Consider the following 144179-nt stretch of genomic DNA (forward strand, 5'->3'; position numbering starts at 1 on the left):
TAAATTACACAGGAAAAAATGTAAGAAACACAAACACATGGAGTGTAAACAATACTTTATTAAATAACCAAGAGATCACTGAAGAAATCAAAGAGGAAATGAGAAAATACCTAGAGACAAATGAAAATGAAAACACGACGATCCAAAACCTGTGGGATGCAGCAAAAGCTGTTCTAGGAGGGAGGTTTATAGCAGTACAAGCCTACCTCAAGAAACAAGAAAAATCTCAAATAAACAATCTAACCTTACACCTAAAGGAACTAGAGAAAGAAGAACAAACAAAACCAAAAGTTCGTAGAAGGAAAGAAATCATAAAGAACAGAGCAGAAATAAATGAAATAGAAACTAAGAAAACAATAGGAAAGATCAATAAAACTAAAAGCTGGTTCTTTGAGAATGTAAACAAAATTGATAAACCACTAGCCAGACTCATCAAGAAAAAGAGGGAGAGGACTCAAATCAATACAATTAGAAAGGAAAAAGGGGACGTTACAACAGACACCACAGAAATACAAAGCATCCTAAGAGACTACTACAGGCAACTCTATGCCAATAAAATGGACAACCTGGAAGAAATGGACAAATTCTTAGAAAGGTATAACCTTCCAAGACTGAACCAGGAAGAAATAGAAAATATGAACAGACCAATCACAAGTAATGAAATTGAAACTGTGATTAAAAATATTCCAACACACAAAAGTCCAGGATCAGATGGCTTCACAGGTGAATTCTGTCAAACATTTAGAGAAGAGCTAACACCCATCCTTCTCAAACTCTTCCAAAAAATTACAGAAGAAGGAACACTCCCAAATTCATTCTACAAGGCCACCATCACACTGATACCAAAACCAGACAAAGATACTACAAAAAAAGAAAATTACGACCAATATCACTGATGAATATAGATGCAAAAATCCTCAACAGAATACTAGCAAACAGAATCCAAAAACACATTAAAAGGATCATACAGCATGATCAAGTGGGATTTATCCCAGGGATGCGAGGATTCTTCAATATACACAAATCAATCAATGTGATACACCATATTAACAAATTGAAGAATAAAAACCATATGATCATCTCAATAGATGCAGAAAAAGCTTTTGACAAAATTCAATACCCATTTATGATAAAAACTCTCCAGAAAGTGGGCATAGAGGGAACCTACCTTAACATAATAAAGGCCATATATGACAAACCCACAGCAAACATCATTATCAATGCTGAAAAACTGAAAGCATTTCTTCTACGATCAGGAACAAGACAAGGATGTCCACTATCACCACTATCATTCAACATAGTTTTGGAAGTCCTAACCATGGTAATTAGAGAAGAAAAAGAAATAAAAGGAATACAAATTTGAAAAGAAAAAGTAAAACTGTCACTGTTTGCAGATGACATGATACTATACACAGAAAATCCTAAAGATGCCACCAGAAAACTACTAGAGCTAATCAATGAATTTGGTAAAGTTGTAGGATACAAAATTAATGCACAGAAATCTCTTGCATTTCTATACACATCAACATATTATACGATTATAAGATTCTGGAAGGAAGCACACCAAACCCCCAAGAGTGGTTGGTCGCTTGGACAGAAGGAGAAGTCTGGGATTTATGAGAGGTGGTCAATGAGAAATTTAGTTTTATATATGATGCTCTAATTTTGTTTAAAAGGTGCATGTATTTATGTAGTTCTTGTTCAATTAAAATAATTTAAAAGATAAAAGATTAGAAGGATGTATGTTCACAGTGATAACTCTTGGAATGAAATTATAAATTTTACTTTGTTCTTTTTTCTTATCTGTGTTTCCTAAAATGTCCACAATGTTTGCCCATCACATTTGTAGTAAGAAACCAGGTATTGGGAGAAGCCACTCCCGATCGCGTCTGGGTTTTTGAGAAGATTCTCTGTTGGTTCGGTGAAGGGGAGAAAAGATGAATAATCTTTCATTTAGTGAGCTATGTTGCCTCTTCTGCTGTCTACCTTGTCCAGGGAAAATTGCTTCAAAATTAGCATTTTTGCCACCTGATCAAACTTACCCACTGATGTGCGATGAAAGTGGAAGCCGCTGGACGTTACACCCATCAGAACGAGCAGACTGGCAATATCCTTCTAGAGAAAAAGATGCCATTGAGTGTTTCATGACTAGAACCAGTAAAGGCAACAGAATTGCCTGCATGTTTGTGCGTTGCTCACCCAATGCCAAATACACTTTACTCTTTTCACATGGAAATGCTGTTGATCTTGGTCAGGTGAGCAGCTTTTACATAGAACTGGGATCATGGATTAATTGTAATATATTCTCATATGATTATTCTGGATATGGTGCAAGTTCTGGGAAACCAACAGAGAAGAACCTCTATGCAGACATAGAAGCTGCTTGGCTTGCTCTTAGGACAAGATATGGCATTCGCCCTGAAAATGTGATTATATATGGCCAAAGTATAGGGACAGTACCATCTGTGGGTCTCGCTGCTCGGTATTAGAGTGCTGCTATTATTCTTCATTCTCCTTTGACCTCAGGAATGCGAGTCGCTTTTCCTGATACCAAGAAGACCTACTGTTTGGATGCATTCCCAAACATTGACAAAATCTCTAAGATTACCTCTCCAGTATTAATAATTCATGGGACTGGAGATGAAGTCATTGACTTTTCACACGACCTCGCATTGTTTGAGCGTTGCCAAAGACCTGTGGAGCCTCTGTGCGTTGAAGGGGAAGGTCACAATGATGTGGAACTTTATGGACAGTACCTTGAAAGATTGAAACAGTTTGTGTCACAGGAACTGGTAAATTTGTAAAATATTCTGAAAATTTGCATACTGGGTTTTCTTTCTTGCTGAACTGCACTCTTTGGTAAATAACATAAAACCTGAAGGTTTTGTTTGCAAATCATGTCAGTTGCCTTCATAAATGTACAGGTAATGATTTGTTAACAGACTTAATGAAGGTTTTAATGACCAGACTAGAAACTGGAAATAACAGTTATCATGCAGTCAGGCTGTGTAATTTATATTTTTTCTGTGAATTTTTTTTTAAACATCAAGATGAGTACTGTATGAAATTTTAATTCTATAAGATCAAATGCTATGAAAGTATTGCCAAATGCTTTTGCATATCAGAAACAAATTTATAAATAATTTTAAAACATCTCAATGTACTAAATCTCATCCTGGTATACAAATGTAATATTCTTTCAATAAAAAGCTGTATATCTAAAACAATTCAAGTACTCAGAATAAACTGTATGAAAACATGCAAGTTCACTAAAGATGACCTAAACCCTGTTGTACAGGGATAGAGATTTAAAGGTTATTTTATTGTAAAATAAGTGAATTTTCTGTATTCCCTGGTTATCATACATTTTCTCCTTTAAAAAAAATGATGTAAGTCTTAATTTTTATGCCATTTGTTAATTTACCCACTAGTTACCTTGTAAATGAGAAGTCACAATAGCACTGAATTTTAACTAGTTTTGATTTATAAGTTTGGTACTGTGAGGCAACTACTTAAAATTTTCATTTTAGTAATTTAAAAGGCATTTAGAGATTCAAGAATAATTTTGTACGTAATGTTGTTTTAAATTTTGACTAATCTCGTAGAAATGCAATACTGTCACTATTAGAAAACCTGAAAGTCCATTAGATGTTCTTTAAGACCACAAACAGACTGGCTATTTGATCCCTTTTCACTTTGACTACTTTTAAGAATAGGACCTCTTGTTTTGGATTACTATCTGAGAATTTCCTGGATCTACTCCTGGATGCAGGAGATAAGAAAACGTTTAATTCATAACTTTTATATTAACGAATGTAGTGAAAAAAATAAAGCTCACACAAAAACTAAGTTGCCTTTCCTTGAATAAAACAAAGAAAGAAAAATAAAAATAAAATTAATGGTATGTAGTCTAATTTGTAAATGAATGAAAATTGAAATAATACACACTGTGGATATATTTTAAGGCCTTATGTAGTTTTAATTGTTCTGCTTGTTCTGTGGTTATGTCTAAGACTATAGTGTATGATTCTCTTCAAAGTATATCAAGTATTGTGAATGCTTTGGTTCAGACGTGTCAAATTAACAGTAAAACAAAAATATGTCACTCAAAAAAAAAAAAAAAAAAGAAACCAGTTATTCGTCAAGGATTGCTGGAAGTTCAAAAATTCTTAAAAAATTAAGAATATACCCTTATATTCTTTAAATATACACCTTTAAGTATACCCTCCCTGTCCCACCCCCCAGCTTAAATACATAGCACTGTGTTTGGGAAGAGTGGCAGGTTTTATTGCAAAATTAGGCAATTCCCCAAAGTCTGGCAGTGTAGAAAAAGGTTCTGGGAATCGTTTAGCTTGGTTCAGGGGGTTCTAGGGAAAGGGCTCTTGTTTATAACTCACCGATGTTCCATTAACCAGGACACTCCAGGGACTTGACTTAAGATTTACTGACAATAAATATTTAACTACAGTTAAACTTAGCTACTGTCTGGGAATGAGTCGTCTCAGATAGCTGAGAGTTTTCATCTCTTTTACATTTTTACATTGTAATGATTTGGAGTAGAAGAATTTCTAGAATGTTTTACGTACTTTTCTGCCTTCTTAGACAGAACACAGAGTATCTAGTTTCAGCTTTCCCAACTTTGCTATTTCTAAAGGTTGCCACATGGCACATTCTCAGGAGCTGTCTATAGCAACACCCTCTTTCCTGCTAATGGCTTTAGAAGTTAACTTCTTGGAATTGTTTGTAAAATAATCAGTGTGCGGTGCTTGTGCTAAGAGGATTCCCTAAGATAAAAGAACACACAAACTTTGTGGCATCTATTTTGGCTGTTTCACACCCCCCCCCTTTTTCCCCCCCGCTTTCTGGTTTTCAGTGATGTTCTAAAGTGCTGGCCTCAAGTCTGGAAGGTGGTACAGGTAGAAAAGAAAGAACAGCATTATTTATTGCAAAACTGTGATCTCTATCAATGTCAAAGCTTTTGCTAATGGCACAGAGCTCTTGCCACAGAACTGAGTTGCCAATGGATGAAATGTGTGAATGACCCTAAATTAAGACAGAAACCGTAACCTTATAGCAGTTATACTGTATCTACTAGAAGATTTTGTGGTTTTACACAAGAATTTCCCAAGATACAGCAGGTGATGATTAATGAAGCCTTTGTAAGTAACAGCCTTATACATCTGAGAAAAATGGGGGTCCAGGAGGGTTTGTATAGAGCTGGGTCTATAATCTCAGGCCTACTCTTTGCAAAACCAGAAGGGGGAAGGGAAGGGAGGGTATAAAACGTAGCCACGAAGCTCAGGTATCACAGATAAGGACTTTTCTTATGCATATGTCGCATTCTTCATTTTTCTTCCTATTGCAATAACCAGGCAGCAACGCAGAGGGATGATGATTCACAACTACATTCCAAGGCTCTGAGTGCAGGAAGTTATGGCTCATTTGACGTTATCAGTTAGCTGGGGTGGGGGGTGACCAGATCTAATAAAAACACATAGGACAAAAGTTCTAAATTCCTTTCAGAAGGAGCGCTTTCACTCTAAGCATTGCAGGACCTGTGTAAATTGCTCCTGCAATGTGTCTACGTGAGATAAACTCACAGAAATACTGTAGAAGAGAGAGGGCCTGTTCATAAGTCTCAGCCAGGGCTACGACGTTCATCTCTAGCAGATGCAGAGCAGATGAGGGCTCCTAATGAGTTGATGTTGCAATGAAGATGTGAAGAGGATGGAGCCAAAAGCATAGGAGTCAGAGATAGACGGGCTGTCTCTTCGCTTCCCCATCTCTGTGTGCCTCAGTCTGTCTTCAATAAATGGGGAGGCTCACCCTTTCCCCTGCCTTACAAAAGTCCAGCCTTATAAAAGTCTAGCCTTAGAAGAGGCAAAAAATAAATGATGCCCATGGAAATGCTTAGAGTTATTTGGGGAGGAAGGAGGTTGTGTTAGATTGAAGTATAGTACTGTCTCTCCTGAGAGGCCTAATCCTCATAAGGGAACAGGACAAAGCTCTGTGGTTTGTCAACTGATCCTCTTTAGGGTAAAGCTCAGTCTGAGAGTCGGTTCCCATTCTAGGAGTTTTGGAACACCCACAGCCTTGGGAGGGCATTGTGAATGTGCCTGAACTCCTAGAATATTGGTCCTGGAAAGCGTCCGAAGATCACTTCCCTCATTCTATAGACACAGAAATGAAGGCCCAGAGAGGTGAAGGGGCTTCTCCGAGGTCACACAGCTACTCCCAAATCCAGGGCTTCAGTTGACAAGCCCAGAGCCCTTTTCACAGACCTTCTCAAAGTGGGGTCCTCTGAGATTGCATGTAGCAAAAGAGGACTGCAGAATCACCTGATGTGTATACTGGGGCGCCAGGGAGGTGGCGGTAGTGGTGAGGAGAGTTGTTCAAATGCAGATTCCTGGGTCCTACCCCAGACCTACTGAATCAGAATCTTTGGGATCAGTACCTGAGAATCTGTATTTTAGCATGAAGCTATTCTTATGCAGCCCTGCTTTATTTCAGCAACACCTTGAAGTGTTGCTTCTAAATGACCTATGTAGAGTGGCGACCCTTTATAAACAGTCTCCTAGAGAATATGGAAAGAACATATGCTATTAGTTGCCACCAGACAATGCCATGCCCTCAATTAGCTACAACGTATGACAGTCAGCCGCATGTCCTGTAGGCCACAGTCATACCCTTGAATGTTCTGAACAATCAAATCACATTTGGGAAACAAACACAACTCATGTGGTCCGGTCCCTTTAAGAGCCTCTCTTCCCCTGGGCTCTGGAAAGGGTGTGCTCTCCTTGGCAGGTCACTCCCACTTTATCTTACTGTCCCCGCCACCTCTCTGAGACATCTCCCTTCATACACGTGTCTCTGGCCTGAAAGCAGATGTTTTCTGATACAGGGCTGAACCCATCCCTCCCTTAATCAACCAAAAGTGCTCTGGCAAGTCCATAGGAGATAAATATAGCTGAGATCTTCCCTGTAGGAGCCTCTTGGGAGGTTAAATACGGTATGTGAACAAGTGATGGAATTGCTAGCAACTTCCACTTAATGCCCATAAAGGGCCCTTTGCACAAAGTTCTCAACTGTGCCGGGCACTTCCAAGCAAAGTTAATCTGAAAGGGAAAACCTCTGAACCCAGCTGGGTCCCTGGTTATTCCATAATGGCTTGAAGCTTAGGGAGGATTTGTCTCTTGGGTGCCCATGCACCCGATTGCTCCCTGTCTGCCTCCCAACAGGTCCTCACCTGGCTCCAGACGGCCCTGCTGGGGTTAGAGCCTTTGCAGCTTCCTCCTCTGCCCAGGCAGCACCAGCAAAGACGGAGCCAGATTTCAAGAGGGGCCCCATCAGGGAGAACCACTCATTAGAAGACAACCTTCACGTCAGCAAAAACCCAGGGTGGAGCAAAAGAGGACTGCAGAGCTTTCCTTCGGTCTGCATTTATTTTTTATAAAAGGTAGTTTGGGGACTTCCCTGGTGGCGCAGTGGTTAAGAATCCACTTGCCAATGCAGGGGACACGGGTTCGAGCCCTGGTCTGGGAAGATCCCACATGCCGCGGAGCAACTAAGCCCATGTGCCACAACTACTGAGTCCGCGTGCCACAACTACTGAAGCCTGCACACCTAGAACCCGTGCTCCGCAACAAGAGAATCCACCACAATGAGAAGCACGCGCACCGCAACGAAGAGTAGCCTCTGCTCAACGCAACTAGAGAAAGCCCGCGCACAGCAACAAAGACCCGACACAGCCAAAAATAAATAAATAAATAAATAAATAAATAAATTTATTTTTTTAAAAAGGTAGTTTTTAGGCTTAAAAGGAGAGGTAGGAAAGGACTGTTATTTGAATTTCTCTGCAATTTGCTTGAGAAAACAAAACCAGAGGCTCCAAGGAAGCAGGGGCCAGGTGTCCCCCAAACTCAGCTCAGCATCTAGCAGCTAAGACAGTGCTCAAAAATGATGTGTTAAATGAATAAGCCACTATCTGGGTGTGACCACTGGTGGTACAGCCACTTCTTGTTGAGTGTCATTCATTGACACCATGGTGACTGAATCATGGTCCAGGGTAGACTTCTAGACTCAGAAACCCGCTTTTGTTGGCGCCTTGAGAGTATTTTGATTTCTCAGGGGCTGATTCGTATTTATCAGACTCCCAAGATTAATATGTGGAACTGGAATGTCAAGTTACCCAGGAATCACAGAGAGAAATAAATGTGCTGGGGCCTCACATGTCCCCTCTCTGTGCGGCAACCCTCCTGGAAACCAAAGGTGACCAGATGGTGACCTGGTGGGCAGAGAGCCAGAACCAGGGGAACTAGGAGAATCAGACGTTTCATGGTATCAAGATAAGTAACAGGGCTTTATACAGCCATCCAGCCAAAGGCACAGAAATACAGCCCTGCCATCAGCACTCACGGCCCCTGTGTGTCCTGGCATCAGGCAGGCTGTCATAGGAGGGGCCATCGAGGCTTTGCAGAGGCTGCATCTTTCTTCATCTCTACACAGACAGGTGTCGCTGAGGTTTCCATCTGTGACTCTCCTTTTACTTCCAGATTTCAAGACCATTTCTGACCAGCCCATTCTTTTCCCCCCATCCTCCAGTTTTATGGAGATATAATTGACATAAACACTGTATGAGTGTAAGGTGTATGCATAATGACGTACATATGTTGTGAGAAGGTTACCACAATAAGTTTAGTTAACATTCATCACCTCATACGGTTACAAAACATTTTTTCCTCGTGATGAGGACTTTTAGGATCTATCTCTTAGCAACTTTCAAATATACCATACAGCAGTGTTAACTGTCGTCGTCATGTTGTACATCACATACCCAGGACTTATTTATCTCCTAACTGGAAGTTTGTACCTTTTGACCCCCTTCCTCCAATTCCCCCTCCCCCACCTCCAGGAACCACAAATCCGTTCTCTTTTTCTATGAGTTAGGTTTTTTTAGATTCCACATCTAAATGAGATCATACCGTATTTGTCTTTTTCTGTCTGTCTATTTCACTTAGCAGAATGCCTTCGATGTCCATTCTTTTTTTTTTTTCTTTAATTGAAATATTGTGACTTTCAATCCATTATCTGTCAGATTTTAGGAACCTGGACATCCCCTTCTCTCTTTCAGGTGACAGCCCACCTCTGATGTACTGTGTGCAGACTTTCAACTTTAACACTCAGAAGAAAGCTAAATTTCCCTCATTGCCAAAGTGGTGAGGGTTATCGTTCTGTAGGCCCCCAAGTACTAACTGACAGCAATTATAAATCAGATTTCTAGACAGAAGATCAGTTTAGGGATTTTTGTTTTACCTTTTAACCCCTACCCTCCAGTGCCATGGGTATATTACAAAGAGCTTAGATGGATGATGGTGGAAACCTCCAATGTCAGCTAAGGAGGCCATCACTACTGGGGAATTCACTAGTGGGGACTCTCTGTACTGCCTGAGGGGCCTCTGGTATCATTTAGGAACAGAAATTTTCAGCCTGTGAGATCCAGCACATGGCAACAGACAAAGCACCACCCAGAAGTCAAGAGGAACAGAAAACAGTAGAATCAGAAGGAAGTGACGATCAGAGAGCACATAGGACCATGGTCAGTGCTCGCAGGCACTTGATGTTCGTTGACTGAGAGCCTGACAGACTGAATGAATACCTAAATAATCCCACCGCCTCATTATACAGAGGAGGAACCTGAAGCCGCAGGGGAAGTTACTTTGCTGAGTCACACAGCTGAGCAATGGCACCTGGGCTTACAGGGGACCTGAGTCTCAGCTCTGTGCTCGTGTTATCACAATGATGGCAACTGGATAAATCAAGGAGAGCTGGGGTGGAGAGAAGGAAATAGGGAACCATAAAAGAGTAAAACGATTTAAAATACAGGCATACCTCGCTTTACTGAACTTTGCTTTATTATGTTTCGCAGATAACTGCGTTTTTTACGAATCGAACGTTTGTGGCAACCCTGCATTGTCAGATGATGGTTAGCATTTTTTAGTAATAAAGTATTTTTAAATGAAAGTGTGTACTTTTTTTTTGACCTAATGCTATTACATACTTAAAAGACTACAGCATAGTGTAAACATAACTTTTATTTTTATTTTTGTTAAATTTTTATTGGAGTATACTTGATTTACAGTGTGTTAGTTTCAGGTGTACAGCAAAGTGAATCAGTTATACATATACATATATCCACTCTTTTTTAGATTCTTTTCCCAAATAGGCCATTACAGAGTATTGAGTAGAGTTCCCTGTGCTATACAGTAGGTCCTTCTTGGTTATCTATCTTATATATAGTAGTGTGTATATGTTAATCCCAATCTCCCAATTTATCCCTCCCCCTGTAAACGTAACTTTTATACGCACTAGGAAACCAAAAAAATTCATGTGACTCACTTTATTGCAATACTTGCTTTATTGCGGTAATCTGGAACGAAATCTGCAGTATGTCCAAAGTATTCTTGTAATTATGGAAGAGGAACCCAACCAGCATCAACCTCAAAGTTTGTCCCTGTCCTGCCTTCACACTCTTTCCTCCTTCCTCCCTTCCATCCAGCCTCTTCCTGGATGAGGCAGCATTTTTAACTTCCTCTTGCTTCCACCTTTAGGCTCTCCCCTCTATATCCCCTGGAGTCGACATGTATGCATCCCGTACTAAATAAAACCCTCACTACATCCAGCTCCCTTCAAAACATGGCCTTGTTTCTCTTTACTTTTTACCATCCAGCTCCTTAAACAAAAGAAACTAGACGTGCATCGCCCAGTACGGTAGTCACTAAGCTTCATGAAGCACTTGAAGCGTGGCTGGTTGAAACTGAGATGTGCCATAAATGTGAAGCATACACCGATTTCAAAGACAGTATGAAAGAAGAATGTAAAATATCTCATCATAATTATTTTGAATAAGTTGGAATAAACAAAATATATTATTAACATTAATTTTCCCCCTTTCTTTCAACATTTTTAATGTGGCAACCAGAAAATTTAAAATTACATTTGTGGCATGCTTTGTATTTCTATTGGGCAGTGCTGGTCTAGACTCTGCTTCAAAGCATTTAAAGACCATCTCGAACACAAAGTGCAATGTTCATAAAATTAAAATGGGTGTTGAGTCTATGGAAGAAGTTGTGTTCTCAAACCATCATTTTCAATAACCTTTTAAGTGAGGAAACGCAGAGGTTGCGTGTGACATGGGAAATCATGATGGAATTAACGTGGTGACCCGCTTGTTAATCAGGGAAATTGACCCTGAAAGGGTAGTAATGATACAGCTAATGTTGGTTCAGGCTTTATGCCTCTCATAGGCCATCCTGGCCTTCTTAACATCCTCAGAAGCTGTTTGAGGATGTGCCTTCCTGAGGACAGCTTAGCACCTTCTGGGACCTAACAGGAATGCCCATGGGGGGCATTTGATGCCCCATGGTGGAGGAGGAAGAGTGCGGAGGCTGTATGGAGTTGGTGGAAGACCTGGGCCCAGATGCTAGCTCAGCATGACCTCGTATAAGTCACCAACCCTCTAGGTTTCCTCCTTGGTGCAATCTTTGTGCTGTAGCATAGTGCTTTCTCTGGAGTTCCCATCTTTCTGTTTTACACTTAGAACTGGGGAGGCCTTGAGGAAATGACTGGAGATCTTTAACCCTCCATTTACTGTTTGTAAGATGGAGACTAGGACAGTGCTGTCTTACAGAGTGATGGAGAGTCAGTGAGATAATCCATGCCTAGTGGATGCCCAATAAACATTAAAAACAAAAGCTTACAAACCGAAAGGGATCTTAAAGGTCACCCAGTCCAACCCCCACCCAAACTCAAGGATGCCCTTGTATTTCCCCTGATATTTGGCCTCCCCTTGTTCACTGCCAATGGAGGGAACCTCACTGTCTCACAGGGCAGACCTTGTTTGTTTGTTTTTAAATTTTATTTTATTGTGATAAAATATACATAGCATAAATGTTACCATTTTAACCATTTTTAAGTGTACAGTTCTGTGGCATTAAGAACATTCACTTGTTGTTGTATAAACTTCCCACCATCCAGCTCCAGAACTTTTTCATTATCCCAAACAAAAACTGTACCTATTAAACAATAACCCCCCATTCCCCTGTCTCCCCAGACCCTGGTAACCACTGTTCTTTCTGTCTCTATGAATTTGACTACTCTAGGTATCTCAAGTAAGTGGAATCCTACAGGATTTGTCCTTTTGTGTCTGGTTTATTTCATTGAGCATGATGTCTTCAGGAGTCATCCACATGGTAGCATGTGTCAGAGCTTCTTTCCTTTTAAAGGCTGTATAATATTCTATTGTACGTGCACACAACCTTTTGCTTATCCATTCATCTGCTGATGGATGGTTTTGAAAGTCTCTACCATCAGTTCCTCCACCAAGTGAGCAGAATCGTGCCTTCCTGTGACTTAAACCCATCTGCCCAGCTCTGCCCTTGGGCCAGAGCATCAGACTGGCCTCTTTCCCACAAGAATCCCTGGATGTGAACCACCAACTCCTCAAAGGCTAAGCAGTATTTCATAATTTCCAGACCCTTTGCCATTGTGGTTTAAATCTTTAGATCCACTTCAACTTGCCGATCTCCTGTTCAAAAGGAACCATCCTAAACTGAGTTGATTTGTACTGTACCCTGGGACTAACCTCCCTTATCTTGACCCTACTCACACAGCCTAAGAATGCATTGCCTTTTTTTTTGGCAGCCATATTTCACTGATACCTCTATTGAACACGTTTTATTGGGTGCCTCGTAAAGGTGAGGCAATTCAGTTAGCAGTTTAGAGCTTGAGCTCGGGGGCCAGACCTCCTAGGTCAGAATCTGAGATCCATCCCTTACTATGTGCCATTGGGCCTCAACTTCTCAGGGCCTTGTTTCCTTATCTATAAAATAATAATAATGGTAGAACCTGCCTCATTGGATGGCTGTGGAGGTTACGTGAATTAGTGCCTGTCAAACATGAGAAGAAGGCGTGGCAATCAATAAATGTGCTATTTCCCTGCGCAGGGCACTGTGCCAGATGCTGGGGGCAGGCAGTCAGCCAGGCAGACCAGCTATGGGCTCTTTGTTGTTCCCAGTCTAGCGAAATGGTTGGAACAAGCAAACCATTACATGACAACCAGAATTTATTCATGGGCAGACATGTAATTAAAAGATATGTTTTTAAGTAGAAAGAAACCCCAATTACACTACAGTGTATAAAGTCTTATGAGGAGAGGATTGCAGAGTGTGATGGGGGCACAGCAGGGGGGCACCTAACTCACCCTCACTTATTCACTCAGTCATTCATTAAAAATAAATTTGTATTGGTGCAGCCACTATGGAGAACAGTATGGAGGTTCCTCAAAAAACTAAAAATAGAGTTGCCATATGATCCAGCAATCCCATTCCTGGGCATTTATCTGGACAAAACTATAATTTGGAAAGATACATGCACCCCTCTGTTCATAGCAGCACTATTTACAATAGCCAAGACATGGAAGCAACCTAAATGTCCATTGACAGAGGAATGGATAAAGAAGATGTAGTACGTATGTACAACGGAATACTACTCAGCCATAGAAGAAGAATGAGATAACGCCGTTTGCAGCAACATGGATGGACCTAGAGATTATCATACTAAGTGAAGTAAGTCAGAAAGAGAAAGACAAATATGGTATGATATCACTCATATGTGGAATCTAAAATATGACACAAATGAACTTATTTATGAAACAGAAACAGACTCACAGACATAGAGAACAGACTGGTGGTTGCCAAGGGGGAGGGAGAGTGGGGGAGGGATGGATTGGGAGTTTGGGATTAGCAGACGCAAACTATTATATATATGTATGACAATCACTTTGCTGTACACCAGGAACTAACACAGCATTGTAAATCAACTATACATCAATAAAATAAATTGTTTTTAAAAAGCAAAAATAAATACTTACTGGGTCCCTACCAGTGTTAGGTATTATTGTTGATTCTGGGAAGTAGCTGTGAACAAAACAAAAATCTCTCTCCTGGGAAGCTTACATTCTACTGGTGGGAGATGGACAAAAGCATAATAAATACAAATACATAATAAAAATTAGATTGTACATTAATAACTACAACTCTACTGTCTGTTAGAGGCAGAGCTGGCATGATTCTTGATAGATCATATGTTCTATGTGAGCAACAATTAGGACTTTGGCATGAATCCAGGGGTTTTGGCTTGAACAACTAGAAGCAAACCTGTGAAGTCAGGATGCTTTCCAGAGGAAGTGGCATGTAACTGGGGACTGGAAGGACAAACAGTGGCCGTCCAAGTGAAGAGAGCCAGGAAAAACGTCCTGGGAGCTGGAGCTTGTCCCAAGCTGACGGGCAACTACAGCATCATGTGAAGTCTTACCAGTTCAGGAGGGCCTGTCCTGCCTTGCTTGTCCGTAAGGTTCAGGATTTAAGGGTACAATTTTATCAATATGCTTTTAGAGATTTAAAAAAACAACCTTGACTTTTAGCCTTCTGAAAAGCTACTCCTCCTAGCATTGCGTCTTCTAAGAGGTTGATAAGTTTGTATTCCATGACTTTTTCCAGTAGTTGATTAAAAAAAATAGTTGAATTGAACTTGGTCAAGGACAGGGTACTATGTGACACCTCCCTTGCTGATATTGGCCCCATTAATCAACCTCCTTGGGTAGTACAGCTTACAAATCAATCCAACCATAAAATAATATTACATGGCCTGCATTTCTCCATCTAACTCTGTAATAACAGCCCTAATAATCAAATGAGATAAGATATGAGAAAGTGCTCAAAAACTTTCCAGAGTTCTACAAGTTGCCACTATTTAGTATGACTTGGCCACCAAACTTCTGGGAATGAAGAGACATGGAGATTAAGTTAGGACTCTGCTGTCACAGGACAGGTGATTAAAGGACAGAACAGCCTCTCTGTATTTCCACCTGTATAAATGTGCTACATTGTAATAACCTCACACCTGGGCAAGTGCACAGCCTTTTAAAAGAAACATGCTTTACTTGCACCAAACTGATCAGTTTTGAGAGATGGCTATAGCTCTTGAAGTGACTTTTGTGAATGTGAAGCAAATGGTGAGAATGTGAATTGGTCCTTTTTATGAAAATATGGAAAGGAAATCTATTAACTGTAGCAAGTAGTGTTCATGTCCTGATTTTATATACTTGCATTTATCAAAACATTTTGATAAAAATGTTACAGACTTGCATTTTTGAAAAAGAAAAAAAAGAACACTTAAAAAGCAGAATTAACTGCTGTTTAAGAGACAGAAAATCTTTGGTGAACATCAGCATGCTATGAAAAATGTCCATGGCTACTGTAAGAGCTAACAAACATTTGTCAAACACTAACGGGGAAATGACATTTCTGAATACATAAATACATATACATATATAGAGTGCTATATATATTTTCTTTTTTAATCCTGTAATGTAGGAATTAATGTGCCCGTTTTATAATTGAGAAACTAGTCTCAGAGATGCTAAGTAATTTTTCAAAGGACACACAGCTAGGTAGTGAGTAGTAAGTCAGAACGTCTGAGTTCAAAGTTCACCTTTTCTGCTATGCTCTGCTTCCTCCTCAATCGATTAAACACATGCCTGTTGCTCTCCTCTTATGTGCAGGAATCTGTGCTAGGTTCTGGGCCTACAAAGGAGCATAAACCAGAGATTCTGCTCTCCAGGGCTTAAGGTCTAGATAGGGGACCAAGGTATGTTCTGAAACAAACTACAATACAAGGAAGTAAATGATAAATGTCAGGTGGGTGAGGTAGTACACACATCCTAGAGAAGTTCAGTGGAGAAAGATGTGTGTGGGCTGTCTGGGTCAGGGGAGGCTTCCTGGAGGAGGGGACATTTTATTTATTCATTTGCATTTATTCAGTCGTAGCCTACTCTGTGCCAAGCACGGTTCTAGCACGGGGACAGAGCTGTAAAGATGTGACACTCAGTGCCTGTTTCCTTGAAACTTACTCTGTGTGTGTGTGTGATAGAGACACACAGAGAGAGAGAGAGTGCAAGAGGGAGAATAAACAAACAAACAAACAAAGATAAATTAAGAAAGTAATGGGTGCTATACATTTTTTAAAAAAGTGATTGTGGTACTGGTTTAAATTGTTCTCTCTGAGGAAGTGACATTAGAGCTGGTACTTGCAAGACAAGAATCTATCCATGGACTTACATATACTACCAAATGTAAAATAGATAGCTCGTGGGAAGCAGCCGCATAGCACAGGGAGATCAGCTCGGTGCTGTGTGACCACCTAGAGGGGTGGGACAGGGAGGGCGGGAGGGAGATGCAAGAGGGAGGAGATATGGGGATATATGTATACGTATAGCTGATTCACTTTGTTATAAAGCAGAAACTAACACACCATTGTAAAGCAATTGTACTCCAATAAAGATGTTAAAACAAGAAAAAAAAGAATCTATCCATGGGAAGAGCGGGCACTGGACTTTCCAGGCAGGGGGAATATCATCTCCATTCTCCTAAAGAGCGCCTCTTCTATGCTCAGCAGTCTATTGAATTGTTGGAAATATGGCAGCTATGCTGCCTAGAGGATCACGATCAACACATTCTTTTTTTTTTTCTTTTTTAAATTATTTATTTATTTATTTTTGGCTGTGTTGGGTCTTCGTTTCTGTGCGAGGGCTTTCTCTAGTTGCGGCAAGCGGGGGCCACTCTTCATCGCGGTGCGCGGGCCTCTCACCATCGTGGCCTCTCTTGCTGCGGAGCACAGGCTCCAGACGCGCAGGCTCAGTAGTTGTGGCTCAAGGGCCCAGTTGCCCCGCGGCATGTGGGATCCTCCCAGACCAGGGCTCGAACCCGTGTCCCCTGCATTGGCAGGCAGACTCTCAACCACTGGACCACCAGGGAAGCCCTCAACACATTCTTAATGATGGTAAGGCTCAGGGTGAAACTCACCTGTGGAATCTGGCAAATGTGGCTGTGTGCTAATGTGCTATGTCAGGGGAACCCGGCCAGAGCGGAGCATTGATGACTATTGGTTTTTACAGAGCAGGCATCTGAGATAAGACTAATGACAGCAATAAAGGAGTCTTATCAGCCTCTAGGGTTATTTCAAAGGTGGGTGAATTGAAAAAGTACTGAATGGAACACCTGGGTTTTTAATCCCAGTTCTTCCACTATCCACTTCTGTGCCTGTGGACAAGTTACTTTACCTCTTGGACCTCTTTGGTCACCTGTGAGATGGGATTATAGACTATATCATATTCTAGGTCTCTTCCACTTCTCAGGCTTTGCAACTCCATGCTCCCGAGAAAAGTAGCACCCTGTTTTAGCATTTGTGACATGTATCAATACTTTGGAAGAAAAGAAAATGTCCCTTTTTTCTCTCTTCTCCACCGTCTGTGCTCAGAGCCTCAGGAGTTATGGTGCAACATGATTTAATTTCCTGGAGATCATGAACGTCTGCAGCATTTTAATATTATTATATAGGAATATGGAGCTCCTTTGAAGGAAACTCTTACTCCTGTAATAAATATTGATCATTTACTCAATTTACATCCTCAAAGAACTTGAGGCAACATAACTATAATAGTAAATAGAAGGTTGGGAGAGGCAGGAAAGAGGCGTGAAAGAGTGACAGGGTTCAGCTCCCTTCCTGAGGATCAGAGAAGACTTCCTGGAGGGGGAGCCATCTGAGCTGAGAAATTAGTACCTTTGACAGGAGGGGCATGGAAAGCAAGGGTAGGCTATAAGTAGGACGACCATATCCTAGTTTCCCCAGGACAGTCTCAGTTTCTACCTCTGTCCTGGTGTAATACTCACCAGTGTCCCTTGTCACTCTCAAAAAGCATCCCAGTTTGGATGATAAATTACACAGTCGCCGTAGCTATAAGTGACACTCTCTCAGAGGCCTGAATCTCCCCATGGCTGACAGGATCTGAGAGAAGAAGAGAGAAGTCAGGAATGACTCTAAACTTGCCAGTCGGTTGCCTGGTAAAACAGAGGTAAGATACAGGAAAAAGTAGCATGAGAAGGAGTTGTCAACTAGGAGGAAAGATTATGAATGCAGTTTTAGATTGGAAAGATAGAGCTGGAAGGGGATTGGCGCATCACTGGGTCCAACTCCTCCTTCTGAAGATAAAGGGACGGGGGCAAAGGATATGAGTCAGGACTGGAACCCGGGCTTCTCCCCCGACAGTCTGCAGCTCTAGCCTCTCAACCCCGCTCGCCGTCTTGAGCTCAACAGTTTTCCTCCAATATTCATGTCTGCTCGGAACCTGTGCCCTTATTTAGAAATAACTTTGCAAATATAATTAAGCTAAGATGAAGTCATCCTGGCGTAGCGTGGGCCTCTAATCCAATGACAGGTGCCAAGGAACGTCGAGGATTGCAGGGGAGCCGCCAGAAGCTAGGAAGAGGCAAGGAAGGATCCTCCCTTAGAGCCTTTGGAGGGGGCGTGGCCCTGCCAACACCTTGATCTTGAACTTCTAGCCTCCAGAGCCATGAGAGAATATACTGCTGTTGTTTCAAGCTGCCCGTTTGTGGTGTTTCGTGACGGCAGCCCTAGGACACTGCTCTACCATCTGAGCTTAGATGGAGCTGTCTGAGAGGCATGAGGAAAATATGGGGCTGGAGTGCAGAGGAGTGGTCAGAACTGAAAACAGAGCCAGGGTTGGGAACGGGGACGTGGGAATGGAAGCGAGGACCAAAGGGAAGGGAAGAAAAGAGCTCTGAGGACAGACTGTCAGGAGGAAGGAGAGGCCGAGGAGGCAGAGGGTGCTGTCTGAAGGGCAGGAAGAGAGCGGAAGTGAGGGAGGAATTCCTGAGGAGGCGGGGTTGAGAGGTTCCCGCTAGGGGAGGCGGGCTGATCTGGCAGTGAGGTCATTGGTGACCTTTTCAAGAGCTCCTTTCGAAAAGTGCAGGAGTTAGAAACCACGGGAAGGCTTCAGGAGTGAGTGCCTTGTAAGGAGGGATGGCCAGGGGCGATCATTCTTTCTGGGGCTTCAGAATGGAGGAGAGAAATAAATAGGGCAATAGCTTAAGGCGTGGAACAGGGAAGAGGGATTTTATTAGGCTATGGAGGATTGAGTATATCTGTGGAAAAAGGTGAGGAAAGGGAAAGATGACAGACGCAGGCTCTTTTGGTAAGTGGCTACGGATGGCCCAAGGTCACCCATGCAAACACACAGATGTGGCACACCTGCCCACAGTTCAGCCAATGCTTTGCCTCCACTGGGGCCTCAGGGCTCCTCTGCTACCCATTCCGTCCACCTCTGGGGCCTTGAGACATCTGCTAGGTGATGGGTTCTTGAGTGAGAGTGGGAATGACCGCAGTGCAGAGACCCTGATGTGAGGCGGGTACAGCTGGCATCGTTGGGTCTCATCCGTGAAAGTGCAGGGGGCAGCTGCCACGGAGGATGGCACACGCATCCACAGGACAGGAGTCGGGGGCGGGGGGGGGGGGGCTGTCGCACAGCAGGGGGGCCCAGCCCTGTCACAGGGGACTCAGCAGCAGAGCCTGCAGCAGTGAGAGCCCGGCAGGCTTCTGGGAGGCAGAGCTGGGCAACACTCCTCTCTCAACCCGCTGATTAAACTGCCAGCTCTGACCCTCTCTTGTCACCACCTTTCGTAAAAGGAAGTCCCGTAAACTGAGGCAGTTCTGCGTTCTCTGTGCCTGGTGGCTCGCCCCCCACCCCATCCCTTCCTTATTTGATGGGGGGCTCTGGAGGGAGGCTGGCTTTTGGCCTCCATTTCTTCTGTCTCAAGGGGAGACATCCCTAAGGATGAATCACAGACAGAGCTTTTAGGGAACACAGTGCTGTCCTTAGGAAAGCAAGGGGTTCCGGGATTACAGGGTCAGACGTGTAAATGAGGGAGACACCCTGCATGTCTAGAGGCCCGCGCAGCCCTTCTAACGTATACGCTTGACTTAAAAATAATGGAGATGTGGAGGAGCGCACATTGTGAAAAACAAAGGCAAAATGCACACCCCACCTGGTACCCAGCACACGATGATCTAGGAGACATCACACCAGCTGCAGTCCCTCCATGGTCCGGGCCTCCCCTCTGTTAGAGGAATTCTGGGGCTCCAGGGGGAGACACAGCATTGGCTAAGTTCTGGGTAGGGTGTTAATATATCCGTGTGTTGCATGGGTGGGCAGGTGGATGCCAGGGTTTAAGTAATTATTGTGAAAAAGGTAGGATTTTGGAGGAAGCCTGGACCTCTTAACTCTATACTCTTAACTCCTTTCTGTCCTCTTTCCTCCCAACACCCCCAAATTATATATACTTCACCACGAGCTTTTATTCTATTTTTTTCTGTATTTCATTCACCATGTGTTAAGTGGCAGTGCCCATGGTAAGCAGGTGAGGAAGCATGCCAACCAAAAGGGCCAGAGCCACATAGCTGGTAAATGGTGGCATCTGGGCTTGAACAGTTCCGTGACTCCAACTCAAATGCTCTTCCCCCTACACCCTCTGTAGCTTCCCGTTTCTAAGTGGAGCTTGACTCCCAGCTGGGCTAAAGCAGCATGATGACATCTTCAGAACTTCAACATTCAGGAACTTTATGTAAGACTCGGCTGGAACCAGCAAGTCATTCTGAGTCTCCTGGTTTACCCCACAGGGCAGGATCTCTGCTCTGCTCCTGGGTCCTTCCACTGCTGCCTCCTTGTTGGCAGTGTGGCCAAAGCACTGGGTTATGGTGTCTGGGATCTCACCCCTCCTTGCAAGCAGACCTTCCTCAGAGGTCTAAGACCACATCCGGCTGCTGTATTCTGACATCTAGGGAAGGCCTCCTTCATTATGATGCCCATTTGCTACTATACAGAATATTGTTGGATGGGAAGGAGGAGCTGAAACCTAGGCGGGGTCTCCAGAGATGATTCTCAGACCCACACCTCCAAACTGGCTTCCCAAGGGAACCTCCACCACATCCTCAAAGGTGAAGGCCACCTATGGAAGCTATGGTACTGCCACCATCCCTGCTGCCACTCCCACTGCCACAATTGCCTCTCAACATTCATGAACTTGGTGTCCAGACCCTGCAATGCTATTGTAACAGGGAAGCCACTGCCCACCCCAACTGCTCCTAACCCAAGAGTCTATGATTTCACTAGGCAGCGTATAACTTCAAAGCAGCAGGAAGGTGGTCTCTATCTGCCTTCCACTTCCCAGATCTCCCTAGTTCACCTAACTGGCAGAATATAAATTATATCTAGATTCCTAGTTGCAAAGGAGTCTGAGAAATGTGGTTTAAAATTTTCTGGTCACTGCAGTACAAGGAGAAGTTTAAGATGGATGTTGAGGGCCAAACCACCATATATACCACATTTGGTGAGAAAAAATATTGAATATTCAAAATAAATATTCCAAAGATTTTCTAAATGCTTCTGGCTTAACGTTTAATGAAGTTTTAAAAAAAATCTTAGGTATCTGAAGATTATGGGCATGTTCGCAAGTGTCAAGAGTCCTCTTAACCATCCACAAGCTTACTTTCCTCCACCAATATCACCATTGCAGAGTTCAGGGGGTTTCTCATCCGTTGGAAGATTAGATCCTAAAAAGAATGATCCATTTTCATTCTTTCCATTTTTTCAATTATAGAAACAACACAAGCATTGTTTGTCTGAAAAATATAGTAAAAATACCTATAATCCTACGTCACTATCACAATAACCACTTCACTCTTTTCCTATGCATATTTACATCTTTGTGAATGTAATGTTCATAGAATTTTGTTTTTTTTCACATAACATTGCATCATAATTATTTCCCATGTCGTTGCGTAGCCTCAATTTTAATGGCCCCATAATATTTCATGAATACAGGTATCATAATTTGCTCAGCCAATGTTCTCTCGTTGAACATTTTGGTTGTTTCCAATTATTTATTACCATGAATAATGCTTTGAAGAGCGTCATGCATATTCAGACAGTTGTGTCACGTTCCCTGAAGTGGGACGATGAGTTAATATGTACTGGTTAAAGGGTATCCATTTTTACATGAGTATCAACAGGTTTTGACCAACGTTTCTTCAAAATCACCTCTGGCAAAAGCCATTACTAAATTTTTCTCCAGCAATTACTAAATACAGAGCGTGTTTCTACCTAGCCCATCCTTAGCACTGGTCTCGGGAGCAACTTTTGGCAGCTACCAAAATTGGGGAAATGGTGCCCTTGGCCGTGAAGACTCTATTGACATCGCTCACATCACTGAATCTCAAATCCTGGAGAGCTGCCTGGGTTGTTATGACCCAAATCTTGGGACCAGGGTGACGCCAAAGAGGGTATGCAGTATCTTCAGGGTCTCCTGCACCGTTTCATATCTCAAGGCGCAGCTTTCCTGACCAGAGAAGCCCTCTTTGGATAAGGTGCAGTAAAAGTTGATCAGCTCCAGCCAAGTCTTAAGCCCAGAACATGCACATTTAGATGTGCAGATGCCATGCTTTCAGGGAGCCTTAGATAAACAGGCAGGCTACTCCCCTACTTTTTGATTCCTCCCCCTTCCCCCAGATGGAGAAAGACAATATTATTTAGGTTAAAATAAAACAGTCTGGGTTACACTTTATTTAAGAAGATAGCTTGGGATGAGTTTAAGATCTAGAAGACCAGATAGGCAGATGCAACGCTGCGAGATTTTACTCTCTTGGCCACGTTGCACCCGACTGTGAGACCAGGCTTCTAAAGCCCCTCCAGCCCCAGGAAAACGTGCTGAAGGCGCCTACTCAGAAGGGCTCCATCCTGGTGACTACTTATTGCCCAGTCCAGGGCAGGGTGGATTTAGCCCCTTGGTGAGAATAAGGAGGCACAAGTTTTGCTCTATGTATTATGTGTTTTCAGTGAGAGAGAAAAATTCAAGTGGCCATTCTCCCCAACGAAGCAGCCTGGCATAGCATCTTGAGTTTTCACTTTGTCCCCTCCACGAGACGTGCTCTCGTGCTGCACAAAAGGAGGTGCACCCCTCACGTCGCGCAGTGGGTCCTCAATTCTAGAACTCCACTCCACCCCCACGTGTGCCTCCACCCCTCCCCTCCTCCAGCCACCATGACTGCTCCATAAATGACGTTCGCAGCAACTTCCCCCCCCCTCCAGGCCTGAGGAATGCCAAAGCTTGCTGAGCAATACTGTTTGCAAAATCCCGGGCTCTGGGGGCAGATTTCCCGCTGCTCCGAATCTCCCTCCAGCCTCAAGCATTACCCAATCCCTACGGTCCGGCTGACCCTCCCCAGCGACTGCCCCCTGGTCTGCCCCAAACCAGGCAGCACCACCCCACCAGGAGGTAAGACAACTTCCCGGGACACCCCAACGTCTCCTTTCGCCCCCATCCGGTAGCTTGGAAAGTTGCACTGGGCAGTGACGTCACACTGGGAGGCGGGTCCCCACTGTCCCGCACACCAATGGCGCGGCCGCGGCCGGCCTCTCCTTTCCCAGTGATTGGTGCCCCTCTGCTCCACCCCAGCCCGCCATGGCGTCAGGCGCCGCAGCACCCGGGAGGTGGTTCCCACTTTAAAGAAGTGAAGTTTTTCGTCCCCTCCCCCTCCCCGCCCGCCTCCTGCAGCCTCCCGCGCCCAGCGGAGCCGGCGGATGGAGCTACGCTGCGGCGGCGTAGGGAGCCAGGCTGGAGGGCGCAGGATGGATGGGGACAGCCGAGATGGCGGCGGCGGCGGCTGCAAGGACGCCGGGTCGGAGGACTATGAGAACCTGCCGACCAGCGTCTCCTTATCCGTCCACATGACAGCCGGAGCGATGGCCGGGATCCTGGAGCACTCGGTCATGTACCCGGTAGACTCAGTGAAGGTGAGGCGCGAGGGGACTTTAGGGACGGAGCGAGCGGAGAGGAGAGCGCGCGCGCGTGCGTTTGCATCCCGCGCAGGAGCAGCCTGGATGCAGCTCTCCGAAACCGCGCTGTCCTCGGGGCCGCGGCGCCCCGGGTCTCCTGGGTCTCACCGGGAGCTGGCGCGCGCAGCCGGGGCGCCGGGGAGCGCGCTGCGCAGCTCCTTCCGCTGTGCGCCTGGGCCCTGGGGGCACCCCCCCGCGCCCACGAGGGTGCCCCAGCCGGCGCCCCGCTCCGCCGCTCCCGCCGAGTTCCCTGCCCGGGCTGCTGGCGGCGCTGCGGCCGGCGAGGAGGAGTGGCGAGCGCCGCTGGCCTCGGTGGTGGCGGCGGGGTTCCCGAGGGAGGCGTCCGGTGCAGCTTTGCACAGTCTTACCACTGTCTGGCCACGCGATCGGAGAGTTTGCGGTCCCGGGTCGTTGCGGCTCCCGCTGGCGCGCCCGGTGTCCGAGCCGCGGCGAGTGGAGTCCGCCGGCCGGTGCCGGGAGGCCGAGGCTGCCCACACGTGCGCTGACCCCGAGGGACCCGCCGCCGGGAGCGCTAACCACGCTCGCGCCGAGGAACGTGTCCCCGGTCCGGCCGGCCCGGCCACCCGCCCTCCGGCTGTCGAGCCGCTGAGAGGCAGTAAGACTTGCAATGACATTTGCCTTCTCATTTTGTTGCAGGGAGGCGGGCAGGCAGGGAGAGCGTGTGCTATACAGCCTTTCTTACGGTTTGTGTAATAGACGTTCAGTTGGCCCGGTACTTCCCGGGTAGTTTTAAATGCATTTCTGTAAGGAGGCAGCTTTAGCCAGGCGGATTTTGCCTGAGTTGCCCTCAGTCAGCCTGTTCAGGATACCGAATGGCTAGGGGATAGAGTGCTGAGGGCGAGTAATACTAGTATTGACACATTGCACTTTTGTGGGCAGAACTCATCTAAAACATACAGCAACCCTGGGGATTAACAGATGAAGAAACCGTGGCACAGAGAGGTGAACAGATTAGCCTGCCCGGGCTCATGAGCCACCTGTATCCTCCGACTTCAGCCCCAGTGTGCTTTGGGAGATTTGGGGACCTCTCCGGGTGGCAGTTATCTTGGAAGGCAGGCCCAGCAGAGTTCCCCAGCTAGCATCTGTATCCTGTTGCTGATGCTGGCCCCACGTGAGTGGTGTGAAGGCCAGAATGTCTAATGCAGAGGGTTTTCCCTGCCCTGGGCAGCTCTCAGAGCTGGCAGTCAGTGGCTGGACAGACACGGGTCCAGAGAGGGGGCCATGGGCACTGGCAGTAAGGTGAGCCCAAGTCTTATATTGTGCTGCTGGGACTGAGCCATCACCCCTTCTGTCCCTCCGGCATCCCAGTGGGGAATTAAGGGAATGGTCCTTGCCTGCCAGGGTTACAGAGGCCACAGGGAGATCTTGTCTCTTAGGTTTTCAAAGCTGCTCCAGGAAAGACCCTGGACAGATACCAGGTGGCATTTGTATAGGAAAGAATCCCTCACATGTAATAAAATTCCCCATGTTTGAAGTTGTTGTCCCAGGTGCCTTGGACAGAGTGTGGGAAAGTTAGGAGCAGGGAGATGTTATTTGAGCGGGCACCAGACCCACTGGGTCGTGGAGATGAATGTCCCGTCAAGGACCTGTACCACTTCCGAGGCCCTTGGCCTCTGCTGTGAGTTTGGTTCAGGGCATCATTTGAGCTTATCTTTAGGATTAGGAACAGTCAGTCATGCCTTTTGAGCTCCCTGTGACACTCTGAAGAGGCATTAATCTCACGTGTTTAAATTTTGTGATGTGTGTTTAGTTTCCTCCCTGCCCCTCCTTCTGCCCCGTGGATGCTGGTCTGTTTTTTTAAAAATGTTTTTATTCATTTGATTTTATTTTTGGCTGTGTTGGGTCTTCGTTTCTGTGCGAGGGCTTCCTCTAGTTGCGGCGAGTGGGGGCCACTCTTCATCGCGGTGCGCGGGCCTCTCACTATCGCGGCCTCTCTTGTTGCGGAGCACAAGCTCCAGACGCGCAGGCTCAGTAGTTGTGGCTCACGGGCCTAGCCGCTCCGTGGCATGTGGGATCCTCCCAGACCAGGGCTCGAACCCGTGTCCCCTGCATTGGCAGGCAATTGACTCTCAACCCCTGCGCCACCAGGGAAGCCCAATGCTGGTCTGTTTTGATCCATTTGTCACTGTGTACTTAGCGTTACTTCCCCTAGCGGTTTTCACCTGTGGCCAGGTTAACGTGGTGTGTATGGTCGAAGGAGCTGGTCTCACCGTCCTAGGCAAGTCATTCTATGGGGCTTGACTGTAAAATGAAGGCTTGGGTTAACCAACCAGGAAGGTTTTCTAGGTTCTGCGATTATAATCCTAGCTCTGAATAACAACCCTTAGGGGTTCTTCTGGTTTTGAGCATGCAGGTTTGGCTTTAAAGCCCCTCTTGTTTTTTGGCTACAACTTTCTTGGATTACTCTTTTCATTTTGCAGCAGGGATAGAAGGCACAGAGTTAAGTGGTATGAGCCCCTCTGTGTGACCCCAGGGAGGCCGCGGCAGAGTGCCAACGTGTGCCAAGACCAGCATGGTTGCCTGTGTCCAACATGAGATATGCTTCAGTCATGGAAATGCTCTACTTGGGGAGACCTTCGCTGTGTTCTTCTTAAATATTTGGGAAGATGAAGACTGTGAGTAATTGAATCAGGAGCCCTGGGCTGGGGTTCAAGCCCGGCCCCTAACTTTTTTCATGCCTTAGGCACTGTTCTGTGCCTTAGTTTTGTCACTAGTAAAACGGAGGCTGTGGACCAGTTCAGTATTTCCCATTTTTAACCTGTCCCCCTTTCTACGAACACAGAACACTCATTGTCCTTTTTGCTTTCTTGAAATTTCAAATAAGCCAAATCAATGTAAATTGTATCTTGAAAGGGCAAAAAAAAAAGTTTTCTTTGATTTTATAAGGCACACAGTTTTAACCTGTTCTTGTAGAGTTCACTGAGAGTGTTGGATGGGCCTGCTTTTTCCAGTTTTTCTCTCCTAGGTAGTGTGAACCATGGTGCTCAGGGATGGTCACTTTCATTTCTGAGCCCAGCGAGCTGTTAGGTTGGGTCATTAAGTGCAGATGGTCAGCCTTGCTAATGCTTCCCATTGTAACGTTACATGCATTTCCCCATGAAGTCCCATCCCCGCAACAATGTCACCTTAATGAGCTGCATTTTTCAAACTGGGTGGTGACCCATTAGCGGGAGCAACATTTTTTTTAAAAAATTAATTAATTAATTAAGTTTTGGCTGCGTTGGGTCTTTGTTGCTGCGCACAGGCTTTCTCTAGTTGCAGTGCGCGGGCTTTTCATCGCGGTGGCTTCTCTTGTTGCGGAGCACGGGCCCTAGGCGCGCGGGCTTCAGTCGTTGCGGCTCGCGGGCTCTGGAGCGCAGGCTCAGTAGTCGTGGCGCACGGGCTTAGTTGCTCCGCGGCACGTGGGATCTTCGCGGACCAGGGCTCGAACCGCTGTCCCCTGCACTGGCAGGCGGATTCTTAACCACTGCGCCACCAGGCAAGTCCCGGGAGAGCAACATTTTTAAAACGCCAGATTGGTGCGCGTACAAAGTACAGGCATGTGTGGCATGCGGTAAGGAGCAGGGTCGCTCCAGGAAATTCTGCTTGGGGTGTGTGTGTGTGTGTGTGTGTGTGTGTGTGTGTGTGTGTGTGTGTTCCCTGAGTGGCTGTGTAAAGTGCACTTCTGGCTGGGGACTGTGGGCAAAAACGTCTGAAAAACACTGAACCTCATAATCACTAGTGCCTCTCGAGCTCCAGCAGTCAACAGCCTGTGATTATTAAGTGGGTATTTGGAAGACTTTCGGCAACTTTTCTCCTCTTTCCTGTCGCTTGTCCCCGCGCTGGTGGCATATGAGTACTCACTCATCCATAAAGGGCCAGGCTGCTGGCACCCCGTAGTGGCCCCAGGGGAGGGAGCGAGGGGGCTCTGTAGGGCTCTCCCAGCAAAGGGTAGCCACGACTTGCTCCTTTCCAACTGGGGCTTTGCAGCCCCTCTACCGTGAGCCTCACCCTGGTGCTCCAGAGGGGCCAGTGGCGTGGTCGCCTAGACCAGCACTTGGGATGGATGTGAGAACCCCTGGTCGGGAGCGCTCAGGACTGTGGGGAGAATGCCAGGTGGGTGGAGGAGGAAATTCCAACCAGATTAGGCACACCGCTCGCAGACCATGCTGAGTCCTGCGGTGGCGGTGGCGGTGGCGGTGGCGGTGGCGAAAGCAGGGGCAGAAGGAAACAGGAAAGATTTGAAGCGAGGGAACTTCCGCCGACCCTTTCACAGCCCTTCTCTTGTTTTGCTTGTCAGGGAAACTCAGTCCTCAAGCTCTGCTGGGGGAAGCCCTCCTTCCCCGCCAGGGTGCAGCCGGATGGCAGGGCACTGACAGCCAGCCGGCCGAGTGGGTTAAGGCTCAGCCTTCTCCCTAGGAGCTGGTGGCTGCCGAGCCAGTTAGAAACCTCGCTTGGCCTTGGGGGTTTGTGTCGCTGGCCCTGCTGAGCTCTGCATTCCTCCACTTCTGGCTTTGCTCATCCTTCCTGGTCCCAGCAGTGCACGCTGACTGCTAGGGTCCTCTGGGGAGCCGGGGGGCAGGGGGCGAAGGCAGCTGCCGGTGTCCCTCCCACCCACTCCAGTGCTTTCGAAACCAAGTACCTTCCAGTAGATGCCATTCTGCTTCGAAAGGGCGTGAAATCCCAAATTGCTTTCGTTCTTGCAACAAAGTTATAGTGATCTTTCCTGTCTCCTAGAGATCCCGCCCCTCCCTTCTTTTCTGTCCTCCTTCAGCGGGAGGCGCTTTTCTAAGAGGTGGATTTCGGAGTGGCGTGGGGTCCAGCGAGGAGTCCTCTTGAACTTCTGTCGGGTTGTTTGTTTCATGAGCACCCAGGCCGTGTGCTGATGCCCAGGGCTGGGGTCTGCTGGAGGATCTCAGGCGGTCCCAGATCAGCACTTGGCCCCCACGTGGCCACTTTCCTGCCGGCTGCTGGCCCCCTCTGCCCAGAAGTGGGGGAGGGTGAGGCTGGGGCAAAGGGCTTGGAGGGGAGCCCCTAGGATTATAGTGGGCGGCCAAGGCGGCCTCAGCTCTTTAACAGCGGGAGGCACTTGGGGCTAATTGGGGGGATTCAGTCACATTGTTTAAACCATACAGGGGTGTGCACATGGGGTAGGGGGCTGTGCACATGGGGTAGGGGGTGCGCACATGGAGTAAGGGGGTGTGCACATGGAGCAGGGGTGTGCACATGAAGTGGGGGGGGCGTGTCACGTGGAAGGGAGGGCGTGGCTCTGTGGAGTAGGCCTTCCATAGTTTTCTGGTTTCCGTTGGGCACCTTTTAGCCATCTGTGGCCCTTTCATTGAAGAGGGCTTTTGTCCCACCGCTCTTTGGGGTGGTGACCAAACTCCAGACTTGAGTCCCACTTCCCTTCTTTTACAGGCTTGGGTTCTGGACCCCTTCTGGCTTTCCCTGACCCACTGGATGAACTGGCTTGCTTGTGTTCAAAGAAAGCCTTTGGTAGTCCCTCTTGAACCCCAGAACTGGCTCTTTTCATATCTCCCCTGGTACCCAGCCTTTCCATCTCAGAGAGTTTTCTTTTTGTTTTTAATCTTCATTGAGTTCTGCTTCTCCCAAAGCCTGCCCTCCCCTCCCGGCCTCCACCTGGAATGTTTGCTGCCGCCGTTTTCCATAGGAGGCTTGCATCCGATCACTGTCTCTTTAACTGCAAAGCTGCCCTCAAGCTCCTTCTGAGCTGCAGTTTCTCACCCTCAGAGAACTATCTTGGGGCAATTCAGATCCCAGTCTTGGACTTACCGGTTGGGTGGGACACTTAGCTTTTCTGAGGTCTAGTTTCCTTATCTGTGAAATGCAGACACAAATTTTCTTCCTGCTTTTTCTCACCTGAACCAACTTTCCATGGCTTCCTTCTTCCCTTGTTTTCCCGTCGGAACCCATGGAAGTTCCCTGTAACAGGCTCCCTTACATCTTCACTGAGCTTTCCTTCCTCCTGCCGGTGCTGATGGAAATCCAACTCTTCTCCTGAGACCCCCACTTCCCTGAAGCCTCTCAAGAAAAGATGGTTCCCATCGCCTCAAACCACATGCCTTGGGGCTGCTCCCCTCTCTCTGGCTGTTAATCACCCACCTTATCAACTGCTCCTTCCCCTTTGAGGCTCCCGCCATCCACTTCCACCAGTGTCCATCCCTCTTCTCTCCCTGTCCCCACTCACCTCCTACTCTGCTGGGATGGCAGGATGGGTAGGGGCAGGGGCCCTTCGGCCAGACTGCATGGACCAGGGCCTGCTTCCCACTTGGGTGTGACCTGGGGCAAGTTTCTTCATTCACCCCTCTGCCCAGTTTGCCCACCTGTGAAAAAAAAAGACAAGATGGTACTGATGTCCCAGGTGGCTGTGAGGGTTAAGTCCTTACAGCACTTATCAGAGCCTGCCGTGTATGCGTGTCCTCTAGGTGTGAGCTCTCAGCTTCATCGTGATCATCATCAATGACGCGATCCAGTCACTCTCCCTCGTGCTCTGGATGTTGGCGTCTGGCTCATAGACGGCTCCTCTACCCTGAATCCCATCATCGTACGGAGACTGTCCCCTCTGGGCCACCACCCAACTAACACCCAAATCCCTCCATTCTTTACTTGCTCAGGTCGAGGGCCGTTACCTCCACGGGGCCTTGTCCTGACCCAGAACCTTTCCGCCTCTGAAATCGTGCATTCAGACGTCTCATAGCCTGGCCACAGCTTTCTCATGGTCACACGGTGCTAGGGCTCCTGTCTCTTCTCTCTCTCCTCTCGGCGCATCCCTGGCTTCCTCAGCCCATCACTGCAGCCACTCCCGGGCCCGCAGTTTCTCTGCCTGTGGTTCTTCCAGCGCTGGCCTGCCCACACCTGATACCTAACAACCCACCAGCCGCTGGGCAGCCGAGCCCTTCGGGAGAAACCCACACTGCTGCCCCGTGTGCCAGGCCTCTGGGGCCCCCAGCCTGTCCTTTCCCGTGTTCTGGTCAGTCTGCTTTTGTCCTCCTCAACAGCTGCTTCAGACCATCTTGCTTCTCAGACCCCCACCCCCCCCCACTTCTCTCAGCCTCAGTGTGGCATCTTGCTCCCTGATTATAGAGGAACCAGGACCCCAGTCAGACTCTCCTGTGACTGTCCTTCCAACTAGCCTGCCGTCCCCCGCCCCTCCCTCCTCCTATCGTAAGGTAAGAGGGTCCTTCCTTCCTCTAAGGGGAATCAGCGGGGGAAGGGTGACATGTAGGGACCACCCCATACACCTGGATTTGAATCCTGGCTCTCCACCTGGGCCACCTTACTTGGCCTCTCTAAGCTCAGTTTCCTTCTCTGCAGAGTGTGGATGTGAATCCCAAGACCTACCTTATAGGGTTGTTGAAAGAATTAAGTGGGGTGACGTACGTGAAGCTCTTGCTGCAGTGGCTGGCACCTAAGTTCTCAATAAAGGTCATGGGGGTAGTTATTTTGGTCAGCTGTCTCATGGGTAACCCGGTTCCAGTATCCTTAGCACACCACCACCCACCCCCGCCCCACCATTGGTCCCTTCTTAGGAGCATTTCTACGTCCAGTCCGTACTTCTCCCATCTTAAATAACGAACCAACCCCAGGCAGCTCACCTTGAGCCCACGTGCCCTTAAAATAACAAATGTTAGGGAAGGATGGTTGACATGCAGTCTCTCCCTCCTCCCCTTGTCACCCCCCAGGCCTCTGGGTTTTTGTGCCCGTCACTCTGCTGCAAGCCCACTAGGGTGCCAGCGATCTCCTGGCTAATAAATTCAGCCATCGTTTTCCTGGCCCCTCTGATGGCAGGCAGCCTGCTGGTCTTCCTCAGGATTCTGCCCTCTACCTTCTTTTCTTCCCTCGGGACACGTCTCCATTTCTGCCTGGGTCCTGATAACCCGCGGGTTGCATCTCTGTGTCTCTGGTCCAGACTCTCTAGGAGCTAGATAAACAGTTGCCTTGAAGACATGTCCATTTGGCTGCCTTGGTGTCCGTCATGGACATCCTGCCCTCCCCTCTGGCCTGCCCTTTGGCCTGGGCCCCCTCCCTCAGAAAATTGGGGATGGTCTTCAGCTTGTCCCCCACCTCTGCCCCCCTCCCCCCTCTCCCCGTTTGCTTCCAAGACCTGTCCGCTCCTGCATCTGTAATACCTCTTAATTTGTTTTCTTTTCCCTCCTACTGCTTCTACCTTGGTTCAGGGGACTCAGCAGCTGGCGCCTTTACATTGCAGACTTCCCTGATCACAGAGTCACAGTTGAATAAACCCTCCCCTCCACTCACCCACACTTCCCTATTGCCCGGCCCTGCTTTTTCTCCACAGCGTGTGTTACCTTATAACACACAATACTGTTAATTCATACTTATTTATTTGTTTATTTTTCTGGCCGCGCTACCCAGCTTGTGGGATCTTAGTTCCCTGACCAGGGATCGAACCTGTGCCCCCTGCAATGGAAGTGTGGAGTCTCAGCCACTGGACTGCCAAGGAATTCCCTCATATTTATTATTTACATTGTTTACTATTTTCTTCATATTTGTAATGCTATTTACATTGTTTATGGTCTCCCTTCATTGGAATGTCAGCTCCCAGCGGGCAGGAGTGTTTTACTCCTTTGTTCTCTGGTGTGTTCCCATTGCCAGAAACAGTACCCGGCACACAGTAGGTGCTCAGTTAAGTATTGATATTTGTTGAATGAATTCCCACAAATCCTTCCTAGCTAGTCTTGCACACTCCCAGTTTTCTCTCCTTAAGTAAGGAAGAGTAGCAATACCCATCCTGCCCACCTTTCAGATCTACTTACTGGATCTTGGAAGAAAGTGCAGCTAGGTTTGCAGTGAACACAGTTTAAAAAGCATGAAGCTCTCTGCAGGTGCCAGGCCATGGTATTTACTATCAAACCAGGATCGTGTTAAAGGGGTAAGGTTAGCTGATTGGAATGGAAAGCCCAGCCTGTTCTCCATGGTGCTGCAGAGCCTGCAAGGGGCCTGAGGGGGTAGAGGGGCAGCCTATTGTCTCAGTTACATCCACTGGTGTCTCCCCGCACCTGACACTCCCCTAGCTGTCCCCGTTGCCTTCAGAATAAAACCTGGACTACCTCGCATGGCATGCAAAGACCTCTGACTTAGCCACCGGGGATACATAAAGGTTTTCCGTGACTCTTGGTTGAATGAATCAGTTGTTTTAAAAAAGATGTGGGGGAAAAAGTGCTTTAAAACCTGCTATGAAACAAATGCTAGTTTTTATTTTGTTTTGCTTAGCGTTGTTTGGAATCTCTACCGTATCTTGGTCACAAAGAGACTTTCTCAGCCCTTTTGCCTGTCCCTTTCTTGCGGTAGAACCCATAAGCCTCAGTTAAACCCTGATGAGGCTATTAATTCATCTGGCCACCCACTTCATTCATTCCACACTTAACTGAGGGCCCCTCCTACCCCGGGCAACAAAAATAAGTCCTGACCCCTATTTCCAGAGCTTGCTCCCTATGATTAGACCCTGAGCTTAGGTGATGGGACCAGCTGGCTGCCTTTGAGGAGATGAATGGCCCAACTTGATATTTGCTTTCAGATGGGCATGAGGGCTGGGGTGTGGCGTCTGGAGGGCTCAGGCTGCCATCTTGAAGGTCTGGAGCCAGATGGGGAGTGTCACTGGGGTGTCTTTGCCTGGCATTCTTGCATTGGCTCCTGTCCCCGTGGGAGACACTGGCCCTCAGTTGTACTGTTCCTCCTTGCCCACCCAACCCCCACCATCCTCTTCCTCACCCCTGCGGTTGTTAGTCATTCTGGAAGCTGAAATTGGCTCACAGAAGGTACCTTTGAGAACCCCCTCGCCGTACCCTCCCAGTAATCCCAGACTGCCGGGAAGGGCCGTTGTCTGGTCACTAAGAGGTGTTTTGGTTTCACATTCGTGCTTTCTCTCTGAAGAGAAAACAAAACATGTTGAAATAGAGAGAAATCCCAGCAGCAGCTTGGTTGAAGCAAGAGTTGCATAACAGGTTTAGGAAATGTCTGGCCACCGTGGATCAGGTGGAGGGACTGCCGCTTCGTGTCATGGAGAGGACGTCCTCTGAGGCCACCAGCCTCCAGATCCATCACACACATGCTGCGAGAGACCCAGAAAGCCACGGTACCCTGAGGTCTGGTGGCAAAAGCCCCTGATGGATCTCTCATTGTAGCGACAGCCTTTGTTCCCTGGAGATGCTGCCTTGGGCAGGGGCTGGGAAGAGGGGCGTGTCTGTCAGACTGGTGCTGGTGTTGAAGCCCCTAGAAAGGGCACTGAACTAGGAGGGGGTGGGGCTGGCCCATGAATTTAAGTCTCAGTCCTGCCATTCACCAGCTTTGAAACCTGGACGAGTTATTTCTCTGGGCCAGTGTCTCCTTGTCTCATAGACTGTTATTAGTCACCTAGACTAATATCATCTGTTTACCTACTTGACAGGGCTGTTGAGAAGCTCAGGTGGGATCATGTTTGCGGGCGGCTTTTGTAAACCTTGACAGGCCCAGCTAATGACAGATTGTATCAGAGGCAATATGCTTAACGATTAAGAGCCGTTCAAGTTAACAGCACGGGCTCTGGGGCTAGACTCCCTAGGCTGGTGCCTGGACAAGTTACTGAAAACTCTGTGCCTTATTTTTCTCATCTGTGAAATGGGATAAAATAGTATGCACCTCAGCGTGTTGCTATGAGAATTAATTATGATACACCTAGGATGTTAAGAATAGCGTCAGGGACATGGAAAGCACTCCCTTAATATTAGCTCGTAATATCATTTCTGAAAGTGTTATTTCTTGAATGCCTGGTTGTGCTTGTATGTTGCTATTGTAATTGTATATTGCAGTGTTTTTGTATTGTTTCAACCTATATTCTGTCCCTTGATCCTCTTAGCTCTCCTTTGAAGATAGGAAAAGGCATGTGCAGTTTCCCATTTCATAGATGAGAAAACTGAGCTTCAGAACAATAATATGCCCTGAAACTTGGGCCTCTTTCTGCTGTACCAGAGTTGAGGAAAGGAATCAGGTAGGAGCAAGCAAGTGAGGTGCTGGGGTGCAGACTCAGATGTTAATAATGGCAGAGCCCTTGAGCTGGGTTCTGAGAGGAGATGATGGGGCCTCAGCTGCATTCTTGGGAGGGAGGAATTGGAGTTGAGGGAGCACCAGCAGGAAATCAAAGTGTGGCATGGAACACGGGGCTCTAACGTATAGGTAGGAGTTCCTGGGTCGACTACTCTAGTATGCAGGGCAAGCGGATGATGACAAATGGTTATTGCCATAGGATATTTTTGGCTCTGTCTGGCTTCTCTCTCTGGAGCAAGTTGCAGCTCTCATTTCAGCAGTGTGCCAACGTTGGACTCAATATAGTAATTTGAATTTGGACTGGCCTGAGTATTCCTTTCCAGAACACAGCCGGAAAATGACTTGTTGGGAAGAGCACTGCCTCATAGTTCCTCGGTCTGCTAGGGCTGCAGTTTTCTCATCTTAAATAGGGCAGAGTAACAATGCCTGTCGTGCCTCCGTTTCAGGTCTACTTAATACATCTAGTAAGAAAATACAGCCCGGTTTGCAGTGAACAAACCTTTATACCATTTAAAAAGTATAAAGCTCTCTGCAGGTGCCAGGTTGTGGTATTTATTATCAAACTGGGATCCTGTTAAAGGGGTAGGGTTAGCTCGTTGGAATGGAAAATACAGGCTCTGGTTCCAGCCACTGCAGGATTTGCTACAGCTGCATGGCCTTGGGCACTTAACCTCTCTCCTTACACACAGTGTCTCCCATCTGTTGAATAAAGACCAGGGTGGCCGGCTGCTGCCGCCTCTTTAGCTGGGTAATGACGAAGAGCCAATTATACTCTGGGGCGTGCTCAGAAATACATTTAAAATTGATGATGTAGGACCAGTGACGAGCGGGGCCGCATACGGCTGGCTACCGTGATTAAGGCCAGTGATTAAGGCCGACTTCAGGGAGTGAGGGCCCCCATTCATCTCCGTGGGGTTATCGCCTTAAAGGCTCCATTTCACTTTTCAGGTGAGTCTGCCTCTTTGAGTGGCAGGCATGTGAGGCTGGGGACCAAGGAAGGTGGCTGGTCATCCTGAAGTGTGTCTCTGTATATCTGCTGATGCTCTTACCTACCTTGGTCCCTCCCACCTCTGTTTGCCTTGGCTGTTCATGGCCACTGACCATGAAAAGCAAGAGGGGAAGGAGGTAGGACACAGATGCCTTTGTCTCGGGGTCCCTGGTCCTCCTTTCCTCGCACTGCCGACACGGAGGGTTTTGCTTGCTCATTGCTTTGCCCTGGGCCTGGCAGCCAGTGTGGAAGGTGGAGGTGGAGAGTGGGCGCTGGCAGCCTGCAGGAAGCTTGCTGGCTGGCTTGCTGGGGATGGGAACATGCAGGGCCCTGCCTCTGGCTTGCAGCGGGGTACTCTGCTCCCCTGGAATAGAGGCGGTCCCATGGGTGTCCTGGGGCTGTCTCCAGCCTGGATTAAAGGAGTGGGTGGTTGGCAGATGATCAGATCTAAGAAGTCAGAGTGGAGAAACAGGGGGAAGCCTTTCTTTTTTTTAAGTATTTATTTATTCATTCGTTCATTCATGCCGCACCGTCTCTTCCTTGCGGCACACAGGATCTTCCTTGCGGCACGCGGGATCTTTTAGTTGCGGCATGCGGACTCTTAGTTGTGGCATGCATGCAGGATCTAGTTCCCCGACCAGGGATCGAACCCAGGCCCCCTGCACTGGGAGCGCGGAGTCTTACCCACTGGGCTGCCGGGGAAGTCCTGGGAAGCCTTTCTAAAGGAAAGAGAATGCTGGTGTGTGTGTACATGAGTGTGAGGGTGGAAGGACGAACCTGGGGTGTGTCATTGTCTATAGAACCAAGTCTCCTTCCTTAGTCACTGTTTCCACGGCTTGTTTGCTAAACGTTGGCTTGCATTAGCATGATTCATAGAAACATCTCTACCGAGAAAGGGTTAAAAGGCATTTGTAAAAGTGCAGCTTCGTCCGCTGGACTTCATTGAATAACTAAATTAATTCAGGCGTGGGAGCATGTGGGTGTGACCACACGTGCTGGGCACTGGGAGCTGGGGGGCTCGACACCTCCGAGGTCGCCCCACAGCAGAGTCCCCTGTCTGCCAGGAGGACAGAGCTATCAATGAATCATTTCCGGAGGGGGCGATGCGCCTCTTCTCATGGAAAGCGAACCTCAGGAGCAGTCAGGAAAGGGCCCCTCGAAGAAATAATGTCTCAGCATATCTGTATCTAGACTGAAGGAGAAGTAGATGTTAGAACAGGGCTGAACGATCCCCTGTCCCCTAGAATGTCATGGCCTGTCCCCAAGGTGCCCGGCCATCAGCAGGACACCTGTACCCCTCCCCTGACACTCTGGTTTTGGGCTTCTGCTCTGAGTCTTCTGATCACAGAATCAGCTGAGAAAGTTTCTGTGCTTTGGGGTCGCACTGGGGCCTCCACGTGGGACCTGCCCCGCATTCTGAAATTCTTCTTCTCTCCCCACCCTGTTCTGAAGTTTTAATCCACCGTTTGGCCTCCGAGTGACTGCCTGGTGGCATCCAGGAAGCCCAGCCTCGTCCCTGGATGAGAACTTTCACTGCAGAGCTGAGGACCAGAGGAGGGTGAAAACACAGAAGAAGGGAGGAAGGCTGTCACGTCAAAGGCATTTCTGCTCATAATTGGTTCGTAATTGATGGGCGACATGACTGGCAAATGCCAGCTGGAGCAGCGGCCGGACAAGTGGCTAAAAATTAAATAGTCACGTGACTTGTCGGGGGTTAGGGTTTGCCTGAGTAACCTTTTCGGCCCAGGTCACAGTTTGTAGGGTGACCTGAGAGACATGACAAACAGGGTAGGTGACCACTTTGCTTTCTGAAGGACAGGGGTTGACCTGGAGCCCCATACAGGGCCCTGTTCTTGACACTCAGATTCCTGTCTCATTCCTTGTCGCTTTTTAAAGGCAGCTGAATAGCTGGACATCTTTTTCCTGCCCTCTCTTTCCTTTGAGCCCCCTTCTCTCTCTGGTGGATCCTCCTATAAATGCAGAGGGTTCAGTTCCCGGGGCTTATCCATCAACCTCCAGTGATTCTGATAAAGGCTGGAAGCTGGGCTCTTGAGGGTTTTCCTCCTGGTACCTGTACTAGTTCAGGTTTAGACAGAAGCTCCTGGATCTCACAGCTTCTAAAAACTGAGTCCTGTTTCTCCAAAACGCTGGTCCAGTGGACATGGGCAAGAACCAACCGACCCCAAGGCCAGCCCTCCCTTTCTGTGTCTGCGGATTCCCCTGGCACAGGAGGTCTTTGTTACTAAATCTTCTGGGTGTTTTGAAGGAGGACGTGTGTGGGCCTTTTTCAGTGTCGATAGACAATGCTGAACTGTTCCCCAGGAGAAACAGTCGGGATGGAAGCGAAGGATTGATCTGGTGGACGTTACGCCATAGAAAATGCCCTGTTGGGATAGGAGTTGTCAGTGAAAGGGTTAAAAATCTAAAATATGAAAGAGAGACTGGAGAGTTCTCTTTTAGTGTAATTGTGTTTAAAAATTGTTTTTCCTTAAATCTTGGCTTCTCAGACAATCATTGAATTAATGAACGTGTATTTATGCCAGGAAGCGTGAAGCGTTAAATTTATTTCAGAAATGACTAAAGATTTATAGTTAGTCCTTAGAGCACTGAGAATATCACCATCATTAAGTCAGACAGAGAAAGACATGTATCATATGATGTCACTTACATGTGGAATCTAAAAAAATGACACAAATGAACTTATTTACAAAACAGAAACAGACTCATAGACGTAGAAAACAATCCCACGGTTACCAGAGGGGAAAGGGGGTGGGGGAGGGATAAATTAGGAGTTTGGGATTAACAGCTGCACACTGCTGTATATAAAACAGACAAACAACAAGGACCTACTCTATAGCACAGGGAACTATATTCAATATCTTGTAATAACCTATAATGGAAAGGAATCTGAAAAAAAGAATTGTGTGTGTGTATATATATATCTATCTATCTGAATCACTTTGCTGTACACCTGAAACTAACACAAAGTTGTAAATCAACTATAGTTCAATTTTTAAAAATACATAAAGCAAGATGATTTAAATCAGCTTTAGAAATGACTTTTCATTGTAAAAACAATAGAATAACAATGAGGAATACATGGACAAATTGGAGTGACTCCTAGTTCCTTCTTTGCCTCCAAAAAAGTCTTACAAGTTTCAGAAGGAGGTGGAGAAGGAGTTAACACTGCAGTTTGTCACAATGGGGTCTGTGTGGGTACAGTTGTAGGTGGTTCTGTTTATCCTTGGAATTAGCACTGTTCCCTCCACAGGCGCCTGAGATTGGGCCGGCCAGTTGATGCTTCCCCTGACCTGGGGTAAGAATTCTCATTTTAACCTTCCCGTGAATGTCTCTTCCAAGGTTCTTTTGAATTTTCTGATAATCTAATCACAAGAAAGTTTCTGAAATTCTCTTTCAGACCCTAAAAAATGAAAGTTAACTACAAAGCTGGGCTTTTACTAGAAGTTGCTTTTAAGTTGGAAACAGATTTCTGATCCTCTCTGAGTTTAAGAGACAGGAAGAAGCTTTGTCAACCCAGAACTTGAACGTGGAGGGCAGGGGATGAAATGAGGAGAAATAAGGCAAAACGGATCCTTTCTCTGGAAACACACACAGCAACATTTAGTTTGCATTTCAGGGTGTTACAATTAGCTCCTGGTGACCAAAAGCCCACCAACTGAGTGACCCTGGGAAAACACTTCACTTAACCTGAGCCTCAGTTTCTTCATCTGTAGAATGGCAAGATGGAACTAAAACTATATGGTTTCTTAGGAAGCTTCCAGTTCTAAAATTTCTACTCCTTATTTGCATGGGCTCTATAACTCTGGGCACTGTCTTTTGACTTGGAATGGAACCTATAGACTTGCAAGCACTTCTACGTGAAGAAGGAAGCTAGGAAGACCAGCCCTGCCCACGGCCCCCAGCCCTGGAATTCTCCCAGGGCTAGAATGCCCAAGGAGGAAAAGAGCTAGATGCCCAACTACCATTTGGGGCCCCCGTTTCCCAGAGTACCTGCCGAGAAATGATCATTTATTTAAATTACTTGAAACCTCCAACTACAGCACTGAAAGACCGCGAACGATTCGTTCACACAATTCCAGAAATGCTGGATGGCCACAGCCCCACCCTAGAATCAAGGAGAGCCGTGTAGCAGATGCTTCTGGAAGGCTCTGTTTATAGCTCTCTGAGTCCTTCCTGCCGAGGACCTTTCATGAGCTCACTACCAGGAAGCTGAGTCATCGAGGGGTCAGCCGGCACGGCCACGGTCACCCAGCATTGCCACATTGAGAGGCTTGCTACAGCCATTCCCCGCACGGTGATGGGAACCCCATCACTCCCCGTGGCTTGTGCTGAGGTCAGGACCAAAGAGACTGAAACGTCCCATGGAGGGTCAAAGGACTGTCCTCTTTTCAGGGCTCCACATGGGCTCTGCGCTGTGCTCCTGGTACCCAGCTGGCTGCAATGACAACACCTTTCTCGGGGCCTCTGTTCACATCCCACCTGCCACTACCCGTGCCCCCAGGTGGCCCCCTTCTCCCGTGCTTCACCTGCGTGGCTCCCTCCAGGCTTCCGGTCCCTTCTTCAAAGTCATTTCCAGAACCCTGTCCCAAATCTAAACTAGGTCCCCTGCCTTTACTGTCTCAGCATTTTCACCTTCTCCCTTGCTTCAGGACATTTAGAGTTTGGAATTTTTAATTTGTATGACTTAAAAAAAAAAAATTATATATTTATTTATTTATTTGGCTGCACCCGGTCTTTAGTTGCAGCACGTGGGATCTTCATTGAGGCGTGCGGGAACCTTTTTTTTGTTTTTTAGTTGCAACATGCAGGATCTTTAGTTGCGACATGTGGGCTCTTAGTTGCGGCATGCGGGATCTAGTTCCCTGATCAGGGATCGAACCCAGGCCCCCTGCATTGGAAGCGTGGAATTTTCACCACTGGACCACCAGGGAAGTCCCTATTTGTATGAGTTTTGGTTTGCTCTTCCCCTCCCCTCCTAGACTATAACCTCCTTTAAGGCAAGGACTCTCTGCCTGCCCCATCATCCCCAGCGCCCCTAGCAGCACCCTGTTTATGTCATAGGGAGAATTTGTTGGTAGAATGACCCTGTTTTACCAATGTGAGACTCCTGCGGTCTGGCCACTCACTCTCATCCCCGGCACCCATCTCCCTCTCTCCCCCTGGAAACCCTTCTCATCAGTTGACTTTGGTTTAAATCATACACTTGAGCTCTGTTTCCAGGATGAGGGTTTTCATCGGCATGAAATCTCACCCAGGACTGAAGGTTCCTGCCATTCTCTTAGGCATCCAGGGAAACTTACAAATAACTCCCCCAAATCTTAGGAAATAATTTGTACACGCAAAAAGTTGTAGTATACGTGCAAGTGGATTTTGGAGGCTGAAAGGCGAGTCTGCAGGATGTTACCTTTGGTGTCTTTCCCCTGAGACCCTTAGAACATCAAGCCTGGTGTTTCTGGTATTTTGTCATCTTTCTCTGTTATTGTCTGGTCTATGAAGAAAGTAGGAGAACATCCCCTCCAGCTGTGACCTGGCCCCGCCTACACGTAAATCACCCAGCATTTTGGAGATGATCTGACAGCAGCATTTGTGGGAAATCTGGCTTCGGGAACATCTGGGAAATTTACCCAGGGCCCATGCTTAGCCCTCTAGTGTTCCCTGAACTCTGGAGCCTGGCTGTCCTAGGGCTTATATCCTGGGCTCTTATCCTGTGTGTTAGACCCCAGAAAATGTGAGATGCATCACACTGGGGGACATAGATCCTCAGTAAGCAGATAGCTGTTTGGGGAAGAGAGTACATCTGGGGCTTAAAGTGCCTGCTTTGTGTGCGTCTGTGGATGAAATGCAGCGTACCTCTGAGTCCTTGACTATCGTTACGGAGTGTCAAAGCACAGTGCTGGGGCGCTGAGATCACAACAGATGAGGCTGCCCCTTCCTTCGTGTTTCTGTCAGACTTTAATGGGAGACAGGCATGCAGACGCATCACCTGATATAATTATAAGTAGAGGAATGAGCCAGAGAAGGCTGGTGACAGGGCAGCTTTGAAAAGGCTTTTTTTCCTGTGGATAACAGGCTAATAGTGGGGCTTGCTTTAGAAGGTGTGGCTTCTCTGGAGGGCGTGGAAGCCAGTCTTGCAGAAGCTGGCAGGACCGCACTTGACTTGGGAACCGTGCACGGGACTTGCGAGGTGCCTGGCTCCCTGAGCCTGTCCAGGGTGGATCCAGGAGGGCTGTCACCCTCAGCTCCCTGGCTCTGATGGCAAGGTAGGGCCTTGGAAACACCAGAATTGTCACCCAGTCTCTCACATACAAACATTTGGCTGGTTTTCGACAGCTACCTCCACGCCTGGGCAGGTGGGGTACTGCTTCCTGGCATGATCTCTTTTGGGCTGACACAGGCCAAGGGTGTATTAGACAGGGACACACTGCATCATTGGGGCCGGGGGCCAGCATGTGGAAAATGGTGAGCGTCCCAGCTCTGCATCTTAAGCCCTTCTGCCTTACGTCAAAGCTTTGCCTTCCGTCCAAGAGCCCCTGGGCTGAACTTCCAGGTACTTCCTTCCAAGGCAGGCCCTGGAGCCAGGGATGTTGCTGTGTCCAGGCGATTATGCTGTGCGTTTGAGCCTCTGGTCGCCTTCACCAAAAACAGGCAAGAAAAACAAAAATTGCTCTCCCAGCTGTGCAAAGAAACCTCAGGGAACCATTGGATTGTGACAGGATTTCAGACTGTGATTTCAGAAATGCATATGGAGTGAGCTGTTGATTAGATTGAGGATTGTTTAAGAATTGTGGTTAAAATACACGTAACATAAAACTTGCCGTCTTACCCTTTTTTAAGTGTACAGTTCGGTAGTGTGGTATATCGACATTATTGTATAATACAACTGTCACCACCATCCATCTCCAGAACTTTTCTCATCTTTGCAAACTGAAACTCTGTCCCCATTAAACAGCATCTCCCCATTGTCCCCAGTGCCCTAGCAACCACCATTCTACTTTCTGTCACTTTGCATTTGACTATTTCAGATACCTCATGTAAGTGGAATCATACAGTATTTGTCTTTTTATGATCGGCTTATTTCACTTAGCTTAATGTCTTCCAGGTTCGTCCATGTTGTAGCATGTGTCAGAATTTCCTTCCTTGTTGAGGCAGAATAATATTCCGTTGCATGGATAATAGCACCTTTTGTTTATTCATTCATCCATGGATGGACACTTGGGTTACTTCCACCCCTTGGCTATTGTGACGAATGCTGCTGTGAACATGGGTGTACGGATATCTCTTTGGGACTCTGCTTTCAATTCTTCTGGATGTATACCCAGCAGTGGGATTGCTGGATCGTGTAATAATTCTATTTTTAATTTTTTTTGGAACTTCCATACTGTTTTCCATAGGGGCTGCACCATTTTACACACATACCAGCAACACACAAGGGTTCTAATCTCTGCTGGAATTCTTTTTTTTTTTTTTTTTTTTTAATACAGGTGTTTTTAAGCTGCGGGTAGTCCTAATACTTAGTAATGTAGATTTATCTCCCCCCCCCCCCCAAATAAAACACTCCTCTCCCACACGTTTTGTTTTTTAAAAGACTCTTTACTGGTTTTATAGATTTAGGATGTTAGAGGCCAAAAAGGACCTCCTTAGAGATAATCTGTTAACTCCATTTATTCATTGGACAAATATTTGCAATTGTAATAGATGGGTGAACAAAACGCAGGAAATCTTCCACCTCTCGGTTTACCTGCTGGTGGAAATTCATGTTGATGCCCAGCTAGGCAAACCGATTGCTAGGAGTTCCTCAGGGATTTGGTAGCCAAGCTGGATGGGAGTTGAGGTCTTCTGACGCTTGGAACAGGGCTTTCTCTGTTCTGTCATGCTCACATTTAGGTGCACATCTTGGGGGGATCCCCCAGATCCCCCGTTTGGGAAAGTGAGACACACTTGGATTTATCCCCAGAATCCGAGGGACCTGAGAGCCGGCCCACACCCACAGGTGGAATGCGGGAGAGGGAGCAGACCCCATGTAGGGTGCCCCGTGCCCGGGCCTGTAGCTCAGTTTGGCCCCAGCTGGCTGTTTCCCTGCAGTTCCGAGGGTGGTGGGTCCCTGAGAGCTGGGGAGGGCCTTCACTACCACTGTGGTGACTGCACGGGAATGGGTGCCAATCAGCCGTTTTCAGGGAACCTTGGCACTTAAGGGCTCTGCCTGGCCCTAGCCCTGGACTTAAGCACCAGGTAAAGGTCTCCAGAAGTGCCCTGAGCTCTTAGTGAACTTTCTGCAGCGCTGTCGTCTGGACCCTTTGCACCAGTGTAAATTGACCCTAGATTTTCCCCCCACCTCTCTAGCTCCCCTGATGGTTACATAATCAGGATTAATGTAAGCAGCCGGCTCCATTCATTTAGAAATGGGGAGCAGAGAAAGGTGACTGTGGAAGTGGGGTGGGTGGGAGGGATGGAGACCCTCAGGGGCTGTTTTGTGCAGATCCCTCACCTCCCTGGGCCTCAGTTTCTCTTCTGTTAAGAGGGTCAGCGAACTAAAGGGCTGCTGGGCAGTCCTGACGATCACTCAGGTCGTCTAGTCCAAATATGCAGTGATTGCAGGGGCCTTGCTGCCAACCAGGGTGGATCCTGGGGGCATCCTTCTCAAGGAAATGAGCGTCTTATGAACGAATTAGAATAAGATGACATGACATCTTCCTAGGAGTTTGCTATTTATCTCCCCCTCACCCCCATAAAAAGGATTAATAGAAGCACCAGCAGCTGGATGCCAGACCCAAGGCAAAGGGCTTTGCATTCATTATTTCCTTTAATCGTCACAGAGGCTAGGAGGCGGCTGCTATGATGAGCCCCATTTCCAGGTAAGGAAGCAGGCTGGGAGAGATTAAGTAGTTCGCGGAAGGTGCAAAGGTGCAAAGGTGCGAGAGAGGAAGCCGCAGAGCTGGGATTTACGTCAGGTGAGGCCCCAGAGCCTGTTCAGCTGACTGTCGTGGGTCTGGACTCCACTGGAAACTGGAGGGCCGCCTCCGGTTTGTCCAGCCTCTTTCTGGTCAGAAGGGATTGGAGTAGGGGTTCCATTCCTGTCCCTTTACTATGAGATTGTAGGAATTGTGGCCTGGAGTCCCCAGTGCCCTGTGGCTGGTAGCTTCCTCCCAGGACCCTGAGCTCTGTTGTGTGGTTTATGGCCTATCCTATTCTGTAGTCTAATGATTCAGTCCAAACCTGTGATGAGATCCTTTGTGCCAAACAGCCATTTATGAGCAAGCAGGGAAAAATACCCTCACCTTCTAGGCAAGATTAAGCTAGTTTTGGTGGTAGTTCTTCATGATATTTCAAAGCCATTTGTATGAACACAGGTGGCAGTTTAGGGGTCATGCTTGCTGAAGCCCTTCTACAAAATATTGCAGTGGTGCTAACTAACATTTACCGAGCACCTCCTCTACGGTGCTAGGTGGTCGATGTGCTTGTGTTTTCTCACTTATTCATCGCAGGAAGCACGTGAGGTAGGGGTTTTCACTGATGAGGGAACTGAAGGGCAGAGAATTTTAGTAACTTAACGTGTACAGCTCAAAAATAGTGACGTGGTTGAGGACGGGGCCATCTTTGTGTCCCCAGGTCCTAATAACGGCGTCTGGCATGTTGTAGGAGCTCAGTATGTGATGGTTGAGTGAATGGATGAACCTCAAACCCCAGGGACTGTCTGAGCATTGGGTGGGTGGGTGATTGAACAAGGTTTCTTTGAGATTCCATGATTGGGAGTTTTAACAAAGTGCGGTTGAAGGATGGTCAAGTGGGCGGGGTCCGGGAGTCGGAGTGCTGTCCAGCCTTAGTGCAGCGGTGACTAACTCTGGGAGCTTGGGCAAGTCATACAGCCGTTTCCTCATCAGCCAAGCAGAGTTGGGGGAGGGCTGGATGGGTGGGAAAACTCTGAAATCAAACAGAAGCCCAGAGGGAGGAGGAGCCCCTCCACCCCATGCAAAACAAAACAGATGTTGCTGGAGCTTGGACGGCTGAAGTAGGGAGCAAGGCTGTTGGGAGTCTGCTTCTCCTGCATGCAGGAGATGCGCTGCTGCTCTGGGGTGGGGGACCTCGTGTGTTCCCTGGGCGCTTCCATGTGGACCCTCGTATTAAGCTTGTTCTTCAGTGCGGTTCTGTGATGCTTCAGCGAGTTCCCCCAGATGCCAGGAAAACAGAACACTTTGGAGAGTGAGGTGTTTCTCCAGTTCTGCCTCTGACGCCTTGTCCTTACTTGTAGGTGGGGTGTTTTTAAGCCAATGCCATAGACAAAGCTGCTGAGTCAGGGGAGGCCCCGGGGAGGCCAGGTGAGTGAAATTCTGCCTTGAAAGCTGCCTGACCGTTGGAGTATTCAGTCTCAGCCTTTGCATACTGATGGAGTGCCGGGGGTGTTCGTTGGTCAGGATGCCCTTCCTGCCCACAACCTGGGTGGGCCAGTGGTTCAAGCTCTTTTCCAGGACAGACATGGGTTAGTACTGAACCGGGTTCTATTGCCCAGCTCTGTTTGAGCCCAGCGTCCAGGCTGACGGCCAGAGTTGGGAAACAGTGATGCTGTGTGACCTCCAGGGGACGACTGCCTCTAAGTACCACCTGGACATAGACACCCCCGCCCCCTCCCCAGGACCTGCATGGACTTAAGCAGCAAGGACTTAGGTGACTTTGACGCATCAGGGCTACTCCCTCTTTAAAAGGTCCGGCACAGGAGGTGGTGTACACGTGACTTAGCACAGTCATAGAAGCAGGGCACATCAGAGACCAGGGAGAAGCTGGAGGTCATAGGTGACCCTTCCAGTCTACCTTTTCATGAGAGGTCCTGTAGCCTGGTGGTTAAGGGCGCAGTCCTGGAGCCAGGCCGTGTGGCTTCCGGTCCTGTCTGTACTCTGTGACCTTGGGGCAAGTCGCTTATCCCCCTGTGCCTCAGTTTCCTTGTTTGTAAAACGGGGATAGTTAGCTGCTATCTAACTGTTTATTATAATTATTTTATTCATTATATTATATATTATACATTATTATTATAAGTATTTTATTATATTTATTTATCTATTACATTTCCTTTGTGAGTATCGGCACTGGGGCTCAGAGAAGTAAGGCAGTTGGCCTAAGGCCACGTAGTCCTTCATGCCAGACGTGGGGCTTGAACATAGGAGTCCAGCCCTGGCTCGTCTTACTGGAGCCAAGCAAGGTGGGTCAGAGTGACCAGTGGTCCAGGCTTCCCCTCCACCCATGCTCTCCCCGCCCTCTCTGTCTCCCAGTGAGGTCTCCAATCCCACCCATGACATTCCAACCCTGTTACCTGGAATCTTGGGAATTTGCCCACCTGTAGAGCAGAGATAATTTAATCCTTTGGGCGGGCCACCAACCCGGTACTCTGAGTGTGTCCTAGGTACCTGGGGCCTGAGCCAGGTACAGACTCTTTCATCCCTCCCTCCTGCTATAGAATTTTCTAGAGAAGGGGAGGAGTGAGCAGGTTTGGCTCCTATGATAAAGGAATGTGGGAATGGCATCCTTGGAGCCACAGGCGAGGCCGTGAGCTGCTGCCTGTGGGTGGGAAGGCAGACTCCGTGGCTGTGCTGTTACAGTGACCTTGCAGCTTGGGAGCGAGCCGCCGGCCCGCAATGGGACCCCATGGGGAGGGCTTCTGTTGCACAGGCCTGGTCCCTCCTCCCAGATGCAGGAGATGCCAGCCTTCTTGCTTACCCTCTTGCTTACTTGTAGCTGCTTTGTCAAGTGCGGGCGTAACCGTGGAGAACACTTGACTGTAAAGTAAATTCCAAACACCTTAGCAACCTATTCAGACAGGGCCTCCTGGAGTTCAGCCGCCCTCCCTCTCCATCCACACCTTACCGCGTCCCCTGCACACACGCCCTCCAGCCAGACCCTCCTCCGTTTCCCAGACCCACCAGCACATTCACATCCTCCTCAGCCCGAATGTTCCCTTCCTTTCTCTGCTCTGTTTGCTTTTTTTTTCAATCAAAGTCACGCGTGCACCTAGTCAAAAAGTCAAATAGTGTGGAAGGGACTGTAATGACAGCTCCATTTCTTGCCAATTTAAGTACCGTCCCCCTTTCCAGGTGCAACTCAAATGGCCCTCTTCTGCCACCCTTTCTGGGTTGGATATGCTCTGGGGTCTGTGGCCTGTGTCCAGGAGACGTGGTGTTTGGTGCTGTGGCTTCTTCCCTGGGAGGCCGAGGAACTTGGTTTGGGTTGTCTTGGTGGAATATGTGTTTTCTACTGAATACATCGTGGAAGCTCTTCACTTAGTCCTTTTTAAAAAAAAAAAAAAAAAAAAAAAAATTGAAGTATAGTTGATTTACAATATTGTGTTAGTTTCAGGTGTACAGCAATATATATACATATTTATATATATTTTTTCAGATTCTTTTCCATTATATAGGTTATTACAAGATATTGAATATAGTTCCCTGGGCTATACAGTAGGTCCTTGTTGTTTATCTGTTTGATATATAGTAGTGTGTATCTGTTAATCCCATACCGCTTATTTATCCCTCTTTTCCCCTTTCCCCTTTGGTAACCGTAAGTTTGTTTTCTATGTCTGTGAGTCTGTTTCTGTTTTGCAAATAAATTCATTTGTACTATTTCTTAGATTCCACATATAAATGATGTCATCACTTAGTCCTTTTGTCCCTAGAAATAGCAATGCCCCCTAAGCACACCCTTAATGGGCCTGAAGGTTTCAGGATTGCATCCGGAGAGCGTGAATGACAGATGGCAGGGATCCTTTGCAGTCCAGGCCCAAGACCACAGAGGCAGCAGGTAATCAGGAACGTCTGAGGGTGGCTGGTCTGATGAGAAGAGCAAATGTGACTTTTGTGAACATTGGACCCCATGGGAAATAAGTGAAAAGGCAGAGCGGGCTTGAAGGTTTGCTCTCCCATGTGTGAACCCACTTCCTCCCACCCTCCCCCAACATCGGGGCCACCTGAAAACCCTGGGAGGTCTGGGGCTTCCTGTAGGCGAGGCAGGGACATTGACGCAGGCCTGATTTAGCTGGAGGTGTGTTCCCAGCCCTCTCATCTCTTTTCTGTTCACCTTTTCTGCCTGGTTTTCCAAGATCTGGCCCTTTGGCTGCTTTCATATAGGGGGTCCTCAACAGGGGCTTTCAGAATGCAAATGCCTGGTCCTCCCTGCACCACCCCACTGCCTGCTCCTGATGTACAGTCATTCTCCCAACAGACCCCCCTTTTTTGCGGGTGGGGAGAGGCAGGGACTGCTTTTGAGGACTCATTTTCTCTTGCTGGCTCCTAAATTTTCCTTTTGATTAAAAATCAGAGACACAGTATATTCTCCTTATGGATATACTTTTGCCAACTTGGGAGATGTAAAAAGACACGATTTGGAATTTTGAACCTGGGAATACACTTTGATGTGCCTCGGAGTGCTGCGAACGGCCCGGTTCCCCGTGGAGGATTTTCTGCATTGCTCCGTTCCTGGTTAATGTGGTGCGGGGGTGGATGCTGGATGCTGGCCTCATGCCTCATTTTTTATGATTTCTGCACGTGCTTTCCAAGGGCCAGGGCGTGATTGTTGGAAGCACCATCAGGAGTCCATCCCCCGTCATGAGCACGACGAGGATGCAAGTTCTGTCTGAGTCAGGACGCTGGCCGTTTTGAACTCAGAGTGCTGAAAGTTTTACTGTGCGTTGGCTCCCTTGATGTGGTTTGGGTTGCTTCGTCTGTTGCGTGTCCCTCCTAAGGATTCTGGAAGGTGCGATGAGGGCTTTCCAAGCCCTCGATGAGGCCTGTGGCTTTGCTCCGGAAGGCGATCCTTTCCCCGCAAAGCACTGTGCCAAGAAAAGCCTCTCCCTCCTGGCCTGCGTGTGCACCGGCTCTTGGGCGGCCGTGTCTCCTCTGGGCGGCTGTGCACGGGAGCTGCAGCATCATTGCAGACAGACCCCGGTGCAGCTGCACACAGTGTCGTGGATGGGCTGCCAGGGGAGGCCTTGCACGCATGGGTGGGTGGCGATGGGGTTTGGAAAATAGGGAGGGGGCTGGGGGCAGGCCCTGCAGTCCAGCCTAGGCATCTTACTGTGATTCAACTTAGTGATGTCCGTGCTCCTTGGAAACAGTTGGCAGATGGGAGGGAATTAAACTCAGCAACTTGACTTCTAATTCTGAAGCAGCCACTGGGCGGCAGATGCTAACGTTGCTTGGCATCTTCCTAGCACTTTCTCGGTGCTTGAACCTTATTTCCTTTCTCTGGGAGGAAGACTGGAGCAGAGATTCCTGGGCGACCTTCTGCAGCGCAGCCTTGGTCCCTCTGTGGGAGCCGTGGCAGCCCATCGTGCTGTGATGTTTGTTCATTCACACCGTGAACTGGGAGCCCCGTGCACGCCCCTCCCTGTCTCCCTCCCCATCACACCTGCCTCAGGGAAGGAGCGTGGCAAATGCATTTGAATGGATGGATGAGTAGATTTCACATTATCTTTTTCTGGTCTTGAAAGTGCCACTTGTCCTGGGAAGTTTTTTTTTTTTTTTTTTAATCTTATTACTTGGTTTTTATTTTTGAGAAATTCGGAAAGAAAGATTGGGAATCCCCAGCCGTGTCCAGGTCAGGTGGGAGGACAGTGGCCAAGTGACGCTGCAGCGGCTGGGGCCAGGCTGGCTTGGCCTCTGCGGGATCCCCGGGGAGGTCCGAGGACTCCCTGCCAGACTCAGCTTGCCCTCTTCTTCCTGGTGGGCCCAGATCCGTGACTCCTTATCCATGTGCCCTTGGGCAAGTCCCTTTTCCATTCTGGGCTCCAGTTTCCCAGCAGAAAAGGCAGGTGCTAATAAGCTAGATGTGCTCTCTGCCCAGCCCTTGCAGCTCCTGTTATACGATCCTTCGAGCTTACCTGGGGCGGAACACACATTTTCCACTCCCTCCCCGCCCTCTCAGTGCGAGAGAACAGGCCAGGACTTCCCTGGTGGTCTAGTGGTTGAGACTCTGTGCTTCCACTGCAGGCGTGGCAAAAAAAAAAAAGAGTAAAAGAAAGAGAGAGTACAGGCCTACAAGGTAGGCTTGTCCTGTTTTGTCTTCTTAGGGGAGAATTTGAGGAAGGGGCTTGACCCCTCCTCCATTCTGGTCTTGCTGGCAGTTGATGGAGTTGGTTTAAGTGAGGTGGATGGAGTTAGAGTCTGTCACACAAAGTGAAGTAAGTCAGAAAGAGAAAAACAAATACAGTATGCTAACACATATATATGGAATCTAAGGAAAAAAACAAAAAAAGGTCACGAAGAACCTAGTGGTAAGATGGGAATAAAGACACAGACCTACCAGAGAATGGACTTGAGGATATGGGGACGGGGAAGGGTAAGCTGTGACGGAGTGAGAGAGTGGCATGGACATATATACACTACCAAACATAAAATAGATAGCTAGTGGGAAGCAACCGCATAGCACAGGGAGATCAGCTCGGGGCTTTGTGACCACCTAGAGGGGTGGGATAGGGAGGGTGGGAGGGAGATGCACGAGGGAAGAGACATGGGGATATATGTATATGTATAACTGATTCACTTTGTTATAAAGCAGAAACTAACACACCATTGTAAAGCAATTATACTCCAATAAAGATGTTAAAAAAAATAAAATAAAATTTGGATCCCTCCTGTAGAATTACTGTTCTAGAGCTGGGGGTGGGGGGGTAGGGTGGGGTCGGGGGGGGATTGCTTAGGTGATGCAGTGAGTGGCAGAACCAGGCCAGAGACCCAGGTCTCCTGATCTCGGGGCCCATGCACCATCCTCCATCCGGTCCCTTTGAGAACAACGGCAGTTACGCGAGTTGATGTGGAGTAGAAGGCTCCATCACGTGCCACACAGGGCTTGTCCTGCTCATTTGTCCCCCGCACGGCCCCCCACCAGGGCTAGTCTTCCAGGCTGTTCCCTGCTGCCCATGCTCTGCAGGGGCTGCCCCGGGGGTCCCTCTGACTCCTAGAGCTGATCTCTGCACTTCCTGCTTCCAGGGTCTGTGCCATTGGCTGCTGCCGTGTTTTCTCAAGTGAGTTCTGCAAGGTGTAACCGATTATTCAGTGAGACGAGGCTTCCATTGCCAAAGACAAACCTTGAAGAAGTGCCTTGAAACAAAGCTCAACAGTCTGCTTTCCTGAAGGACTTCCCAGAGTCTTTATTGTGCTAATGTACATTATGAATTTCCAAGAGGGGAGAATTAAAGTGCAAAGAATGGGAGTTTATTATAAACATGGGAGCTGGACAGCTAGGCAGGAACTGAAACTCAGGACATAAATGGCAGTTGGTGAAATTCTGTCTCCGTTTTCTTGTTTTTTTATTTTATTTTATTTTAATTTCTGCTCTTTGTGCATCTTCATTCATTCATTTTCTTTTCCTTCTCTCCACCCTCACACCTTTTTTTTTTAATTGTGGTAAAGTACACATAACATTAAATGTACCATCTTAACCATTTTTAAATGTCCTGTTAAGTGGCGTTAAGTATGTTTATATTGTTGTGCTACCATCACCACCATCCATCCACAAACTCTACATCTTTTTTTTTTTTTTAATTTAAAAAATTTTTTGTGGCCGCGTGGCTTGCAGGATTTTAGTTCCTTGACCAGGCCCAGGGATTGTGCCCCCTGCAGTGGAAGCACAGAGTCTTAACCACTGGACCGCCAGGGAAGTCCCAGAACTCTACATCTTGCAAACCCAAATCCTACCCTTTAAACAATAACTCCCCGTATCCGCTCCCCCCAGCTCCTGGCAACCATCATTCTGCTTTCTGTCTCTATGAATTAGAGGTCTCTAGGGCCTCATATAAGTGGAATCATACACTATTTGTCTCTCTGTGATTGGCTTATTTCACTTAGCATCATGTCCTCAGGGTTCACCCATGTCATAGCACAAGTCAGAATTTCCTTCTCTTTTAAGGTGAATAATATTCCACTGTGCGGGTGGACCACATTCTGCTTATCCATCTATCGATGGACACTTGGGTGGTTCCCACTCACCCCTAACTTTTTCTCCTTCTCTAGTCCACAGGTAGATAGAAAATGCCCAGCCCTCAGTTGTACATTTTATGGGCAGTGTCACAGAAAAAGAAAAACAAGAGACTGTATTGATTATCTGCTCTCCAGCCCTGGTCCCTGCAGCCTCACCCTCACCTGCCCACCTTCAGCTTCTCTCAGGCTCCCTTCTGAGGATGCTTTCATGACCTCACGTGATGGTACAGATGGGTCACTCCTGCTCCCTTTTCTGAGCTCCTTCTGACAATCCGTATCATTCTCCTCTTACTTCGCACTTTCCTTGTTTATTTCCTCTTGGTCTCCTGGCTCCCGACCCCGAGTGGGTGCCCCCTTCAGGCAGATTGGAGAAATGAAGGTGCTGCAGGACCAAGGAGGGGCTGACCCCAAGCCTGGCCATGGTGGTTGACGTGGGCTGAGAGGGGGCTTCCTGGGTCCTCAGCACTCATGGACCACTTGCTTCTGTTCCGGGCGTGGGTCATTGAATATGGCTTGCCACTGAGTAGCCCACCTCCCCGAGGACAGAGAAGTCCACTGAAGTCCAGCTGTCCTTTTCCATAGGATGATATGTTTTGGTTCAAAATTTATTTATTCCAACTGCCTCACCCCTCATATAAAGAGGGGGGAGGTGAGAAATCAACCCCAAATTTCCCTTGTAAGTCTCCGTGAGCCGGCTGACATGAGCAGCTTTGTAAGGCAGAGACCACCCGTGCCCTCCGCCCCCCGCCCGCTGTGCCTTCACGTATATAGTGGGCAGGTAGGTGGGGGGACGATTATCGTTGACTGCACTCCAAGCCAGACATTTCCTGAAGTTACCTCACTCAGTCTGCCAACAGCTCTCTGGGGGATTTTCCCATACCCCAAGATTAAGGAACCTGCTTGAGGTCCCAGAGCTGAGATGATGCAGACCAGCGATGTCAGCCTGGCCGGCTCTAAAGCCTTGGCACCGTGTGCCCACTACTCCCTGCCTTTGCCTCTCCACATACACCACCCTCCCAGCCAGCCCTCACCACTCCTCAAGTGACCAAAGGTGAATCGATTACTGCCGAGGCTGGGTGAAGGACGTCATTAGAAAGCGTTGGGGCCTAGAAGGGGCCTTTATTTAGCAGTTCTCTGCAAGTGTGAGTGAAGATCAGGGTCATCTGGGGAATTAAAAAAAAAAACTAAGCCAGACAGAGAAAGACAAATAATCATATGATATCACTTATATGTGAAATCTAAAAATTTTTAACAAAAGATACCAATGAACTTATTTACAAAACAGTAATCGACCCACAGACATAGAAAAGTTACGGTTACCAAAGGGGAAAGGTGGGGTAAATTAGGAGTTTGGGAGTAACATATGCACACTACCGTGTGTAAAATAGGTAACCAACAGGGACCTCCTGTATAACGCAGGGAACTACACCCAATATTTTATAATAAGGAAAATAAAATTCTTTTCCCTGTAAGGGAAAAGAATCTGAAAAAGAATATATATATATATATTGATATAGATACACACATACATACACACGTATATACATATACGTGTGTATGTGTGTGTATATGTAGAGAGAGAACTGAATCACCTTGCTGTACACCTGAAACTAACATGACATTGTAAATCAACTATACTTCAATTAAAGAAAAAGTTTTGAATCCATATGTGTTGCGGTGGTGCCCAGACAGGTATTTTTAGGCATCTCCCAAGTGATTCTGATAATTAGCCGCTGTTTTTTTTTTTTTTTTTTTTTTTTTTAGCCGCTGTTTTGATCCTCCCCTTTGCTTTACAGTTGAGGGCACTGGGGACCAGAGAGGTGAGATGCCATGGCCAAGGCCGCTTGGCCCTGTCAGAGCCAGTGAGGGCCAGGATCCAGTGTCTCAGCCCCTCACTCCAGTCCTGTGTGTTTTCTTGCACTGCCACACCCCTGCTTGCAAGGCTGAGGACCGAGGTGCTGCAGGACCGAGGAAGGCTGTCCTCCATAGGCTGGTCTTGCCACCCCAGGCCAGAAACCGGGAGGAGGCAGCACAGGCAACTGCTGCAGACCTTCCCCAAGGCGGGTCTCTCCTCCGGGAATGGGCCTGGCAGGAGCCACTTCTTAGTGACAGGCCCCAGGTAGGCCCCCGGGGACAGGCTGCCTCTGCTCCTCTTGTGGCTCAGAGACTCACACTCTGGGCTTGAGAAATGCAGCCAAATGTGAACTTTTCATCAATAAGGAAAGCTCTAGATATAAAGGGTGCCGGGAGGGACAGGTAATTCCAGGAAAGCATGCTTATATTTAGGGGAGGTGAATAAGGGACATAGTACCGCTTCACCCTAGTCGGTATCCTAAGTTGCACGTGTGTTTGTTTGCGTATCCATTCATTCAACAAATATTTATTGGTCCCGCACTGTGAGTTAGACACTATAATAGGCATTGGAGATGTGCTGTGACTCAGACAGACACAGCCCCTGCTCCACGGAGCTTAGAACGGTCTGGAAGGCCATGTACTAGAACCGTATTACTTAGCCTCTTGATGAATCCTTTATTGTTATTAACCGTAAGGATAGTAATAGACATTTAATTTTCTCACTCCTTCTCTCAAAAGAGGAAGCTGAAGCTTAGAGAGGTTAACTGCCTTGTCCAGGGTCACACCGTAAGTGATGGAATCAGTTCTGTCTGGTAGCAGAACTTGCCTTCTGGGCCACCTGGTTGTACCACCTCCTGCGTCAGGCTCCTGATTTTTATCAGGGGCAGTGATAAGAAAAAGCCAGGCGAAATATGAAGCTTCATTTGCTCTAAAGCTTGAGCAATTTCAAATATCCGTTAGAATTTAGTGCTAGAGAACCTCTGCCGTCCCTGGAGCACCAGTTTTGCCTCTTCCAAAGGGAGCACTTTGCATTTCGTAGACTTTATTTTCTCTGGCCAGCAGTACACTTACAAGCAAAGCACAGGTTTTGTAGCCATGAGTCAGCGACCTTCCTGCTTGACACACTCACCCACTTCTTCCTTTGGTCTTGTTTGCTTATAATGTGTCCTGCATTATCAAGTTGCCTAAAATCCTTTTGAAACGGGTTAGAATAGAAAACACGTAAGCAAAAAGGTACAGGGACACTGATCCTGTCCATTCGCCCCTGGGAATGTGGGACCCAAGTGTCTGGCGGCTTCCTCTGGCTGAGTCAGGGGGCATTTTCACCAGTCTGTGGTAGAAGAAAAGAGGGGAAAGTAGTACTTAATAAAGCTAAATTGAACTTAAAAACCAATTTTATAGTCAGAAGTAGTCTTTACTTTTTTTTTTTTTTTTTTTAAAGCATTAAAGGTGTCCTGGGACTTCTCTGGTGGTCCAGTGGTTAAGGCTCCACGTTTCCACTTCAGGAGGCATGGGTTCGATCCCTGGTCAAGGAACTAAGATTCCGTGTGCCGCACCGCAGGGCCAAAAAATAAAAAAAAGTTCTTTCTTTTACGAAATGATGATTATAATAAAGGGCAGTGGTGCTTGTTGCTTATATTGTTATTATTTTTATGTCCTTTCTTGGCAAAGTGAAAATTTGCCAACGGTGTGCCCATTTTCTGTGTGGTTTTACTAACTGGTAAAATCCTAAGTCTGAAAACCACCACTAATTTGGTTTTCATGCTGTTCCTCTGAGCCCTGGGGTTCCTGGTGGGGGGGATTTCTGCCTTGAGGAGTGAGAGGAGGGCACAGAACTTTTTGTCCCATTTCCAGTCAGAGAAGCTCTTTTATTTTATATATTAGTTTCTTTATGGTCTTGTTTAGAGGTAAAACGGTATTCCTACCAAAGTTTGGAGACCCTCTGATCTAGACTGTGTGTGTGTTGGGTGGAGGGGAGTGGAGGAGGGAATGCTGCTTTTGCAGGACTGAGCCAGTGTGGTACTTTTACCCACAAATATTTCTTATCTACTGTACTGGTCAGGGCTCTTCAGAGAAACAGAGCCAATAATGTGTATATGTTTGTGTGTGTGTGTGAGAGAGAGAGAGAGAGAGAGAGAGAGAGAGAGAGAGAATTGGTTCACATGATTGTGGAGACTGGCAAGTACAAAATCTGCAGGCCAGGCCAGCTGGAGACCCAGGGAAGAGTTGATGTTACAACCAAAGACTGGAGGCAGAATTCTTTCTTCCTCGGGGGACACTAGTTTTTTTTCCCTCTTCAGGCCTTCACCTGATTAGACGAGGCCCACCCACACAATGGAGGGTAGTCTGCTTTACTCAAAGTCTACTGACTTTAAATGGTAATCTCATCTATAAAATGCGTTCACAGCAACGTGTAGACTAGTGTTTGGCCATAATTGGAGCCGGCATGGGTACCGTGGCCTTGCCGGGTTGTTGGCATATAAGATTCACCTTCACACCTACTCAAGTGCCTGGGGAGTGTGATGGGGATGACAGAGATGGGGAAAGTTGGTCTTTGCCTCCAGGGGGCAAGACTATACATAGGAAGAAATTAAGAACAAGACCGTATATTTCAGTGCTAACTTGTATAGATGAAATGTAAAAAGTATTTACAGGAGATGAGGGGGTGGGGGATGGAGGATTCCAAGGAGATTTACGGTTGGGGCTGAATGGAGCTTTCACAACACAGAGGTCTCAGATAAGTGAGGGCACAGAAGACTTTAGAACCGGAGTGGGAACCCCTGGATAATAATGATGCTTCTATTTCAGGGGTCCCCACCCCCTGGGCCACACAGCAGGAGGTGAGCAGCAGGTGAGTGAGTGAAGCTTCGTCTGTATTTACAGCCGCTCCCCATCGCTCGCATTACCGCCTGAGCTCCGCCTCCTGTCAGATCAGCAGTGGCATTAGATTCTCATAAGAGCGCGACCCCCTATGTGTGAACTGCACGTGTGAGGGATCTAGGTTGCACGCTCCTTATGAGAATCTAATGCCTGATGATCTGAGGTGGAGCCGAGGCGGTCTCATCACCCCCAGATGAGACCATCTAGTTACAGGAAAACAAGCTCAGGGCTCCCACTGAGTCTGCATTATGGTGAGTTGTATAAATATTTCATTATATATTACAATGTAATAATAATAGAAATAAAGTGCACAGTAAATGTAATGCCCTTGAATCATCCCGAAACCATCCCCCCCACCCCTCTACCCCCGATCCGTGGAAACTGGTCTCTGGTGCCAAATCCCGAGGCCCAGAGAGGTTAAGGGATTCATCAGAAGTCACACAGCTTGCCAGTGGCCGGGCAGGTGTTCCTACTCCAAATCCTGCCCCTCATCTTTTACCGCCTTTGCTGGGCATAATGAAATCCATGTGAACGTGTGTGTGTGTGTGTGTGTGTGTGTGTGTGTGTGTGTAGGGATGGGGGATTACTCCAGAAAGGAGAAGAATAAAAGTTTTCTTCACCCAGAAATCCTGTGAGTCTATAAAAATGGCCTGTTTTTTTCTCACTCTCTCCCTGGGTCTTCCTTTCCCTCCTGACCAGCCTCATTAACCCCACTCTTTTCTTTTCTCACCCTCCCCCAGACACGAATGCAGAGTTTGAATCCAGATCCCAAAGCCCATTACACAAGTGTCTACGGAGCCCTCAAGAAAATCATACGGACTGAAGGCTTCTGGAGACCCTTGCGAGGCCTCAACGTGATGATGATGGGCGCAGGGCCGGCCCATGCCCTGTATTTTGCCTGCTACGAAAACATGAAAAGGACTTTAAATGCCGTTTTCCACCACCAAGGGAACAGCCACCTAGCCAATGGTATTTGCAAGCATTTGTCTGGAGTTAGAAAGGTCTCTCCTTCAACAGACCCTTCCCCAGGGTTCTCCTCCCTGTGACCCAGCAGCCTGATGCCTCATCTCCGCCACGCTTGCTCATGAATCAAGGACTCTAGATTTGTGTGTGCACACACACCCAAACACACGCACACACACACGCGCACGCGCTTTTTTTCACTCCCCTCCTTCGCTCTCTGAAGCCCAGGGAGAATCAGTGACAGAGGTGTTTCATTGTTGAGTGGGTTTTTGCCTTTTTGCTTTTAAAAAAAAAAAAAAAAAAAATTCAAAAGCAATTAATGATCAGATCTAGGGGAGAAAAACAAAACAAAACAAAACAAAAAAACAAACAACCCTGAATAGAAACAAAACTTTTGAATGCTGGATTCCAAAAAAAAAAAAAAAAGTTATGTGGACAGCTTCTTTGAGACTATTTAAAAACTGGCCCAACAGGTCTCTACAACGTCAAGATCTAACTAAGCTTTAAAAGGTCAAGAAGTTTTATGGCTGACAAAGGATTTGCTCCTGCGCAGAGGACCTTTCCCACCTAAGCTTCTGGGGATTTGGGAATTTCGCCCCCATTCTCTTCCGTCTGTCGCATCTCTCTGCAAGCAAGGGCCGAAATCGTTTTCTTTTGTTGTTTTGAGGGAACCAGGAGGGTGGGGGGTGGCCTGAGCTGGCCGCAGGCAACTGTTATACAGGCTTGTCTTACTGGGCCCTGCCAAGTGGTTATTTTCGCCTCCTGTGGGTTTGGCTTTTGTTGGTTTCTGTTTGGGTTTGGAGTGAGACTCTGGCTAGTGGCATAAGGAGAACTTACTTTAACAAATTTATTTTTCAGCAACAGAGAGGTAGATGTGACTGGCAACAACTTTCTACCCCTTCTCTTTTTTGTTCTACTCAGAACCAGAAAGCATCCCTCCCACCAGCAAACCCTGGTAATAATGACTCCAACCTGGCTGGTTTGCAGACATTGGTTTTGCTTTTTAAAAATCGGCCCCTAGTTGCATTTGTCCGGACCGTCACCAAGATCTGCACTCTTGATGCTGTCCTCAAGTTCGTGGCCTCAGGGCCCTCCTTTTGCTGAAACTGCCTTTTTAGCTCCTTGGTCTCTGAGCCCCTTGAAGGCGGTTTGAACGGAGCCCAGTTTATGTCAAGTTCTGCCCAGCACTGTTACTGCTTCACTGTGGTGTGTGCTTTGGTCGCGTTTTGACCTCTCTGGGGATGATCGTAAGCGTGTGGGAGGGAGCGAGGGAGGGGGATTTATATGCATTTCTGAAGCATTAGCCTGTGTCCCTCTTTCTTCCCACCTTTTAGCAGTTATCTTAATTACTGGGCAGTGTCACCCACAGAGGGAGGAAACCCAGAGCCAAAAGCAAAAAATTCCAGGCTGGAATCTGGCTTTTGAAGTTCCTGGTTCTTGAAGCCAGGCCAGAGGAGACCCTCAGATGGGCTCGGCCATTTCTGAGACACGTCATCACTTTGCAGACTCACCCTGGAAATCTGCCATATGCAGGTCTCCCTGACGCCCTTTTCCCTTGGCCGCTTGCTTTAAAAAATGCCTGGATTTTATTAAGGAATTTTCTTAAAGGTTTCTCTTCTTTTTGCCCCCTGTCTGCTGTATACATGATTATCATCCCCTCCCACTGCCCCCAGCGTAAAGGCAGAGTGGGTTAATCTGTAGGCAAAGGCCAGAGATGAGAGAGAATTAAAATCTCTATGGTGGAAAAAGCCACCAAGTGTGTTTTCTGGTAGCATCCAATGTTGGCAGGTCTAGCCTTTTCCTAGGGAAAATGAGGTTCTGCAGGACTGAAACGTGAGTGACGGTGCCTGTGTTACCTTCCTTATTTTTATCCAGTATTTTCCATGATCACTTGAGGGTTTGAAGACTCAATGCTCACCTGGGTGGAGTTGGTAGTGAGTTTTGCTTCTTAGAAAGCAAGGTCCAGGGTTCCAGGAACTTCCTCAGAACCCCTGGTCCCAGAGGGTAATTTTCTGGAGTTTGTTTTGCAGGGATAGCTGGGAGTATGTCCACCCTGCTCCACGATGCGGTAATGAATCCAGCAGAAGGTAATGTTTCATGGTCCCAGGGCGTGGCAGGAGGGGACGCGCAGAGGGGCAGGAGCGAAGTTGGGGGGTGGGGACAGAAGGTCGGGCAAGGGAACCCCTGGTCCCCAGTCAGAATAAGCAGGAGAGTTCGTACCCTCTTCTCAAAGGCCTCGAGAAGGCACGTGAGCATTTGAGCTCTGGGATTCCGGTTCGCTCAAACAGAGCTACTCAGGGCGTGATCCACAGACCAGTAACATCAGTGTCTCCTGGGAGCATGTTAAACATGGTGATTCTCAGGTTCCACCCCAGACCTACTAAACCAGAACCTCGGGGGGGGGGGGTAGAGACAGGATAGCCGCTTAACAGGCTCTCCTGGCAATTCTTCCGTGTGCGTTTGCACTACTCTGAAACCTGTGTGTGCTCACGTGCGTACACATGTGCACACACACACACCCACCCCCCACTGGCCCCCTGTTCACCATTATCAACCGTGGACGAATTTAGAAGGAACCTGTCTGAGGCCATTCACTAGGGTTTATGGGCTTATGTTCAATTTGCTTTTTTAAAAGAAATTTGAAATTATTATGGAAAATTTCAAACAGGCGAATGCAGGGAGAAGAGTATGGTGAACCCCGCATGTGTGTATTGCTCTACTTCATAAATTAATATTTGGCCATTTTGTTGTAGCTGTCTCCTCCCACGTTACCTTCTTTTTTTTTTTTTTTCCTTTTGAATTTTGGGAGCATTATAAAGCAATTCTTAGCTGTGCAGACGAGTTCTGTCAGCTTTTTCAATATCCTCGCGTCCTCAGCCAACTTGGGTCTGAATAGTGAGGAGCTTTTGGACCCGGTGCTGGGCATACCTTCAGCTGGGTTATTCTCTGTGTGAGATGTAGGACTCTCTCCCTTTTCCTCCTCTCTCTGAAAATGGTCCCTTGCCAGAAGGGAGAATCAGAGGTTAAAAAGTGCAGCATTTTAAATCCTGTGTTATAAGTTTGTCTGGTTTTGTCTTTTAAGGTTACAATTTATTTGCTCTCAGCTGCCTCCCATGCCTTAGCAGATAGGAAACTTGTTCTGACTTTCAGGGATATATGGGTCAGATTGGGAGGTGGGCTGCTTTTTCTGTGTGTTTAAGGCAATTCATAGTCAACGAGCAGTAAGTTAGCCCATGTCAACCAGGCAAGAATTTTATTTCTATTTTTTTAAAGGAGAGAAAAATGAGGTTCACCTCCACCCTCTTCTCCTTGACATTATATCGTTTTAAGGACTTTATTTCTGTAAAAGTAAAGCACGCTGTATGTGTTTATCCTGCAATGCGTGGGGACAATTAAAATTCTAAGTATTTGCCCCATGTCCTTTGACCCACCAGTTACTTTTGTATTAATAAAGCCAGGGTCCTCACTGGAGTTTGCCATTGAACTTGGGCCGATATCATTCTAGTGTCTCTTCCAAGAGCACTCAGACCCAGAAGCTAAAAACACTGTCAGAGGTACAGACCACTGAGAATGAAGGACGGGACACGTGTCCAGTAGACGTACTGGGACGGAAGAGGGCAGAGGAGCCAGGAGCAGGGTCTAGATTCCTCAGCGTGCGTGAAGCCCGAGGCAGCTAGGGCCTGGGGGATCAGCTCGGGCAATCTCGTCTGAAGTGGCTGCCTGGTTTGGGGGCCACGTCAACCAAGAGTCAGGCGGGAGAAACGTCAGGAAACAGCCACCTCCTGGCCCTGGATCCCGGAGGCATGTGTCTATAAACGGAATGCCCTGGAGCTGGCCCTCGGTGGTTTCTCGGGCTGGGGCTGGGTGTGTGCTAGCTCCCCGTGCCCTGTTACCCATGTGTCTAAACTTGCTTGTTTCTCTTTATGGCTTGGCTTCCCATCTCACTCCGGCCTGGGGTGGGGCTAAGCCCAACCACCCGGGACCCGCCCACAGTTGTGAAGCAGCGCTTGCAGATGTACGACTCGCCGCACCGGTCGGCCCTCAGCTGCATCCGGACCGTGTTGGGGACGGAGGGCTTGGGGGCCTTCTACCGGAGTTACACCACGCAGCTGACCATGAACGTTCCATTCCAGTCTATCCACTTCATCACCTACGAGCTCCTGCAGGAGCAGATCAACCCGTACCGGGGCTACAACCCGCAGTCCCACATCATCTCAGGCGGGCTGGCCGGGGCCCTGGCTGCAGCCGCCACCACCCCTCTGGACGTTTGTAAAACCCTCCTCAACACTCAGGAGAACGTGGCCCTCCACCTGGCCAACGTCAGCGGCCGGCTGTCGGGCATGGCCAACGCCTTCCGGACGGTGTACCAGCTCAACGGCCTGCCCGGCTACTTCAAGGGCGTGCAGGCCCGCGTCATCTACCAGATGCCATCCACTGCCATCTCCTGGTCCGTCTATGAGTTCTTCAAGTACTTCCTCACCAAGCACAAGCTGGAGAATCGAACTCCGTACTAAAGGAACGGGCTATGGGAAGTGATGCCAGAATCTTTGTTTGTGCAAAGGCTTTCCCTGACTGCTCCCCTTCCCCTGCCCTCACACCAAGATTATCAGGGCAGGGTGTTGGCAGGATCTGCTCCCTGACGCCTTAGAGAGAGGAGAGGACGGGACAGCCGCTTACACGATGGCCGTCCGTCCGCAGGGATATCCCAGGTGGTAGAAAGTGTTGAAAGACTGGCAGGGGAGCGAGAAAGTGCTTTCTCTCTTCCTCCCCCCGCCCCCGAGAGCGATGTAGCTTTTCTGCTTCAGTATAGCATCTCCTCCCCTAGAATCGTACGTAGATCACCCAGGAGGGAAGAAAATGTGCAGTGACTGGAAACATTAAAGAGGAAAAAAAAAAATTATGTATATAGAAGTTCCAGTACACAGTATCAAATAGATGGATAATGTTTATCCTTTATTTTTCTATGTAGAAGTTGTTGGATTTGCGTGTGTGCCTCTGTGTGTGTACAAGCAAGTGTTACAGCTGGGAATATAAAGCTGTTTAAAAAAAAAAAAAAAAATAGCTGAATTCTTCCATCGGGTTAAGTCAAAAGGCACCAAAGTAATACATTGCTCCACGTGGTCTAAAATTGTGTTGAGCCCCCCCCCACCCCCAGATGGAAGTTCCACTTGAATGTAAAATAATAAATATAAGGTTTATATTTTGAATTTTCTTTTCATAGGGGAAAATGGTACGTTGAAAAAAAAGTCAAAATCATGATATAATACTTTTAGCTACTTTTTTTTTTTTTTTCTTAATCAGTCACCTTCATGTGCCTTTTCCCTTTGTCTTTTCCTAGAAATTCCAGGACCAAAGATCTGGCCCTGGGGCTTTTCCTCTTGCTGTGTGCTCGCCCGCGTGCACACACGTACTGGGCGTCAGCACAGCTCACACTGGAGCCCAGTGGCCCCCAGTGGAATTAGGGTGGCTGGTCTTAACACTTACTGAAACCATTTCCTTCCCTTGTGGGTGACGTGAATGTATGCCTCGCGGGGCCAGCACTTAAAAGCCCTTGAAATGCCAACGCTTAGCCACTTGTTGGGCGGGCAAGTGTGATAAATCCTACCTTGATCCTTGGACTTCATTCTCCAACAGTCTTTTAACCCAGGCACTTCAGGTATTCTTGTCTGTGTGTGTGTTCGGCTAAATCTCCTGATCTCCTATGTTTCCCTGTGCGGTTTTAGGGGTTTTAAAAAACACCGCAAGCATATCTACGGCATTTGTCTGTACACCTGCCCATCACAAATTTCCCCCTTAAGAGCCTCTCACCGCGCAGGGACAGGCCAGGCTCCCCAGCCCCGCAGCACAAGGGACCCGGGCCCTCGTGCTCAGTCAGGATGCCTCTCGAACCATCTTCGGCCTTGCTTGGTCCGCGCCAGCTGAGAACACGATGCCTTGTTTCCTGAAATGGCCTATCTGAGCCAGATGATCCCTGAGAGCAGACGCAAGCCTGTTTCCTCCAGCCAAGCCTTCCCAGGCCTCTCTCCGAGGAAAGACCCAGTGGATTCACAGTTTCCTTTAGAGCCGTCTTTCAAAATGAGCAGGAAGCACGTGTGTGTTTTCATTCTGGCCGGCCTGGTCCTGACCTTGACCCTTTGCCCTTCGCCTTCCGGCCTTCGCCTTAGGCACGGTCCACATCGTGCGTTCTCACCGAGGCTCAGACCCGGCTCCTTTGGATGCCGTGACTCCTGGGATGAACTCAGGTGGTGCTGGGACTTTTGCATCTCAGAACCTCTGGGAGTAGTTTGCAGGTCAGGGACAGCAGAGACCCACGTCAGGCAGCTCCCACACGTGACCCGATGAGCAGGGTCTTCTCCTGGGCCGGGGGGCCTGCCTGCTGACCTGTCCTGCCTCGGAGTTAGCCCACCCCCATCCCCCGGTGGAAATCAGTTGCAGCGAGCTTCCCCACTCAGGGATGCCAAAAGCCCACGGAGACCAAACTGCTGGGGGAAGTGTTGACATCTCTCTAAACATATACCCCGTCAGTGTTAACATTTTGCAAATGGAAGAAAATCTAGATCGAATTCTAAAATAATTATCCAACCACTCCTTTTTGTCCACTTCAGATACACCACGCTGCTGCAAAATATTCCGTATTTCTTACGGGATTTTGTTTTCGATGGTATTGAGGAAGGAAACGGCTCACTTCTCTGGGTGACCTCCTTTGGGTCAGGAGAGAGAGAGTCTCCAGATTTCAGAGTCGGAAGGTCTGATCCCAGCTTTCCTTTCCCAGTGTGTAGGGATCGGCTGGGAAATGGGGGTGATGCCACCTGTCCTGCCTTCCCCACTGGGTCTTCCAGAGGCTGAACGAGCGATGTATCTGAAAGAGCTTTGAAAGTTGTGAAGCGCTGAACAAATAGAAGTGGTCATGAATTTTGTGGGAGGTAACCACCGCCCCCCACCCCTCACCCTGAGCTCCAAAGCTTGTCTTGCTGCCCCATGCAGACTGCAGCCCAGTTGACTGTGACTTTGACTTGGCCAAGAACGAAATAGGAACATGTTCTCCCCATCCCCGACCCCTGGCGATGACCAACCTAATGTAGTCAGCCACGGCACAAACTTGGTCACTGGTGTCTTTGGTGTCATTGGGGTGTCATCTGCCGCCCAGCAATGCCACTTGAGTACAATACTCAATAACAGTGACTTCTGTCCAGACCATGATTTGAGATCCAGCCCCTCATACATCTGAGTTTTACTTTTTAGAATTAAAAAATTGATTTTTTTTTCCAAATGGGATAAATCTTCAGTCCATGACTATTTTTTTCTTAACTTTGGATCGAAACTCGCTAGATACTGGCCTGTGTCCTTTGTGTTTTTCTTTTATTTTTTTTTAAATGCTGATGTCTTGTTCCAAGAGCTGTCCTCCAAAGTCCCCCCTAAGGCTGCACTGGCAACAGGTTGTTATGCCATTAAGGTTTTATTTAACTTTATTTAAGGATGATTGTGCCTGTTCAATACAAATGTACTGCTGCTTCCCACCTGCGAGATGCACGACGTACGTTAGTAGGGTGGGCCAGTGTCCTTTCTTAAATTCCTGTCGTAAATATCATGGTTTCTGCCTCTTGATTGTCACCAGTTCCTGGAAGAAGGGGAGAAATGTGTGTTTCTGTGTGGGGATATTTCTGATATGCTGCTACAGTTGTGACACTGGAGCTACAGAAAATAAAGCCTTGATCTTTGAAGTGTTGTGGGCTCTTTGGTGGGAATGTTGAAATAAGAGGGAAGTGGATGGAGGAAAGGAACCTAATTCATGGGGCTTGTGCCTCCTGCAGTCTGGTGCGTTAAGGGCCAGGATCTATGGCTTCAATGGAAAGTGTCCCTCAGCCCTCTTATCAAAATGGAAACAGATGGCCGCCTCAGCCAACCTAGGGATGGTCACGTGAGATGATGGGGCAGGGCTGGGAGCCTCCATGGCTTTGCTCGCTCTGCTGGGGAGGGTGGCAGCTCTTCTATCCTTGTGGGACCATGAGTGTGAGAGGCTGCCGGTACCTGGGATGCCCAGCCCTGATGCCTGGCACGCTCATGCCTGTTTTCCCTCTCTCCTCATCCCCTATAGAGGCTTAATCAGGGTCCCTCTACACGGAAGACCCCGAGGGTGACCAGAATCCACACATACTTCCTAACGAGCACAGCTTAAACCAGGAACTAGACCTATTCTGGAGTTGAGAGTGGGGCTGGGGGGTCTCGGGCCCCTTTGAAAAGCCAGGGACAGCTCTTGACTCATCATAGTTTGGGAGGTCAGAGCGCCTGCTTTCAGCATAACCACCGAAGACTTTAGTGAGGGTGGGGAGTCAGGGTTGAGGTCAGGCTTGAGAACCAGCCATGGGCAGTGGTGCCAGGAGGTGGGCAGCGGTGCTGATCAGAGAGCGGAGAAGGCTGTAGGTAAACCTCCTGCTTTGCACTTTTACCAAAGGCCAGCACTGTGCTTCTCAAAGCTGCCTTGTGGCCTGTTGATTGCCTCCACTCCGGGCCGGGGGGCATCCAGTGCGTATGTACCCATTCAGCAGATTTCTCTCCCTGCCCCATGGAGTCCACCTGCCAGCAAATCCAGAGCGCCTCCCACGAGCAGAGCACCGTGCCTGGCGCCCTGGGGACAAGATCCAAGTGTCAGTGGGGTTCCCACCCTTTCAGGCTATACAGTCTAATAGAAGAATGTAAGAGAAGACATCAAATCGAGACCCACAAAGATGGTAGTGGAGGCTGCCGTGGATGTAAAACAGTAACTCGATACCTTTCGACCAGGCTCCATGAGACACTTAATAGCCATCCACTCCCCAGCTCTGTCCCCACCGGTGGTGTGCCGTTCACCGGAGCCGACCGGGTGCATTTTTTCCCAGCTTCGAATTCGGTAGTGTCACGTTGGTAGCTTGAAAGCAGCAATGGTAGGGATGTTTACACCACAGAGATAGGCCGGTGCTATAAATCAGGGCTCTCTCTTTTTGAAGAGCCAGCTTACCTGTCCACCACTATCGGCACACAGCACGGGGCTTGGTGTGTGATATTCGCTGAAGTTTCACTGAGTGAAAGAGATGCTGGATGCACTTTTTGTCTTCCACCCGGGGTCCCCTCTAGTGCTGGAGCTCCTGGTTCCTCCTACGACAGAGACCATCTTCATCACTTAGGAGTCCTTTCCAGCCCATCCACGCTCTTTAAATTCCAGCCCAGAATAAGCCATGAAGGGAAGGCCTCCCCTTTCCTCCCGGGCCAAGCTCTCCATTCTGTTCCAGTTCCCACCTCTTCTGGGAGAGACTCCACTTCTGCCCGCTCGAGTGACCTAAATGCAACAGACACCACAGAGAAGAATATAAGAAACCTAGGGTTGTCCAAGAGACAGACACGGCCCCTGGTGGGGGGTGGGGGGTGGGGGTGGAGGGGGGCTAGTACTGCTTACAGAGAAATAAAGGCTTGGCTCTGGTCTAAGGCAGAATGCATGCATGGCCTAAGAGTAAAGAGTACCATTCGGGAGAACAGCTGGGTTGAGCCATAAGGACCTTGTAGGAGAAACCCCCGTGCAGAGCTGCAAATATGAACTTCGACTGTCATCTGACCTTGAATTAGTGGGTAATGGGGAGTCATTAAGGGTCTCTGAATGGAGGACACCATGGCTGGAGCTCAGCTTTAGGAAGAGTCATCTGGCGGAAGTAACAGGATGGAGTGGAGGTGGGATACCAAGGAGGCTGGGAGATGGTCGATTTGTGTCACAGTGAAGTTGCCCAGAAGAGGGGTGGCTGAGGGAAAGGCGGGGGAGACTGGAACAGAATGAGTGTGGCTGATGAGAGTGTACAGTGGAGCTCGGGGCGTGGCTGCTGGGCAAGGTGAGCATGGGCTGGCTGAGGGCAGTGGCCGTGTCAGGAGGGAGACCTGGCCGGGAGGAGAAGCACGTGGTGGAGGAAGTGCCTTGTCTCTAGAGCCATTGGGCTCCCCTCGGTCCTCCTCCTCCCTGGGCGTGCTCAACATGAGCTGAGCTCTTGGCCAGAGCTGCCTCTTCACCCCCCAACACCCCCTTGGTGTTCGTTCCCTGCCCTTCTTCAGGCCACACCCTGACTACCTTCTTTGTTGCTTTCCGGGCCTCCTAAGGATGGCTGCTTGGGAAGGTTTTGCCTTTGGAACTCCTGACTCTCCACCCCTCTTGGTGCTGATCTGCCCTCACAGCTTCACCCGGCCCCCCTGGAAAGATGATTCCCAGATGTGGGAGATAGCGCTCCCACTTCTCTCCTGAGCTCCAGATCTAGGTGTTCAGGTGCTGGCTGGAGATCTCCCAGATCTCAACTACTGTTCTCCTAACCCCCAAGAGACTTTGGCCCCTCCTGCCGGAGGCTTACCATGTTACTTACGTTATTACTCCCTTACCGTGCCACTCCCTTACCGTGCTACTCACTTACCATGATACTCCCTTACCATGCTACTCCCTTACCATGGTACTCCCTTACCATGCTACTCCCTTACCATGCTACTCCCTTACCATGGTACTCCCTTACCATGATACTCCCTTACCATGATACTCCCTTACCACGGTACTCCCTTACCACGCTACTCCCTTACCACGCTACTCCCTTACCATGGTACTCCCTTACCATGATACTCCCTTACCATGATACTCCCTTACCACGCTACTCCCTTACCACGCTACTCCCTTACCATGCTACTCCCTTACCATGCTACTCACCATGTTACTCGCTTGCTGAAAACCTTCCAGGGCTCCCCGGTGCTTATTGACTTTAAGAACAGGCTAACCTGCATATGCCAGTGCCAGATTTAGGGAATAAAGAGAAAGAGAACAGCTAATGGACATATAAGACCCTGAGGTCTAATCTCCTGAACAGGGCAGGGCAAGAACCGTGTGCAATGCTTACATTTAATAGTGAGGAGAGAAATGGGGACCAGGAGAGACTGGAGTGGTCAGAAAACTATGAAGATAGCCAAGAGGTGAGGCTTTTTCGCAGGAGGAGGAGTCATCCATTCGACTGGGGTAGGTGTGACGTAAAAGCAGTGACAGTCATTTACAAATTCCCAGATTGTCTCTCCCTGCTCTTGCCCTCTTTGACCCTGGTTAGTCTCCCCTCCCCTTTACTCTTGCCTCTTCTGATTCCTTGCTAAATCCCACCTCCCGCAGGTTCAGCTGCTTGCCCTCCAAGCGCCATTCCTAATATACCTGACAGAATATTCCAGTAGCCACCTAAGACAATAATCAGGCAAGTAATCAGAAATGTCCGTCCCAGGCTTGTTCACGAAAGTCAAATCTGGAAGCAAACTGGATATCTATCAAGAAGTCAAGTGATTTATAGAGCATCCGAGCTACCCTGGTGTTCTAGTGGGAACCAAGGAAGTTTCATCAGGAGTCCCGGGTCAGATACATTGTTTAAAATGTGGACTCCCCAATACATTTATAAAATTCGAGAATACTTCCAAACTTACTCATTTCTCTAGCCTTTCCTCCTAAAAGTAACCTCACTTTGGGGAACACGTAAGCCCCCTTTTGTGAAGGGGTGGTTATGCGATGGCATATCCACGGTTTAGAATTCCATTTTAGTTTCCTGTTGACATGGCTTCTTTAAGAAAATCTTTGCTCATGTTTTTATTTACACGTGGCAGTCGTGATCTTTCACTTTCTATGGCAGGTGGTACAGCTGGGGAGAACCGCCAGCACCACTTTTGAGAGGACACAAGTGCCACCTTAGGAAGGATAGCCCAGCCTGTGCCCGCTGTCATCTGAAAGTCCTATGTGAGAAGAAAAACTATAAAATCAAGATCATACTGGAGATGTTTGGGTCTCTGACCCAAGGCAGTTGAAGTCCAGGCATTGCCTTAGAGTTCTCGTGAATTTCTGTTATCAAGGACTTACTACTGAAATCACTTACTACAAAGCAGAACGCACGTGAAACCCAGAGCGACAGAGGCATTGTGGACACCTGGCTTCTTTGTCATTGTCACCCTGGCTTTTGGTGGCTTCCTTTAAGAGAACAGGTGGTTTAAAAAGAATAAATGAAGGAGTTCAGTCCCGGAGTCTGCCCAGCACCCTGCTTCCAGCCTTAGGTGTTGCTGTTGCCCGGGGTGGGTGGAGCAGGGCATGGGGGAAGCGGAGAAGTTTCACTACATCTACTGTTGTGACCTGGACATCAATGTGCACTTTAAAATAGGAAGTTTGGAAGGCAAGAGAGAACAAAAGAGTTATAAAGCTGTTCTAGAAGACCCAGTGTTGAAGTTTTCAGGACTGTACCAAGAAACGTGTTCTGACCTCTACGTTACTTGCCAAGTTTTTGCAGGAGGGAAGCCTCTGGCCTTGCCAGTGAGACCCTCCTACAAGGCATTTAGTATGAGATGGAACTGGAATGAATGGCTAAAGCTGCCTGTGAAATACCCTGACTGGCCCAGGAATGCCCAAGTGGCCCTGACTATTTGGGATGTGTTGGGCCAGGAAAGGCAGTGTCTGTGGGAGGACCAACCGTTTCGCAGTTTGGAGAATACGGCATGTTTCGCCAGGGGATGCATGACTCGAAAGTCTGGCCTAACGTGGAAGCAGATGGATCAGAACCCACAAAAACTGCTGGCAGAACAAGCAGTGCTCTCTCAGAAGATCAGGTGAGCAGCCTTGCCAAGTTACCTCTAACATCAACAGCAGATAAGCAAATAATGTTGGGTTTGATTTCCGGTTTCTGCAATGTGGAAGACTAAGATCAACTGAAAATCCTCCCAACAACAAACAGCTAAAAGTATGAAGTAGCAGTAAAATAGGTAAAACAATTTAGGAAGGTAAGCCTTCCCAAAGATGAGTTTGCAGTCTACAATTACAAACCAATGAAAGCTAAATTCAATAATCATAACAAACAACTGGAATATATCCACCAGAAATTCAGATAATGGAATATTGAAAATTAAAAAAAAACTATTTAAAAATAAAACAATAATATAAAAACATAAAACATAGATCAAAGAATAAAACATAAAAAAGAGAAAGATTATTTACTACTATAGCTATATAATGAAACTTAATATTGGTTAGAGTAATTCTTCGTCTTTTTTTCTCCTTTCTTCAAACTCAAGTGTTTTTTTTTTTTTTTTAATAAATTTATTTATTTATTTTTGGCTGTGTTGGGTCTTCGTTGCTGCATGCAGGCTTTCTCCAGTTGTGGCGAGCGGGGGCTACTCTTGGTTGAGGCACGCGGGCTTCTCATTGCTGTGGCTTCTCTTGTTGCCGAGCACAGGCTCTAGGCGTGCAGGCTCAGTAGTTGTGGCACGTGGGCTCAGTAGCTGTGGCTTGCGGGCTCTAGAACGCAGGCTCAGTAGTTGTGGTGCACAGGTTTAGTTGCTCTGCGGCACGTGGGATCCTCCCGGACCAGGGATTGAACCCGTGTCCCCTGCTATGCCAGGTGGATTCTTAAGCACTGCGCCACCAGGGAAGTCCAAACTCAAGTGGTTTTATAAGCCGGATTTACAAAGCTGCTGAGATCAATATGACCATGATATTAAAACTAGAGAAAGACAGTGAAAGAAAGGAATATTACAGACGGTTCTCACTTATAAATATAGGTGCAAAATTTCACCTAAAAATTAGCAAACTGAATCAAGCAATTAAAAAATACATCATGCCCAGGGACTTCCCTGGTGGTCCAGTGGTTAAGAATCCACTTTTCAATGCAGGGGACGCAGGTTTGACTGCTGGTGGGGGAACTAAGATCCCACATGCAGCGGGGCAACTAAGCCCGGGAGCAGCAACTAGAGAGAAGCCCACGCGCCGCAATGAAGAGCCCGCATGCCCCAACGAAAGATCCTGCGTGCTGCAACTAAGACCCAATGCAGCCAAAACTTAAATAAATAGATATAAAAAAATACATCGTGCCGAAACAGGATTTATTCCAAGAATGTAAGAACAGTTTAACACAGAATATCTATCAGTGTACATTATTACTGCATTGAGTGTTTCAGGGGTCTCCCAAGATGAGATGATGGAATCAGAAGCAGTTGTAATCACAGCTAAGATTTATTATAAACAACACAGCAAGAATATACAACTAGATGGTTCAGTAAGGGAAAAAGATATAGGTGAGGTCTGGAGAAATCAATACACAGGCTTCCTATGCTTCCCCTTCCCAGTCCAGGAAGAGACACACTTGAGTGTACTTCTTTCTCCAGGAAGAAAAATGAAGCCTTTTGGAAAAGCCCATTTGAGACTCAGAAATTAGGGTTTTTACTGGGGGTCTGGTCACACAGGCATTCTCTGCCCTCAAGTACCAAATTTCTAGCCTCCGAGAAAGAAATCAGGTGCTCACCGTAAATCACAGTGTACAAACAACCTAGCCACAGTGAAACATCTATACCAGTTAGAGAATGTTTCAGCAGTCAAGTTCTCACACCTTAGCGGGAGGCCATCGTTGCAAGCAGGTCCTTTTAAAGATAGCAGCTTCAAGCCTGCTATGTTAACTATCTCCTGCACATTAAATTAAAGGAGAAAAATAACATATGGTCAAAAGAATCCCCAATGGTACCAACTTTTTGGTAAGTTTCAACAAACATTCATCATACAAAGTATTTTTAAAATAAAATAGCACTGTCTTAACCCGATATAAGAAATATACCAAGAACTGATAAGCAACATCTTACCAAATGGTTAAATGTAAGAAACATTCTCATAAAGTCAGGAACAAAACAAGAATGCTTCTACTACTGTTCCGATTAGACACTGTACCAGAGTTTCTTGTACTAGACAGTATAAGAAAACTGTATACGTAGAGCTAAGAAATAAAAATTATTTACAGATGAAAATCACATAGAAAAGTCAGAACTATTAGATAAACTGTTAAAATAATGAGTTGAGAAATGTTGTTAGATACAAGATTAATAAACAGAAATCAGTTATTATTCCAACATTCCTATTATTCCCTTTTTACCAATCTAAAAATAGTCTTTAAAAGATATTTACACTAGCAACAAAGACTACATGAAATTTAGAAATAAACCAAACAGAAAAGGTATAGATCTTCATCTTGGAAATCCAACAATATCACGCCTAGAGTTCTACACTAAAGAAACTCACTTTGGGCATAAGGCGATACATACAAGTATATTCACTTCAGCCTTGATAATAACACAAAAAATTGAGCTTGTTGGGAGAATAAATAATAAACTGATTTACTCATACACTGGGATACTATACAACAGTTTAAATGAAAACCTTTGAGCCATGTAGATTAACATGGATAAATCTCAGAGACAGAATTAAGTTTAAAAAAGCAAATTGAAATGAAGCAATGAGGGAAGTCTTTCCAAATATTTGTGATTTTTTTCATCTTTTTAAAAAAGTGTGAAACAAATAAGGCAAACTGTTAACATATGTTCAGTTCTGACAGTGAATACATGGATGTCTATCACATTATTCTGCATATTTCTGTTTTGTTTCATAATAAAAATAAAAATTTAAATACATACATACATAATTTTAAAACTCAGACATTTAACTTGTCAGGACTGGGAAAACAATAAATCTATAGTCAACGAAGGGAAAAAAAAAGAATAAATGAAGAGTGGTCTTGGGAGCCCTTGCTCCTATTGTTTGTGGGTGTTTAGATATAGATTCTGGCTTCTGCTGAATAGTGAGAATATTCTCTTAGAGGATACCTCTAGCTTGGGTTGACAGGTGACAAATATATATCTCAACATTCATATTTTGAGCTTCATGCAATCAGGTGAGTGAAATAGTGCAGCAAATCTTCTCCCTTTGCCTGATTGTATCTGTGTAAAGTTTGGAATAAAATAATGTACAAATTTTAATGAAAATAATTATGGATACCCATATGCCATTTTTTTCTGTAGTGCTGGGCTTCACAAAGTTTTAATGGGTGTCGCTTTATAGAAACCACTTTTTAAATTGGAGTATAGTTGCTTTACAATGTGTTAGTTTCTGCTGCACAGCAAAGTGAATCAGTTATATGTATACACATATCCACTCTTTTTTAGATTTCCTTCCCATTTGGTCACCACAGATCATTGAGTAGAGTTCCCTGTGCTAAACAGTAAGTTCTCATTAGTTATCTATTTTATATATAGTAGTGTATATATGTCAATCCCAATCTCCCAATTCGTCCCACCCCTCTTTCCCGGCTTGGTAACCATAAGTTTGTTCTCTACATCTATGACTCTATTTCTGCTTTGCCAATAAGTTCATCTGTACCATTTTTCTAGATTTCACATATAAGCAATACTATACGATATTTGTTTTTCTATTTCTGACTTACTTCACTCTGAATGGCAATCTCTAGGTCCACCCAGGTCTCTGCAAATGACACTATTTTGTTCATTTTTATGGTTGAGTAATATTCCATTGTATATATGTACCACATCTTCTTTATCCATTCCTCTGTCGATGGGCATTTAGGTTGCTTCCATGTCCTGGCTATTGTAAATAGCACTGCAATGAACATCAGGGTGCATGCATCCTTTCGAATTATGGTTTTCTCTGGATATATGCCTAGGAGTGGGATTGCTGGGTCATATGGTAGGTCTATTTTTAGTTTTTTAAGGAACCTTCATATTGTTCTCCATAGTGGCTGTACCAGTTTACATTCCCACCAACAGTGTAGGAGGGTTACGTTTTCTCCACACCCTCTCCAGCATTTATTATTTGTAGACTTTTTGGTGATGGCCGTTCTGACTGGTGTGAGGTGATAACCTCATTGCAGTTTTGATTTGCATTTCTCTAATAATTAACAATGCTAAGCATCTTTTCATGTTCCTCTTGGCTATTTGTATGTTTTCTTTGGACAAATTCCTATATAGATCTTCCTCCCATTTTTTGATTGGGTTATTTATTTTTTTGATATTGAGCTGCATGAGCTGTTTGTATATTTTGGAGATTAATCCCTTGTCAGTTGCTTTGTTTGCTAATATTTTCTCCCATTCTGAGGGCTGTCTTTTTGTTTTGTTTATGGTTTCCTTTGCTGTGCAAAAGCCTTTAAGTTTAATTAGATCCCATTTGTTCATTTTTGTTTTTATTTTCATTACTCTGGGAGGTGGATCAAAAAAAGATCTTGCTGCGATTTATGTCAAAGAGTGTTCTGCCTATGTTTTCCTCTAAGAGTTTTATAGTGTCTGGCTTTATATTTAGGCCTTTAATCCATTTTGAGTTTATTTTTGTGTATGGTGTTAGGGAGTGTTAGAATTTCATTCTTTTACATGTAGCTGTCCAGTTTTCCCAGCACCACTTATTGAAGAGACTGTTTTTTCTCCATTGTATATTCATGCCTCCTTTGTCATAGATTAGGTGACCATAGGTGTGTGGGTTTATCTCTGGGCTTTCTATCCTTTTCCATTGATCTATATTTCTGTTTTTGTGCCAGTACCATACTGTCTTGAGTACTGTAGCTTTGTAGTATAGTCTGAAGTCAGGGAACCTGATTCCTCCAGCTCCGTTTTTCTTTCTCAAGATTGCTTTGGCTATTTGGGTTTTTTTGTGTTTCCATATAAATTGTGAAATTTTTTGTTCTAGTTCTGTGAAAAATGCCATTGGTAATTTGATAGGGATTGCATTGAATCTGTAGATTGCTTTTGGTAGAAACCACTTTCAGTAGTGAAAGTCCTTGACAACAGAAGTAGCTGGGGACTCAAAGCAATGTCCAAATTTCAACTGCCTTGGCCCAGGACTAGAAGAACATCACCAGCCTGGAAGCTGATAAGACCCAAGTGCTAGCAGCTTCCTTTGGTTCTTGCCTATTTTCTAGCAATTCCAGTGGTCTTTTCTACGGATTACTTTATGTCCATAATAATGAAACTCTATGGTCAGTTCACAGTCTTTAGGCAGGGGCCAGGGGCTGAGGGCCAATTGTATGTCTCCCTCTCATGTTTCCCCTCAAACTCATGATATGAATGAGATCTGGGTAAATTACACATTAAGAAGATTATGATTAATGACACTGAGATGATAACTGTACTGGGAAGAACAGCTGGGAACAAAGAGTGTTCTAGATGGAAATACCGGACCAAACCCTGATCCTGTTATTCATCATAGAGAAACTCCCTTCACACAGCATGGAACATGGGGTTCTAAGCCTCTTGGTGTTCCAGTGAGCTAGGGTTGCCAAGAGCACTCATTCGCAAACGTTCTTAGATTCCTACTGTCATGCTTCATTTGATCCTGCTTCCTATTTTGAAGAGATTATTTTTACTGATTTGACTTAGGTCAAAAATCTTTGTTTGTTGATGCTATCTTGTATTTCCACCTTGGCCTCTATAATTCTTTTGTTTCTAAGATCAGCAAGTTTCTAAAAGCCAAATTTGAAAAGCATATAATTACCTTATAGTGAATACTAATATGAGAATAATTTTTTTATTGTTAATATAATGAAGTAATTTATTTGCTCTGGTTAATTTTAACCATTAAACCATAGCAGATGGGTGCAGTCCAAAGGCCTGGACACTAGTCCTGGTGGTCATTAACTAGCGGGGTAAACTTGAGTGACCTTGGACATATCATTTAATCTCTCTGGTCTAGTTTCCTCATCTGGAAAATGAAAGGGTTGGGTCAGATGACCTGTAATAGTTACTCCAACTGCAATAGTCTATGCTTGTTTAATACAGGCTCAATCCAGTCTCTAAGTCTGTAATTAAAGTATGATTACATGCTTTTATATGAGATGAGAAGGAGAATCTTCGCAGGCCTTTTAGCGTACCTGCCAAAAGGAATCATTCATTATCATTTTGCTTTACTGATATTTACTTCTCACTTCCTAAACTACTCTACAAATAAAATATAAAAATCCAGGAACTCGGTATAGGAAAATGATGCATGTAAATGTATTTCACATCCTTGTTTTTAATTGCTACATCTCTATGCAATGGTAATTAAATAATTTGCCTATGTCATCCTAAATCCTGAGTGAGGACTGTTGTCTGTGTTGAACTCCAGGTCCAGTGCCTGAAACAAAATAGGTCACATTGAGAGCCTGCAGCTTGGGGAACGTGATCGCAGCAAGGCCCTCATTTTCACATTGTACATAATTATAGGAAGACACAATGAGGTTTTTCTGTGGCCTTTTAAAAAATTGTAGGGTCTGTATGTCTAAACTTTTAAAAAATACATACTTCAGTTTTTAGAACAGTTTTTGGTTCACAGTAAAATTGAGGTACAGAGAGTTCCCATGTACCTTCTGACCCTACACATGCATAGCCTCCTCCATTATCAACATCCCTGACCAGGGTGGTACATTTGTTACTATTGATGAACCTACATTGACACATCATAATCACTCAAAGATCATAGTTTACCTTGGGTTTCACTCTTGGTGTTGTACACTTTATGGGTTTGAACAAATGTGTAATGACATGTGTCCACCGTTATAGTGTCATGCAGGGTCATTTCACTGCTCTAAAAATCCTATGTGCTCTGCTATTCATCCCTACTTCCTCCTAACCCCTGTAACCATTGATCGATTTGCTCTCTCCATAGTTCTGACTTTTCCAGAATGTCATATATTTGGAATCATACAGTATTTCATCTTTTCAGAGTGGCTTCTTTCACTTAGTAATATGCATTTCATGTTTCCTCTATGTCTTTTCATGGCTTGATGGCTCATTTCTTTTTAGCGCTGAATTATATTCCATTGCCTGGTTGTACCACAGTTTTTTTTTGTTTTTTTTTTTTAGTCCATTCACTTACTGAAGGACATCTTGGTTGCTTCCAAGTTTTGGCAATTATGAATAAAGCTGTTATAAACATCTATGTGCAGGTTTTTGTGAGGACATAGTTTTCAAGTCCTTTGGGTTGAAAGAAAAGTGATTACCGAATTATATGGTAAGATTATTTTAGTTTTGTAAGAAGCTGCCAAATGGTTTTCCAAAGTGGCTGTCCCATTTTGCATTCCTACTATTTTTGCATTCCCAAGCAACAATCATTGTTAATTGTTTTTAGCAAACTTCTGGAGTCCCACTGAGTTTGGAATGCCTTAGGGGTTAATCAGCACTGGATTTAGGGTGAGGTGACAACCAGCCCTGTAGATTAGAGTGGAGGAGGGGGGTGTTCAGGAGGCTTGTATATGTCTGTGTGTGTGTGTGTGTGTGTGTGTGTGTGTGTGTGTGTGTGCGCATTAAGAATTATGTCTGTAAGGATGTCATAGATTAGAGAAAAAAAGTGTTTTGAGGATTAATGTGTGAATACACTATCTCCACTTGGATGGACTGTGTCACTTACTTATGGACACAATTCTATAGTAGTATTTGATTCTCAGAGCAATCACATTTTTTTTTGCTGAATTTCTATTTCTTGCCACAAGGTGGCATCTAATTTTCATTAATATCCGAGACACACTTCATCTCTCACCACTCAAACTGGAAACCCACATCTGTCTCAGCCTCTGGACTCTTAGCGTACCACAATTTTTTCAAATGGCAGCATTTCCAAAGGATATTGCGTTACCTTGTGTTCCTCTAGGAGTCTTGAACTAAACCTTTTGTATCTGTAAGTCAGATCTGTATCAAGGCATGCTCATGCATTTTAAATTTTTTAAATTGATAATTGTGTTGCAGATCCTTCATAATTTGGGAACTTTTCCCATGTGTTTCTTTGCCTTACGCCCAAGAGTGGAGGCATGAATTATTTTGACATATGCTTATTATATGCCACATGCTATTTTGCTTGGGAGTGAGAGAGTACAGAGGAGGCTTTACTCAAAGCTCTAGGTTTCAAGCTGGGTCTATACAAGATATATGCATGAAACGACCCTGAAGGAAAATCTCCCAAGGCAAATTGGCTAAGTTGAAGACCATTTGTATGAGTAAGGTCTCTAGATCCACGAGGGAAGGGATCAAGTCTGATTGGGTTCACCATTGTGTTTCTAGCACCTTGCACAGTACCTGCAGGGGTCATGACTCAGCTGAAAACTGTGGACTTTGGGGCCCTGAGACCTGGGTTCAAAAGCCTGCTTGCTAGCAGTAGGACCTTGGACAAGTCATTAAGATGGTTTGTGCTCTATTTTTCCCCTCTGTTATGTGAAGATGATAATTAAAACCTCAAAAGACTGTTGTAAAGATTGAGTGAATAATGTAAATGAAACCAACTGCCAGTGGGTGTTAGGGCCCTGAGTTTCTTCTCTTTTCAAAGATGTAAAATTATCTTGAGCTGGATGTCGCAAGGATTTGGCCCAGAGACACCATTCCTGCGTTCCCGCGTGCAAAACCGTTGTATCCATTAAGCACTATAGATTCAGTGCCTTAGGAGTACCAGCTTTACAGGGAACAGTGGGAATGCTTGGAAACCAAAAAGAAATGTATTGATTTCAAAATATGAAAAGAAAACTGAAAAATCAAAATTAATGAACATTTAATTAAATGTCTATTAAACATTATATCAGTGAGTTAACTGCTTCTAGCTCTTATATAGCCACGTGGAAATTATATTTAATGTGGGATGTGAGTAAATTAAAGCTTTTTGATTTGATGTGGGATGAAGACTTAGGGACACAGGCCTATAAATTTCTTAAAACAGTTCCACTCCTATGGCTGGTGCAGGCATGGAATCCTTAAGGGTGAGCTGGCTTGCCATGCCAGATGAGGCAGGGCCTGGGGGTTTATCAGTCCTTCTGACCTGTTACTTTCCTTCAACAGCTAGATCAGATAGCATAGGGTGAGCCTGACAGAGGATGAAGAATGGATTGGAAAAAGGGTTCTGTGGATCCTTTCTCATTAGTGGATACTCTTTGGCTTCTCAGTAATAAGGAAATTAACAATTTACATTTGACTTATACTTTATTTTAAAAATCTAGCCGTATCCATTGATCTTTTCCAGTTGCAGTGAGAGCCCCAGAAAAAGAAAAACTCTTGGTGTATGTTGGTAATATGAGAGGACACTCATATTACAGTCTATTTCCTCTTATTTACTAAATGCATGCTTTATGTAAGAACATCCTCCCCTTGGGTTGAGTTATGGCACTACCTTCTCCTTCTGTAAATGTGGGGAGGGCTGGATGAAGCTGGGAGATAAGCAGAAGCATCTGTATGCTATAGAAAGAGGAGGAAATGCTTCGTCAGGAGCTTGGAGCTCCCAGGACTGGTTTTGATACCCAGCAATTAAGTTCAAGCTTATGTCTCCCAGAGTCGCTGCATTAAAGCACAGGGAATTTTAGGAACCCAGGAGAGTGACTGCTAGACTGCTTAGACTGCTCACCTGACAAAACCTCCACTCTAAGCCAATAAGGATTTAGTTGCCAGAGAAATTGGTGTGTGTGTGTGTGTGTGTGTGTGTGTGGCAAGAGGGGTGGATTAGCTTCTTTGCAAAAGGAGACTTCAGTTTGTAGAAGAAGCCACACTGGTTTGCATTATAGAGGATGCCTATATTCCTAGGCATCTATTATGCTCTGTGATTGATAATATTTGCATCCGTTGTTTTTCCAGGAAGTTACTGAGCAAAGTGAGGAACACCATCCTAGAAGGGCAAAGGCAGAGTTGTCTGTGATTTTTTGAAAGACTACTGAACCTGAAACACAGCTCAGGAAAGTGGGGCCTGAGGAAACGTGACCAGGATATGCAAACTGATGAGCAGAGCACCTGAGCTAACTGTGGAGGAGGAGGGAGCCAGAACAAGGTGCACAAAGTTTACCTGGTTTGTTGAACAGGTGTCATCTCTGTCATACATCACTAAGCACCAGGCTGAGACAAAGGCGACTTCCTCCTTCTCATGGTGTTGCTGTTTGCACTTGACATCAGGGCTAGCAGGATGAGAGGAGGGATGTGGCCGTGACCCAGCTCAAAGGGGCTCAGGAGCCAGTGACTTTTAGCTGTGAGCACAGTCTAAGAAAGGGCAAGTCCTGGTGCAACAAGGCACCCGAGCCCTGTCTCCTGGTGTCCTCTTCACTAAGGCAGAGAATGTGGGTTTCTCCAGTGGCCGGTCCTGGGGACTTGAACTGCCTAGGACTGCTCTGACTCTTTTTTTTTTTCTTCCTGTCGTGGTATTGGAAAGGCTGTGAGAATAACTTAACCAACCTGCTCTCGATTAGAACTGCAGGGGAAAAAAGAATATCCTGGGAGATCATCACAGCTGCAGATTCGCCTCACTTTAAGCAGATGATGAAATTCAAAACTCTGGTTTACATAGATAATAGTGCATATCAGATGCACTAAGTTTACCTCAAGAAAGAATGCACACTAAGATTCTTTTTAAAAGTAAGCCTGCTTGGTGAATTTTTAAATATTGAAATATACAAGAGTCCCATTTGCATTCAGCTTTTAGAAATATGTATGTTTACCTAAGGAAGGGACATGTGAAATTGAAGAAATAACAGACTGCTAAATTTTAAAAAAATATTTATAAATTTACATCGAGAATAATGAACTTGTTTGGTGTCCAGTTCTGAGTTTTGAGAAATGTATAAAGTCATGTAATCACCACCATGATCAAGGTACAGAATATTTCCATCACTCCCCCAAATTCCCTTGAGCTGCCCTATTATAGTCAAATTTTTCCTCAACCGCTGACCCTTGACAAACTGTTCTCCATCTGTATAGTTTTGCCTTTTGCAGAAGGTCATACAAATTGTAGACTATTTTCTATTGTGTGGATGTAACTCAGTTTGTTTATCCATTCACCAATTGAAGGATATTTGGATTGTTTCTAGTTTGGTGATTATGAATAAAACGGCTCTAAGCATCTGCATACAAGTTTTTGTATAAACATAAGTTTTCATTTCTCTAAGGTAAATATTTAGGAATGGGGTTGCTGGGTTATATGGTAAGTGTATGTTTATCTTTATAAGAAACTGCCAAATAGCTCTCTAAAATGGCTATATTGTTTGTATTCTTACCAGCAATGTATGAGAATTCCAGTGGCACTAAACAATATGAAATAATTTTTGCTCTTAATGATAACACATATTTTCAAGAACTTAAGACAAGAAAAATAGCCCATGATTTTTATCCAGAGTTTTAGAATTTCTGTTGTTCTTTATCTTTCCTCATTCCTGAAGTTCTAAGTTTCCCTTTGGTATCATTTCCTTTTAGGCTGAAGAACATCCTTCAGCATTTCTTTTAGAGCAGATCCTCTGCTAACAAATTCTTACTTTTCCTTAATCTGAAAATGTCTTTTATTTGCCTTGAAGGTTATATTCAATGGGTTTAAAGTCTGAGTTGACAGCTCTTTCAGATTGTTAGAGGTTCTGTTCCATTGTCTTCTGGCCTCCATGGTGCCTGATGAGAAATCTGCAGTTATTTGACTAATGTCTCTTGTATGTAATATGTCATTTTTCTCTGGCTGTTTTCAAGACTTTTTTCTTACCGTGTGTTTTCTATCAATTTGGTTATGATTTGCTGGTTTTCACTGAGTTTCTCTTGATTGAGGTTCACTGATATTTTTGATTTGTAAATCTATATTTTCCACAAAATTTGGAAAGTTTTCACCCTTATTTCTTCAAATATTGTTTCTGTACCAATATCTCTCGTCTCATTTTGGGACTCCAATGACATGAATGTTAAACTTTTGATATCATCTCACAAGTTCCTAAAGCTAAATTTATTTGTTTGAAAACTTGTTTTTTCCCTCTTCTTCAGATTGGAAAATCACTATTGATCTACCTTCAGATTCACTCACTTTTTCCTTTGTCATCTTCATTCTGCTATTGAGTGACTTCTTTATTTCAGATATCATATCTTTTAGTTCTACACTAAAAAGTAGTTTCTTTTTCTCTGATGAGAATGTCTGTCTTTACATTCTTGTCAAAAGTATACATCCATATCTCATGGAGTGTGGTTATAATATTGCTTTAATGTCTCTGTCTGATCATTCCAATATCTAGGTATTCCCAGGGTTGGCATCTGCAAATTGCCTTTTCTTGAGCCTTGGCCATATTTTCCTTGTTGTTGGCATGTTGAGTAATTTTAGATTGTATCCTGAACACTTTGAATAGTATGTTGTGAAAGTCTGAGTCCTGTTAAAATCCTCTGGAGAATGTTTACTTACTTATTTTTTGTTTTAGCAGGCAATCAACCTGATTATGTTCAGACTGCAGGTTCAGTTTTACCTACTTAGGGGTGGTAGATCCAACATCAGTTTGATGAATCTATCCAGGCATGTGCCACTCAGAGTTTAGTCTGGGACTTAGTCAGTCTTTATATCATAGTTCATTACTCAAAGTCTTCACTATGCTTCTTTGGATCTGTTCCACATGTGTGCCATTCAAAAGTGAGCTTGGGGTTTGTATTGGTTCCTACACAGAATTATGGTGTCTGCTTCTCCAGCTCTCTTCTCTATAAAATTACCCCACCCCCCAATTTGATGCATTTCTTGTCTTGTTTCCTTTGACAAGAAATATAGGTTTTCTAAGAGTTTTCGTATACCCCCATGTTGTCACACAGTTCCATGTGATGGGGCCTCCCTAGGGGCAAAGTGACAAGAGAAAAGAGAGAAAAAATACTGAGAATTGTCCCCACCATTCTTGTGCTGATTTTAGGATCACAGGAGCTTTCTTCTCCAGTTTCATGTGTCCATACCACTGCTGTCACTGCAGTGGTGTAGAAAAGAGAGAAAAAATAGAGAAAACAATGACGTTTCTTCCACACTTTCTGGCTCATAAGGGCGCTTTTACCTAGTATTATGGCCAGAAAAAGGGGGTTTTGCTCAGAATTTTTGCTGACTGTACCTGTTGTGCAGTTCAGCAACTCAGCCTCTCCCCCTCGGGTCAAAGCCAGGAGATAAAGAATAAAAACAAACAAAAAAAGACAAACAAAAGACTAAGAAACTCACTGTGATACTTGTCATTTAAGTCTGGGCTTCCCTTCCCAATCTACCTGCTATTCTTTATTTTCACAGAGCCCTAAGGTATTTGCTTTTTCTATTTAGTCTAGAATTTTTGTTGAAATCAGTGGAAGAGAGAGGCTATAGCGAGCACACTCCATTTTGGCTAGCAATGGAAATCTTCAGCTAAATTTTAACATGTGATGAAGAGCTTGTTCCTTGTCTGCTCTCTTGGATTGGGACCTCCTTAGAAGAATAATCAATTCCCATTGTAGCCACTTCTCCCCAGCTCCACACCTGCCTGTGCACCATGGACTCTGACACGGCTCCTTTCAGATACTTTGTACCCACGAATATGTCCATGCCTCACAGCCCTGTCATCCTTGGTCAGGTCCCAACTGGAAGCTTCCATGACCACCTTTCCTCACCAATGCTCTCATGCCCATAATGCTTGGAGCCTTCTCTACATGATCCAAACTTCTGCTGCTTCTTTCACTCCTAAACATTTCCATGTGCCCTTTAAAACACACTCCCTTAAGTTCCCAGCCTCTTCTCACAATGTTTCTTTTACCTTCTCATATTAACTAAAACTTGGTTCTTATCCTGAGGGCACTTATTCCCCTGTAGTTCTCCCCAGAGGAAGTAGCTCATTCATTCATTTCCCTCCTCCACTTCACTATACACACTCTTTAAGAAGACAACCCTGGGGGGAGATTAGGAGAGGCAGGTGGGACCCCAGACCGGAGGATCAGGAGAGGAGAGGAGGGTGTTTGCCCTGCCCACTTGAGCCCAGGAAGCCTGCTATGCTCCCAGGTGAGGTCCCCTGCCCTCTGAGACCAGGGGTGGGAGGCACGCCTGGGCCCCTTCTGTTCCTTGAGCCTAAATCCCACCCCCACAGCCCCCAGGGCCTTTTCCAGCCCTGTGGGTCCTGAGCATTGGCCCCGCCCACCACCCAAATTTCACCCTTGCTTAGGCCATGCTCTCCACAGCCAAGGCCTTCCCCCCCACCTTTTTCTTTTTTTCTTTTTTTTCCTTTCCTTCTCCTCTTTTTTACTATTGTGGTACTGATGTACCTTCCAGTTGTTGATTCATCTATATTTTTATTTTTACATTCTTTCTAACATATCTGTTAGCTTCCTAGTCTAATTTTATTTTTTTACTTTGTTATTTTTCTCTCTCTCTTTTTTTTTTTTTTTGCCACCCCATGCGGCTTGTGGGATCTTGAGCCCAGGGTCGGGGGGAAGCTCCCGCAGTGGGAGCTCTGAGTCCAAACCACTGAACTAACAGAGAACCTCAGACCCCAGGGAATATTCATTGGAGTGAGGTCTCACAGAGTTCCTCATCTTAGCACCAAGACCCAGCTCTACCCAATAGCCTATAAACTCCAGTGTTGGAAGCTTCAGGCCAAACAACCAGTAAAACAGGAACACAATCCCACTGATAAAAAAAAGAAAAAAAATGAGATGGGAAAAAAATATGTCACAGATGAAGGAGCAAGGTAAAAACCTACAAGACCAAATAAATGAAGAGGAAATAGGCAATCTACCTGAAAAAGAATTCAGAGTAATGATAGTAAAGATAATCCAGAATCTTGGAAATAGAATGGAAGCACGGATTGAGAAAACACAAGAAATGTTTAACAAATATTTCACAATATTGCATGCCTCTCCAAGCCTCCCACACTGTTGGTGGGAATGTAAATTGATACAACCACTATGGAAAACAGTATGGACGTCCCTTAAAAAACTAAAAATAGAACTACCATATGACCCAGCAATCCCACTGCTGCGTATATAGCCTGAGAAAACCATAATTTAAAAAGAGACATGCGCCACAATGTTCATTGCAGCACTATTTACAGTAGCCAGGACATGGAACCAACCTAGATGTCCATCAACAGATGAATGGATGAAGAAGATTTGCCACATATATACAATGGAATATTACTCAGTCATAAAAAGAAACGAAATTGAGTTATTTGTAGTGAGGTGGATGGACCTAGAATCTGTCATATAGAGTGAAGTAAGTCAGAAAGAGAAAAACAAATACCGTATGCTAACGCATATATATGGAATCTAAAAAAAAAACAACAACAAAAAAATGGTACTGATGAACCTAGTTGCAGGACAGGAATAAAGAGGTAGACATAGAGAATGGACTTGATGACATGGGGTGGGAGGGTGAAGTGAGAGTAGCATCGACATACATACACTACTGCATATAAAATAGTTGGCTGGTGGGAAGAAGCAGCATAGCACAGGGAGATCAGCTCGGTGTTTTGTGTCCACCTAGAGAGGCGGGATAGGGAGCGTGGGAGGGAGGCTCAAGAGGGAGGGGATATGGGGACATGTGTATGCATATGGCTGATTTGCTTTGTTGTGCAACAGAAACTAACACGGTACCGTGAAGCAATTATACTCCAATAAAGATCTATTAAAAATAATTAAAAAAAAGAAGACAATCTGCCTCCTAACCCACAGAGACATCATCTGTCAGAAGAGAAGGACTTCAACTCCCTACCTTCCCATTTCCCACTTTTCTGAGCTGGTTTGTCCTTCCCTCTTGCCCCAGTGGAAACAGGGATTCCTCTCCCCTCCTGAGGGGAGAGGAACCAAACTGCCCCTTGGTTTGTGCACTAGATCTCATCTTTTTCCTCCTCAGTTCTAGCCAATGGAATAAAACAAAGGACAAAAGCAAGAGCAATAAATATTCTTTGAAAAGGAAACAAAATTACCACTATTAACAAAAATAATGTAAATATAGTGGCTTACCTATCAAAATCAGCTAAAAAGCCAAGAGAAAAATGAGCTAATTAAAATATGAAATTGTCCCCAAAGCACCAGTACTTAAAAGCCAGATCAATGTAACAGAATAGAGAGTCCACAAATAAACCCAAGTGTGAATAAAAATTTCATATATAATAAAGGCAGAAATTGCATACCAGGAGATAAGGGAAGAATCAGTCAATGAAAGGTGCTAGGCTACTTGGAAATTTTCATTTAAAAAGGAAAAAATTAAATCATATCCCTACCTCACTCTCCATATGGTATACCAAAATAAATTCAGATGAATTAAATAATTCAATGTAAAAGAAGAAACCGAAAAATAACCTTAAAAAATCAGGGACTATTTTTCGGCAAAAGTTGAAAATACAAAGCAAAAGATGGATAGAGTTGACTACATAAAAATTTTTAATTCATGTATAAAAAACATACAGTTTTGTTAGGCGTAAATGAGAACTCAGTGTTACCTTTGCAACTTTTCTGTAAACCTAAAATGATTCCAAAATAAGTAACAAAAATTCACACACATACACACACTCAGACACACAATATCTATCATAACTATGAATCTATATATCCTTTTCCACTTCTGGGAATTTATTTTACAGATATACTTACACATGTACAAAGTGAACTTTGTGAGAAGTTTCTCCTGGTTCAATTCTTGCCAAGTTATTTGCAATAGCAAAATATTCTATACAACCTAAATTACAGTGATAAGGAACTACTTTAAAAATGATGGTATACTCATACAATCGAATACCATCCAACTGTTTAAATAATAAGAAAACTTCTGATATGGAAAGGTGTCAAAGACAATCTTTTTTTAAGTAAAAAATTTTTAAGTTAAAAACAACACACAAAAATAAAACAAAAAATTAAACAAACACAACCCCCAAAAGAAGACAAAGCAAAGTTTTATAATATGTTACTTTTGGGTGAAAAGGGGAGGTGAGAATATTTATTTATCAATATATTGCTCATCTGTGCAAAAAGAAACTCTAGAAGGATACACAGAACACTAATAACATGGTGGTACAAGGATATAGGCAGCAACTGAACGATGAAGGACAGGAGTAAGAGGGTGACATTTTATGTATATAACTGAACTAAAAAGTTACGTATTTAATGTCTGCACCATGTGGTTGCAGTATCTATTTTAATAATTAAATGGAAAAATAAGCTCAAGTGTATCCAGAAGCGACCCTTCACCCAGAAAAATACGCCAGTGTGTCACCAACAATGTTAAAGACCAACAGAGCATGGCTCTAACGGCAGGTTCTCAGATATCTGGCACAGGCTCATGTGGAAGAAATGTTTTTAAGTCCTGGGACTTTCCCTTAATCCACAGAATCTCTGATCACATCAACACCCACTTACTCTGCCTTCCTGAAGGTTCTACTTTCACTTCGGCATCAGGCTAGTTATTCCAGGTGCCATCAGGACCAGAAACCCCAGGATGGGAAAAGCAACGAAATGCCTCTCCAAGCCTTGCTGATGAGCAGACCCACAACGAGCCAGCCGTCTACTTCTCTCTAAGAAGCCCCTCAAGACATGAGCAGTCATCTGGGATTTCCAGCTGTGCAGATATGAATGTGTCCTCCTTGTAAGCTCAGTAAGTCCAGTCATGTACACACACCTGTGTTTCCCAAGAACCACCATCTGGTGTTGGGTGTGTACAGTAGAGTCATCTTATTTGCAACAAAGCAGTATTTCTCTTTTTTTTTTTTTTTTGGCTACTTTGGGTCTTCATTGCCACGTGTGGACTTTCTCTAGTTGCGGCGAGCGGGAGGTACTCTTTGTTGCGGTGTGCGGGCTTCTCGTTGCGGTGGCTTCTCTTGTTGCGGAGCATGGGCTCTAGGCGCTCAGCCTTCAGTAGTTGCAGCATGCAGGCTCAGTAGTTGCGGCATGTGGGCCCTAGAGCGCATGGGCTTCAGTAGCTGTGGTGCGCGGGCTTAGTTGCTCCGTGGCATGCGGGATCTTCCCAGACCAGGGCTGGAACCCTTGTCCCCTGCATTGGCAGGCAGATTCTTAACCACTGTGCCACCAGGGAAGTCCCAAAGCAGTATTTCTTTGACTTAATCTTCTCCTCAAAACTTTGGACCATTGTAAAGCAATTATACTCCAATAAAGATGTTTCAAAAAAAAAAAAAACTTTGGGTATTCCAACCCCTCACACCTTCCTTCTGTCCTTTGGAGCTCCTGGGGTCTCATATGGGCTCAAGAATGTCCACCTGGATTTGCCCATCTTGTTCTCGTCCTCAGTGGCCCTGACCTCATCAAGCAGTTTTATTGTCTCTGTGATAATCCTGTCCCCAGAGTCCTGTGGTGACACTGGGGCTCTGGATCACAAGGAGCTACCTATGACCTCTGCGTTCTTGTGGCCTTGTTACACTTTCATTCTGTGCTCCAACAGGTGAAGGCAAGTGTGGAAACTGCCTTCTACCTTTACAACCTTGAACTAAGGGGACTGCAAAGCTCTGTGCTCTATGTGAGCACCGAGACTCTGGGCAACCCCAGGCCACCAGCATCAACCTCTAGAGACTAGTCAAGAGAACAATCCCAACGCATGTCTTGCTGTATTTAAAACTACCCATCCCCCACTGTCAGCCATTTCCCCCAGAGAGTGCTGTGATCCTCACCTAACCACGCCCCGGCCCTGATGATTTCCATTTTTATCCATTTGCCTGCCAGGTGAGTCAAAGGGAGACTTTCATTTTTTATTTTTATTTAAAATTTTTATTGGAGTATAGTTGATTTACAATGTTGCGTGAGTTTCAGGTGTACAACAAAGTGAATCAGTTATACATATACATATATCCACTCTTTTTAAGATTCTTTTCCCATATAGGCCATTACAGAGTATTGAGTAGAGTGCCCTGTGCTATACAGTAGGTCCTTATTAGTTATCTATTTTATATATAGTAGTGTGTATATGTCAATCCCAATCTCCCAATTTATCCCTCCCCACCCTTACCCCCTGGTAACCATAAGTTTTTTTCTACATCTGTAACTCTATTTCTGTTGTGTAGATAAGTTCATTTGTACCCATTTTTTTAGATTCCACATATAAACGATATCATATGGTATTTGTCTTTCTCTTTCTGACTTACTTCACTTAGTATGATAATCTCTAGGTCCATCCATGTTACTGCAAATGTCATTATTTCATTCTTTTTTTATGGCTGTGTAATATTCCATTGTATATATGTACCGCATCTTCTTTATCCATTCCTCTAGAAGGTTTAAGAGGCTTGCTCCTGAGGGTTGGGAGCCAGGCTCAGGGGTCATTGACCTGCTTCCCATGGTGTCTCAACATCACTGGATTTACAGTGACAGCCTTCAGTTATACACTTACGGAACTTGCAAAAATGCAAATAGCTTCTAATAGCATTTAGATACATTAACGGGTGCCATCACAAAAATCTGGAATATCTTTCTCTTTTTTTCCTCCTTACTGCCTATCTCTAGATGCAGGGCTGAGCTGAGACATGTGGGTGCCCAGAGCAGGCCCATTAATTGACATCCTGTTACACCATTATTCTTTAAATGTTTGTTTAACATTTATATTTATGGGAGAAGCTGACGGCTGAGTGGGGGAAGATCAGAGAAGAGGAACACCGGGGGTGCCCCCATCCTCTTTTAACATCTTTAACATCAGCAGTTCCATTCTCACCACAAACCTGTGCTCACCCAGCCCTGCCTTCTCAGAAGGAAGTTAGGTGGTCATGTGTTGTTATTTGAGCGTGCACCTTTGGGGTTTCCTCCTCATAATTCATAAGAGTTTTACTTCCAATCACATCTAATACTACCCTGGAGAGAAGTATGGACATGCACATTTGTTTATATTTCTGATGATATTATAGTGCCTCTTATAATAGGCAATCCAGGCAGCCACCCAGATTTTCTTCTTCTTAATCTGGTCTTGATTCTACGTTATCTCTCTCCTGGGTATCAGGTTGTGTTTCTGTCTCCCTGCCGTGTATCAATACCTTACTTACATGGCACTTCCTTAGTGAAGACTTTCCCAGGAACCAAACTCCACAGCAACCTGTGCTCCTCTGAACTCACAGACTTTCACATGTATGGTAATTATGTTTTTCATTTGCCATCCAGCCATCTGTCTATCTGTTCAGCAAACAGCCATTGGATCCATGACTGCTGCTGGGCATTGGAGATAAGAGTGGGACACTGTGTTTACCTTGAAGGGTCTTATAATCTACAATCTGTCTTAAACTGTTATTCATTTCTGTGGGTATATTTGATCGTTTTGGCTAAATTGTGTATTGAAATCACGGATCTTGTCTTTTGTTTATTTGACCAGTGTTGTAAGTTGGGTTCCTTGGAAGCAGATGCTGAAATGGTTAGTGTGAAGGAGATTTATTAGGCAGTGCTTTGGAGGGAAGGAAGCATGAGATTAGGCAGGGGGAGACAGCCACGGGTGATGCAGTCCTAACAGAAGCCGTTGCCAACGCTGTGGAAAGTTCTGAAGCTGGGATGACCCTTCAGAGCTATTCTAAGTTGGAAATAACTGGTTTGGGGACATTTCAGACTTAACTTTTCAAATATCCATACCAAATGGACATCTGGTCCACTGACGCTCACTTCCTGATGGATTTAGTGTGGGATAAGAGTAGTCTGGAAGTGCTGTTTCATAGCCTCGGATTCACCCTGAGTCTACTTAACTTTACAGACACACCCTTGGGTAAATCTGCATGCATATCACTCAGCCTCCTCTCTGGGAATGCTCAGCTCTTGAGGAGCAGCTGCAGCCACAGCCCTGCGTTCACATTTGAAAACTTGCCATGAACTCAGTGTTCAGCAGCTCAGAAAATCCACCTGTCAAATATGGGATGGACTCGGAATTAACTAATATTTTCTGCAATGGAATCTCTTAACATTATCCCTAATATCACTATAATCATCTTAAAAATGTCTCTACTCTCTGCCTTTTCAAATCATACTCATCCTTTGAGGCAGAACTAAAATGCACTTTAAATAAATAATATTGAGCATCTACTACGTGATAAGCACCAGCTGAACCCTGGGGAAAGGCAACTTTGAGAGAGGTGCCATCCCTGACTTCAGACCTAAAGACAAGGAGGGAGGGACATAAATGAGTACATAAATAATTAGAATACAAGAATTATATACATGGAATGACTGTATAATTTATTGTCCTAATCTGGACATTTTTGATAGCAAAATGAGGGAACCATTAATGTACAAGCAGGAACATCAGGTATAAACTGGGACCATCCCAAGCAAACTGGAATATAGGGTCATCCTATTAATTAATAAAATGTCACAGGAACTTGGAAAACAGAGTATGAATTCAGACTGAGAAGATGGTGGAAAGCCTAATGAGAAGATGTAGCTTTTGAACCGGAATTTCAATAAATATGTTCATGGTTGTAAGATTGAGCCTTCCCAGGAGAGGGAACCCTGCAGGGATGTACGTGGTGAATTCCAGAGTACATATAAAGAATATTTCAGTGAGATCTGAATGCAAGGTGTAAGGTTGAGTACAGTGACAGGTGACTCAGGAATGTTGGGTCGGATCCTGATGATGTGGTGTTTTAAGTGTCTTACTAAGATGTTTGGGCTTAAAACGGTTGATAACAGGGAACCACCAAAAATTGTTGAGCATGGGGAGGAACTGATAAATAAGGTAGAAGACAAATTAGTGATCCTAAAGGCTGGAGTCAGAGAGGACAGTTAGAATATAGACCAATAGTCTAATTAAGGCCAGTGAGAATGGAAAGAGAGTGGAATTTTGACCTACGATAGAATAGAAGTCTTGGTTCAGTTGAATATGAAGGAAGAGAGGAGAGGTCTCTGGACCAGCTGCTGGCTTAGTGCTGCCATTACTTGAAGCAGTGAGCACTGGAGGAGCTTGCTGAGCCTGATGGAGGGACGAGCTAGCGAATTGTGCTTGGTGCTGGTGGGAGACTGAAGGTGACAGCCCAGCTGCCTCCATGGGGTTTCCGTGGGGACCCCACTGGGAGCTAGCCATTGGTGGCACGCTAAGAGCATTCAGTGAAGTCCAGTCCCAAGACACTGAAGTGGTTCCAGGGACCAGAGGCATGAGGATGAATAGGACAGGACTCTCGGGGGAACAGATCTCATTGTCGGGAGTTGCTGCCAGCTCTTGGGCACTGCAGCTGAGGACAGCTGCACACAGGAGAATGGAGGAACCACTGTGATGGGCCACAGCTGACAGAGCTCCATGAAAAACAGCCAACAGAGACTGCTGGGGAAACATTCTTCATCTACTCCATCTGGGATCCTTCTGTCACCATGGCAGAGTTACCGAGGACATTCTCATTAAGGGCAGAAATGGTTGGATTTTTCTCATGCTCCGTGCTGATGAGCAAGTAGATCTGGTGGATCAGAGGCCTAGGTACTGTGGGGGCCTGAGCCAGGCCTAATAGCCTACGGATGCCCTCACTCTCCCCAGCTAGTCTCTAGAATGACTGAAGGTGAGACTATGGCTATTCTATTTCTATATTACCGAGGGCAGAGCAGAGGCCTTGATATTTTTTGTTTAGACTGACTGCCACTGTATTAGTCCAAGAGCTATTGGGCCGACCAAAGTAACAACTAGTGGTCACTAGAGCCGAGGGCACAGCCCAGAGGTGATGCAATGGATGCTTTACCCTCTGAGGTGATGAAGAGCCGACCGGCTCCTGTCCTTCTGAATGAGACAGGACATCTCTAGCCTCTTGGCTCCAGACACTGATATCTTCTTCATGTCAATATAAGAAGAAATTGTGGCCTACTGGCAAAGTGCCAATTAAGAACCAAAACTTGGTTTGGAGACCTTGTGTCTTAGTCAGCTCAGGCTGCCATAACAAAATATCATAGACTGGATGGCTTAAACAGAAAGCATCTCTTTTCTTACACTTCTGGAGGCTGGGAAGTCCAAGACCAAGGCAGATTCAGTTCCTGGTCAAGGTCCACTTTCTGGCTTTCAGCTGGCCACCTTCTTGCTGTGTCCTCACATGGCAGGGAGAGAGGTGGCAGTGTGGAGGGGGATAGAGAGAGAGAGAGAGAGTGTGCCAGTGCACCAGAGTACCAGTCTCTCTTCCTCTTCTTATAAGGGCACTGACCACATCATGGGGGCCCCATCCTCATGACCTCATCTAAATCTAATTACCTCCCAAAGGCCCCACCTCCAGGTACAATCGCACTGGAGGTTAGGACTTCAGGATATGAATTTTTGGAGGACACAAACATTCAGTCCATCGCATATTGGAACTCCTTTTAGCCTTACATTACCACTTGCTGGAAGGAGCAAGGCAGTGGGGGTGATGGTGCTGGGGAGCATTATGGTTTCTTCTGTGTAACCTCTTTAAAAAAGAACTCTAAACCGAATCATCAGGATTAATCCCTATCTTAAGTATGTCTCTTAATTGCACCAGAAAACACTTTAAAATGGGCAAGACTTATCCCTGGAATGTACATTTTGGATTAAGATCAATTTTAGGCATGTCATTTCTTTAGCTAAAGTGAAGGGAAAACAAGTTTTATTTGATCTTCCTTAAGATCTTTCCTCAGTGTCTTACTTCTTCTCCTGCCATCAAATTCTTACCTTGACTGAAAAGCCACGTTAAGTGCAAGGCAAATTCCTTACCTCCTTGTATAGAGATTAGCAGTCTCTGGGTGATGGAAGACTCAAGTGACTAGGTGCTGCCAGTTCTAGATGCTATGCTTTCTGGGTTTCAGTCCTTCATCTCTACAATTATAGGTTATCTTTACTGTTGAAAATCATGGGTACAAAATCTACTTGAAATTGGGAACAAATGTCCAAATTAAAGAGTGATAGGGACTATATCTTGAAGAATCAAACTAAAAATCTTAAAAATAAGTTTATATTATTTTGTATATAAAATATATATTTAAATTAAAACTGTGTTTTATTCTTAGAATGAACCAAGAATGACATAAATAGTCATTCTTTTTTGGAGTTTGTGATTTTTCTGTCAAAAGTATATACTGGCATAATACAATGGCCTCCATTTCTTGTTTGAGTTTAATCCTACAATTACAAAGAGAATCATCTTTGGAAAAATATTCAAGAACTTCATTAATTTGTTCAGGGGCTTCTCTTAATTCAAGGATACTCAAACCATTCTTTATGGAGGTAACTTTTATGTCACCATCCTTGCAACTTTCTCTTCTTCCATTAACCATGGTATTTCTAGTTGCTCTTCATTTATCAACAGTTTTGCATGTGAGTGAGCCGTTCAATATCAACTTGATTGACTTTATCAATCCTTTCAGTAAGATTTTTGATTTTATTTTGCAACCAGTTGGCATTGTGTTGGTGTTTATAATGATCAGGGAAAGATTGGCCAACAAAGATGTTGACCCAAAGGGTGAAACTAAACACCAGCACTGAGTGAGGAGGGATGTTTGAGAGGGCACTAATTTTTAAGTGGAAAATCATTTAGTGGACATTTTCTGATTAAAACCACTTTTGCTTCCTTACATAGCCTACAGTGTAGTCCCCTGGATGATTCATATTGGGATAATGAGGATCCACTATAGGTCTTAGGATTTGAAACACATTATGGCCGTACTTCTTACCTTGACATGGTTAAGACAAGGTGGGAGTTGTGTGAATAGCGGGTTTTATTTGTTTTTTTAACCAAAAAAAGTATTAAATAATAAATATCATATGATATCGCTTATATGTGGAATCTAAAAAAAGGGTACAAATGAACTTATCTACAAAACAGAAATAGAGTTACAGATGTAGAAAACAAACTTACGGTTGCCAGGGGGCAAGGAGGGGGGAGGGATAAACTGGGAGATTGGGATTGACATGTACACAAGACTATATATAAAATAGATAACTAATAAGGACCTACCATATAGCACAGGGCACTCTACTCAATACGCTCTAATGACCTATGTTGGGAAAAAATCTACAAAAAGAGTGGATACATGTATATGTAGAACTGATTCAGTTTTCTGTACAGCAGAAACTAACACAGCATTGTAGATCAACTATACTCCAATAAAAATTTTTTTAAAATAAATATTTAACATTTCTCTAAGATCTAACTATGAGCAATCTACACCTACTTGAATGTAAACTCCCTGAGGTTTCCCCATCTTGATAAATCCAGAGGCAAGAACATGAACGTTCTTGACATAGGCAAGACATCCAACAAATGTTAGGTGAATGTTCACTAAGGTGGAAGCAGGAGGGAGGGGATTCTTCCACTGAATAGTTATGTTATCTTGATAATCTTTTAATTTCCCAAAATCTCAACTGTAATATGAAGAAAAAGAATGGAAAAATCTCAAAAACTCATGTACAGTTCTAAAATTCTGTGATTCCAGTTTATTCTAGGTGTTTAGAGAAAATCACTTTTTACCAAATTTTCTAGAATCTCAGGGTAAGTCATAATTGTGATTTGGAAAAAAATCTTAGTGATATTAGTATGCCAGTGAAGTAGGCAACATTTGAGTGGAAATATGTTCATTTGTTTATTAATTTTTAAAACTTGAGATATTTAAAAGGCGGCGTGGACCCAGTGACTTGATCTGGCCTATGCTTCATCGCTCAAATGTCCCGTGGCCGTGAGTTCTTAGGTCAAGGGCAAAAGCTGCCTGGCAGCAGGCTTGATGCAGCACCAAGTGGCCATCGTCACCGGCGGGGGTACGGGCATCGGAAAGGCCATCGCGACCGAGCTCCTGCATCTAGGCATAGTGGAGCTGCCAGAGAAGGTGTTTACAACCTCACCAAATCCTTAGCTGTGGAACGGGCCAGCAGTGGAATAAGGATCGATTGTGTTGCCCCTGTAGGTAAATGTTCACTATGAAAGCCGTTGACAAATTGTGTTCTTCTGATTGCATTTGTGTTGTTAATAGAGGTATTTGTTAATATGCATGTATACTAGAAAAGATTGGCTTTTAAAAATAGATAAAACCAGAAAGAAGTATTCTTTGATTTACAACCAGATTGTCAAGAAGGTTAAGTTAAGCCAATGATTCTCACTCCTGGCTGTATATTAGAATCATCTATGAAATAAAAAATAGTGGTATATAAAAAACAAAACAAAACAAAAAAAAACAAACAAACTTGAGTGATGAAAATAATTTTTAAGCTTCGTGGAATTTGATTTTCAAACTAGAACTGCGGGTGTAAATTAGAAGATCCTGATTCTTGTGCCTGGAGTGAAAAGCAGCCCCCTCCCCACCTCACAAAAAGAGAAGGCCACCTGGTATCGAGGTAGCAGCGCTTTTCATTGAGTGCGGAGATTTGATACATATCCTGCCAAATAAAGTGCACATTTTAAAAATTTCCCAGCACAAATATGCATGACTGCTTGTTTTTCTCAGGCTGCCGTTTGTTCTGGGAGAAAAGCGAGGACTTAACGTCCTCAAGGCTGGGGTGTGTTTTAGTATCTGCCCAAACGTTCAGGCCTAAAATAGGGTTTGTTTTGGCCATGACTCCGCAGAGGTGTCAAGCCATTTCTAAGCACGGGATAAATGGCAAGAAAGCTTTGCAAAACCTCTCATAACCCAGCTTGTCTGAAGGTTTGGTTGCATCACAGTTGATGGGCTGAGAATCCTTGTCTTCCACCTGGGTCAGTGGGTTTTACTGGTACCGAGAACATTTCCTCAATGCTGTTGTTCAACCAGCAGGTCGCTGGAATAGGGAGTTTTATTTTTTGGACATTTTCTCATACTTTGGTTATAGTATCTTGAAGCATGTTTGGAGGTAAAGATTCTATAGGCTCTACCTTTCCTCCTTTGTAAATGCTCCATTTAACACTTGTTACACAGGGTTTCAACTAGTTCTATAGCTACTTCAGCTGTGTAGCTCTTGTCTCCTCCCACCGAGATTTATAACTCCTCCAGGGCAGGGACTGGGTTTTCTATGTATGTTCTGTACCCAAGTAGTATTTCTAAAGCATAAAGAAATAGTCTTGTCAGGGTGGGGGGAACATGGGTCATTTAAAGTTTTTCTTTAATTTTTCAAGATTAAAAATGTGCTTTTTTATTATATTTATACAAAGACAAATTAAATATATTAAATACTCTTGTTGCGCCATAATGTTGGGTTAGATCACTTTGGCACCCTCTACCTCACTAGCCCTACATTAGTTATGTAAGAGGTACACAACAGACTTGTTGAATTATCCCAGAATTTTACAGAAGAGTCAACCACAAATTAATTCTTTCCTTTCTCCATTCTAAAATGTTTTGATGTCAGAAAGTATCCAACGAAAATATTTTTTGGAAGTACTTGAATCCTTAATTCCCTAATTCATATTTCTTAAGGTATTTTTAAGCACCCAATTGCCTACAGGAAACTGTCAAAAATCATTACAAAGATATGTCCCACCATGACCGTAAAAACATGTGATCTAAGACAACTGCGTGATGTGAACATGAAAAGAGAAAAGAGAAAATAAAATATAAATGTTAAACCCAATCTGCAAACTCTTCATGTCAAATATGAATCAGAGATGAGAGAAATGTTTAGTGTAGGGAACACGAGCATTTTGAGAAGAGCGTAAGGACAAAAGTCATGGGAGTTTGCAATTCACTCTTCATGGGACTCAAGAGAAGCCATCAGACCGAAAATCTTTGGGAATTTGTGTGATTTTAGAGAGTATTTTAATTGTGTAAGGAGGAGGATTAGTAAGTTTTTTGGAGAAAAGGATGACAGTCCAAGCATATAATGAAGCTTTTTTAAAAAAAATATTTTATTGAAGTATAGTTGATTTACAATGCTGTGTTAATTTCTGCTGCACAGCAAAGCGATTCAGTTATACATATATAGATCCCTAAAATCAATAATAATTTAAGTGCTTCTTGAACTGCACAAAACACTAACATCATTCATTCGACCGACATTAGTTGAGCACCAGCTATGTGTCAGGCTCTGTTTAGATGTTTGGGTCCTTTACCTAAACTACATCCATGTGAATGTGGTGCCATTAATCTCATGATACGTATGAAGGTGGCTATATGAGAGGCAAAGAAGTATATGACTTGGCCTTCCCCTTGAGAAGCTTCAGTCTAGTTGAGAACACAGTACATATGAAACAGCTGCTAAATAAAATATACTATAGTAAACATCAGCTTTCCAGAACTGTCGAAGGTTGAGTCATCCTGGAGAATCCATCCAGTTTTCCAGATATCTGAGAGGTTGTCCCTTAAAACATAAGATAGTAACATTAAAGAAAATTAGTAGTTGTACTTAGTTCCCATACAGTAGCTCCCTCAGGACCTGTTGAAGTATGTGTATAAGACAGTTTCTATATTAGAATCATCTGTATTTTATTGTACCTATGTTTTATGGTTTTTCTATCTCCCCCTTTGTAATTGGTTTGTCAACGTACCTTTTAATTTACTGATGACGAACTAGCAAAGGTTCGAGAACAAACTAATTAATTTTATTAGGTTTGGATGTAAAACACCCAACAAATTAACCCTAAGTAATGGGTTTCTTCTTTCAGGAAAATTCTCCAACCTTTGAATGGACTCCTGAGAGACTCTCCCCTTTTCCTGTTTCAAAGCTTCTTATCCTATCCCTGATTTTATTCTAGAGAATTGAGAAATCAAGAGAACTGAGTGCTAGATGAATGAGGTATTATTGTATATTACATTTACTAAACTGAATATAATTGAGCATTAACATTTGACAGACATGGTTTTTGAAGTTATGAATAGGAAGCAGATGAACAATCTTAAGCAATGGTGTGAGAGAAGAGTAGTTGTGTGGAAGTCTTTCCTCTGGAAGGTAAGGAATCATATTTATTTGGAATCATTTTAGGAGTTATCGATCCTCATCTGTTGAAGGATAATATTGAAGCCAAGAGAAGTTAAGCGATTTGTTCACTTCAAGTTCACACAGAACCAGTTGTAAAAAATCTGGTTGTTTTATCTTCCTCTTTCTTTTTTTTCTTTTTTTCTTTTTTTTGGCCGTGCTGCACAGCTTGTGGGATCTTAATTCCCCGACTAGGGATCAAACCGATGGTCCCTGCAGTGGAAGCGTGGAGTCCTAACCACTGGACTGCCAGGGAATTCTCTTGGTCGTTTGATCTTAAGTCCAGTTTTTGACATATTAATTGCCACGACAAATGAATAAACGTTTCTGTGTTGAACCTAAGAAAGTATATCCGGGGGCCCAGCCTCAAACATTTACTTACATGACAAAAGAAGGAAAAGGAGGAGAGAAACCCCATGACCCCAAACCAAAACCCCATTCCTCCCACTCTACTGAGGAGTCCATGCTTCACCTTCTCTTATGGACTCTCCAAGAAAATCAATGACTGGCTCCCATTTCTGGTGGTGGCAGGCCAAGGCCTTTGGACCAACAATCCAGAGCTGACACTGTACTAAGAAATCACTAGGCTAAAGAAGGAATGGAAAGAGGAGGCTTAGAGAAACAAGGGGATTATGGAAGCTGCTTTTGCTATGAGGGCATTTGCTAATTTGAGCCAAAACAATTTAAATATCAGTTTTATTAAGGTATAATATACATATGTTTTAAATCTAGAATTTTATATAAATGGAATCATGCAGAAGAGAGTCCATGTCTGACTTCTTTCATTAATGTGTTAATATGGTGAAATATATGGATTGATGTTCAAATGTTAAGCCAACATCACATTCCTGGGATGAACTACACTTGGTCCTTGTATATTTTTATCCTTATATTGATGGATTCAATTTGTTAATATCGATATTTTGTGAAGGATTTTGTATCTATGTCAATGAGGGATATTGGTATGCAGTTTCCTTCTAATGTAATGTCTTGTAATGTTCTTGTCTGGTTTTGACAACAAGGTAATGCTCGCCTCATAACATTTTGAATTAGGAAGTATTTTCTCCTCTTCTATTTTCTGGAAAAGTTTGTGTAGAATTGATTTTATTTCTTCCTTAAATTTTTGTAGAATTCAGTGAAATCCTCTGGGCGTGGAGTTTTCTCTGGGAAAAGGTTTTTGATAATGAATTACATTTATTTTAATAGAATTGAAGTTATTCATATTGTTATGAATGTTATTGTGTTAAGAGTTGGATTTTGTTATATTACTTTCAAGAGTATTGGACCTTAATTGAGCTTAACTTGAGGTTAAGTTACTTGTAGACCAACTTGATCTCCTTTTTTTTTTTTTTGAGGGTAGATTTTGTTCTAGGACAAAACTACTAAACTGCTTAAACATGGTTCTTCTAAAGACTCTACCCCATGCTCAGTAGTGTGCTTGTAAATTTTAACAACTGTTCTCCAAGAAAAAAATACACACCTGTGTTGTAGTGTTTGTTTACTTCTATTACAGCCAATTTCAATCTACCAATGTAACATCACACAGCTCTCAAAATTCCTGAAAACTTAACAAGCAGCCATCTCAAGCTTGTACAAGCCAGCTCCAGCACACCACCACCAATGAATGTCCCATATATTAGAAGGTCTCTCCACCCTGACTGGTCAAAATAAGAACTACTCTTAGCTTTGAGTAAGCTCCAGAAATTGCTTCACCTACTGCTTTCTGGTTGTTCTTTCTTTAGCTTCATGGAATTTCACTTCATACCTGTGCAGGTAAGCGTTCAGCCAAAGACTCAAGTAGACACCTCTGCATATCCCCAGAGCAGTTTTGCTCTCTCTGTCTCTCTCTCTACAGCTCCTTTCTCTCCTGCACTCTTCCTCACAAATTCTGGTCACCTCACATTCCCCAAACTCCTAAACTTGATGAGAGCACCAGACTGTGTTTGGGTTCCCTCTTCTTTTGCTGTAGCTTGAAAACTGTCTACAGGCAGCAGGTTGGGGCGATCGTAGGGCTCACCTGGTTTATTTTGCATCTCTCGGGGAATCAGTCCTAAGCTGACTGTTGTCCAATAACTGAAAACAATTGCTTCATATGTTTTGTCCAGTTTCCTAATTATTTTTGGTTGGAAGGCAATTTCTATAGCAGTTAATCCTCAATTGGGGCAAATTTAAACTTGTTATTGGCAGCCTCACTTAGGTAAGTAGTGAATTGATTACAGGCTACCAGGGAAGCATTACTAACCAGTTTTCTATTTTCCATTCATCTTCTTTCCTTCTGTCTCTGTCAGAGAAAATGATCTTCCTACATAAACTGTAAGAGGGATTAAAATTGAATTAGATGAGAAATATGAGGTATTGCAAGTCAATGATTGCACATCTTTTGGCCCTAAAAAAATTACATCGTGTGCCATGTAGAGCATTATGCCTGAGATTTCCCAGCTGTTGTTACCAGTGATGTTTGAAGGGTTACAGACAATGAGAGTTGGTATCAGAAGTTTGGAGACGGACAACTGTAGTTCTAAATTTGAAATGGTGAGCAAAGTATGTTGATCAAATTCTAGACCAACGAGCTTGAGCTTGATCTTAGGAAAAGTTCTCGAATGAAGAATTAGAGGAAGCATGTCTGAGAACCTCGAAAAGGAGTTAGTCATACTAGGCATCAGCTTGGATTCCAAAGAAAGTCATATCAAGCTGCACACGTGTACAGTGTCTGGCACCAGGTAGAAACTCAGAAGATGTTAATTAAATGAGTGAATAAATTACTGACTGAGTAAGCAAAGTCTTTTCTTTTGACAGATGACAAAACTAGCAGTTCAGGAACACACAGCAGAGAGTACAGCTGACTTTCAGCAAAACATAGGATAAAGTCTGCACAGTTCAGCTCAACTTGCGTTTATTGAGTGTCTACTGTGGGCCAGACATTCTGCCAGTTATTGCAGATGCAAACATGACTGGTACATGGTTCCTACAATTTAGATTTAGACTTAGACCTATAAACAGATAGTATCAATATGTTGTGACAAGTGATATGAGAGAAGGATGCAGAGGCTGCACTGGGAAGTCAGACAATGGATGAAGAAGAACAAGGCTCAGCTTAGGGGAGGTTACAGGAAGCTTCCTAGTCTTGAATGATGATGACACCGTCTGTGGCACCAACAGCATCAATGCTGCAAATACTCCCTCCAGTGTGGGTCCACTTTTGGCACTTTGCATTTTAAGTTTTATCATCCTGGGTAGGCTTCTCCTTCTATTTAGCTGCATTTGCCTTATCAAGTGGAGGCTCCTCCCAGATTTTGGTATGGGACTGTCAGTCAGCGTGCATTTTCATTTTTCTATTCTCCTGAATCTCCTTGGATATTTAAAGCGAAACCTAAGGAGCCATAATTAGAGACTGTGTCCAAGTGAAAATTATTATTATATTAGGATGATAGAGCTTTCAAGGACTGGGTGTTCCCTTTATGGTTTTGGATGCTGTGTCAATACAGCATAAACAAGAGAATCTTACAAAAACCAAAGCACAGTGATGAAAATAGTTTTACTACCAATGACCCCTTTTATTTTTTTTCTCCCTCTACAAGCCAGGTTTTAAGAGATATCTTATACATAAATTCTTTTTAATTAATAAAAATTAATTTGAGATATGCCGTTGCCGAGTAGAGTTTCTGATTAGCATAAACTATCTGGTTCGAATTCATATAGTTCAGCTAAAAGCAAAAAGTCATAATAAGCATTTATCAAGAACTGACTGTGTGCCGGGGGCTAAGAGCCTTCCTTGCATCAAATCAGGTAAGCCTCACAACCATCATATGAAGTACACACTGTTGTCATCATTATTTCACTGATGAGGAAACCGAGGCTCAGAGAGATTGAATATACAGGACAAGGCTCCACAGCTAGTGAGTTGTGGTGCTGCACTGAATTTCAGGCAGTCTGGCTTCAGACTCTAAACTCTTACACCTTTATAAAGCAGAGTTGACTCTTGAATTGGATCATGTGGTTACCTGGTTACCCAAGTGTAAATGCATGATCTCCATTAGACTTTCTGAAATAATGAAAATAGCCCTTAGACATCCATTACTACCTTTGGGGACACCTAAACAGAAGCCTGCGCTCTAAAATTCAGATACTGATTAGTATCCTGAGCCTTGCCTTGAATGAATGGTGCATACTCCACAACATCTTTAGAATGGATCCTTACCATCCAAAGAATGCTAAGATACAACGCTGACGTGGTAACTGGTAATACACAGAAACAGGGACAGCCTTCCCCAGTGTGCTCATAACCTAACCAGAATTTTGTTTTAAAAGAACGGGGCTTATTTAAAAGAGAAACACCTCACCCAATGGTCTATTAATCTGCAAATATGTATTTAGGGACATTTGAAGTTGTTCTGTTTACCTAATCATCACTAATGGCTACTTTGGATCTATGACAGCTGAATGTGTAAATATGGCTCTTAGAACTTTCTCAAGGTATGATACTGGCCCAATAGACCATAACAGCTTCTTAAGAGAACAGGATTTCCTTGAAGCAAAATCTGAATATCAAACAGAGCTCAGAGCACTTTAGGAGTTTCTTAGTAGGTCATTTTGAACTGCTCTCCTCGGAGCTAAATGTCAAAATTTACCAGGAAATTTGAGTCCCACTAAGATCTGAACATCAATAAACATGAAAGCCAAACATTGATTTTTAAAAAATGAGAACAGGGTCAGCACGATTCTTCATAGACAATAAATAGATAATAAGCAAGGAGACGTCATTTAAAAAGAGTTCGTGCAGCCAAACCAAATAGACTAGGTAGCAAAGTTAAGATAGTATTGATTACTAAATAATACACTAGAAATTGCCGATCTTATCCAGACGGAACCCAGACATTATTCCAATATATTATAGCAAATTGAGAAATGGTTAACTTGACTGGTGATGCTTCCCTCCTACACACTAGGGGAGCATCGGACCTAACACCATCCGAAGAATCGCTTTTTCTTCTCTGCTGTGCCTCTGGGGATGCAGCACAGCTTACGAGGCCCTGCTCAGATTCCGTATTAGTTGGACCTGCTTTAACCAAGTACCACAAACTGGGAGGCTTAAAACAACAGAAGTTTATTCTCTCACAGTTCTGGAGGCTAGAAGTGAGAAATCAAGGAGCAGGGCTGTGTTCCCTCTGAAACCTGCAGGGGAGGAGACTTCCTTGCATCTTCCAGCTCCTGGTGTGGCCAGCAATCCTTGGCGTCCTTAGCTTGCAGTTGCATCACTCCAGTCTCTGCCTCTGTTGTCACATGGCCTTCTCTCCTTGTGTGTGTGTGTGTCCGTGGGTGTGTGTGTGTGTGTGTTCACATGACCTTCCCCTGCCTGTGTCTCCCTCTGCCCTTCTTAAGAGGACACCAGTCATGTTGGATTAAGGACCCACCCTAATCCAGTATGACCTTAACTAATTACATCTGCAACGACCCTATTTCCAAATAAGGTCACGTGTGAGGTCCTGGGGGTTGGGACGTCAACATATCTTTTTGGGGGACACAATTCAACCCACAGTAGCCCCCATGTCTTCAATGAGACCATCCCAAATCACTCTCTGCTCTATGTTTGTACAGCTTGTGGGTCTATTGACTACTCATTTGTACCTGTACCACTCATCTGTTCCTATTATTATCTGTTATTATACGCTGCATGTCTTGTCTCCCTAATTTTATTGTAAACCCTTTGATTGGTAAATAATTCTTACTCAATCTTCTACCCACAAAGCACTTAAAACAGTGATTTGATAGCAGTAGCATCTTCTAATCTTAGAGCAACTTTATACTTTTCAAAACTCTTTCCCATACATTATCTAACATGGTTCTGCCAATATCCCTGTGCTGTGGATTGGATCGCTGCATTATCCTAATTTTATGTCCAAGGGAATTAAGACACAGAGAGGGGAAGTGAGTCACGTGGCTTGAGCTATTCCCCGCCACCTTTTATTGAAAAATGTCTCCTCCCTCCCTTCATTCCCTGTAAACTGATTATTAATGAGTCAAGCGTCTCTCTGGGAAAAAATCCCTCCTTACTCTGAAGGCAAAGTGAGTGAGAGGAGAGGGAGGAAATGAGTATGAATACAAAGTCTGCCTTTTCCACTTGCACAAGCAGTTGGAAGAAAGTCACAAAGTCACCCAACCCTTCTGTTTTCATGAGCACTTCTCACCCTTTTTCTCCGGCATAACAGTGGAAAACCTCAACTTTTCTTAAACTTCTGACCCCGTCCCTTTATTCTCTCAGTTTAAGAAGATAGCTGGTCCTCCTTTGTTTTTTCTTTTAATAAAAAGTATCCGACGGTAACTCCTTCAGCATCTTTCCACCTACCTTACAAATGGCTAGAGGTGGGGAGGAGAGAAGAAAGGAGGTGGGTGTGATCCGGAACAGGAGTCAGTGGCCTCCTGACCAAGGGCCAGCTGGCCAGGGGTGCCACAGAGCTCCGCGTGCCCACGTACTGCACGTCCCCAGTCTCCAGACCCGGGGAGTGTGAGGGATGGAGATAGCTCCCCTCGGAGCAAGAAGAGGGCAGACAGAGGAGCCCTGGTTCAGGAAGAGGCTGTCATATTGTGAAAGCCTGCTGTGGACACCTGTTTCCATTGTCTTTTTCTCTTTCCTGGGACTCACAAAGGAGAGCTTGGAAAATCATAATCAGCTTAGAGAAGACAAAAGAGGTCCTCTCCGGTGTGAGGGCGAGGGTAGAGGAAGAGGGGAGACACACACACACACACACACACACACACACACACATACACACACACATGCAGAGAATAGAAAAAAAGAGATAATGAGAAAATTCTAAGTAAAAAAAGGAAACAGATTTCTCAAAGCGGTAAGCTGATAGTTCAAACGTGAAATGCTCGCTACTCCAAATGGATGCACTGTAATTAGGCTTTTTGACTCTGAATTCTCTCTTTGACACTTTGGCCTCAAGACTTTCTATTTTAGGCTGGGCATCATCAGGCAGTAACCAGTAAAGAAGGTGATTTAATTTAAAAGAGAGAGAGAGAGACTGAGAGAGAAGTTAGATCAACAATGGAGCAATTTCAGTTTAAAGGCACTCCAAATTTAGAAGTACATTGTGTTTGCACAGATGAAGAATGCGAGGAAAATTTGGGGGCAGGCTCTTTGGGACTGGATGACGAGCTAAGTGGGTGGCTGAGGCCCTTCGAGGAAGGATAAAACCCTAACTAAAAAGACAAGTAGAAGAGCAAGATTTCATGCAGTGCAATTCCCTCTGCCCTGCGCACCCAACCCCTGCGCATGTGCGTGCTCTGCAACGCCCTCACGTAAACACACGTGCACGCCAAGCTTCTCCAGCGTTCCTAGACCTAGGGTCCAGCTGGAATCTAAGCAGTGGAGCTCCGAGCAGGATTAGGGCAGGGGCAGCTCCACTCGTCTGGGTCAGACAAAAATCCCAGGACCCCCATTCAGAAGTGAACACAAAGTCTTTAAAAAGGTGCCACAAATCTTGAGGATCCTAGGAGCCTTAAAACTCTAAAATTAATGAGGGATTCAGGCCATGGGTTCTTGTGCTACTACGATAAAATAGATCAGAGATGATAAAGGGTTATTAGTCTGGAAAAGCCAGTAAAGGGCTGGAACCTAGGGGGCCAAAGTACAACCCCACTTTTTCTCTGAGTAAAGCGCTTTCCTCTGCATCTGTTTCCTCTTCTGAAAGTGAAATGTGTTCTCCTGTGCTTTTAGGTCAGTGCTTCTCGGACTCTAACGAGTATACACATCACCTGGGATATTGTTACTAGGAAGATTCTGACTGAATAGTTCTGGGGCAGGCCTTGAGATTCTGCACTTATAAAAAGATCCCAGGCAGCCAGTAGTCTACATGATACTTTTGCATGAATTAGAAAAATGTACCCTTCTCTGGGCAGCCCTGCAAGTGCCTTTGCGAAAAGAATCCTTTTCCCACATGATTTGGCTAGTGATAGGTAGACTGGATTTCAGCCCGTGCACTCCTTGGGACAGTGCCTTTGAGCAGTGCACAAGCTGCCCAACTGTACATGGCAGTCCTGACCTCGTAGGCAGCTGTCTCCTGGACTACTGCTAAGATAGCCCTGCTCATGATCCATCAGAGATGGTCTGTTACTCTCTCTCTCCTTAATGGCACAACTCAGCAAGCTCATCAAGTCATACTTGCTAGCTCTCATTCTTGCATTGGAATACCTGTTTTTCTTCAGAGACTGCCAGAATGACAAGTGGGAATGAACCGATTCCTTTTCTACTTAAAGAAGAGAGTTTGGCTCCCAGTTCCTCACCCTCCAATGCACCCTTACTCAGCCTAGAGCTCTAAGTATGGGTCATATCATGGCTCCCCATCCACTGCTTCTGCTGGAGTCCTTGCATTTGGAATTTTATACCTCACGTCATGTATTAATCCAGGATTTAAACAATTAAGCTCCTATGCCTATTCTCGTACGTCATTATTATCTGGTTTGCTCAAATCTTTTGTTTCTCATCAAATATTACTCCTCCTTTATAGAGGATCAGACATAAAGGCAAAGACCCAAGTACCTGAAATTTCACTAAGCTGTCTGCCTTGGATGGCCGGATCCAGTACAGTGCCGGACTCGGAAGTTTTCCTAGCTCCACCTCTGCCCAGGCTGCCTTGTTCTGTCCTATTACTGGGGAGAAATTCAAAATATTTGTTTGTCTACCAGTGTTGCTGAATTCTCTTCTCTATAGGTGCTTAAGGTCAGGTGGGGAGAGCAATGGAACCAGTTAGGAGAGGCACCCCTGCAAAACTAAGCTCAGCTGTCCTGGGCTTTCTTCGAAGCATTTGGTGCTCACTAGTCACGTATCTCCTGAAAAGAAACTTTTGGCCAAGGACAGAAAACTCTGGTTTGTCTAAGTAGCAGGTAAAGGGAGCAACAAAGTAGAATATAAAGATCTCTGGGCTAGTAATCTGGAGGTTTTGTTTCTGTTACCCAAGGCTGCCTGCCTGCCTTGATTTCTCTTGGTTAAATCTATACAATGAAGCAATAGAACTACATAATGTGGAAGATTCCTTCTAGTTTTTAAATTGTAAGCATCTGTGAAGTTTGGTGGCTTTTGCCTTTTATTCTGTTATGAATTTAAAATAAGTCCTGCATGTTAAAAGACAATGGAATTAATTTGTAACATGTTGAGGTGTAGTTTTCCTAGGTCTCTCTCTGCCAGGTGGCCGTATCCCTTTACCGAAGGCATCACCCTATTAGAGCGCCTCTCCATCCAGCTCCCCTGGCTTCCAACACCTGCTCCCTCCATATTCTTTTTAGGTTTCTACTTGGGAAGAGCCACCCTGGCTGTTTCTGCTCCTTTACTAAACTTCAAATTACCCATCTTGAGAGTGCCACGGGCTTCCTGCCAGGACCATGACTTATACAGACCCCATTTATAAGACAAAGAGTCACTGAGAGCTGCCAATGTTTGTAAGATTTTTGGTGCAAACAATTTTCTTAAAGCCAAATCTATTGTATTACCCGCACTGGATAGAGTTGGATAAAATATTTTATTTTTGCCTGGCATCTGTGGGGTAGAGTTTAGACAAGTTCAAGGCCATTTTTTCACACATTTGTTCTGCAAAGCACTTACTTGGTCAACTGTAAGCTCTGGTTAGACTTCAATGGTCTAATACAAAAGGAGTAACATACAGGATCTCTTCGCACAATGTGTTTTCAAACTACTAGTGGAATCAAGACACTCACAAAAGAAAGAAAACGCAAGGCAACACATGAGATGTGGTTACAAAGCTGACTTGTTAAAAATTCTAGCACATAAAAGCTAGAAGAGTCATCCAGTTTGGTTTTCCTGTCTATAGATGGAGTCCCAGAGCTTAACTAGTCTAGGGTTTGAATCAGAGGTAATACCTGAACCCATGTCTCCACCTTCCCGGGGTGGATCTGCTTCTCCACCTCACACTGCCTCCCCTTTAACAAATATTCCACTTACACTGGTGGTCTCATATCCCATGAGGTTTATCTAAGGAAGGATTATGGCTGATTGAAACTTTTTAAGAAATATACAAAAACTCATACAGTCAGGTCAGCTTCATATGTTATTTAAGAAAAATAGCAGTTGCCGTTACTTTGTAATCCTAGGTGTGATGTATAATGTAAACAGGTGGATCAGAAACTAGAGAGAGAGGGTTGACTGTCTGCTGCCCCGGGGGGGAAATCACTCTGCCATAGCTCCTTGCCTGGAGGAAGCCTTCTTCTGGCTCCAGGGGCCATCCCCGTGGAGTGCTGGTGGTTATATGTCTCGGCATGACCTCAGAACTGCAGCCACGCTCTGTGGATGCATCATCAAGGGAGATCTTCCTGTCCCCCATGGCGGCTTCAGAAATAAATGTGTCCCTCAGGACCAGCTGAGAGAGCTAGAGGGCAGAAGCAAAGACAAATGCCTTCCTGAAGGAAACATTCACCGCCAGATTTCCATCCTATTTTGTGGTGGTTTTTTTCCTAATTAGCATCTCATTTTCTTCTGACACAGTCCTTCTCGGATCTTCAGAGAACTCCTGTTATGTCCTGGGAGAGTTGCCAAGACTCTTGGCCTTCCTTTCAGATGAACAACCCCAAAGACAACATCCAAGATCAAAGTGGCGTTCAGAGACCCCAGACGGCTCCGGGCGTGACTGGCACCAGCTGAGCTGGTGACGCTCAGCTCTTGGAGGACATTCTTTGACTGTGGCGCTTCCCTGCATTCACAGGTGGACAGCTTCTGCTGCCCTCCAACACCTCAGCAAGACACCTCAGGGCTTTGCTCACGGGATCTAACTGTGAGACAAAGCATCAAAAAACAGTTGCTGGGTCCTTCTGAAAGAGGAGCTATCTCTTCTTTTCCTATCATTCATAAAATTGTGGAATTTTAGAGCAATATGATCATGCAGGGGTTGAAATCTCATTCTACAGAAAATTTAGGCTGGGATAGGCTAAGTCGGTGCACACAACTCACCTGTGTCTCTTGTTAAAATGCAGGTTCTGATTCATTGAATCTGGGTCAGGACCTGAGATTCTTCACTTCTAACAAGTTCCCAGATAAAGCCCAGGTTGCTGGTCAAGCACCAGACTCTAAGTAGCAAGGGGCTGTATTTCCTGCCTAAAGGCAAAGAAGTGGACAGAATTAGGACCAAAACCACATTTCCTGACTCTTATTCTACCTGGTTTTTCCCTCATGTAGTGAAACTTGGAGCCCTCCCTGCCCACACTTCTCCCCTCCTGCAAATAGGTACCTGAGCATAAAAAGGAGGGCAGCGGGAGGAGTAGAGAGAGAGAGAGAGAACAGCCTTGCAGTAACAGGAATGGCAGATAAGAACTCTCTATAGGGAAGTTTGAATAGGGAGGGGAGAAGAGAATACAAAGAGATAAGTATAGAATTATTGAGGTTAACGTCCTGGATTCAATGCCCATAAAGCCCAGCTAAGCTTACTTTGGTTCTGGCCCAGAAAATGATGCCTCCAACTTAACCAGTCATCTTGAGATTGTGTGATACTTACCCCAAATAGGAGGATAAAAATAGATTCCCATCTAATTTTTTTAAAAAAGGGAATCACTGTTTTAAAGTTTAGAATAAGTATCTTAGAAAGATAAACCTGTGTTTATCTGTTTATCTGTTGGTCACAAATATGCACACAAAGTCCTATCAAAAAATATATATCTTCTTTATCCATTCATCTGTCGATGGACACTTAGGTTGCTTCCATGTCCTGGATATTGTAAATAGTGCTGCAATGAACATTGTGATATACGACTTTTTTTGAATTATGCGTTTCTCAGGGTATATGCCCAGCAGTGGGATTGCTGGATCATATGGTAGTTCTATTTTTAGTTTTTTAAGGAACCTCCATACTGTTCTCCATAATGGCTGTATCAATTTACATTCCCACCAACAGGGCAAGAGGGTTCCCTTTTTCCCCACACCCTCTCCAGCATTTATTGTTTGTAGATTTTTTGATGATGGCCAGTTAAAAAAATATATATATATATATATATACATATATATATATATATATATATGTATATATATATATATATATGTATATATATATATATATATGTATATATATATATATATATATATAAAGTAGAAAATGATGCACAAATTTCTACATGAAGTAGAATCTTGGAACTATCAGTGATTAATCATGATGCATATCCATAAAATGTGCTATGAAAATTGGAAAAATTATAACAAGAACATGTCCTTAGGAATTAAAAAATATTCAGTGGAAAGAGATGGAAAAAAAGATAGAGGATCAAGTCAGAGTGTCCAACATCAGACTGATAGGAATTTAAGAAAGTAAATAGAAAATAGAGGGAAGGACATAATCAAAATATTAAGAGAAGAAAAATTTCCAGAGCGAAAATGAAGTATGAGCCTTCAAAATGAAAAAATTCAGTATGTCCCCAGAGCTGAACAGGACATCTGACTAGAGACCGTCACCTGATGCACCACTGGACAATTTCAGAGCAACAAGGATGAAGGAAAGATGGTGATAAATGGCTCATCACAAAAAAATGAGTGGAAAATCAGACTGGTATCAAAATTCTTATCTGCAATTTCTTGACACCAATAATAGATGCTAGAAGACAATGGGCCAAAGTACTTAAAGTTCTGGGGAAAAATGTAATTGCTGTTACGATTGTACACCTAGTCACACTATCAGTAAATGCAGGTGAAAAATTAAAATTATTTTCAGATGTCAGAAGACTTTCTGAGATAATTTCAATAGCAAAGGTCAAAGACAATCGAGTAATAAATCAAAGTGCTAAAGAAGAATAACTGTGAACATGTAGAATTCTACATTCAAACTACCACAAAGGGTCAGAGTAAAATATATTTTCAGAAAAACAAAGTGAGAGTGATTACCCCTCACAGAACCCTCTGAAAGAATTATTGAAAAGTGAACTTAGGAAAAATTAAAATTAATTGAGAAATAGGAAGTGTGTTTTAGGAAGAAATGATGAAAAAATGGTGTCATATGTGTACATATATAAGAATTGACTTCATTAGGATAATGGTGATTAATACAGGGGCTATAAAAGCAATCTGAAAATAAATAGACAATAGTAACTTGTAAAATAGGGTGACAGTATGTGGAATTAAAGCACCCTAAAGTCCATGATCCTGCAATATATTAAAAAATGGCCTTGGGTCTCTGGCCAGTGCACCCTATGGGTCTTAACCAATCAGGTGCCAGAGGACAGGGGAATCCATTGGCCCAGACTATATAGGTGAGGTCTTTGCATATCACCACATGGGGCAGCATTCTCTTCCCCACTACAGTCTTGTGTTAATTGTAGAATGAGGCAATTTTCATTTACTACTTTGCATGGTTATTCATCTCTTTAGTAGATAATTATGTCTTTGTTTTTTTTAAACATCTTTATTGGAGTATAATTGCTTTACAATGGTGTGTTAGTTTCTGCTTTATAACAAAGTGAATCAGTTATACATATACATATGTTCCCATATCTCTTCCCTCTTGCGTCTCCCTCCCTCCCACCCTCCCTAGATAATTATGTCTTGAAAAGTATTGTTGTATTTCTGCTACCTAACTGAAGAGGGATAAAAACAGATGAAAAAAAAATTGATTTGTGACTATTTCCATTTTCCTTAACATGGAACAATAGACAAAATATGTGATTATAACACTGTAATCCAAAATGTGAAAAATAAGATAAAAGGAGCAAAAATCACAACCAAATATGGTTTATCATAGAAGTGCTTGGATTGTTTAAGAGGTTTTTCAATGAAATTGACCATATTAGCATGTTTTTTTTTTTTTAAAAGTATGTTTAGCTTCATAGATTCTGAAAAAGCCTTTGGTTAAAATTTCACATCCCACGTGATGAAAACAAACACAAAATCAAAATAGTTTTTAACAAGCTATGATTAGAAAGTAATTTGATAAAAATATATTTACCAAAGTGCCAAAGCAAGCATTATAGCTAATGACGAGAAACAATAAAAATATTTCTGTATAATAAGTCATGAATATACTCAGTTATTGCTATCATTAACCGTTTTACTGGAGGTTCTAGCCAACTTAATAAGACAAGGAAAAAAGAAGGGAAAATAGACTGTAAATGAAAAAAACAAAATTGTCAATACAGACAGTATAATTGTCTACATAAAAACCTCAAGAGACTCCTATAAACTGTAGGAATTAATAATAATTAATTATTATTTTTTTGTTATTTCCATAACTTTATTAAAACCAGAAAATTAAATATAAATGAAAAAAATAGTGGAAAACAAGGACCTCTGTCAGCTTTAGTTACTGCAATATGCATTATTTGTAATTATAAATTATATAAATTATAAATTACATGTAACAAAATTATAACAAAAACTTTAGTTTTGAAAAACGTTTTATTCAAGAATTACATAATTTCAAATATCTTCCAAAATACAGTTTCCTAGATTGCTACAAAAGAAAGCAAATTCAACAAGAAATTTAAATCATTAAATATGTTTCACTAGTATATACATGCAGAATGCCAAGCAATTAATATTTAGCCCTGGAATGCGTATGATGTCTTTCATTTTTCCTTATTAAAGGCTCAATCCAGCACTTTGTATAGGCTATGTACAACAGGCAAAGTTCAGTGTTCATAGGAGTTTCACATTAGCTGCCTCAATTTATAGCTGTGGTAGTTTGTCCACAGGGGTGTCAAATTTGAAGTTTGTAGGAAACAGATCTAGGGTCCGAGGATAGGTTAGTCTGTAGGACTGTCTGACTATAACATCAGCAACACCAGCAATTTCTCCAATTTCCTTTTGGGTCCTTTTCTCAGCTGATGCCTGTGAGGCCATGTAAATGGCGGCTGCTGCCGCAGATATCGGGCTCCTTCCAGGAACCAAGTCCAGCTCCACAGCTTTACAGGCTATATGTGTAGCTGCAATCTGTACTTGTCTAGGAAGACAAAGGTTGGAAAAAAACCTGGATGTGAAGTCCCCAGTTGTAATCAAATCCACACTGGTTTCTAAAGCTTTCAAAATAAGGTATTATTAATTATATGAAAATGAAAAGCACTCTATATACCAGAAATATAGAGGTAGAAAAATGCAATTTGAAAAAAGATACCAAACACAACTGTAGCAAAACTAATAAGGTATCTGGAAATAAATTTAACAAAAGATGCTTAAAAATCTTATGCAAAAATGTATAAAATGTTATTGTAAGAGATAAGTAAAACTCAAGAAGTTAAAAAAAAATAATTCTCTCCCAAATGCAATACAATTTTAACCAAAGGTTCTGCTGTGTCCCTCAGAAAGATATGCTGAAATCCTAGCTTCCAATACTTGTGAGCATGACTTTATTTGGAAACAGGGTCTTTGCAGATGTAATCAAGTTAAAATGAGGCCATACTGGGTTATGGCAGGCCCTAAATCCAATGATGGTAGTGATGGAAGCAGAGATTTGAGTGATATATGTGTGAGCCAAAGGATGCCAAGCACTGCTGGAAACCTCAAGAAACTAGGAGAGAGGCATGGAACAGATTCTCCTCCCAGTCCCCCAGAGGGAACCAACTCTGTTGACATCCTAGTTGTTTAAGCCACCTAGTCTGTCAGGCTTTTTGTTTTTTAACCACAGACCTAAGAAACTGTTACAGATTCCAACTCAGTTTTCTGCAAACTTGACAAACTGATCTTAAAATCCTACTGAAGAATAAAGGACCAAAAATAAATAAGAAGGAGGGAGAGGAGGAGTGCTTGTTCCATCAAATACAAGGCTCGTTGTAAAGCTATAGTCATTGAGACAGTTTTGATAGTGACACAGGGACATTGGTGTTGGCACAGTTTCTAGGATGGATGGCCTGGAAACAACCCATGAGTATGGGATTTGAAATATGACAGAGGCAGCATTACAAATCAGCAGAAAACAATGAACTACTCAATAAATGGGGCTGAAACATTAGTTATAAGTGGAACCAAGACAAAATTAGCTCCTCATATCATGCACAAAGGGAAACTCTGTATGGATTAAATATTTAAATGTGGAAAAGCAAAATTGTGAACCACATAGAAGCAAATAAAGAATATCTTTGACTTCAGATAGGTAAAGATTCCTTAAACAAGAAACCCAAACACACACTCATAATGAAAAAATTAATAAATGAGGTGCTATAGACTGAATATGTTCCCCACAAATTTGTATGTTAAAATCGAATCCCCAGTGGTGTGGTATTTGGAGGTGGGGCCTTTGGGGTGATTAGATCATAAGGGTGGAGCTCTCATCAATGGGGTTAGTGCCCTTATAAAAGAGGCCCCAGAGATTCCTTATCACTCCCACCATGTGAGATTATAACAAAAAGACAGCTATGAACTAGGAAGTGGGCTCTCACCAGACCCTAAATCTTCCAGTGACTTGATCTTGGGCTTCCCAACCCCCAGAACCATAAGAAATAAATTTCTGTTGTTTATAAGCCACCCAGTCTATGGTATTCTGTTATAGCAGCTCGAATGGCTATAACATTAGGGTATATTAAAATGTAAAACTTCTTTTCAACAAAAGACAACATAGATAAGGTATAAAGAAAACCCACAGATTAGGAGTAGAAATTTGTAATCCACATTACTAGGAACTAAAGAGAACTTCTTAAAAAATGAGTAAGGCAAAGAAAATAATCTAATAGAAAAATGGATAAATGATATTAAGAGGCGTTTTTCAGAAGAAGACACTCTAATGGCTCATACACGTACACAATTATTCTCCACCTCACAATAGTCTGGAAAAAGAAAATTAAAACAACAGTGAGATCCACTTTATTCCTATAAAACTGGAAAAATTTGAAAATCTGATAACACAAAGTGCTGAGGAGGATGTATGGAAAAGGAACTTTTACCCATTTCTGGTGGGTGGGTAAATTGGAAGAATGACCTTGAAGAACAGTTTGGTAATATCTAATAAAGCTGAATAATGAGCATACCCTCTGATTCAGAAATCACATTTCTTGGTATCTATCTTAAGAAACTCGTACACACATGCACAAAGAGATGTATGTGAGGATATTCAAACTTTTAGTAGGGGAATGAATATGCAATATAATGGGATTCTACAGGGTAGTTAAAAATCACTGAGGTATATCTCATTTATCTACAGATATATCTTTAAAATATAATATTGAACAAGAAAAAAAAGGGTTGCCAAAGGAGATGGACAGTATGAAACTACTGGAAACTCAACTGAGGCTGGGATGGTCTAAAGTGGCTCATTCACATATGTGGTACTTGGTGCTGGTTGATCTGGAGGGCCTCACTGAGATGACTGTCTCTGCTCCACTTGGTCTCTCATCCTCAAGTAGGTTGGACCAGCCTTCTTCACATGGCAGTCTCAAGGCAGCTTTCCAAGGGAGTGGGAGCTGCAAGGCCTCTTAAGGCTTAAGCTTGGAAGTCACATGGTGTCACCTCTGGCACATTTTATTGGTCATACAAGTCACAAAGCCATTGCAGGTTCAAGGGATGGAGAAGTAGCCTTCACCTCTTGATAGCAGGAGTGGCAGAGTCACATTGCAAAGAGGCATTGTATAAAAGAATGAAAGGAAATTGTACCCTTCTTGTGTAATCTCCCCAAATGTACATACTGAACTGATCTTCCCCTTAAAAATGTACACAGTCCATGGTTTTTCCATCTAAATTGATGGCACTTTGAGCTTTCTGGTTGTTCAAGTAGAAAACCTTGGATTCATCCCAGACTTCTCCTTTTCTCTCATATCCCACATCTTATCCATTATGAGATAATGTTGACAGAATATTAGAAATCATCCAGTATCTGACAGCCCCCTGCTACCAGTCTGGTTGAGCCACCATTAACTCATTGAATGACTGGAATAGCTTCCTAACTGCTTACGTCTTCTCTTGCAGATTCCCTTAAAATACATTCAATCATGTTGCTTGTGGTAGGCTGAATAATGCCTCCCCAAAAAGGTCCACATCCTAATCCCTGAAACTGTAAATATATTATCTTATATGGCAAAAGAGACTTTGCAGATGTGATTAAAGATGCTGAGATGGACTATCCAGGTGGGCCCAATGTAATCACAAGGGTACTTATAAGAGGGAGACAGTAGAATGAGAGCGAGAGAGAAGGCAACTTGATGGTGGAAGCAGAGAGAGGTGTGAGAATGCTACACCACTGGCTTTGAAGATGGAGGAAGCAGCCAAGGGATGACGACTGCCTCTAGAAGCTGAAAAAGGCAACGAAACAGATTCTCCCTTCCAACCTCCAGAAGAAACCAACCCTGACTGCTTGACTTTACCTGAGAGAAATTAAAGTCAGAGGACTTCTGATCTCCAGAAATGTAGGATAACAAGTTTGAATTTTTTAAAGCCACTAACTTTGTGGTAATTTGTTACAGCAGCAATAGGAAACTAATATACATCACTCTTTTACTCAAAACTCTGACATAATCTGTAGTCATTCTCCACTCCTCAACCCTGTCCCAACATGCCATCCAGTACCTCCCTGGTCACACACTCTACTATTTTGCCTCTTTGTCACTTTACTTCAGCCTCAGGAGCCTCCGAGCTGTTCCACAAACTGCTAGACATTTTCCTGTTCAGAGTCTCGTTTGGTTCTTCCTTCTACCTGGATCACTCTTCTCCAACACGGTTTCTTGGCAAAACTGCCCATCCTACGCCAACATTCTCATTTATCTTGCTCAACATTTTCTTTTTTTTTGTACCACCTATCTTCGAACATGCTATATGGTTTATTTTTATATCATGTTTACTGTTTATTAGTGGTACCACCACCACTGCCTCACCCAAGGCTAGTAGGTAAGGAGGGGACTGTATTTTAGTCACTGATGTACCCTAAACATCTAGAACAGTGTCTGAGACATAGTCATGACTCAATATATATTTGTTCATTGAATGAATACTTATTTTTAAAATTCTTGTAACTGAACATAAAGTAGATGCAAAATAATACATAGGTATAAATAGGTACATTGAATACCAGTGTATCCACAATCCAGCTCAAGAAAAAAATTACATAACCATTACCTTTGAAGTTCTGTGCACCTCCCTGAATCATTTCCTATTTTCTCACCACTCAGAGGGGAATACTGCCATTTTCATTTTATCATTCCTTTGCTTGTCCTCACAGTTTTACCAAATACGTTAGCATCCCTAATCAATATATTGTTCAGATTTATGTTTATTTGATGTATATGTGTTATATATGCATATCATTACATAATGCTGTAGGCGTTCTTTTTTGGCTTTTTTCATTAATGTTAATTTCTCTTTTTTTAAAAATTGTGATAAGAACACTTGAAATCTATCCTCTTAATAGATTTTTAAATGTACAATACAGTATTATTAACTACAGGCACAACGTTGTACAGCAGATATCTGGAATTCATTCATTGTGTATAATTGAAACTTTACAACCCTTGATTAGCAGCTCGTTTCTCCCTCCCCAACCCCTGATAACCACTATCTTACTCTTGACTTGCTTTTCTTGCTTAACAGTATGTTCTTAAAGTTCAACCTTGTTCTGGCATATAACTGTAATTCACTTGCTTCTCTGCTATAAAGTACTTCACTATAAGAAGTTGCATAATGTTTTAATAAAAATAGTGTTGATGAAGACTTGTGTTATTTCTACTTTTTTGCTATTGCAGAAGTGCTACTGTGTCATTCTTTCATCTGTGTCCCCAGGGCTTGTGTGCAAGAGTTTTTCTAGGGTAACAGATCTAGGAGTGAAATTGCTGAGTCATATGGCTTGTACATCTTTAGCGTTACTGAGGATGCCAAACTGTTTTTTAAAGTAGCTGTACCAGTTTGCCCAACTCCCAGTGTTCTGGTTGCTCACATCTTTGTAGCAACTTGATGTTGAAAGAATTTAAAATTTTTGCCAGTCTTAAATGTGAGAGATCTCTTATCGCAGTTTAAATTCTCATTTCTCTAATTATTAGTGAGATTGATTATCTATTTTCTTATGTTTATTGGCTACTTGGCTTTTCTCTACCATGACATGCCTGTTTAAGTCTTTTGACCAGTTTTTTTTTGGATGATTTATGCTTTGTTTTAGTGTGTAGAAATTCTTTAAATATTCTTTATAAATATATATATAATATATATAATACCTTTTCTCAGTTTGTGGTTTTAATGATGTCTTGTAATTAATGGAAACTCTTAATTTTACTCTAGTCTTTTATAAAAGTTTGCAGTTTTTGTTTCTTGTTTAAGAAATCCTCTCCTATCCCTACATCATAAATATACTCTCCTACATGGACCTCTGAAAGTGTTATAGATTTGTCCTTCACATTTAAGTCTTGAACTTACCTGGAATTGATTTTTGTGAATTGTGTGAGATAGAGGTTGAATTTCAATTTTTCTATATGGCTATCCAATTTTCCCAGTACCATCCATTCCCCACTGATATGCAGGACCAGTTCTGTCATAAAATGTTTCCATTACTCTCTTCCCCTAGTCAATTTTTCTATCCACTGCCTTAATTATTACAGCTTTACATTAATTCTTGATATCCAGAGGCAAGTCCTTCTATTTTGTTCTTCTTCAAGAGCATGCTGGCTATTATTGGCCCTTTCCTCTTCCACTTACATTTTAGGATCATTTTGTCAAATTTGAAGATAGTTAACACTTTTTATGCTATGAATTCTTTCTCTCCACAAATATAGTCTACCCCTCTATTAATGTAGGTCTCCTTTAGTATCTTTCAATAAGATTTTTATATTTTCTCTACAAAGAGATAGACATCTTTTATAGATTTATTCTTAGGTACATCATTTTTTTAGGGCATTGTAAGTGCTATCTCTTAAAAAGTTATATTTTCTCTGATGGCTGCTGATGTATAGAATGATAATTTGTTTCCCGGAATCAAAATTCAACTCAAAGATTTGAGGTTATAATTGATTTTTAAGATAGACTTTATTTTTTAAAGCAGTTTTAGGTTCACAGCAAAATTGAATGGGAAGTATAGAGTTCCCGTACACCCCCGGCCCTCACACGTGCACAGCATCCCTCACTATCAACACCCCCCACCAGAGTGGTACATACGTTAAGTTAATGAACTTACACTGCCACATCATTATCACCCAATGTCCACAATTTACATTAGAGTTCACTCTTGGTCTTGTACATTCTATGGATTTTGACAAATGTATAATGACATTTATCCATCATATAGTGTCCTACAGAGTAGTTTTACCACCCTTAAAGTCCTCTGTGCTCTGCCTATTCATCTCTCCTACCCTCTAACCTCTGGCAACCACAGAGCATTTTACCATCTCCATAGTTTTGCCTTTTCCAGATTGTTGTATAGTTGTAACCATACCATATGTAGCCTTTCTACATTAACTTGTGTTTAAGTTAGTAATATGCATGTAAAGCTCCTTCATGCCTTTTCATGGCTTGATAAATTATTCCTTTTTAGCACTGAAGAATAGTCCATTGTGTGAATGTATTACACCACAGTTTATTTATCCATTCACCTATTGAAGGACATCTCAGTTGCTTCCAAGTTTTGGTAATTGTGGATAAAGCTGCTATAAATTATCACCTGTGTGGATGTAGAATTGATTATATTAATTCAAGTAATATAAGTAAATTAATTAAATTAATAACTTATTAAGTAATAAGTAAATTTATAATTAATTTGTTTATCATATTCTCTTAATGTCTTTTAGAGTTTGCAGTTTCTGTAGTTACAACTTTCTTTTTTTCTTTAATATTGTGGGGTTTTTTTTTTTTTTTTGCTTTCTCTCTTTTTTAGTGATTAATCTTGCCAGTGTTGTTAATTTCTTTAGTTTTTCCAAAGAAGCAAATTTTAGCATTATTGATCTTTTCTACTGGTGTTTGTATTCATTCATTTTTATCATTATTATGTCTTTCTTCTACTTCCTTTGGGTGTATTTGTTTTACTTTTTCTATATTCCAGACTAGAGATGGATTCTTAGATAATCAATTTCAGCCTTTTCCCTAATATTTACTTTTAAAGTTATATACTTCTCTTTAAATATCAATCAGTATCTACACTAATAAGTTTTGATATCTAATATTTTGTTATTGTTCCGTTCTTGCTACAGACTGAGTTGTGTCCTCCCCCACCCCCCATATGCTTATGTTGAATCCCTAACTCCCAGTGTGACAGTATTTGGAGACGAGGCCTATCAGGAGGTAATTAAGGTCAAATGAAGTCATAAGGGTAGGGTGCTGATCTGATAGGAGTAGTGTCCTTCTAAGAAGAAAGACTAGGGCTTCCCTGGTGGCGCAGTGGTTGAGAGTCTGCCTGCCGGTGCAGGGGACACGGGTTCGAGCCCTCATCTGGAAGGATCCCACGTGCCGCGGGGCGGCTGGGCCCGTGGGCCACAATTGCTGAGCTTGCGCGTCTGGAGCCTGTGCTCCGCAGCAGGAGAGGCCGCGATGGTGAGAGGCCCGCGCACTGCGATGAAGAGTGGCCCCCACTTGCCGCAACTGCAGAAAGCCCTCGCACAGAAACGAAGACCCAACACAGCCATAAATAAATAAATTTTTTAAAAAAATTAAAGAAAGACTAGAGCAAGCTGCCCTCCTCACCTCTGCCATGTGAGGACACAGTGAGAAGGTGAAGAGAACTCTCACCGGAAACCGAATGCTGCCACACATTGATCTTGGACTTTTCCGTTTCCAGACTGTGAAAAAATACACTTCTGTATTTTAAGCCATGAAGTCTGTAGTATTTTCTTATGGCAGCCTGAAGCTGATTAAAACAGTTTCAATATTTTCTAATTTCTATACTCATTTCTTTTTGGATCCATGAGATATTTAGAAATATGTTTTCTGATTTTCAAAACTGTGAAATGTTTCTAGTTTTCTTTTGTAATTTTTTCCACTTCATGTACTATTGTCAGTGATGCAAATCTTTTGAAATTTGCTGAGACTTACTTTATTTGTTTAGATTTACTTTTATATACATATAAAATTTACTTGTTGCTGTACAATTCTGAGTTTTGACAGAGGCATGCAGTCAAAAATCCGCCACAATGAGAATAAAGAACAATTCCAGAATCCTCCAAAATTCCCTCATGTTGCCCCTTTGTAGTCAGTCCCTCCCCTGACACTGTCCCCTAGGAGTCACTGAGCAGTTTTCTGTCCCTATAGTTTTTGCTATTTCCAGAATGCCATATAAATGGAATCATGCAAGGTGTCGCCTTTTGAGTCTGGGCTCTGTCATGTAGCATAATGCACTAAAGATTTATAGGAAAAGGTTTTAAAATATTTTATCAAGCACTTTGAGTTATGTTCAGAGGGAGGGCCTGTGAGGGTATGAAGGTCCACTGAGAATAGCCAGGTAATGTCCTGCTACCCAGGTAATGATGCACCGCATACTCTAGAGATTTCTCTCTCATTCAGAGTCTATTATACTCAGTGTCTGCAGCATACGTCTTTTGTGCTAATTGTTTTTCATGTCAGTCTTGTCTTTCTAACTAGATGTTAGGTTGGTTGAGGTCAGGGCCATATTTTCTGCCAGAGTATTCTCAAAACACTACTTTTACTGAGTTAACTCTCTGCTTAATATTTTTCAGTGCATATTAATTGCTCACATGGTAAAAATTTGTGTTGAACTTAGTGGATGATTAAATTTTTAAAATTTCAGTGTATTTTTTTTTCTAAAGCAAAAATTTGAAATTGCCCTGATGGACCTAATAAACAGAAAATATTCGGGGACACTACAGTTTGAAAGTTGCTTGATTTTCCTTCCTTCATGTTGCTTCTTGATTGACTTTCAGATGTTTATAATTAGAGCTTTATGCCTTTGGCACAAATCAAAGAGCTCTGTGTTGAGTTAAATGTATAAAGTCATTATAAGTCATTTATGTTATAGTAAATGAGTTTATCATATGTTTTTCTGAAGGAGAGTTTTGCCACAGGGATTATAAAGGAAGAAGTAAGCATAAGGACGTAAGGAATCTGAAAACTTCTTCCTTCCCCCAAATAACTTGGATCAAAAGCATCAATCTGAGAGAATTTGGGAGAAAGGTCAAAAAAAGAGAGATAAAGAAAGGCAAATTCTCCCCACCTCACGATGTTGCTGGGCTTGGGCTGGATTTTGTCCAAGACTATCTTGTTGACTCTCAGGTCCTACTCTACTGCCTCAGTTTACTCACAGAGAAGAACGAGATGTAAAACAGAGACCACGAGCCCGGGTTCATCAGCAGGACCAATCCGGGACAATTGGAAGGAAGTGTCTAGTGATTTGCGGGGAGGAGGTTGACTGGTTTAAAAGTGCACTGGCCTGGCTTGGGTAAGCCAAGCAAGTTTGCTCAGGAAGTGGCTAAGAGAGGATAAGTGGAGGAGATCATGATGACTTTGATTCAATGCGTCCAACCCTCTCACTTGGATATGCATACTTAGTAAAAGATGCCTTGCTGAGGGAAGCTCTGCCAGGTGCCGGAAGGCCTTGCCTTCCCCCTCCCTCCCTATCTTCTCTGGCCTTGGCAGTCTCCCACCGCCTTGTAGCTGAGGCAGACAAGCTGATGTACCCCTGTTGTTTCCTTGGTCATCACCGGTCTGCCAGCCCATCTTCTCTTGCATTTATGACTATGAGTTTGGAGTCAGAGAGGTTAGTTTCTAATTCTGGCTCCATTAATTGCTTATCTGATGATTGACTTTGGAAAATTATACGAACTCTCTAAGAATCAGTCTGTCTACAAAAATATGAGTAATAATGGCACTTTGTCTACCTAATGAAGTTACTGAGACCATTAAATCAAAAGATTCTTCCAAAATGTTCTACGCAATGTTTAGAACATAGACTGTATCATGTAAATGTTTGTTAAGAGTACTTTGTTCCTCTGTAGCCTTATCTATTCCTATACCTCTAAGCACAGGACACCGTGATCTTTAACTCTGGTTCCAGCCTTCCTCCAGAGAACCAGAGAACTGACTGCCCACTAGACATCTAGGCCATTCCAGTGTCACTTCAACTCAGTCTATCCCAAATTAACCTTCCAAATCTTCCTGACCTTCCCTTTATTTCGGGAGAAAACCTAGTGCTACTTTTGAGTCTAGAGGCATTTGCCCTGTTGCCCACATCCTATGAATTACTAAGTTCTGTCGATTTTTCATTGGCAATTCTGCTTTCATTCTTGTATTCCGTTCCCTCTTCGTACTTTCACTGTCTCAGGCTGAGATCATGGCAACAGCCTCCCAACTGATTTTTCTTTCCTTGAGTCCTTCTCTCAGTTTATCTGCTTAGAAGCCAGCCTCAAAATATCTCCCTGAGGACTTTCCAAATTGCTCCAATTTCAAGAGATTAGTGCTTCATTTGAATCCCTGTGGTGTTTTTTGTCTGCTCCCCTAATTTGAGCACCTACTGTATTCCACTTTATCTTCTAGTTATCTCTTTCAGTGTAGGTTTAGGTCCCTAACCAAGCTGCAAACGGGTACTGAGTTACATCTCTCCCAGTACCTAGATCTCTGGCAAGAATTTACTAGTTGCCCAATAAGTGTGTATCGGTTGATTGAATGTGAGTCCATCAGGGTTTGTTACCTTTCTTGAGACTGTGAGGGAGGGCTGTGCTCTGAGTTTAGGGACTATAGATAAAGATCTATTTGACCTGCAGATGTGGGAAATGAGTTAATTTCTTTTTATTTGAGGCATTACTATTAACTCAGAAATTTTAGTATTAAAAGAACTGATTTTCTGTATTAAAGGCACCACTTACCAATTAGCCTTTGAAAACAACCATCATAACCAATATATTTTCTTTTTTCTTCTTTTGGCTGTGTTGGGTCTTCGTTACTGCGTGCGGGCTTTCTCTAATTGCGGCGAGCAGGGGCTACTCTTTGTTGCAGTGCGCGGGCTTCTCATTGCGGTGGCTTCTCTCTTGTTGTGGAGCATGGGCTCTAGGTGAGCGGGCTTCAGCAGTTGCAGCACGCAGGCTCAGTAGTTGTGGCACACAGGCCCTAGAGCATACAGGCTTCAGTAGTTGTGGCGCGTGTGCTCAGTAGTTGCGGCATGCAGGCTCCAGGGCATGTGGGCTTCAGGGCGTGCGGGCTTCAGTAGTTGTGGCTCGTGGGCTCTAGAGCGCAGACTCACTAGTTGCAGCACATGGGCTTAGTTTCTCCTCAGCATGTGGGATCTTCCTGGACCAGGGATCAAACCTGTGTCCCCTGCATTAGCAGGCGGATTCTTAACAACTGTGCCACCAAGGAAGTCCCACCAATATATTTTCTATCCCTGGAATTTAGAGCTCTGTATGGTGAAGCAGGTTAAAGTAGAAATATCATTCAAATATTGGTCTTTTGACTTCACGACCATCATGGTTTTCCATTTTTTTTCAGTAGGTGACTTCGGGCAAGTTTCTTGACTTCTATGTCTGTACATTTTCAATTAAAATGCCTATTTCTAATTAAGCCAAGAAGGATGTTGGAAAGTGTTATTACAATGCCTAGAACAAGATAGGCATTCAATAAATGGTATATGAATTTGAGCTGAACAGTAGTAGTCAGGGAGGCTATCAATTTATCTCCTAGGTCACACCAGGAGTGACTTACAGGGCACCAGGAAAGTTCCTTCCTACCGCTGTTCTCAGAATAGCTCCTCCACTAATGCCTGAAATTCCATGCCAAAGATTCATTCCTTTGGTCTAGCATTGCCTCCATCAAGCTGCTCTTTTAAAAAATACTCCTAAAAATGTGCAAAGTTACATATTAAGTCCTAACATCATAATATTTATTCCTTTATAGGAAAACAAAAGACAACATGATCTTTGCCCTTGGGGAGCTGTGGGAATTGGATGTGGAGAAAAAAAAGAGAAGGAGAAAGGAGTATGGGGATGGGGAGGAAATTCAGGCTAAGTAGACAAATCTTCCCTTCTCACCATTTAAAAAAATAGACTATTTAAAAATAACCGTTTTAGGTTCACAGCAAAATTGAGCAGAAAATAGGGAGATTTCCCATACACCCCTGTCCCCTTCCACATGCATGGAGCCCCCCACTACCGACACCCCCACCCGCGTGGCACATTTGGTCCAAATGATGAACCTACATTAACACATTATAATCACTCAAAGTCCACAATTTAAATTAGGGTTCACTCTTGGTGTTGTATGTTCTGTAAGTCTCGACAAGTGCTTAGTGACATCTGTCCACCATTTATAGTGTCTTACACAGTAGTTTTACTGAAAGTCCTCTGTGCTCTGCCTATTCATCCCTCCCTCCCCGCCCCCAACCCCTGACAGCCACTGATCTTTTTATTATTTCCATAGTTTTACCTTTTCTGGGATGTCATAAAATTAGAATCATACTGTGTATAGCTGTGATATTATAATTTATAATAAGAAATATATATTTGGTTTTCCTCCCATCTCTGACACAGAACTCCTAAAACCCTTGGAATGTCCTATGCGATGAGAGCAACAACAGTGTCTTTTGTTATGTTAATGAGAGGAATCTTGGAAAGGAAGATTCAAAGGATGGGGTCCTCAGTCAACTTTACCAGTGCTGTTGAAGGAGAGTGGTGGCAGAACTAGTCTTCAGAAATAAACCACGCAAAGTCTTGCCCAGACTTGGCTTGGATTGGAATGATGGCATGGGAGAGAGCTAGCCTTAGAATGGAGGCCAAGTCTCCCTCCTGTGTCTGAAGCCCAGCTTCTACTCAGCTCTACCATAGCCGCGGTGCCTGGGGGAGTCTCCCAACCACTGAGACCCAAGCCTTCCCACCTGTAAAATAAGTTCTGGTGCTTCTTTATTGTCCAAAGGCTTTCTCAAGGAACAGTCGGCTTCTGCTTTAACTAAATAAGTTGTCATTCAACTGCTTAAATGAAGAAGCCTATGTGAAGGGGTCCCTACCACAGCACCTGGCCCCAAATCAGCCTTTGAGAGATACTAGTTACCATTTGTCCTCTCCTGGATTACTAGCGGTTTGAACAAGTTAGGCAGACAATTATGTGATATGATTTTAAAGGGTCATGAGGGTTGAGAGCCCCAAAATATCTCCCCCAAAGCTATGCCCTGGTGCTTGAGACGCTTTAAGTTATGAAGCTGAAGATCTTTAGCGTATCATGTAACAGAAATGGAGACATTTCACGCTAAACCTCTCTCTCTCACTAACACCTCATGGGCAATGAGCCCTGGGATAGGATGTGCTTAATAAAAACAACTGGCATTAGGGAGGAGAGAGAGGATGAAAGCACATGCATCAGGAAGGCAAACCTGATAGTTCTTAGAGGTGGAGACAACCTAAGCAAGAGAAGGGAGCCCAAAGCTAAGTTTGCCCCTCTTACCATTGTTTTTGGAAATTTTATTTTATTTTTTGACATTTGAGAAATGTTTAATGAGTAATTAAAATTTTCAAAATACAATTAATAAAAGAAAAAAACAGGATAATATATGTCAGTATGATCCTAATTTAAAGATAAATTTATTTTAAACATACACAATATATATTGATTCTAAATGGGTCAGTGGTTCTCAATCTTTCTGCAATTAGAATCACCCAAACAGCTTTAATATATACTGCCGCCTGGATCCATTCTCAGAGATTCTCATTGAATTGTTCTGGGGTGTTGCCTGGGCATATGGATTTTTTTTAAAGCTTCCCAGGAGATTTTAATGTGCTCACCTGCCCACCCTCCCTCACTATTTTGATTCTGTGTCATAATAGGTTTGTATAGACTAATTTTTTTTTAAATTGAAGTTTAGTTGATTTACAGTGTTTCAGGTGAACAGCAAAGAGATTCAATTATACAAACATACATTCACACATATACATATATGTACACATATATATTCTTTTTCAAATTTTTTTACATTATAGGTTATTACAAGATATTGAGTATAGTTCCTTGTACTAAACAGTAGGTCCTTGTTGTTTCTCTATTTTATTATAGTAGTGTGTATCTGTTAATCCCAAATTCCTAATTTATCCCCCTCCCCTTTCCCCTTTGGTAACCATAAGTTCGTTTTCTATGTGCATAGAGTAATACTTGATTGTCGATGAAGCCTTTGTTCCCCTCCTTTTCTGCTCATCCAAAATGAGCAGGACACTGCACAGTGAGGGAACTGAACTCTGAACTCTGATGGTTTAGGTCTTCTGCCTCTGTGCCAAAGCACTTCCCACTTTCCAAGGCTGACCGTTTTTAATCTAATATGCACACCAGAGTACATCCCAAGTGATGGCAGAACTAGAGCCATAAGGCTCTGAACTGATATTGACCCCAATGAGACAGCAACCAAAATATTTGCTGGGGGCAGCCTCTTTAGTGAGCAAGTTCATGCAGAGATACATGCATGACCTACTTGACAACCTGCACTTTAGTGTGCTAGAAGAAAGTCAAAAAATGGCAGTGGTTTTATACGCATCAGCTCTTCCATTGGCAAATTTCATGCCTGTTGGGTAGCTTCACCTGAAGTTACAAGAGGAAGGTAAGACTTTCCTCTGATGATCAACTTCTCCTGTAGGGCTTCCTGGGTCCCATTCTCATTTTCTCTTAATGGAAATGCATTGCTCGGAAGGAGGTGTGTCCTTAAAGAAATAACAAGAGCAGTTTTTATGCAGTTTATGGGTTCAAACTCATGGTTTTAACCAATTAACATGCTATTCAGAGTAATCTCTCAGTTTGGGCTTGTTTTCATTCTATTTAAAGTCTTCCTTTCCTGTGTTCCTTTGAAAAGGGGTTTATAATGTACAGTGGCTTATGCTTTCAATGCCCTTATTTGACGTGCAAATAAGACATTCACTTGGAGAAAGATTTTATTAGGTAAATATGGCAGTAAGTCACCTTTTCATCCGAATGCATACAAAGATGTTTGGCCTTTTGTCATTTTTCCTCCTTTGCCAAAGGAATTGATCCACTCACCTCCCTGAATTGTTTCTCTTGTGGGTTCATAGGAGGCAGATGTCCTTTAGGGGGAGGACATGTGTCATCTGCTTAGGAAGAAACTTTCAGAGTAGAGGCTTCTGGCTTTAATTCTGTTGGCTGGAGCAGGCAACATTTCTTTGACTGTAAAACTGGGTAAATTTATAGACATGCTCCTAGGGAACGAAAAATTGAATCAGTGCCCTCATGCTTGATATACAGAGGTAGCTTCTGAAGTGGGAAGGTGAGAGAAAGAAAGAAAGAAAGAAAGAAAGAAAGAAAGAAAGAAAGAAAGAAAGAAAGAAAGAAAGAAAGAAAGAAAGAGAGAGAGAGAGAGAGAGAGAAAGAAAGAAAGAAAGAAAGAAAGAAAGAAAGAAAGAAAGAAAGAAAGAAAGAAAGAAAAAGAAAGAAAGAAAGAAAGAAAGAAAGAAAAAGAAAGAAAGAAAGAAAAGAAAGAAAGAAAAGAAAGAAAGAAAGAAAGAAGGAAGGAAAGAAAGAAAGGAAGGAAGGAAGGAAGGAAGGAAGGAAAGAGAAAGAAAGAAAGGCAAAAAAAGATCTCAGACTCCAATGTAGGTAATGAACTTGCAATCACCTGAATATATCAAAGAGGTAAAGTTATTGCTCTGTCTTTTCTCATTTCCATAGACTCCTCTTAGGCTGTGTGTTTTGATTGTTTTTCCCCTTTAAAGTTCTCTGGAACTTCATTTAACATGGTTTCCCTTAAACAAGAATATCACGAAGGTGAAGAATCAGCTAACAACATGACATGATTTGCTTCTGACTTTTGAAGCCTCTTGGGGCAGGTGTGGGCCCTGGGGACTCAGGTCAAGATGGAATGGGGAAAGAGGCAAGAAAACAAATCCCTGCCCTTGCTACCTGTGCATGGGGACAGGAAAGCAGATGGAGAAAGACAGTCTCTTCTGAAGGTAAGAGGTGACTTAGAAGACCTATATTAAGTCTTGTGGTTGATTATGTTTCTGACGTGCTCTCAAGAGAACAGTCGTCTAAAAGAAAAGGCAAGCGGGTGGGAACTGTAGGCCTAAGAGGGACCATATTAACTTCTGTAGTCCTTTTTCCCACCCAGGTCCAGCCAGCTGGCTGCCCCATCAGGCTGACTTTGTAGTAAGCAGTAGGGAGGATGTTTTGTTAACGGAGTTCAACCTAAAGCCTGACCGCAATTTCTCACAAGGGTGAAACAACTCCAAAGAACATCCATAATTTCCAATAGCCAAGTCCTCAGCAAATTAATGTTGTTTACCTTGGTTGCTTTTCTCACTAAATGTTGCACTATTGTTGTTTTCAAAAGTGCTAACATGAACAATCCTGGCCTCCTTGAACCCGGAAAAGGGATGGTGTTATTGAGAAGACATGATTGTTTAGACAGGGGTCGGCAGACTTTTTCTGGAATGGGCTAGACAGTAAATATTAATATTTTAGGCTTTGTGAGACATATGGTGTCTTGCAACTAGTCAAATAACTCAACTTGCAGTGAGAAAGCAACGAGTGTGGCTTTGTTCCAGTAAAACCTTATTATTTGAACTTCACATACATTTTATATGTAATTAAATTGTGTTCTTCTTTTGATATTTTTCAGCCATTTAAAACTGGAAAAACCATTCTTAACTCAAAGACCATATACATACAGATGGTGAGCTGGATTTGCTCCGTGGTCTATGTAGGTTGCCGACTCCTGGTCTAGGGTAATGGAAGTCAATATTTTTGAGTAAGAAAACACTTTAAAAGTCAACTGTATTGAGGTATACTTTGTATACAATAAAAAATACCCATTAAAAATTTTAGTAGACTAATTTTCAGAGCAGTTATAAGTTCACAGCAAAATTACATGTAGAGTACAGAGACTCCTTATATACCCCTGTCCCCATTCATACACAGCCTTCCCCACTATCAACATCCCCCACCAGAGTGGTGCATCTGTTACAGTTGATGAAGCTATACTGACACATCACTATCACCCAAAGTCCATAATTTATATTAGGGTAAACTCTTGGTGTTGGACATTCTATGGGTCTGGGCAAAGGTATTGATGACATGTATCTACCATTGCAGCAGCATACAGAGTAATTTCATTGCCCTAAAAATCCTCTGTGCTCCACTTATTCGTCCCTCCCTCCCCACTAAATGTACCAATTTAAAATGCACAGTTCAATGAGTATTGATAATTAATACACTCATGCAATCACTGCCACAATCAAGATATAGAACATCTGTATCACCTTATAAAGTTCCCTTGTGTTCCTACCTAGTCAGTTGGACCACCACCTCTAGCCTCAGACAAGAAATGGTCTGACTTTTGTCATTTAATTGATTAGACCTTCTCTTTCCTAGGGGTTGATATAAATAGGATTATATAGCATGTACTCTTTGGTGTCTGGCTTCTTTCACTCAGCTTGATGTTTTTGAGATTCATCCATGTTGTTACATGAATCAACAGCAATTCTTTCCTTCTTAAGGCTGAATACCCTCCACTGTGTGGCTATACACATTTATTTATCCATATATCTATTGATGGACTTCCGGGTTTTTCCTCTTTTCTTTCTTATTATGAATAAAACTGCTATGAACTTTCATATACGAGTCTTTGGGTGAACATATGTTTTCGTATGTCTTGAGTAAATGTCTAACAGTGGAATTGCTGCATCATATGATACATGTGTATTTGACTTTATAAGAAGTCGCCAAATTTTCCAAAGTGATTGTACCATTTTACATTCTCACCAACAGCATAAGAGAGTTCTGGTTATTCCACACCCTCACCAACAGCAGCGGGTATGCAGTGGTGTCTTATTGTGGTTTTAATTCGCATTTATCTGATGAATAGTCGTGTAGAGAATCTTTTCACGAGTTTATTGACCATTTGCATATCATCTTTGTGAACTGTCTGTTCACATTTTGGCCCATTTTTAGTTGGGTTGTCTTAAGTTATGAACTCTATATATTTTGGATATAAGCCCTTTGTCAGACATATGTATTGCAAATATTATCTCCCAGGGTGTAGCTTGCCTCTTCATTTCTTGAAAGAGTCTTTTGATCAGCAGATGTTTTAAACTTGATAAAGTTCTATTTATCAATTATTTTATGGCTCATAAAGAAAAAAATCCCTTTCAATATTTAAAAACTTCATGGATCCTCATATGATGGTGGGTATATTTTAAGATCTACCAGTTGAGAAAATACGTAATACAAAGGCTACTCAAATTTTTCTCTTTTTTAACAGCTTTATTGAGATATTCACATTCTATATAGTTTGCCAATTTAAAGTATAAAATTCAATGGCTTTTAGTATATTCACAGATATGTGTAAACATCACCACAGTCAACTTTAGAACATTTTCATCATCTCAAAAAGAAACCCCATACCTTTTGGCTATAACCCTTTCATCTCTCCATTCTTTTCCCCCAGGCCTGGGCAACCACTAATCTACTTTCTGTCTCTACAGGTTTCCTTATTCTCAACATTTAACATGGATGGAATAATATAATAGATATTTTGTGACTGGTTTCTTTCAATTAGCAGAATGTTTTTAAGGTTCGTCCATGTTACAGTATGTATCAGTACTTCTTTTCTTATGGTCGTATAATAATATTACATTGATGGACATTCCACATTTTGTTTTTACATTCATCAGCTGATGGACATTTGGGTTTTTTCCACATTTTGGCTATTATTAGTAATGCTGCTCTAAACATTTGTGAACAAGTTTTTGTGTGGGCATATGTTTTCATTTCTCTTGGGTATATACCTAAGAGTGGAATTGTTGGGTCACACAGTAATGTTATGTTTAATCATTTGAGGAACTGTCGGACTGCTATAGAAAGTGTCTGCACCATTTTACTTTCCCACCAGCAGTGAGCGAGGGTTCTGATTTTTCCACATTTTGGCCAACATTTGTTATTATCTGGCTCTGATTTTAGCCAAATTAAGAGGTATCTCACTGTGGTTTTGATTTCTATTTCCCTGATGACTAATGATGTCAAGCATCTCTTTGTGTGCTTATTGGCCATTTGTATGTCTTCCTTGGAAAAATGTCTATTTAGTTCTTTTGCTTATTTAAAAAATTGGGTTTTTGTCTTTTTATTATTGAGTTGTAAGAGTTCTTTAATAGTCTAGATAAAAGTCTCTTATATATGGTTTGCAAATATTTTCTCCCATTATGCAAGTTGTCTTTTCATCTTCTTGATGGTGTCCTTTGAAGCATAAAAGCTTTTATTTTGATGAGGTCCAACGTATCTACCTTTTTCTTCATTTCTTGTGTTTTTTTGGTGTCATATCTAAGAATTCCATACCAAATTCAAGGTCATGAAGATTTACCCCTATGTTTTCTTTTAAGAATTTTTTAGTTTTAGTTTTTACATAAGTTTTTTGCTCCATTTTGCATTAATTTTGTTTATGATGTGAGGTAAGGGTCTGATTTCATTCTTTTGCATGTGGCTATTCAGTTGCCCCAGCACCAATTGTTGAAAAGACTATTCTTTGCCCATTGAATGGTCTTGGCACCCTTGTCGAAAATCAGTGGAATAGAGAAGTATGGTTGATTTCTGGACCCTCAATTCTGTTCCATTGGTCTGTATGTCTATTTTCATGCCAGTACCATACTGTCTTGATTATGTTTCTTTGTAGTGAGTTTTGAAATTGGGAAGTGTGAGTCTTCCTACTTTGTTCTATTTTTCAAGACTGTTTTGGCTATTGACGGTCTCTTGCAATTTGATACGAATTTTAGAATCAGCCTTCCATTTTCTGCCATTTTCTACAAAGAAGTCAGATGGGACTCTGATAGGGATTCCATTAAACCTGTAGATTAACTTGGGAAGCATTGCCATCTTTTTTTTTTTTTTTTAATTTATTTATTTATTTGTTTTTGGCTGTGCTGGGTCTTCGTTTCTGTGCGAGGGCTTTTCTCTAGTTGCAGCAAGCGGGGGCCACTCTTCATCGCGGTGCGCAGGCCTCTCACTATCGCGGCCTCTCCCGTTGCGGAGCACAGGCTCCAGACGCGCAGGCTCAGCAGCTGTGGCTCACGGGCCTAGTTGCTCCGCGCCATGTGGGATCTTCCCAGACCAGGGCTCGAACCCGTGTCCCCTGCATTAGCAGGCAGACTCTCAACCACTGCGCCACCAGGGAAGCCCAGCATTGCCATCTTAACAATGTTAAGTCTTCTGATCTGTGAACATGGGATGTTTCTCCATTTATTTAGATCTTCTTTAATTTCTTTCAAAAATGTTTTATAGTTTTCAGAGTATAAATTTGCACTTCCTTTGTTAAATGTATTCCTCAGTATTTTAATTCTTTTTGATGCTATTGTAATGGAATTGTTTTTGAAATTTTATTTTTGGATTGTTCATTGTAAGTATGTAGAAATATAATTGATTTTTGTACATTGATCTTGTATCCTGCAACATTGTTGAACTTGTTTATTAGTTCTAATAGTTTTTAGTTGATTCTTTAGAGTTTTCTATATATAAGATAACATCATTTGCCAATAGAGATAGTTGTAACTTCTTCTTTTCCAACCTGGATGACTTTGATTTCTTCTTATTACCTAATTGTCCTGTGTGGAACCCCCAATGCAGTATTGAATAGAAGTGGTGAGAACAGATATCTTTGTCTTGCTCCTGATCTTAGGGGAAAAGCATTCAATCTTTCACCATAAATATGGTTTTAGCTGTGTGGTTTTTCGCTCATGCCTTTTATCAGGTTAAGGAAGTTCCCTTTTATTCCTAGTTGTTCAGTGTTTTTATCATGAAAAGGTGTTGATTTTTAAAAAATGCCTTTTCTGCATCTATTAAGATGATCATGTGATTTTTTTTCACTCAAACTTTTAATAAATTTGTGTTATTAATGACAATGGCATCTACATGCTCAAGAAACATTATTTCCTCAGTGTGCAGACTGGTTGGTTCACAGTGGTGGATTCTTGGTTGGCTTGAAATGGTGCTATAAATCTCAGGTGTCTGTAAGCACAGGTTCAGAACCATTGGTCTAATAACCAGATGTCTACCTAATAATGTGGAGTGCTCATTGCTTTACTTTGTGCTACATGTCAGTTTACATAGTGTGATAGAGTCCTAGAGTTAGAAGAGACTTCATTGCTTGAGTTGTCTTCTATCCAATGCAGGAATCTCCTCTACTGTATCCCCAACACGCGGTCATCAGCTTGGAATACACTCTTGGGAATAAAAGCAGGCCTTCTGGAAAAGGAGCAGGGGCGCTCTGTCATAAAGTTTTGGTATCATTTCCACAAAGACACAGGCTGGATTTTCTGTATGTAGTTATTTACTATACTAAGAATCGGCAACTCAGAATTTCAGTCTTGGCCTTGACCCTGATTGGCTGTGTAAGTCTAGCTGAGACTCGGCTCCACTAAGCCTCAGTTTCCTTCTCTGTTAAATGGCAATAATGATGATGATGACGATAATAACAGCAATAACATCATATTAAGTATATAATCCCAGCTTCTTCATAGATATTGGGAAGCTGAAAAAAAAGTAATTTATATGAAGACAATTAAAAATATAAAATTATCTTATAGATTCTAGTTATTAATATCAGACTACCTTGGTGTTATTTGAAACCAAAAGAACAGGAATTAATGTCTTTAAAAGGTAGGCACTCTGTATTAGTTCCTTAAGAATTCAGAAAAGCAGAGCTCAGGGATTTGGTTTCTATTGGTGTAGATGAAAAGGTCCGTAGGTACTTGGGTTGGAGTTGAAAGCTGACTAAGCCAGGTGAACAGGTGTTGGTTGAAGAGCTTAGGCATAAGGGAGTAGTATAGAGCAGAATCCAGCACCCCAAGCTCCACTCCAAGACAGAGCTCATCTCTGAAATTCCTATGACGCCTCCTCCTCTCCCAGTATGTGGCAACAGCACTACAAAGAAACCATCACCACAAAACATTCACAGTGGCAACATTACTTTGGCTGCTGCATTTCAAGTCTGGAAGGCAGATTATAAATAACAATCTGACACTAACAGAGAGTGGTTTTGAAGACCGGTTTTGTAGCTAGTTACTTTAGAGATTATTTCTCTCTGTACTGACCTTCCCAAGAAGAAGCTGACAAAGAGTGGAGGAGGCTCCCTCTCCTCCTAGAGCCTGAGGCTTTGTGTTTCTTTTGTTCTCAGTCTGAGGACTTCTGTGTTGGCATTTGCTCTGAAGGAAAAGTAAGAGTTCTCGGAATATTTGTATTTCAGCAAACAGACCTTATGCCTCCAAATTTGTTTCTCCAACCTCCCTTTCCTGTCTATACAGAAACAAAACAAACAAATAAACAAAACCCCTCAAATCTAAGTACCCATGGGCTCCTATCCAGTTTGGACCTTGGGCATCTGTATGAGGAGCCATGGAAATAGTTGAGCTAAAATTCCTCAGACAGAATCAGCATCATTGCCAGAACTCACTTTGTTTCACCCCTTTCAGGTACTGTGTTCTGAATGGAATAGCAGAGGAAACCAGATGTGAACCACTGAAAACCACTCTTCTTTCCCAGTGCTCCTAGGAAGTCTCCTGTCCTGGGAAATTACTTCTTTGGGGAGAAGAGGGCAGCAGAGAGCCCTTCTCCTTGACCACCTGCAGCAGGCGCTGGATTGAAAATAGCAAGACAGTAGCAGTTGCTGGATTGGTCCTGTCAGCTGGAACCCTTGCTCCCCCAGAGGGCTGAGGTTAGCAATTGTGTTTGTTACTCTGTTGCTGTCCAGCGAAGCCGGAGAACAGTCCAGCATTATAAGGACCTGCGTGCGTGGGAGCTGAGAGCTCTTGACAGGCACTGCACTCTTTAAAAGGGGGCACAAGTGTATTGAAAGCAGAGCACGTCTCTGCCAAGGTGTTTTGCCAGGGATGACAGATTGCATTGTCTGCACTTTGCTATTTCACTCTGATGGGGTGGTTGGCATCTCAGAGTCAATGGGAGGTGTTGGGGCCTTGTAAATGTAACATTTCCTGGGAGCCCATCGCTCCCACCTTTTTTTTTTTTTCTCCCACTTTCGATTTCTGTTTTGTCTTGGTTTAGGGACCAAACTGGAGATGATTGTTTAATTTTCTTTCCCAAACACTCAGGGTCCCATAAGGACTCTTCTAAGAGTGCACATATCCAGAGTATTTCCAGAATCCCCCTGGTTCTGCCTGGTTAGCACAGCTGGTTGGAATCATGCAGTAACAAGGGCAAAGTGTGGGTCCTTTTCCTTGTGGGCCACTTAGCTTTGTGCAGTTTCACGGTCACGGGCTGCACCCCTAACTCCAATCTGGTAAAATATCATGGATAAATGAAAGCAGATTAAATGCCTAACATAGTACACAACCCATAGGAGGTATTTAATCTATGTTTGCTCAATGAATGAAAGCAAATCCATCAGAGAGTCATAGAATGGCAACAATAAAAAATGATTTTAGAGACGTATCTGCTGCATCCCTTTACCATATTATTTATCAGAGAAAAACACAGTTCAGAGTCTCCTTGGATTATTTACAGTTACTATTTAACTTTTCTCAGTCAGAGGGCCAGCCAGGATTGCATCTGATTTGTCTTTTTGTCCTTCCCAGCTCCCAGGCCCAGCCTGGCAGTTGATGGAACTTAAGTTGTAATACTCAGCAACCCTCATGGCTAAGAAGGGCCCTTCCCAAATGGTTTCACTGTGCAAACACCACACTGGACACAAAGGCCATTAAGATTACAGGGTATTGCGTAGAGAAAGCTGTAATCTAAGAAAGAATTCACCCAGAGCAGTCCCTCCTCTCCCAGGAATAAAGCCCATAGCAAGCAAAGTGGCAGTATTGGAGCTCAGAGAAAGCCTGGCCTTGGAGCTGCTGCTTGAGAAGGTCCCTGCAGGTGGAGGTCTTAGGGCCTCCAGGGCAACATAAGAGCAGTGACCTTTCCAAGGAGTTAGTGATCAGAGGGCAGAACTGAAGATCAACCTTTCCGACTCTGTCCCATACAGAGGAATCATAATTGATGTGTAGAAGGGCACCACCTTGGGTGGCTTGTGAGGGAAAGGCCACCTGATTTAATGGAAACATCTACTTTATAGAACAGCACAAACTAGGCAGAGAATTTTTCCGGGTAAAGATGCTTTGGACTGCTCTCATGAATAGGTAGAAACACTTGACGGTCTAACTTGCAGGGTCTTTGGGATGCACGTAGGGAATTGTTTCTTTTGTAAAGAGTCAGAATCCAGGATTAAAAGCTGAGCAGAACACACTGGGCTCAGAGGGGGAAAACTTGATGGCTCTAATATGGTAGAGAAGGAGGCAAGTTCTAGGAGGGCTGGAGATTGAGGATACCATCTGATATCTGGACAGTACCAACTCGCATCAACCCAGGCTGGGGATGAGAGTCTCTTTGCTTTGCAGAAAACCCCCATCAGGGCAGCTCATCCTTGCTGTGTCACCTCCTTTCCAGCAGCCCTTTTAGGAATTCCAGTTGCTGTAGTCGGTTTCCCTTAGTTCCTTAGAAGTATTTGTGAGTTTGTGGGTGGGATGCATATCTCTCTGCACTGTCGAGATGGAAAAATGTGAGCATTACTCCCAAAGCAGCTGAGTATAGTTGTGGCAGAGGTTACCCATTTCTGGATTTGAGAAGACCCAGCAGAGGTGAAGGCAGGTGCATTACACAGGAGGTCAAGGGTAAGGCCAACCTCTGCACGCTGGAGGCCTTGCCCATACCAGCCCGAGAGCTTTTACTCACAGATTCCTCTTTTGCCTATTCATCCTTTACTCTTTCTTCTGAATTTCTGAAAATCAGCGATATTTTTACTGTTTCTCTAATTTTGCCTTTTCCAGAATGTCACGTAATTGGAATCACACAGCATATAGTCTTTACATACTGGTCTCTTTCACTTAGCAATGTGCATTTAAGTTTCTCCATGTCTTTTCATGTTTCATAGCTCATTTCTTTTTATCATTAAATAATATTCCATTGTTTAACTGTACCACACTTTATCTATCGAAGGACATCTTGGTTGCTTCCATTTCTTGGCCATTATGAATAAAGCTGCTATAAACATTCAACGTGCAGGTTTCAGCGTGAACATAAAATTTCAGATCAATCGGATAAATACCTAGGAGCGTCATTGCTGGGTCATATAGCAAGACTATATTTAGCTTTGTATGAAACTGTCTTCCAAAGTAACTGTACCATTTTGCATTCCTGCCAGCAATAAATGAGAGTTCATATTGCTTCAAATCCTTGACAGCACTTGGTATTGTCAGTTTTTTTTTTTTTTAATTTAGCAATTCTAATCGGTGTGTAATGGTATCCCATTGTTGTTTTAATTTGCAATTTTCTAATGACAAGTGATGTGTACCATCCTTTTATGTGTTTATTTGCCATCTATGTATTGTGTTTCCAACTTCTTTGACTCTGGAGACCTAGCTCAGATCCTTAAATAATCATAGGTTCTAAATTAATCATTCGCTGTTTGTCTACCCCAGGGTACAGCTAAAGCCATGTTAAGACTGCTTGAAAAGATTCTTTTTTTTTTTTAAGTTGCCTTAACTTTTCCTTCTGAAACTTTTTCAACATTATACATTTGTATGTAATGCACATGGATTATTATTATTACTAGGCACCAGAATTCTTCTTAGAGAAAAGAAGTGCCATTGTTTGGAAAAATATATGACGGCATGAGACAAGGCAATGAAAGTGGTGACAATGTTCCCTGATTGAAGCAAAGAGAGCACTCTCTCTCTGTTCTCAAGGGGGAGGATCCAGAAAGAGGGAAGGAAAGAGAAAGAAAGGAGGAATTAGCAGATGAGAGGAGGCTGAGGTCCACATTCAGTGAAGCAACCAGTAGAAATCCCACAATTTAAGATTAGGGATTTCTGATGTTAAATTTGAAAATCTTCATGTTGCTGTGGTATAACACCCACTTTTGTCCCTCACCACCTCAACACATTTTCAGTAAAGTTGACCACACTTATGAATGCTTTGTGTGAAAGCTTTGTATTGTTTTAGGAATTCAAGAATTTGAGTTTCATTTCTGCAGTGAAGAACAGAGATAGCACCTGTGGAAACTGAGAATGAAATGAACCCACCTAGGATTTAGCAACCATCTTGCAGAAGGTTAGGATTTTGACAGGGCATGAATGGAGATTTAAGCTAAGCTTATGTGGATCTCAGGGGGCCAGGAGACCCTAGCTAAGCTAACATCTGCATTATAGATATTACAGTAAGGACTCCTTTATAATTCTCAAATTACAATAGAATTTTTTTCTTTGACTCCATCAACCATCATGTAAAGGAAATCTTTTCTTTAGATTGTGCAAATTTAACTCAACCTACATTGAGCTGGACATTGTGACAAAGTACTGAGAATCTGCTTGTATGACATTTTATATATATATATTTTTAATTGACTTTTTATTGTATAAATCAAGATTCATCCACACACACCTCCCCCCCCCCCCATAAGTAAATGGAGTCAAAGGGTTTAGTGGGTGGAGACACAACCTGAGCTTCTGTAAGTTCCTGGGGACCTTCTCTATCCCTTCTTTTTCCACTGTGTATATCCACTTGGGTGCTACGAGGAGACCAGGAATCCCAGGGTTGTGGGGTGCCGGGGCAGGGGGGGGCATCTGGTGGAGGCCCAGCCCAAGGCCTCAACACATTTTGAGAGCTCATTACTTACCATGGGCTGCGCTGGCTGGGTGTATTAATTTAACCCTAGGAAGTAGGTATTCCCATGTGTGTTTGCACCTGGGGAAGTCAAGGCTTAGAGATTTAAATATTGCGCTCAGTTTGTACTGTTAAAAAGTTGTGTACTCAGGATTCAAATTCAAGTGATCTGACCCCAAATCTGTATGACATCTTATATGCAAGCTTAATTTTTACATTTTAATTCATTCAAACATATGGTAATGGGAAGGGTCTGAGAGCTTCAAAAACGGAAGAGAAGTCATTGAACATAGATTGATAGAGCTGGAAGAACAGTTAGAGACTACTTTACAGATGAGGAAACGAAGGTAAAGGGAAGTGAATAACTTTCCTTAGGTCACACAGCCTTTGAGCAGTAGATTTACTGTATCAATTTGAAGAGAAAGTCTTATTTTCCTTGTTAGGGGAATTTCTACAATGGGCCATCTCCCTACTGTACTCAAAGATCTAATTTGGCCATGGAAGAGAACTTGGCCAACTCAAAAATGTCTATGTCTTTAGATCCTTTCCTCTATTTCATAAAATAATACTGGAGAAAAAAATGGTCTACATGATCATAAAACACTGAACTGCAGCTTTTCCAGAAGTACCTGCCCCCCTGCCCCGAGTCCAAATTTTGGAGGACTTCAGTGAATGAGATGCTGGCAGACAGTAGGTGGTTAGGTAGGCTTTTTCCCACTTACTGTGTCTCCCAGGACTGAAGATAGTCAACTGAAAAGCAATCAATATATATTTCACTTTTGTTTTCTGTATAAATAGTTGTCTTATCTGAAATGACCTTTTCCAAGAGCTAATAGCCATAAATTTTTGCAGCTGGATATGTTTAGAAATGCCTCTTAGCTATTTTTGTTGATTTATTTTCTTTGTCTGTATTTGTGCAATCCAGCTTTGGGCATGGAAGCAAGCAGCCCTGGTCACTAGACCTCCACCTCTAATGATATAAACTCAGGGAACATAAGTCTCTCTCCTGTGGGAAAGACCCCATATGGAATCCCATGGAGTTATAGCTCAGCCCAGGAGAAATTACTACATGTTGGAGAATCATCTTCAGTTCCTTTTGTGGTAACTTTAGTCTGCATTTCCCCTGCCTGTTTTGAAATCTATCTCTATCTATCTATCTATCTATTTGCAACTCCAATGTCCAATAATACAGTGGTTATATATTATGGCATATTAAAAGGCCACAAAAATGAAAAGGCAAATACTATTTGCTATGTTGCTTCATGGAAAAGCATATATATGTTAAGTGATCACTGCATATATTTAATTATAGCATGCAAATTTTATTTATACATTTGGATAAAATTTAGACATTTCCTCTAAAAGAGGAAAGTGAACTGACAATTCTTGATGACCTAATATATGCTGAGTTTATCGCATTTAATGCGTAGAATAACCCTGTAAAAAGGCATTATTACCTTCATTTAAAGATGAAGAATCTGAGTCTCAACAAAGTCAAATAACTTGCCAAAGGTCATACAGCTAATATAAAGGTATAACCAGTGTTCCAGTTCATTCCTAAAGCTAAGATCCATGCTATTTTTACTCTGTCATGCTGCATTTAGAGAAACCTAACAGTTAATGATTTAGGTAAAGAGCTTAAGAGTTATGACATTTTTTAGTTAAAAATAAAAATAAATATGAAGATATTTTTGTCCTCCATATTCACTGAGTTACTAATTTCTGAGTGAAGGAAGTATGAGTGGTACAATGGAGAGAACTCATCATCCATTTGTCCTTTCACTATTACCTCTTTCTGGACATTCATTTCCCAGGCAACAATATACGTGTTCCGAGGTCTAAAGTCAAACGGCTTCTATGAAAAGAATGCAATAGTTTAAGACCTGAACATAAGACAGAGCAATAAAGCAATCAGTATGGGCAGGGCTAAACTTAGATGAAATTTAGAAATAGAAATTTATTTTCTTTTCTTTTTAAACCTCCAGCATTCTTTCCCCTCTCTCTTACAGTGACCCATTTTCGGTATCACAAGCTGTCTCTATTGAAATTAATAAACTTATTCAAGACCTCTGAGTGGTTCCCTGGGGACAGTTTGTTTTCTGAAGCTGCTGTAGATCCCTCCAGCTGCCCTAATGAGTAAGGGGTGTGCACCATAAGTTTTGTATAATAGGTCGAATATAGGAAGCATGAAGAAGGTTCTGGAGCTAACTTTCGCCTTCTTTAAGTTTGGTTTGGTATGAAATTTGAATTATTAAATAAGAGTCAGTAAAACATTTTTTAAAATAAACATTAATATTGGGAGATAAATGATTCATCAAGTTTGATTCACTTCTTTTCCCAGGACTATTTATATTTTAGCCAGAGATGGGAATCTTATGGCTCAAGAATGGAATTTCAGATATCAATCAGCAGGTATCAATCAATCAATAGGTCTCCATTGCCCCTGAAATCGTAAAGTCGTTTGTTTCCCTTATGAGTCGGACATGGGACCTGGAGAGCTGAATAGATTCAGTTCACCACCATAAGGATTAATTTCTCCATTCGACAGAGGAGTAGCTGAAAGTCAGAAGAGTTGTGGAGATTTGCCCTCACCTCACAGTTAGTAGGTGGTAAACAGGTTAGAACCCAAAACTTCTCCCTAGAATTGTAGAACTAGAGGGCTGGCAAAGATCTTAAGTTGCAGCAGGCATGTCCATCCTCCTTACGACCTCCTCACCAAATAGCTGTCACGTCCCCAGTGACAGGGAACCCACATCAGCCCAGTGATTTCTTAGACATCGCTGATCTGAGCACTGGGTCACCTTGATGACTCCACCTATAGGACAACACAGGAAAAGTCTAATGCCTCCCTTCTCTTCTCTGACACTTCTGATTCAAATCCC

General features: G+C 43.6%; 1 protein-coding gene and 1 pseudogene across 5 annotated transcripts; both read left to right on the forward strand.

Annotated features, from left to right (window-relative positions):
* Nucleotides 1-1937: 1937 nt before the first annotated feature.
* On the forward strand, nt 1938-2804 carry LOC137770318 (alpha/beta hydrolase domain-containing protein 17B pseudogene; annotated as a pseudogene).
* A 20633-nt stretch (nt 2805-23437) lies between these two features.
* SLC25A37 (solute carrier family 25 member 37) lies at nt 23438-66249 on the forward strand. Of its 5 annotated transcripts, XM_068552372.1 has the most exons (6): nt 23686-23761; nt 46123-46189; nt 57494-57536; nt 58306-58534; nt 60559-60615; nt 62522-66249. In XM_068552372.1, exons 4-6 carry the CDS (start codon nt 58312-58314, stop codon nt 63040-63042), a joined length of 801 nt encoding a protein of 266 aa, XP_068408473.1. In that variant the 5' UTR covers nt 23686-23761; nt 46123-46189; nt 57494-57536; nt 58306-58311; the 3' UTR covers nt 63043-66249. The 5 variants fall into 5 exon arrangements, with proteins under 5 accessions (XP_068408470.1, XP_068408473.1, XP_068408472.1 ...); XM_068552371.1 differs by lacking the exon at nt 46123-46189 and having other exon boundaries at nt 23698-23761; XM_068552369.1 differs by lacking the exons at nt 46123-46189; nt 57494-57536 and having other exon boundaries at nt 23438-23761.
* Nucleotides 66250-144179: the final 77930 nt, after the last annotated feature.

Source organism: Eschrichtius robustus, chromosome 10 (assembly GCF_028021215.1).
Source record: "Eschrichtius robustus isolate mEscRob2 chromosome 10, mEscRob2.pri, whole genome shotgun sequence".
Taxonomy (NCBI): domain Eukaryota; kingdom Metazoa; phylum Chordata; class Mammalia; order Artiodactyla; family Eschrichtiidae; genus Eschrichtius; species Eschrichtius robustus.

Bases quoted from the DNA above. Each gene is read 5' to 3' on its own strand.
- SLC25A37 (XM_068552369.1), top strand. From the start codon at position 23,549: ATGGAGCTACGCTGCGGCGGCGTAGGGAGCCAGGCTGGAGGGCGCAGG. The intron at 23,762-58,305 runs GTGAGGCGCGAG...ACCCTCCCCCAG, and splicing joins ACCCGGTAGACTCAGTGAAG to ACACGAATGCAGAGTTTGAA. The intron at 60,616-62,521 runs GTAATGTTTCAT...ACCCGCCCACAG, and splicing joins GGTAATGAATCCAGCAGAAG to TTGTGAAGCAGCGCTTGCAG.